General features: G+C 30.1%; 12 protein-coding genes across 17 annotated transcripts; 7 read left to right on the top strand and 5 right to left on the bottom strand.

Annotated features, from left to right (window-relative positions):
- Positions 1-2,769: 2,769 nt before the first annotated feature.
- Positions 2,770-9,929, bottom strand: LOC139096225 (protein takeout-like). Of its 2 annotated transcripts, none has more exons than XM_070647921.1 (5): positions 9,182-9,929; positions 3,960-4,100; positions 3,480-3,672; positions 3,177-3,376; positions 2,770-3,066 (listed from the first exon to the last, which is right to left on the bottom strand). In XM_070647921.1, exons 1-5 carry the CDS (start codon positions 9,192-9,194, stop codon positions 2,918-2,920), a joined length of 696 nt encoding a protein of 231 aa, XP_070504022.1. In that variant the 5' UTR covers positions 9,195-9,929; the 3' UTR covers positions 2,770-2,917. The 2 variants fall into 2 exon arrangements, with proteins under 2 accessions (XP_070504022.1, XP_070504021.1); XM_070647920.1 differs by lacking the exon at positions 9,182-9,929 and adding an exon at positions 4,168-5,161.
- On the top strand, positions 5,433-8,414 carry LOC139096223 (F-box only protein 25). Its single transcript, XM_070647917.1, has 3 exons — positions 5,433-6,006; positions 6,233-6,955; positions 7,094-8,414. Exons 1-3 carry the CDS (start codon positions 5,903-5,905, stop codon positions 7,305-7,307), a joined length of 1,041 nt encoding a protein of 346 aa, XP_070504018.1. The 5' UTR covers positions 5,433-5,902; the 3' UTR covers positions 7,308-8,414.
- On the top strand, positions 8,581-19,683 carry SdhA (succinate dehydrogenase, subunit A (flavoprotein)). Its single transcript, XM_070647914.1, has 6 exons — positions 8,581-8,714; positions 8,968-9,106; positions 9,286-9,661; positions 9,753-9,905; positions 10,488-17,774; positions 17,836-19,683. Exons 1-5 carry the CDS (start codon positions 8,655-8,657, stop codon positions 11,743-11,745), a joined length of 1,986 nt encoding a protein of 661 aa, XP_070504015.1. The 5' UTR covers positions 8,581-8,654; the 3' UTR covers positions 11,746-17,774; positions 17,836-19,683.
- Positions 13,629-17,201, bottom strand: LOC139096218 (pyruvate dehydrogenase phosphatase regulatory subunit, mitochondrial). The gene is made up of 7 exons (XM_070647913.1): positions 16,956-17,201; positions 16,844-16,896; positions 16,257-16,775; positions 16,133-16,180; positions 14,791-16,074; positions 14,411-14,723; positions 13,629-14,041 (listed from the first exon to the last, which is right to left on the bottom strand). The coding sequence occupies exons 1-7, from the start codon at positions 17,114-17,116 to the stop codon at positions 13,741-13,743; spliced, it is 2,679 nt and encodes an 892-aa protein (XP_070504014.1). The 5' UTR covers positions 17,117-17,201; the 3' UTR covers positions 13,629-13,740.
- On the bottom strand, positions 18,202-20,128 carry Mtpbeta (mitochondrial trifunctional protein beta subunit). Its single transcript, XM_070647916.1, has 4 exons — positions 19,972-20,128; positions 19,743-19,822; positions 18,583-19,682; positions 18,202-18,511 (listed from the first exon to the last, which is right to left on the bottom strand). The coding sequence occupies exons 1-4, from the start codon at positions 20,018-20,020 to the stop codon at positions 18,340-18,342; spliced, it is 1,401 nt and encodes a 466-aa protein (XP_070504017.1). The 5' UTR covers positions 20,021-20,128; the 3' UTR covers positions 18,202-18,339.
- A 214-nt stretch (positions 20,129-20,342) lies between these two features.
- Positions 20,343-23,779, top strand: betaCOP (coatomer subunit beta). The gene is made up of 5 exons (XM_070647912.1): positions 20,343-20,521; positions 20,595-22,760; positions 22,820-22,981; positions 23,064-23,443; positions 23,511-23,779. Exons 1-5 carry the CDS (start codon positions 20,434-20,436, stop codon positions 23,586-23,588), a joined length of 2,874 nt encoding a protein of 957 aa, XP_070504013.1. The 5' UTR covers positions 20,343-20,433; the 3' UTR covers positions 23,589-23,779.
- A 101-nt stretch (positions 23,780-23,880) lies between these two features.
- Gip (hydroxypyruvate isomerase-like protein Gip) lies at positions 23,881-26,399 on the top strand. The gene has a single exon (XM_070647919.1). It carries the CDS (start codon positions 24,016-24,018, stop codon positions 24,805-24,807), a length of 792 nt encoding a protein of 263 aa, XP_070504020.1. The 5' UTR covers positions 23,881-24,015; the 3' UTR covers positions 24,808-26,399.
- LOC139096221 (E3 ubiquitin-protein ligase ariadne-1-like) lies at positions 25,390-31,641 on the bottom strand. Its single transcript, XM_070647915.1, has 8 exons — positions 31,138-31,641; positions 29,702-29,851; positions 29,289-29,469; positions 28,852-29,222; positions 28,633-28,790; positions 28,453-28,576; positions 28,162-28,388; positions 25,390-26,917 (listed from the first exon to the last, which is right to left on the bottom strand). The coding sequence occupies exons 1-8, from the start codon at positions 31,348-31,350 to the stop codon at positions 26,836-26,838; spliced, it is 1,506 nt and encodes a 501-aa protein (XP_070504016.1). The 5' UTR covers positions 31,351-31,641; the 3' UTR covers positions 25,390-26,835.
- A 347-nt stretch (positions 31,642-31,988) lies between these two features.
- On the top strand, positions 31,989-34,886 carry p (WD40 repeat domain-containing protein pink). Its single transcript, XM_070647429.1, has 3 exons — positions 31,989-32,134; positions 32,225-32,354; positions 32,444-34,886. Exons 1-3 carry the CDS (start codon positions 32,060-32,062, stop codon positions 34,537-34,539), a joined length of 2,301 nt encoding a protein of 766 aa, XP_070503530.1. The 5' UTR covers positions 31,989-32,059; the 3' UTR covers positions 34,540-34,886.
- A 232-nt stretch (positions 34,887-35,118) lies between these two features.
- fidipidine (coiled-coil domain-containing protein 93) lies at positions 35,119-37,392 on the top strand. 2 transcript variants are annotated; one of them, XM_070647729.1, is made up of 5 exons: positions 35,119-35,437; positions 35,499-35,961; positions 36,047-36,094; positions 36,284-37,035; positions 37,103-37,392. In XM_070647729.1, exons 1-5 carry the CDS (start codon positions 35,145-35,147, stop codon positions 37,317-37,319), a joined length of 1,773 nt encoding a protein of 590 aa, XP_070503830.1. In that variant the 5' UTR covers positions 35,119-35,144; the 3' UTR covers positions 37,320-37,392. The 2 variants fall into 2 exon arrangements, with proteins under 2 accessions (XP_070503830.1, XP_070503832.1); XM_070647731.1 differs by lacking the exon at positions 36,047-36,094.
- LOC139096094 (palmitoyltransferase ZDHHC6) lies at positions 37,371-41,282 on the bottom strand. Its single transcript, XM_070647732.1, has 5 exons — positions 40,892-41,282; positions 38,693-38,985; positions 38,609-38,635; positions 38,024-38,524; positions 37,371-37,965 (listed from the first exon to the last, which is right to left on the bottom strand). Exons 1-5 carry the CDS (start codon positions 40,977-40,979, stop codon positions 37,564-37,566), a joined length of 1,311 nt encoding a protein of 436 aa, XP_070503833.1. The 5' UTR covers positions 40,980-41,282; the 3' UTR covers positions 37,371-37,563.
- A 319-nt stretch (positions 41,283-41,601) lies between these two features.
- Ace (Acetylcholine esterase) lies at positions 41,602-83,634 on the top strand. 4 transcript variants are annotated; one of them, XM_070647231.1, is made up of 16 exons: positions 41,619-41,680; positions 41,894-42,022; positions 48,877-49,202; positions 49,638-50,149; positions 50,432-50,475; positions 55,227-55,434; positions 55,494-55,671; positions 56,373-56,468; positions 56,541-56,728; positions 56,805-57,012; positions 65,106-65,248; positions 66,576-66,728; positions 78,529-78,692; positions 78,814-78,830; positions 78,901-79,056; positions 79,569-83,634. In XM_070647231.1, the coding sequence occupies exons 4-16, from the start codon at positions 49,931-49,933 to the stop codon at positions 79,706-79,708; spliced, it is 1,914 nt and encodes a 637-aa protein (XP_070503332.1). In that variant the 5' UTR covers positions 41,619-41,680; positions 41,894-42,022; positions 48,877-49,202; positions 49,638-49,930; the 3' UTR covers positions 79,709-83,634. The 4 variants fall into 4 exon arrangements, with proteins under 4 accessions (XP_070503334.1, XP_070503332.1, XP_070503335.1 ...); XM_070647234.1 differs by having other exon boundaries at positions 79,572-83,634; XM_070647233.1 differs by lacking the exon at positions 41,894-42,022 and having other exon boundaries at positions 41,602-41,680.
- Positions 83,635-138,702: the final 55,068 nt, after the last annotated feature.

The following is a 138,702-nucleotide window of genomic DNA, read 5'->3' on the forward strand; positions in this document are numbered from 1 at the left end:
AAATCATTAGGTTTTGAAAGGACTTTCAGTCAGTGTCAGCAACCATTGATATTGTTGAAGTTTTAATGTTTTGAAGTTAAAAAACTGTAAATTTTTACGTGAACCAAAAAAAATTATTTTAATTTTTGTAAAAATTTACGAACTTTTCCATTGATTACTAGATACTGTGTCAAAGTACTTTGAAAACCTTATCATTTGGTACTTACTGCATATTTCTAGCTGTTGTGGTTTTGAAAAAATATGCATTTTAAATTTGATTGTTTATAAAATTTCAAAATCAAAATAAGTAATGTGACAGACCTAGAAAAGCAGAACTGCTGCCTTCAATAATTAGTATTTTGCTTATGTTGAAGGAATCTGAAAGAATTTTGGATTTTCGTCAATCCATTATTGAATTATGAACATTTAAAGATAATTTTACTGTTCCAGTCGTCAAACAAATGCTTATTGGAACTAAGCAGTTCCGTTTTAAACTTCCAACATACTTTCGTCTTATTAAGCAACCAAAATGCTATCAAATTTTGTTTAATTCATATATCAAGTCTCTTTATTCGCAGAGATATTAACCTCACTGTAGATATGACTATTTCATCCAGAATCTCTCAATTTAATTTTTCAATAAAGAAATTTAATGCAATAAATGTTCACTAACATCTTTCATAGCTGCAAATATGAAGAAAAATAATTTTTCAATTTATAAAGAAATGCATAAAAAATATACTGCATAAGCAATATGTTCAGTGATCCTTATGAGAAGAAAATTGAAATAAATTTTCTCTAATTTATTTTCGCTTTTTCGTAAAATTCTTTTGTTAATTATTTGTGAAACGTAGTCTATTTATATTACAGCAGCAACGCCCTTGTTTGCATCATATTATAGCTTGGGAATTAAATCATCCAAAGATAATGACAAATTCAATAAAGATACGATATTTAAATTAAAGGAATTACGGCATAAATCAAATAAAATTACTGAGATACTTATTTTCAATGTAAAATTAAAGATGATGTTTGGACATAAATGCATTTGGAGTGTACTATAAAGAAATTTTAGGAATTGTTTCCCATAATTCCTCAGTGAAATGGCAGTAGTAGAAAATGTAGTCACTACATATTTGTAGTGGTTGACCCTGGCATGATTGAAAATTTAAATTTGCAGGAAATCCCATTAAAGTCAAGTGACTTTTTTATTAATATTTTTTCCAGACATTGCTAATGGGGAATTTTTAAATCTGTAATCTGATAGTTCAGTGTGAAGTAATCTTTTTGGTGTCACGGCACACTTTGGTTGTAAGCCACGACCGAATTCTCACACGGCATGCGGCTCATGGCAGGTTGATCACCACTGACATAGTCTGCAAGTTAACTTACATGCTCCAAACCAGAGGTTCTCAAAAGAGTAATAAATTTATTAAAAAACAAAAATTACAAAAACTTAGTAAGTCGATGAACTGTTCTAGTGTTTTTAATTACATAGGTTAAGTTGCACTGCACTAAGCACAATATGGGAAAATAAAGATTTCATAACAAATTAATTGCTGGAAATGTCATATATTGTGGGGAAATTATTATTAGCGAATTAACCTTTCATCATTACTAAATATTAATCGTATTGCATATTTCCATGACGATTAACAGTTAATATTGGATCAAAATGCATTTAGATTAAGATCTAGGCCAAATCAGGATTCATACTCTTGTTTCTCTCAATTCTAAATATTTTATTCTTCTGCAAAAGACAATAACTATTGAGTATTGTAATGCTACCAAGAACAATCTATTGAAAAAATGTAAATGGATATCGTGTACTATGTTAAAAGTAGAATTTGACATCGAATAGACAAAGGATTCTTTTTTGTTTTGTTTGAAATAATGACATGTTTTTTATCTGGTATGTCATTCATATAAAATATAATGGTTTAGTCTGAAAATCAAGTTGAATAAAAATTTTGTAAGGATTCACGACAATTGCTCACTTAATAAAAATATATAGAAATTTTCATGAAATTCTGGTTGTTTTAATTAAATCTGTCAAGCTATAATGCCGGTAGATCAATTATTAGAAACTTTCATAGATTCATCAGCACATTTCTTGTTCAAAAATTCAAAGTTTCAAGAAAATATGCCCCAGAGCACATCACATTTTTCACTCATGGATCACACATGGATTGAAATCAGCCGTTAAGACACTCTCGCTTCTTACGTATAGGTACGGCGAAGTAGAAATGCCTTGGGGAACAATACTGTGTGCTTTTGAGACTAATCTTTTTTGTAGTTTAATTCATTATAAAGTTCATAATTCAGTAAAATAATCCAGGAAACTGTATTTTATGATTAAAATCAAATTAAAAGAGGTTTGTGACCAAGGCTAAGACACCGTTTTTTACATTTTTCAAATGAGTGTCTATTGAAGTATAAATTTGAGTACTTTTTGTATATATAGGGGATTCATATATATTCTCAACAGTCTCTAAGCCTAGTTCGTGACTTTAAAAATGTTAATCTCATTGATTCATTCATTATTATGAATAATATGCAAAAACGTTTAACAGATAATTATAATCTTCGTGTGCATTGACTGTACTCTTGTATTTTATTGTGAATTATTATATCTTACCTGTGCTTATTAAAAAGGTATAAAGTTCATCCATGTGACTAAAATACAAAACTCAAAACGAATAAATATTGCACGTGGAGAAGTGCAGAATTTATGATCAATTATTATTGCTTATTAATTATAAGCTATATTAATTAAAAACAATATAAACATTAAAATTGATATGAAATGCATGAGGAGCACATGACAATTTATTTACTATTTCTGGTGTATGTATATGAAAAAAATAAAAAAATGATAAAGAGTATTAAATAAACAGAAATAAAATTGCATATGCGACATACTATCATACATGAAAATTTATTCTACCCATTCATCAAATGGTATTTTCGAAAAGAGATTCTCCATAAAGTTATGAAGAAGTATGGTTAGTTTTTGCTTTAGCGCTGGCTTCATTTCCTTTAACAATTCCTGTGCATTTGAATTTATGAAGAGATTCATTGCTGCTTCTATAATGGCAATAAAGAACGTTGTAGTATAGTGAGCAGAGAGCAAAAAAAAAAGAAGTGAAGAAAAAATTTCAATTTATATTTTAAAATTGCAATACTGAAATACTTACGGATGACTTTATTGTTACCATCGTTCTCGACACCCATTGTAATATCTCTCACACTAAAATCCATTTTAACGGTTTCAACGCTTAAATATGTTCGATCATCATTGACTTTCTGATAGGGCAAGCCTTTAAAGTAAACTTTACATTTAACATTCTCATAATCGCCCCAATAATCTCCGTTGCCACTTGCTTTTATTAATAGTCTGTATGTTGAATTATGTGTGAGAAATGAAAAGATGACGAGTTAAAAAAAATTATGATTGATGGATGTATTTTAAAAGAAAAAGAGAGAAAGCAATAACTTACAGAACACCAGATGACTCAAAGTTTGATCGAACTCTGATTCTTGGAATTTCGTAAGTGAGTTGAAATTGGTAGGTGTCAATGTCCGACCGTACTTTCGCTAACGTAATATTGCTAACACCGTATGCTTCAATGTTTCTAAATGTTGCTCTATATGCATCTTCATCTTCCGGATCTCCAAGTGAAATTGATATTTCTGAAATATACATATTTATCATGATATTATAAAATTCCTCTTAGGAAACCTGGATACACATTGTTAAAACGTTCATTTAATATTTCAATAATACTTATTGTCCATAGTTGAACAACCTTTTTCGTACAAAGTTCAATCTATTTTTGAACTCAGCCGAACTCAGATAAATAAACAGTACATTTAGTTAAAGGACTTTTTCTTCAAAAAAGTTAATTCTCATTTTCACAAAGGGATCTGTGGTCTTTTTTCAGGTGGACCTAATTAAATTAATTAATCAACATGCTTACCGTCTATTATAACCGGCTCAACATCTACAAGATCTAGTTCTGGAATTCCTTCGTGAAGATATGAGGCCAATTTATTACCGGAAAACCTTAAACACTCATCAATGTCAGGGTCGTCACGATAACATTTCTCCACGAAATACACTGTTAATTAGAGAAAATGGTCAGTTTTTTTTTCTTCATCCATTGACACTAATATGTTATAACTCACATTCTTCAGCATTTATGAGACATATTAACTTTATTAAAATAAATGCAAAAATCACAAACTTATTCATGCTTCAAATTAAACTTATTTTGACGATATGTAGCTATTTCTTTAATTTTCAAACGAATGTTATGCTGTCATACAACGAGAAATGAGCTTGTTGGAATGAAGTCAAATAACAGTTAATTTATTTTTGTTTCTTTCACGTCTTTGCTGATTCTTATTAATGAAAATTTGCTCGGAATGTAAATGAGTTTTATGTGATATCAAATAAAATTATTCTTCTATTTAACCGCTTTAATTAACTTAAAATTAAATCTTTGTATCTACACTTATCTAGCAAAAAAGAATTTTTATAAATAAATTTGATTCTCTTAATGCACATTCGATGAATGCCAAAGACTAACTAATGAATCTCTTTCTTTCATTTTCATTATTCTCAATTCACTCGTAACATGTTGCGTTCTTTTTATCTCCTTTCTTTACCACAAAAGCCATTACACACGTTGGTTTTACTCTTCTGCTTGTCCTATTTTCTTTTCTGCAGTATTCTGTGCTTTTGCCAAATATTTAATGAAATTAACTTTCACTCACGTCAATATGATAATAGGTAGATCACTGACAGTGTGTCAAGGCCTGATTATTTGTTTTTCAATTAAAGTACAAAATAAATTTCAAGTGTCAATTAGCATGCTGATGTAGTGGTCATAAATTTAAAGAATCAATGTCAAGAAGGTATTCTTAATTTTTTATATTTTCAAGCTGTAGCGGTTGTACAAAATTTGAATTTTTATTGATTTTCTTGCATTGATTTCAGATTTTCATAACGGTTTCTGTGATGTTGAAAACATATTCACCATTTCACCACAATGTTTATAAAACAATATTGCTAGATCAGCTGTGAGTGCAAAATGTTGACGCATTTTTATATGATGTTTTGGAAATGATATATTTGACCAAAAATGGTGTTTAATAATAAATTCGATTTACAACGTAATTTTAAAATACAAAAAGGGGGTTGAAAGTATGAAGCTGCTAAAAGCAGGAATTTTCCTTCAAAATCACTTAAATTAGAAAATTCAAACTCTTTAAAATCGTTGCAAAACTATCAAATTTTTGAAAATCCAAATGTACATTTCAGTAAATAAATTATGATTGCCAAATAAAGTAGAAACAAGTCAAAGTGACCATAGCAACGCAGTCGTACTTGAAAAACATACTAAAAACAAATGTTCACGAACAGAAGAAAAAATCGTAAAACAATAAAAACAAAGAAAGAAAAAAATAGAAGTGAAGAAAATTTTCTTGTTTTTGTCGATATTTTTATTAAAAAATCGAATTAATCCAGTAAACCTCTTGTGTTCTATAAATTTAAAATTTTAGTGAGATATTTTTCAATAAAACAAAGTGAAAATCAGCCAATAAGGTAGTGAAAATCGTGAAAACATACATTTTGCGTAATAAACATAGGAAAAAATAGCAACAACAATAAGGAAAATTTTAAAGTGAAAGTTTTCATTGAAAAATCGAAGCTAAAAATAGTTAATTCAGTCGCTTGAGAAGACTTTTATTGCCAGACATTGTGGAATAAGGAATATTCGAGTGGATGAAAAAATATTAAGCCAAATTTAGACGCAGTTAAGCATTTTTTTACATCGTCAAGTGAACTGCGCGAAGTCGTTTCATTTTCTTCAGTAAAGTAGTTTGAATTAACAGTATTTCTACTGATTTAGAAGAAATGCCATTTATATCTAAAGACTGGCGTGCTGAAGGAGATCAATGGATTAAAACTGACGATGGAAACTGGGAACGTATGAAAGTTATAGAATGTGAATCAAAAAAGTGAGTTATATTAACTTATTTCCTAATTGAATTACTTAAGTTAATGCTCTAATAAAAAAGAAGGAAATTGTATGAATTACGCTATACGTTCGTTATGTGTTACATTACACAATCGATTGTGTACATACAGCTGATTTTCTGTCCATGAACTATATTCGTACAGCATGCATATAAGGCATAGATTCAATCAATAATTTTTTACTCTTTTTTCCTATATAACTTTCAGTCCTAATTCGTCCAATAATGAATCATCATCATTTAGTCCACCACCACATTGTCAAATAATTTTGCGATCAACAAGAGAAATTGCTGGATTTAACGGCTTAGATGTTGCAGTCAAACGTCTCGATTTTAAGTCGTCTGTTAAAAATCAACGTCGTTTTCAATACATTTGTGCACTTTTGAAATTACTCGTGTCAGGCGAAGTAATACTAACATCTTTAAGTGGCGGTGCTCAGCGAATATTGTTGCAAATGATTGAAGAAGTAGCATTGCATGTTAATAATAGTAAGCAACACATTAACACTCTCCGCGACCTAGTCGGTCAATTAAGGCAGCTTGTTGAACAAGAAAATCAAAAATGCTGGGGCAAACCTCTTGGATCTCAAAATTTGTGGTTTGCACATTTAGAAACAATTGAACGCATTCAAAATATAGCGAGTCAAATAGAAATCGAACCAGATACAGCAATTAATCCACAATTGACTGAATTGCCTGAAGAATGTATTAGAAAAATCATTTTGCAAATGAGTGATCATAAAGATTTAGAATCAGCTGCCAGTGCTTGGAGCTTGATGGCATATATTATTCAAGAACAGCGCATTTGGCGTGAATTGAGTAAATTTCATTTCAGTCAACAGCAAATTGATTCGATTTTAGAGAAGATGAGCTTACTAGATACGCTTGATCGACATCGTAATTGGCAAACCATTTATCATACTCTACGAAAGTAAGTATTTGCTTAAAACTGTTCTCAAATGATGTTCATATCTCGTATGTTAAATGTTGGACATTATTTGAGAACATCGAAATATATTTAGTCATGGATTGTGATAATTAATTGTGTAAATCTTTTTAATATGTTTAGGAAATATGGACTTCGTGATGATTTTCAATACACGGAAGTATTGGCGCTGTGCCGTTTTTGTCGCTGTCTATTCTGGCCAATGACTGGTCACCCATGTATCTCAGAATCTCCGGAATTTAAAGAAAAATTAGAAAAGGCTGGATTATCCTTTGAATCAATTGAAAAAACACAATTAGTTCCTCCACATCAATTTTTAAAGTATTTTTCGTTGTAAGATTTTTAAAAAAAAAAAAAAATTAATGAATAGTGGCAGATATGCTCTCTATCACTAAATGTTAGTTACATGAAATATCATGAATCTCCCTTCCCTTTTAAAATGGATCAAGAATCCAAGAAAAGCAAAACTATTTTTCCAAAATTAGATGGTTAACGACTATAAAAAATGAATTATAGTACTATTTATGAAGAAAAACGAGTTGCAATATAAACGTACTTTTTATTTAAATGTGATTAGTATGTTTTCGATGGTTTTTAAGAAAAACATTTAATTTTACTTCCACTTAGATGTATAGTTAGTTCCTTTTTGAAAACGAATTAAAAAATGTTCATTTAATGTGAGAAATATTCTTATTATACAAGGTAAATATAGGTATTTCAATCTCCCCCTTTTTCTATATACTATATAATTATAGTTGGCAAAAATAATATTTTAAGAAGAAAAATGATGAAAAATTTAGTATTTGAATGTGTCACGTGAAAAACTATTTTTAGGAAATTTTATGAATTTAAATAAAAACTAATGAAAACAGAGAACAGAATCTCACAAAATGCATGGGTAAAAGAAGAAGCTTTTTTCAAGTCTCCGCAAAAGGATGAATTAACGCGCATTTTCGCCAATTTAATGTTCTTTTGTTTAAATTTGAAATTTGTTGATTTCAAAAATTTAAAATTTTTACCGGATTTTAAAAATTCAAATTTTATGGCATTTTATTGTTCAGTTTTTATAAGACATTGAGCATACTCACCAAAATGAGCGTGTCATCAATGTAATTGAGCATTCTCAATTTTGTGAGCATGTTTCTTGTCTGTTCGGGATATTTAAAATAAGTTCAGTACTAAGAGGCGAAAATGCGCATGAGAAATCAAGTGTGATAGCTAACAAAAAAACAAATAATTTGATGACATGATGAATCAGAGAAACATACACATAATGTTGAATAATCAGAAAAGTAAAGCTGATAAAGTGATAAAATATTATTAATAACGATAATACATAAAAAAATCTATTGAAATGATCTAATATTTATGAGAAAACTAGATATTATGTCTTTAAGTTTTTTATTAAAAAATGAAGTCAGTGTTTTTTGCAACTATCTAATAATTTATACTTTTCATTAATTAAATTAAGTTTACTTCACGAGAGAAAATAAAGAATATATCGAGAATACCTACATATTTCATGAAAAAAAATATAAGTTTAACTGTCAAAATATTTTTGAATTTTTCTCGACGCCTCGAAGCCGTTTCGATTCAAATTTTCAGACGCTTTGTTTTCAGTCTATTTTCTGATTTCCTCGAGTCATTTTTTCGTCGCGATAAAAAAATTAAATATATTGGGTATATGAAAATGACTGGCCTGCTAAAGTGCTCCACGATAGTTGCCAGAAATACACAAAATCTTGTAAGTCGAAATAATATGAATTTGGTTTAATTTAGTGAATTATATGACATGAGCTTCTCGTGAAAAAATATTTTAATTAGACGATGATTTCACGTTACATAATTTTATATTGTTTTTCTCAATAAAATATGATAAATTTAAACTTTTATCATGTTTGTGGATTTTGGGAATCTTGATAAATATTACCTTGAGTACTGGAACTGATAACGGATGTTCTAACGATTCTTTTATTATTCTTCAATTTTTCTTAAAGTTAAAAACATTATCGTTAACATCGGCAAGATCTCTTCATTACACAGTCGGAAATAATAATGCAAAGCCCAACGCAAATGCCATATCTAATTCCTATCAAGTCATTGATCATGAATACGATGCAGTAGTTGTTGGTGCCGGTAAGTTTAATTAATAAAATTTGTAGTAAAACCAAAATACTACGCACAAAAATATTTATGTTTTTTTTCACTTACCGCAATCACGCATGTACTTGATTTTCTTTTTCCTTACATTTCATTCTATTTTCCTTTTTGTCCTTTCTCCAAAACATTAAATACGCAATTTTAAAATAATTTAGGTGGCGCTGGATTGAGAGCTGCTTTTGGGTTAGTTGCTGAAGGCTTTAAAACAGCTGTAGTCACAAAACTCTTTCCAACCCGATCACATACAGTCGCAGCTCAAGGTGGCATTAATGCAGCACTCGGAAATATGGAGAATGATGACTGGAAGTGGCATATGTATGATACAGTAAAGGGAAGTGATTGGTTGGGAGATCAAGATGCTATTCATTATATGACAAGAGAGGCACCAAAAGCTGTAATTGAATTGGAAAATTATGGAATGCCTTTCTCACGAACACCAGACGGAAAAATTTACCAAAGAGCTTTCGGTGGACAGAGCTATAATTATGGAAAAGGTGGACAGGCTCATCGTTGTTGTTGTGTCGCTGACAGGTAAGAAGAAGCAAATTGCCTTATCAAGTGGCATATTTAGAATATTCTTATCACGTGTACATACTTATAATTTTGTTCATTTTCTCAACAGAACTGGACATTCATTATTACACACACTGTATGGACAATCTCTCAGCTACAACTGCAATTACTTTATCGAGTATTTTGCAATGGATTTAATCATGCAAAACGGCGAATGTCGGGGCGTTGTTGCCTTGAATTTAGAAGATGGAACAATTCATCGGTAAGTGTTGTTTTTCGTTAATTGAATATGATATTTAGCTATTGGAGCAAACTTGCTTGTGTATAACAATAATAAATGAAAGAAGAGGGCATTTTTATTGCTTTTAACGTGCGTGTGTGATGAAAAAAAAGAAGAAATTGTGAAAAAAAAAATTTTTGATAGTGACGTAAAACTAAGTATTTTCCGAAAAGGAATAGTTGGCCCTGATGTCTGCACATTGTCTGAAAATGTCAAACGTATGATTTTTTTTAACGTAGCGCTTTACGCATAACATTTTCTAAATTTTTAACCCTTATCAAATGCGTTCTCAAACTGCGTACATGTGGTTTTACTTGTTCAAGTTTTTTTTCCGGAATTTTCCATAATTTCACATCTACATTACCTCATTTACCTTTTGCACACAAATGTGTATATTTGTTTTTTACTATACAGCTAATTACAATGTTTGTATCATGTTGACAAAATTTAAAAAACTGACAATGAATGATTTTTCGGAAAGTTTATATTTTGACACATTTTTTGCTTCTTTTATGTGCCCCAATGAAATAAATATAAACTAAATCAAAATAAATCTATTTATAGTTTCCGAGCAAAGAATACTGTTCTTGCTACAGGAGGATATGGCAGAGCATTTTTCTCGTGTACATCTGCACATACATGCACAGGAGATGGTACTGCAATGGTAGCACGTGCTGGTCTTCCATGTGAGGATTTAGAGTTCGTTCAGTTCCATCCAACTGGAATTTATGGTGCTGGATGTTTGATCACAGAAGGATGTCGCGGTGAAGGTGGCTATTTGATAAATTCTCAAGGAGAACGTTTCATGGAAAGATATGCTCCAGTTGCAAAAGATTTAGCATCTCGTGATGTCGTATCTCGTTCAATGACTATTGAAATCCGTGAAGGTCGTGGATGCGGGCCTGAAAAAGACCATGTCTTTTTGCAATTGCATCATTTGCCACCAGAGCAATTGGCTCAACGTTTACCTGGTATCTCTGAAACAGCTATGATTTTCGCTGGAGTTGACGTCACTCGTGAACCAATTCCCGTCTTGCCAACTGTTCATTACAATATGGGTGGAGTTCCAACAAATTATCGTGGTCAAGTACTCACAATTGATAAGAGTGGAAAGGATGTTGTCGTTAATGGACTTTATGCTTGTGGAGAGGCTGCCTGCTCATCGGTCCATGGTGCAAATCGTTTAGGAGCTAACTCTCTTCTCGATTTAGTCGTTTTTGGACGTGCTTGTGCTAAAACAATTGCTGAAGAAAATAAACCTGGTGAAAAAATTCCATCACTTCCAGATTCAGCTGGTGAAGAGTCTGTTGCTAATTTAGATTGGGTACGTAATGCAAATGGATCAGTTCCAACAGCCGATTTGAGATTAAAAATGCAAAAAACTATGCAAAACCATGCTGCTGTTTTCCGTGAAGAGAAGACACTCCAAGAGGGCGTTAAGAAGATGTCTAGTATTTATAAGACAATTAAGGATGTTAAAGTATCTGATCGTTCATTAATCTGGAACTCTGATTTAGTCGAGACATTGGAATTACAAAACTTGCTATTAAATGCTAATATGACAATTGTTGGAGCTGAAAATCGCAAGGAATCCCGTGGAGCTCATGCTCGTGAAGATTACAAGAATCGTGTTGATGAATATGACTACAGCAAACCAATTGAAGGACAACAAAAGAAGCCAATTGAAGAACATTGGAGAAAGCACACTTTGACATGGATTAATCAAGATACTGGTGATGTTTCTATTGACTATAGACCCGTCATCGATCAAACACTTGATGGTGAATGCAATACAGTACCTCCAGCTATTCGTTCTTATTAAACAAAGTAACAAACAATAATAAAATTTTTAATGTGACCCAGGAGGGTTCTAGAAAATATTTTTAAGGACTGGGATTTTTTTCTTCATTTAATACCCTCCTGATGTAAACTCTCTCCTCCTTCATTAGTTTTCACATACATACACGTATAATTTGTAGATTATTTTGTTGCAATATTTTATTTTGATTTGTTACATCGCAATAATGTGTCAAACACACGAATGGCACTGAGTATTACTTTTTAAGCAAAACAATTGGATAGTTCATTACTACATCGGTCGAGAGGATTATAGGCTGAAGAAGAAAAATTATAGTCATCAATAAACGAAATATGTGACATATTCATATAATTTATTTATTCAGCATCGCATCAGTTATTGTTGAAAAAGTGCTTAATTTATGTTAATCATATTTTCAAATGTGCTCTAATTGAATAGATTGAATTCTATTTTATGCTTGATTAGTTCATGTTTTGATAATTTACATGTGTTCGTTTATGAATTGAAAAAGAAACCAAAATTTTAGCATTTGAAGTTCAAAAAATTATTAATGAAACTCCTTCTTGTCACGTTAAATCAAAGAGTGTCTACAAATTTTTATATCCACCTTTATATTATTGAAAATTAAAATTGAAATAATTAGATATAAAATTTTTATCATTATTATTATGTAAATTGATATTTTGAGCATGAAAATCTTTAGAAAAAAAAAAAATATGTGCGTATCCTTTTCATAAGCTGAAAATTAGCAAAATTAAATAATTCGCCTATACACTTCAATAAAAATCATGTACCTCAATGAAAAAAAAAAAATTACAAAAAATTTAAATAAATTAAATGAAGAACAATCATTATTTGTAAATAATTGAAGACAAAATAGCGAAATTAATAAAAGAGGCGCAAAGAAAATAAACAATAAAACCAGTTGTGCTTATACTAATTAATTTTAATTGCAGTTAAGATAAGGAATGTAATGTAATAACACTTTAAAAGTCATCGAAAAATCCAATATTGGTTCTTTTATGACTCAAAATTTTTTTGAAGTTACTTTTCAGTGATAAGGGATTATTACTTTCATTTTGACTGTTTCGTTTCATGACTAGTCTGATTTACATATTGAAAAATTTGATAATTTATAAATTTTAAGTAAATGTTCAAAGGAAGCGGTGAGGAAGTTGATGTCTGACTCCGAAGCTGATCAAATGTCATATGTAAAATTTCTAAGGGTATCCCTTGATACCGATGGTATCCGAGATATGTGCTTGAAAGCTTCAATTGTGACTCTTCCTAACTATATAGTGTTTCTTACTTGACTGTTGTTAATCAAGATTTTTCCGTTATCTTTTTTATCATTTGTTGACTTTAAAATATCATGCGACTAAATTCTATTGATAAGATAGGATTAAAGAAAGTGAAACATTATCAAGCATTTTTTCAATATTAAAGGGGTAAACATCATCGCTCAGATTACTCGGAATCCGTCATTTGATACCTGAAAATCGTATAATTGAATAAGCTTGCAGAAAAAAAAACAATTCGTTCAATTAACACATATTATTGGCACATCTCAACGAATATTCACATGTATTTTAGAATGTACGTTAATTGCCTTTAACACAATAGATTTAGAAATGGCAAGCAAAAAAATTCTTTACATCGTCTTACACAGAATTGATACAAAGTTGAAACTAAACTCGTGTACACAATAATGAATGCTGACTAATTTGAGAAATTCCCAGAATAAAACTCAGATTGGCTTTTTGTTGAATTTGAATAGATAAATAACTTTAGTTAAAATATTAAAAACATTTTCACATTATTCAAATATAATAATATTATTGGCATTCGATCTACAAAATAAACTTAAAAATGTGACAAAACAAACGTTGACAATAATTATCTACTCAGTTTATTAACTGATTCATCAAAAATGCGATTAGATCATTCAATTGCAATATGAATATTTGCTTGGTAAAAATATGGGATTGGTAACATGAATTAATATTTATGTTTTGTTGCTTGATATCGATCTGTTTCATCAATCTCTCGATCAGCAATCATGGACGGTAAATTAGGTGAATGCAAATTTACTTTGGCTGGATATCGAATTCCACAAATTTCAACCTCAAATTCACCATTCATTACATATTCGTTGGTAACATTCTCAAGATTTCCGGTACAATCAATGTTTCGTACGTAACCCAAGCAAACTTGTTTCTTCAAAGTATATCCAAAACTTGTTGTTGATGTTCTTCCACAAAGTTCACCGTTTCGATAAATTGGCTCATTTCCAGTTGGCCTACACAGATGTAAATGAAAGAAATAAAGGAAAAAAGTCGTTATAATTTATTACACGATCGACTCTTTCATATTAACATTCGTGCTGCTAAAAAAATCACATTAAACATGATTTTTTTAATACATTCGTTTAAAAGGAAAATACATTATTGTTTGTCCGTCCGTCAGGCGCCTAACTACTCATCCAGTTTTTTCAGGAAAATCGTTAAAGAATAACATTAATCCATTATTAGAAAATTATATGATGTGAGATCATAGATTAAGAGAAAGAACGGACGTGAAATGGCTCCAATGGCAGTAGATGATTAAAATTGAAAGACCACAAACATATGTTTTGATTGCAAACTTAATATTAAGAATAATAGCTCACCAAATATCCAAATCAGGATCGTGATCATCCAACAATAATTGAACATAAAGTCTCTTAACTCCTTCTTCTTTCTGCTTTAACAAAGCATCACGTCCAATGAAATTCTTGTCAAATTTAACTCTCCAAGTCCTACCGCACTCAAAGGGTGTCGTAAAAGTATCAAGATCTTGTCCCCACATTGCATAAAATTTCTCAACTCGAAGTGCCTTAGTTGCATAATATCCAGCATGTTTAATTTGATACTTTTGACCTTTTTCCCAGAGCTGTGTATACACGTGAAGTGCAAATTCATTGGGTATATAAAGCACATAGCCTGTTGAGAAAAAAATTTATGAGTGTAATTAAAAAAGATAATAAATTAATAAATTAATGATATATACCTAGTTCTCCTGTATGAGTAACGTTGAATGTTCTTATTCCATTAGCGAGTCCAACATCCAATTCTTTGTATGTGAAGAATGGAAAATTCTTTGGTGAAAGATCTGTATCTGTTAGTTCTGAAAGTAATTTTCGTGCAAAAGGTCCCAATATGCAGATGGCGGTATATGCGGAAGTTACGTCATTAATATGAATAGAATGTTTACCCGGAGGGGGTAAATTTTTTCTGATCCAAGCTTTACATCGATTTTGTTGAATCGTAGGTGCAATCATCATAAAGTGATTTTCTGATAATCTTGCAAGACTACAATCATTTTCGTATCCACCACAATGAGCATTGTGCATTCCTGTGTGACAGACATTTCCGATGGGAATATCAACGTCGTTAGAACACAAATACTGTAAAAAGTCGACAATTTCAGTTCCTTTAGACCACAAATCAATCTTTGTGAAGGAGCTGTAATCAGCTAAACCAATTCTTTCGCGACATGCTCGATATTCGCCTTCAACAAGATCAAACCAATGAGGTTTCCCAAATGTATTCGTATGAGCAATTCTGAAAATTGTATTTCCTTTAGCATCAACTTGTTTTCCATTTAAATCATAATAACTAGGGCGTTCATATCCCATAATTTGGCCAAAAACTGCACCATTTTCTTGAAGTACAGGAAATATTGGAGACATTCGAAGTTTACGACCCATTTCATATTCAAAATTTGGATATTGTATGCCATAATGAGTTGAGTGAATTTCTTTAACTCGATCTTTCAGATATTTCCGATTATTGTGTAAGCCTAAAAATCTATTGACTTCAACTTCGTGATCAATATGAGCATATCCATACATTAAAATATCGGCCAAAGCTTTTCCTATACCTCCACCAACATCGTCTATCATCATTCCAGCGGCAACGTAATAATTTCGAATTTCAGGACTTTCACCCAAAATCCAACGAGCATCAGGAGAGAAAATTTCAGGGATGTTAGCTAATTTGATTAGTTCAGCGTCTTTAAATGCAGGTACGCGATGAAGAATTTCTTCCAATAATTCGGAAAATTGATCATAATCAGGCTTGATTAAAAATCGCTTTTTTGGTGAATCTGGTAGTACGCCGTCTTGAAAAGCAGGTTTTGCATTTTGTTCAAATCCACCTCCTAACAATTTTCCATTGAATTCTCTCATGTATATACGTCCATCCAAATCATAAAGAACACAGTTCAATTTATCAATTATTTCTGGATTTGTTTGAGCAATAACGAATTGATGACTGATAGGATGCAGTGGAACTAAAATATATTGCTAAATAATTAGAAAAATATTAATTTCGAGAGAATTATTTGTTACCTTTAACGTGTGGCTCACTTAATTGGCCGATTGCACGACTCCAAAATCCTAAAATCAAGATTAGAATGATGAAGTCATATAGATATGGTCACTAGATGATCGATCAAAGTTAATTATTTTTTACCTGCAGCGTTGACAAAATAAATACATTCGATAGTTCCATGAGTAGTTTCGACTGCTTCAACCATACGATTTGTGTTGAGTATTTTGGTCACGCCACAATTTTCAACTAGAGTAACTCCTCTTTTAATTGCCTCGCCCAAAAGTACTTTCCTCAATTTCTCTTTATCGACAATTCCATCATCTTTTATAAATAATCCACCGATTAAATCCTTATCATTAATTATGTTGCATTTTTGTTTGCATTCATCAGGTGATAATAATTCACATTTGATCATCCAGGCCTCACTCTGAGTTTTCATTTTTCGGAACTGAAGCATTCGATCATGATGTCTTGCTAAATGTAAAGCTCCACGCTGTTCCCATCCAATATCGAAACCTTCTTTAGTTAATTGATCTAATAATTTTACGGAATACTGTCCAAGTTTGACTTGTGGGCCTGAGTTTTTAAAACTTCCAACGAGTCCACTGCTCGTAGAGAAATTTGCACTTTCGAGATTTTTCATATCAATTGTGCCTCTTTCTGTAAATAGATATATCACTTGTTTACTGAATGATCATCATGACTTTTTATTGACCTCAATTACACACCTAGCATTACTACATGATGACCAAGATCAGAAAGGCTGAGATGATACGCCAAACTGTAAGATTAAAAATTCATTTTAGAAATAAATTTAACATTCAATTGATAAAAACATACCTGCTTCCAGCTAAACCGCTTCCACAAATGACAATTCTTGCATTTTTTGGCAATTCAGTTTCTTCTTGCTCGTTTGCTCCATTCCGAAAGAATCTCACGATTGCTCCAGTGCTTCTTTGATAATTGTGATTTAATCCATATCGTGAAGCTATCTTCAGCATTGCTTATGCTGATTTTATGCCTTAATTAAATTTTTTTTTCGGAAATTATTCTTCGACCCAATTTAAAGTTTGTTTACCTTTCTTAATCAGCTGTTTAGCAAAATAACGAGGGGAACTGCACTCATTCAGTATATATTGAAGCTTTAGGCCTGTAACGGCAACGATAATACATAATTGGTGATTTATTATTAGTATAATATACAATTAATTAAAATTTTATAGAAATCTTAGATCTTTAATAACTCGAGAACCTTACAAATGTTTTCTATATAATTTGCAATGTTTTCTTTTTGAAATTTCTAAAGTCGTTAGTTTCGAAATTATCACGTTAGCATTGATCAATGAAAATCGCAGTTGAAAAAGCAAAATTTACTGAATTAGACGTGATTTTTAATAAGACAGGCAGTAAATTGAAAAATGAAGCATGAAAATCAGTTCTTTCTTTTTTTAAGCGACATTGAATCAGCAGATTCATATCTGGAGTCGAATAAAGGATATCCATTTTATTTTCGTCAATTGAAAACTGTCGAACACAAAGCAATCATCAGAACTATTTACAAGAGCGTTATGCATGATGATAAATGTACGGAAGATCAAAAAAGTAGAGTGTGGAAATTGCTTCAAAACTTGAAAAGTTTACTTGTCGAAATTCAATCTGGTTAGTAATCATTGGAGATTTGAATTTGTCTAAAACTCTAAACTTAATTTTTTCGTCGTAGAAGGGATGCCAAACAATCAAAAGCGACCAGCTGAGGGTGCAAATAGTTTTATCTCACTAAAAAAACGAATTATCAGTTGTCCTCAAAGCTCAATTCCTCATTCCATTAATGCTGAGTCCAAACAGTATTCAAATATTAAGCAACTTCCTTCATCTCCGATCTCGCCAACAAATAAAGTAAAGCAAAATTTTTTTCAAAAACCTGCGTATCCACATAATTTAGCAGTTAAGAATTCAAGTATCAAATATTTTAATGTTCAATTGAATTCAACACCAAAAAATCATAATTAATAGTCAATTGAATGATAAAACTTGAACGTAATACACCTTTATATTTTACAATAATTCAGAGTACAATCACAAATGGTTCAAAATTTTAGGAAAATTAGGCAACTTTTTATTAAATGCTTATATACATAATTAAAAACTCTTCCAAAACTTTTTTTTTGATTTGATTTCATGGGAAAGAGGGATAGGTTGTGATGATAGCTAAATACTAAGTAAATTAATTAGGATGTGCATCAGGATGTCTTTCAATTAACATAGCCACACCTTGTCCTCCTGCTGCACATGCTGCAACTACACCTAATTGACCATTCTCACGAACAAGACGGTTTGATGTGTGCATGCAAAGTCTAACACCTGTTGCGGCAAATGGATGTCCAATTGACAATGATCTAAAAAATAAGCATTTTATTATTTATTTTAATATTTTGAATCATTGTATATTTATAACTTTTTAGCTTACCCTCCCCAATTGTTGAATTTGTTCATGTCGAGTGCTCCGAATTTTTCATTAAGTTTTAAATAGTTTTTGCAGAAATAATCGGAATCAAGTGCTTTTAAATTAGCCATAACTTGGCCGGCAAAAGCTTCATGAACTTCCCATACATCAATATCTTTGGATTTTAATCCTGTTCTATTCAATAATTTAGGAATTCCGTAAGCAGGTCCTAAAAGTAATTGGTCAACTGGATCTTGTGAAACATAGAGGAAATCCCTCAGATAAGCTTTTGGTTTTAATCCTAAAGCTTTAGCCTTTTCTTCAGTCATAATCAAGCATGCTGAAGCTCCATCAGTCAAATATGAAGCATTAGCAGCTGTGACGGTACCGTATGGTTTAATAAATGCCGGTTTTAATTTTGCCATTGATTCAGGTGTTGAAACACGAATTCCATTATCCTTATTAACAGTCTTATCAACGCCATCAACTTTGAATGGAACTAAATCTGTTAAATATCCATTTTCTTGAGCTTGTTTGGCTAATGTGTGGGATCTTAAGGCATAATCGTCCTGTTCTTTTCTAGTAACACCGAATGCAGATGCTAAACGGTCACCAGAATGTCCCATAACTTCTCCACTGCTGAACTCGGCTACAGATGGAAGTTCAGGAATCAAAAAATTAGGACGGAATGTTGATAAAAGAGAGAGTCGTTGGCCAGCTGTTTTTGCCTTATTTAATTTAAGCAATAATGCTCTGAATTTTCTGCTTAGTCTAATGGGCACATCACTCATAAATTCGACACCACCACAAACAACTGAATCATAAGTTCCACTTGCAATTAATCCAATTCCTGTACTGATTGCCTGATTCGAGCTGATACATGCCATAGTTACTGTATGTGCTGGAGTGAAATCCGAAAAACCTGCGGCCAAAGCAGCTTCTCTTGCAACATTTGATGTTTTGACCTCCTGAATGACTGTACCGTAAACAATATAATCGATCACTTCCTTATCAACTCCAGTTTTGCGTAATAATTCGACCAAAGAATGTCTAGCTAAATTATGTGGCATCAATTTGGAGTAATCAGTTCCTGACATCAAAAATGGGCTTCGAACTCCATCAACCTGTTAAGTTAAGAAAATTCTTAAGATATGTTCTAATTAATAAATATTTATGGATCTTACCAAAACAATATTTTTCGGTGCTCTGGAATTAAATTGCTTCTTCTGAGATACAAAGGCTGTTGTGCTAAGCGTGCGAATCACTAAATACAGTACAAAATATTTATGGATTAATCGATATGATATCAAAATATTTTGGATTATGAGATGAATGAAAATGGACTTTGAACTTTTAATATTTTGTAAGAATTTAGAGAAAGATTATTATGTAAATTAAATATTCTGATTTTACCTTGTTGTTGATTCATTAACAAAGAAGTTGGCAAACGTAAAAGCGACATTTTAAACTTAATTATGATATAAAATTGATTATTTTCTAATGCACCAGTTGAAGACTTAAAGATTTAGGGATTTCAACTGACCGATTCAACAATTTACCGTTTCACCGGGTTTTGAATTTTTAGAAACGGTTGAATTGAATTTTGTCAAAATTTACTAAATGAACCTCCCAAAATCTTTAATTAATCAATAAATATTATTTAGTTTTACATAAATAAATTATAATAAGTAGAGAGTCTCTTTATTAAACTAAAAATTTGTTTATTTTGATAATTATCATGTGAAATTATGAAAAGTCGTGTAGAGGGCGTGAAAATCGTTTAGAAGTTTTGTTGACACGTATTTCAAATAAGTTGAAAATTAAAAATTAATTTTATTTAAGGAAATAGCCACGAAAAATAAGTAAATATCCATCATGTCGCTTGCAGAAAGTGCGTGTTATACGATAATTAATGTTCCTGATATGGAACCTTACAATGAGATGCAAATAAAGCAGGATTTGGGTATGATAAAAAAAATGTCGATTTTTACATCCAGCACTTTTGTTATGACCAATTTTTTCACTTAAATTTATAGAAAAGGGTGAAATAGGAACGAAAATTGAGACACTAAAGAAAGTTATTCAACTAATGCTGAATGGAGAGAAACTTCCAGGACTATTGATGACGATTATTAGATTTGTACTTCCACTGCAAAATCATACAATTAAAAAATTGCTTTTAATTTATTGGGAGATTGTTCCAAAAGTTTCTGCTGATGGGAAACTTTTACATGAAATGATTCTTGTTTGTGATGCTTACCGCAAGGATCTTCAACATCCAAATGAGTTCCTTCGTGGCTCAACTTTAAGATTTTTATGCAAATTAAAGGAACCTGAATTGTTGGAACCTTTAATGCCTGCTATTCGTGCATGTTTAGATCATCGTCATTCCTATGTTCGTCGTAATGCTGTTTTGGCCATTTTTACAATCTACAAGAATTTTGAATGGCTTGTTCCTGATGGTCCAGAATTGATTGCCAATTTCCTCGATACACAACAAGATATGTCTTGTAAGAGAAATGCATTCCTCATGTTGCTTCATGCTGATCAGGAAAGAGCATTGAATTATTTGGCATCATGTTTAGATCAAGTGCATAATTTTGGTGACATTCTTCAGCTTGTCATTGTGGAACTAATTTATAAAGTTTGTCATACAAATCCAAATGAGCGATCACGTTTCATTCGTTGCATTTACAATTTATTAAATTCAACATCTAATGCTGTGCGTTATGAAGCCGCTGGAACTTTAGTTACATTATCTACAGCCCCAACAGCCATAAAAGCCGCTGTAAGTTGCTACATTGAGTTGGTCATAAAAGAAGCTGATAATAATGTTAAACTTATCGTTTTGGATCGTTTAATTGCTTTGAAAGAAAATGAGCATATGGAACGTGTTATGCAAGATTTAGTTATGGATATTTTGAGAATTTTAGCATCGACTGACATTGAAGTTCGTCGTAAAACATTAACGTTGGCAATGGATTTAGTTTCGTCGAGAAACATTGAAGAAATGGTGCTAGTTTTGAAGAAAGAAGTTGCCAAAACTCATAATATTGAACATGAAGACACAGGAAAATATCGACAATTACTTGTTAGGACTCTACATTCATGTAGTATTAAGTTCCCAGATGTTGCTCAAAATATCATTCCAGCTTTGGTCGAGTTCTTATCAGACACTAATGAACTTGCATCAGCTGATGTTTTGATTTTTATCCGAGAAGCTATCGAAAAGTTCCCAACTTTACGTTCATTAATTATTGAAAAACTTCTCGAAGCATTCCCATCAATTAAGTCTACTAAGATTCATCGATCAGCTATGTGGATTCTCGGTGAATATGCTGCAAGCGCAAAGGAAGTCATTGAAGTTTTTGATGTCATTCAACAGACTCTTGGTGAAGTTCCGATTGTTGAAATTGAGCAAAAGAAATTGAATGCAGAAAACAGTTCTGAAAGTGAACAGCAAAATGGTCCAAGTGCAGTCACATCAAGTAGCACGAAGATTACCTCCGATGGAACTTATGCCACACAAAGTGCTTTTAGTGTACCTGTTGCCACTAAAAAAGAAAATCGTCCACCATTGAGACAATATTTAATGGATGGAGATTTCTTTATTGGAACTACGTTGGCAGCAACATTAACTAAATTGGTATTGAAATATTTTGATTGGGAACCGAAAGATATTGAACGCAATCGTGTCTGTACAACAGCTATGCTGATTATGAGTTCTATTATGCATTTGGGAAAATCAGGATTTCCAAAGAAGCAAATCACGAATGATGATTTAGATCGAATTTTCTTATGCTTGAAAACTTTGAGCGAAAGAACTCCAGAAATTGTCAAAGTCTTTAAGGATTCATGCCGTGAAGCTCTCGCCAATATGCTCACAGCACAAACTGATGAAGAAATGCAAGAAAAGAAGAGTAAAAAGAAGCAAGCTGCAAAGGTTCAAGCTGATGATCCAATTGCTTTCACACAACTTGCTACAAGCCGCAATGATCAATTGGGCGAAAATGTTTTCGAATCTAGCTTAAATCAAGCTCTTGCTGGCACGAAATCCACCGCATTATCTGATATTGTATCAAGCAGCAAGTTGAATAAAATCACACAATTAACTGGATTTTCCGATCCTGTTTATGCTGAAGCGTACGTGACAGTAAATCAATTTGATGTCGTTATTGATGTTTTAATAGTTAATCAAACTAGTAAGTTTATTTGTTATTTATTCTGAGATCTTTCTTTGTTAAAATTCATATTTTTTTAGGCGATACTCTTCAAAACTGTACTTTGGAATTAGCCACTGTTGGTGATTTAAAGTTAGTCGAACGTCCGCAACCAGTTGTTCTTGCACCACATGACTTTTGCAATATTAAAGCTAATGTTAAAGTATCATCTACCGAAAATGGAATCATCTTTGGCAATATTGGTGAGTTTGAGATTTTACAACTTCGAAACATTAAAACCAATAGTTCCAAAATAAATAATGAACTTTATTAAAATATTTTCAGTTTATGACACTACAAATTCAACGAATGTCGTCGTCCTCAACACTATTCATATTGACATTATGGATTATATCATTCCTGCATCATGCACTGACGCTGAATTCCGTACAATGTGGATTGAATTTGAATGGGAGAATAAGGTTGCTGTAAACACAACAATTACTGATCTACATGAATATCTTCGTGTCCTACTTAAGAGCACAAACATGAAATGTTTAACACCGGAAAAAGCTTTATCAGGTCAGTGTGGCTTTATGGCTGCAAATATGTATGCAAAATCCATTTTCGGCGAGGACGCATTAGCAAATTTAAGTATTGAGAAGCCTTTTGATAATCCAGACGCGCCTGTAACAGGACATATAAGGATTCGTGCAAAGAGCCAGGTAAAATTGGATGGCTAAATTTTCATGTTTATGATGAAATCTAATGAGAAATTTTAATAACTTACAGGGAATGGCATTAAGCTTGGGAGATAAAATAAATCAATCACAGAAGAACCTCCACCCAGAAAAAGTTACTGCTGCTTAATCTTCATTCTAATTACTGCATATTATAAGTTAAAATTATTATATATTTTTTTCATATAAATATTTAGATACTTTGCAAATGCAAGAAACTTTTATCATCTCGTGTCGTAATTATGCTCCGATAATAAAGAATTGATAAAATAAAAGTTAATTTAAACAAAAAATAAATGAATAAATATATATCAAGCCCAATACTATACACAATCTAGTTGAATTTTATTACACGACAGGTGTCAATAAATCGAGGTTGGCAATTGAAACGAAGTTTTACCGTGTTTGCAGTCATACTAAAAACGAAAAACAAACACTCGAATTTGATAATAAACAATATACCGCAATCGAGAGAGAAAAAAATTTCAATTAAATTATTCAGTCTTATCGCATTGACTGCTCGATCGCCTTTTTAGACGTAGCTGTGAAAACTTGTCATGTCAATCAAAATGAGATTTAGTGCAAATCTTGGATTTCTCTTTCGTGAATCGTCAAATATTGTCGAGCAGTATCGTTTTGCAAAACTTGCTGGTTTTAGTGCTGTGGAACATCCATTTCCAGATAACCAAATTAATCATGATGAGCTTTTGGCTGTAAAAATTGAAAATAAATTGGAAGTAGCACTAGTAAATATTGAGCTAGATGATGCTAAATTTGGGTGTGCTTCATTGCCAAATAAAATTGATGATTTTCGTAAAAGACTTGAAAATACAGTAAAGTTTGCTAAAAAGTTTGATTGCAAAAAGATCCATTTGATGAGTGGAAAGCTTGAAAGTCCGGCAACAAATGAGAATCGAGAAACTTTTATCTCAAATTTGAAATATGCAGCATCAGTTTTAGAAAAAGAGGGTATAATTGGAGTTATTGAACCAATTAACAATTATTCTGTGCCTGGTTATTTTCTTCGTGATTACACATTTGCTATTGATGCTATCAAAAATGTTGGAAGTAATAACATTAAGCTTATGGTCGATATTTTTCATCTTCAAATGATTCAAGGTAATATCACTAATAGCTTAAAAGATTTTGCACCATACATTGGTCACATCCAAATTGCACAATCTCCAAATAGAAATGAGCCAAATACAGAAGGAGAGTTGAACTATAAGTATATTTTGTCAGAAATATCTAAAATTGGATACGATGGATATATTGGATTAGAATATAAGCCATTGACAAAAACAGTCGAAGGCCTAAAGTGGTTGAAGGAATTCGGATTAGAGCTTTGAGATTTTAAAATGATTGAAGAGTTTGTCATGCAATTATGAAAGTAATGCATGCTGAGTTGTGTTGTGCTTATGAAAATCATCTTATGAATTATTGAACATTTAGGCCATATTATACATGGAATTGAGCAAGAAATTTGCTGTTTTATCACTGAATTAATGAGTAAATGAATTCTTCTTGTAACGTACTTTTAAAATAATGAAATTGCTGAGAAAATACTAACGGTTATTTTATTTTTGAACTGTATGAAACTTCAATTAGTTGTTTTTCCCCTTTTATAGTTGATCTTCCCCTTCATATGCAAAATTGGACTGTATGAAAAGTGTATTTCTTTGGATTTAAAATTTAATCAATTATGACTGTTGAACTTAATATCATTGTTGAATGTTGAAAAATCTTTTGAATGTTTGGAATGCAAAATTTAAACAATACGTGAACTAGCTAAATATTATCCAAATATTTTATACAAATTCTTGAAATATTGCTCAACATAGCATTTGTAAGGGTTTGAAGCACTGTAAAATAAAATTTGTCAATCTATGAAAGCTTTTCTGAAAAAAAGAATAAATAAATAAATAAAATAATTTTCTTTAAAAGGACTCTTTATTTCATCTGCATATGTGTCATACAGTTAATTTAATTAAAATTTTTATTAAACTTTACATTTATCGGGATTTACTATGTGTTGATTCATAATTTAAGTTCATCTTTATTGTAACTTTTATCAAGTTGTGATCTCATTTTCAAAACGATTTTAAGAGGAATAACCATAATCCAAGCAAAAAATATAAAGTTTTCTTAATAGTTTGATTAGATTGGTTTTTTTACAGCAATATGCTTCTTTTGTGTCAAATGGGCCAGAGCGAAACATCATATAACTTAATGTGTCGCTCGCAGTAAAATTCAAATACAACAGAAATTGTCTTACATTTATGAAAAATTATCGAAAAATTGTTTAGATTAAGGGAAATTTACGTGATGGTACATGAAACTACTCTAGGATTTCTCATTACTGACTAGTAGACGTTCTTCATATTATACTAGCTTATTTATTATTATGTTAACAAAGTAAACTGAAACTGCTTATTACAGTTAAATTGTAGTGCTAATAACACTTCAAATTTACCTTGCAATAATAAACAAATTTAAGTAAACTAATGTTTTATTGTTATCAGGCAGTGAATACATGGATGTTATTAACTAGTCACTTAATGATTGCTTCATACAAATCAATCTCCTCTTTAAGTCACTGATTTTGTGTAATGTATACTAACTTTACTTTCACGGTGTCCATAATCTATGGACATTATAGTTTTATAAATCATATCATTCAAATCTACAGTTAACGAGTTAGTTCTCAGTGGACCATCGCGAAGTTCATCCCAGAAATAAGAATGGAACAAAGTTGTTAGAGAAATTCGACGGCTAAATTTTTAAAAAATTTATTTTTTTTTTCATACTTTTTTCTTTAAAATCTTATTCAAGATGAAAAATTCTCAACATAATTAAGCCAACATCGCATTATAATTAATCATAAAAATCTTTATACAATGCTCGTCAAAAGCGAATCAATAAATTTAGAGCATCATTTAAATTTGATTTAATTAACGATCGCATTTATCACTGTTTTTTATATTCTTTTTGTTGTTGTTATGTTCCTTATTAATTTCTTTAATCAATATCGAAAATAAGAAAGGAAGGAAAAAGTCTATCGATTTACCATCTAAAAAGAATTTTTAATATATTATTACTATTATTTTTTTTTTAATCAGAAAGATATACTTTCAGGTACGATGTAAAAAATAAAGAAAATTTTTAGGAAGTTTTACGAATGAATTTATGCTGCAACATTTTTTGGCATAAATATAAAATGATTTACACTGAGAAAAAATAAATTTAGTGCGTTAGGAACAAGGAAATTAAAGATGAGAATGAATGATGAAACAAAACATTGTTGATGATTTCTATCGACAGACTCGTATTGACATTATTTAACCAAAAGCTGATAATTGTTGAGTATCTAGTTGATCTTATTCGACATACTCCCACCAATCTTTTTCATATCCTTCATGTACGTGATCCAAAAGAACTTTTCGTCGTTTTTCGCAGTATCTGTGAATTAGAATTAGGGAACAGTTTATTAAATGTTATAATTATTAGCAGTTTAGTTTGTTTGCAATAAATTTAATATTTGATGCTTTAATTACAGAACTGTACCGATTTGTCCGAAACGATACGTAATAAGCACACCACTGGTACATCAAGTATGGCAAGGTGGTGCCAAAAAATATACCTCTTCGGAGGAGGAATAGTAGGAGTAATCAACACTAGGAACTTCTTGATTTCTTGGTTGAAATTTTAAAAAAATCGATACAAATTCATTTAAATTTTTTACTTTTAAGAAGTAAACATTTTCTACAATGAAATATTACATTCATTCATCGAATGATAATTTAAATTATTTCACTTCTTTAAACACAATTGACTTGAAAAATGTAAAATATCCATTAAAAAAAAACATTATAAGTCAGTGGAATAAACTCCACAAAACAGACAGAGGCAGTATTAATTTTCATACTCCGCAATACATTGGCTCGCAAAATTGTCAAAAGCAGAATATTTTGAATAAATTGTACATGCAAATTTGAATGAGAATTCATATTCGTTTATATAATCGATAATCGTCAGTATAATAAAGATAATTTTGTTGTTACTTATTGATAGAAAACTGGTAAATATACATATAGCATATAACACTCAGAACCAAAATATACATATCAGCATTCCCAGAAAAAACATTCTTTCATTAGCTTTGACATAGAGACTAGAATTTTGTATGAAAAAGGCTCCATATAAAATTCGATTCGACTACGATTTCTGTTTAGACAACTGTAATAAACACAGGTCAAGCACATTCATCTATCTCTTTGGGATTTCCTTTTCGTCATTTCTTTAACTTAATCATGAAGAAAATATGAAAGAAGTCATTCTAGCCATTATTTTTTGCGCATAATAAAATATGAATTCCATCATAATTGTGTATAAAATTTGTTTTATAAGGTAATAAAGTCAGTATTTTCTACGAGTCCCTTATCAGTGGACAAAACTTTAATAGTATCTGTTTGTACGTTAATTTGCATACAAAACAAGAAGATAGCAGTAGCTAAATTTGTAATCTACTCAGTGAAAATTTCTATAAAAGCTTTTCCATTACCAAATTGGACTCAAATGAATCGGATAGGTTATAGAATTTGACCAAACTGAAAATCTAGGGTTTAGGCCATGGGTGTGTTATGAACTTGTATCTTTCTTTAATTTCCCCTGAATATAATTTAATAATAATTATTGACACTCACCTATACTTATCTTGCACTTTTTGCTTAATGTCCGATAAATTTTCACTTGTGATGTCACGTTCGAGATATTCGCTCAATTTCTCTGTGGCTGACTCCAAGTCTTTTTGATTATCTTCAAAAATCATTGATTGATTATTCTTCCTCAAGTAATAAGCAAACACGTAAGTGCACATGAGAGTTTGTCGACATTGACATAAAATATCTACAGCTTTCTTTAAGAATTGAACCTGAAATGAATTGAATTTGATTGAAGTGATATGCACAATTAAAAAAGCTTCAATAAATATTTACTTCAATCCATGACATGTTATGCTGTTGCATTTCTTCCATCTTTATTTTGACTGATGCATAAAGTTTGTGCTCGAATTTTAGTGATTGCATATGGTTCATATACCGATTGTAATAATGCAAATATCTAAAATAAATAATCAATTAGCTGAATTCAATGACATATTACTACTTGCTGTTTACCTTGCCAAAGAGGATCTTAACTTCTCTTGTGCATCACGAGCAACACGAGCTTCATCTTCGTCATATCGATTGCAATTGTACCATGAACTTCCATGTGGTTCCCAGCTTCCAAGGCATACCCAACAGAATTCATGCTTGCAATTTTGATTCTTACAAACCTTTAAAACAAAATTTCAATAAATCAAAAATTAATTCAAATAGGCAAGCAAATTGACTGACCATATGATTGCATCCACCGTCTTTTTCAATCGTAACATTACATTTTGGACATTCTTTTGTGTTGGCTGCAATCCAGTTTGACGTTTCCGAGTCATCATCACATTTTTTGATCCATTTTCTCAGCAGTCGGCATTGTACGGGATCGTGCCATTGCTCTCCGCATTCAAAACAGAAAATATGGCCACATTTACATTCGACTGGTCGTGGCTCAACATATTGAACTTTTATAGCGTAACTACAATCTGCAGATGGACACCAACGTAATAAACGATTACATTCAACAAAACTATTTGTTATAAGTTGTTGATATTTAGTACGGACTCTTGGATCTGTTAGTAAACTCATTACAGTCACATCGTCAACCAGAATATCTATAAATATCATGATTTAATTTTATCTTTGTATTTTTTTATGGCAAAAAACAATATGATTCATACCACAGCCATGTGCAGCACAAGCAATCGATTTGCATAAACCTTCTTCCATTATTTTTGTTGTTAAATATTCAACCCAACATGATTTACAAAAGCGATGACCACATTGAAGCCCTGTCATACTAGTGTACTGATATTTTAGGAAGCAAATTTCACAGTCTTCCATCATAGAGCAGCGAAAAGTCTAAAAGGTCGTCAGAATGAAAGAGAAAACAGTCTTAATTATGATGTCACAAAGCAAGTCATTGAAATAAAAAAAAATTAAAATAAAGACAATGATCTTCAAGTTCTGATCGTCGTAAATGAAAATGAAAATAATAAAAGAAATGATTTTCTTCCGTAAACGTCTCAACGCGTTCATCTTGAAATTGTAAAAATGCGTGTATTGAAGGTCATTAGCATGACTGAATATTTACCTTTGGCTCTTTTTTTGGTTTAACGTATGGATTGATGACATGTGCTGCCTTGAATAATGCTTCTTGGTCTCCATCGTAGAATCTCTCCATCAATTTCTCTTTATCCCATCGAAAATGATTTAATAATATTCTCGTTGTCGTTGTTGGAATCTAGAAAGACAACAAACCAATTTTGAATGTATTATATTGCATTTAAATGTTGATTAGTGACATCACTCAGTGTCACTTTTGTAGATAATGAAATATTATACTTAAAGAATAAACATTAGATACAATCATTTCCAGATAATTATACAGTTTCCCTATGTTCTTCCTCATTAAATTTTCAAATTTCATAATATGACACTTACAATAAATTATTTTGAGATCTGACTAATCTACACGTAGGTAAATTATTTTATCGAGTGTGTACATACTAATGTCTTAAGAATGACACATTAAAAAGAAATAAGTTTTTAGTAAACGGAAGTCCAATTTAAGATTGCTGTTGTAAGGTTTTTGAACATATGGTGTGATTTGTATGGTTTTGAAGATTTTAAAATAATTTTTTTTGTACACATCAGTCACGTTGCCATGTATTTCAATGTAATAAAATACCAGCCAATGAGATTATAATTAATCAGACATTATGACAGCATTTTAATTAGTAAGGCTTATTAAAAATGCGCTATTAGCTACTCAGTAAATGTACAGATTGAATTTTCGTTCACTGCGTTCGTGTAAAATGAGTAAAGTAGCATTGATCTTGTAAATTGGGTCACAATGAAGTGAATCACATAGATATATGCAGAGGAAGAGAGGGAAAAATTTCATTGTGGAATTTTCTTCCTCTTTCATTCACTCATAATGCAATATTACACATTATTAGAAGTCGATATAGTGAAAATGATGTCATTTGAATGAAAAACTGATCCGATTAAATTATTCATATAAATAATAAGATTCAAAAATCAAAAATCATAGAGAGAGGAGAAGAGAATAAAAATATTATTCTGTTTTCTTTCTAAATTGATTCATTCAATCTATATTACACGTTTTGGCTTCTTCTTACTTAAACACAAGCATGAAATCTTCTTTGACGACGAAAAATTGTGAAATGAAAGAGAATTTTTTGGTTTTTAGTAAGAAGAAGAAGAGTTGGAAAGCGTTGGCTAAAACTTTTAATAGTGTCTGATAAGAAAATTCATGTGAGCACAGCCAAAACAATTTAGTAATGAAAACAAATAAAAAATATTTTAATTTTATAAATAGAATACAGATATAGACAGAATTCTTGCAAGCAAGGTGTTTTGATACTTTTTCTCTTCACTATACTGCACTATTAGTCATTGAAATCACGTAACGGTGAATCAAAAAAAAAGTTACAGAAATGCTTAAGAGAAGCTTAACTTCAGATACATTCACTTCCACATAGTTTTTAAGGGCACTTTTATTACCTCTACAACATTTGTTACTTCCTTTATGCAATCAAGCATATGCTGGACAATTTCTTCTGTTGTTAGAACTTCATATGGATATTCTAGTTGGTCGTTTTGATTATTTGATGATGACCTTTGTGTTGAAGCATCGACATCCATGAAATCATAATTATCTTCCTCTTCTGACGATACATTTCCCGAGTCGATACCAATTTCATCATCAGAATACATTTTTTTTACTAATTTGTATTTTATATGCTTCGTGGATTATATTTTTTTTTCTTCACTGGAAGTTTTTTTTGCGTTTTTTTCTTTGTTATATTTTTTAAGTTCTTTTCTGAACTATTTTTTCACTTTTCACGTTCAAAAATGATTAAATAATTATAATAACCCGAAAGGATACTCTAAGATTTAGATGTTTCTGATTGCTTTAATATTATTAATGAACTGATAACATTGAAATTTTCAATTTTCTTCTCTCTTTTAATTCCACGCAAAATTGCACGGAATTGATGTTGACTAATGAAATTCGTAAAAAAATTACTCAATGGGCATGCTGTGTACCCCTACTTAATGAAATAGGCAAGTAATAAAATCTCTTCTAATTTGTTTTTATTTAACAGCTGATTTTTTTTACGCGGAGATTACACTTGAATTAATTTATTTTATGTGAACTGTTTCTAAAAATTTGAATCAAGTCATCTTCGAAATATTTCGAAATTCTATTCAAAATTATTTTGACAGTTGATATTGTTAAACAACAAACTTGTATTTTTTTTTTAATTTTTGAAGCACAAATATTTATATTTCTTCATGAAATAGGACAAAGTGTTGGTGCATGCATAGAAGAGAAAAAGGCAAAAGGGGTATTAAGCTGTAGAAGAATCTTAGTGTATAGTAATTTTTTCTTCATAATTTCTTGAAAAATTATTATTTAACAATGGAAATAGACCCAAATATAGATCAAAAATACTATTTAAGCATCAATAATATCACATCAAAACAACCAGCAGTGGTAAGTATATAAAATATTTCAAGTTTTTATGCAAAACATGAAAAGTACGCAGATCTAAACTAATCGACTATTGATTTTTATGTTTTACAGTACAAAAGTATCGATATTTCAAAAGATCTGATAGTTTATGGAACAGACAAGAGCACTGGTGCACTATTTATTTATAAACGTAGTCCTTACTCATTCTTCAAAGCAATTTCTGGAAGTCAAAGTATAAAAGGTAAATACATTTAATTTGATTAGACAGTCATGAATTTTTAAGATAAGGATTATGATTGAATGACATAATGATAATCTACATTTGTACAGGTCCAATAACCCATATAAAAATTTCAAATGATCAACAATCCATTGCTTATGCGAATGCTTTTGGTGATATTGCTGTGCATTCGTTGAAAAGCAGTGCATTATTATCAAGAACTGCTTTCGGGAAATTAGAGGCACCATGTTCAGCTCTCTATTGGCATTATTCTGATAATGAAATTTACTGTGGAGATATTTCTGGAAATTTATCAATAATCACATTAACATATTTCATTGGACGAAACTTGATAAATATATATGTGAATAATATATTGAATGAACTTGAAGGTGTAATAGAGCAGATTGACGGGTTCAATGAATTCCTCTTGGTGTCATCGTCCACAAAGACAATTTTATGTAATAATGAGAAAGAGGAGTTTAAACAGATTGGAAATAGACCACGAGATGGAAAGTTTGGAGCATGTTTTGTGGCTGATTATGAAGCACTTGAAGCACAACAAAGTAAATTAACAACAATTGATCAAGAGGTCTTCGAAAAGATGTTGATTGAAAATATAAAAATTTATTCATGTCGTCCAGGCATGAGATTGTGGGAAGCTGATTTAAACGGCAACGTATTAAAGACACATCAATATAAGAATGCAAATTTCACAGCTCAAAAAATTGCCATAATGGGAAACCATGAGATTGATTCATCACCAGTATTATTTAACAAGATTCACCAATTTCAATTGGCATTGCCTCTAGATAATAAATTTGTTTTTACTTGGAACTCTTCTGGATTTTATATAATAGATCCAAAAGAATCAAAAGTTATTTTTTGGAATAATGAATTCGATGGAGCCATAGCAAATGCAAAAATAATTCAAAACAACACAATCTACTTGTATTTAAAAGACGGTAGATTACTTGAGCTCAAATTTTACAAGCTTCAGCATTATGCACTATTTTTATGTAATTCAGAGAAAATAATGCAAGCATGTGAATTAATTAAAAACAATATTGAATTTTTTGCACGCATTATACGCAATTCGCGCACTATCTCTGAAATGAATCAATACAGAACATTCCTTAAAATTCGTGATTATCTTATAGCAAATGACCGGAATGATATCCTAAAGTCATTATCTGATATTTTTGATGAACTCACAAGCACAAGAATCCCAAATGTTGTTATTCTCAGTAAAAATTTCTTCAACAAGTCTGTGGATAAAGAGGACGAATATAATAACGAAAAGGTCGATGAAATCCCTCAAATGTTGCCAATCACAAAGCAAAAAGAAGAGGATTCTTTAAGCATCACATCAGCTGAGATTGACAGAGCTGTAAAGCAATTGTACATCATACATCAAACGTCACTCGTAAGCCATTTAAATTTTCGTGAAAGGCTAAGTAAGATTTTTGATCGTTTTAAAAGCTCACAAATTATTCGCATACTTGACGAATTGGAAAAGTTATTTATGGACGAGTATAATGGAGTAGAAAGGAGAAGAATTGTTTGTAAAATGTTTCTCGAGTATTTACAACCTGAAATTATCTTTGAGATTGATGACGAAAAGACATTAAATTATATATCCGATGCATTGCTACAAGTACAGAATCATGTGAACGAAGTAAGTCGATGTAAACGTTGTGAATTTCCATTAAATTGTGGAACAAGTGGTACAGGATACGAAGACATTGCAAATATTTTACAACAATTTTATTGGTCGAGAGGAGAATATGAAAAGTGCTATGAACTGTGTCGTTCGTTGCCACATTTACTCAAAATCACTGGAAAATTCTTAACAGATGAGAAGAAGTTTGATAAGATGATTTTATATGCCATAAACTTGGGTGATTTAGAGATTTTGCATAAATCACTGGAACATTTTAATGACATTACACTCTTCTATCAACTTCTTGATGAATACATTATGGCAATAAATCATGGAAAATTCAAGTGCTTAAAATGCGATGAGATCAATGATGTTAAGAATGTTCATAGGATTCTCACTTGGGATATCTTATTTCACAGCATTGAATATTATTTGAGTGGAAGTGAGCTTATTGATCTTTTAATGCGTTATTCTCAACAAATTCCGAATGGTTCAATATCAAGACAATTTTATATGAAGCTTTTGCTTCATGCTTATGATTAAACAAAACAAACAAAAAAACATTTATCATGTGTCATTCCCCAATTCATTTTATTTATTAGATTTATGTATTATCAAATAAGTTTGTCATAATAATCAATCAATTTAATTAATTAAGCTTTTATTTGTTCGTACTGATCTTTTAAGCATTTATCCATAATTTATCTCATATCTGAGAGCTTAATGTAAATTGATATGCAAGTGCAATGTGATGCTATTATATTAAATTTAATGTGGCCAAAGAAACAATTTTGAAACCACTAAAACAAAGAAAAGTTAGAAAATATTATTTTATAGACCATATCAGGACCTTACAAAAGAAAAATAAAGTCGAAATTTTTGAGAGATTATTCAAGTTTCCTTCGATGAAGCTGTTATTTTCAGAGTATTTATGAATATTTATTTGCAGCCTAGCATGCAAACTATACATTTAGGCATCTACTAACGTCGAGGAAAATTTCAAGACATGCGAAAGCATGCATGCAGAATATATACTTGTTGTTAGTAATGCATATTCTCCAACTGCTTGAAATCTCCAATCATCTGTTCCTCTCTTTCTGGTAATATAGTATGTCACCTGTTTATATTTCGATATCAGTGAAATTAAAATGTCTAACAAACAAATATTCTCAAAAGTCATTCCAAATATAAAACTAAGTACAAGATTTGATGCAGAAGGGAAGGAAATTGATGTGGAAATTCGAGAAGATACAGAAGCATCACAATGTAGAAAGAAAATACTGGATTTATTGTTATCAGCCGGATATTTTCGTGTGATGATCAAAAATTTGTCAGATTTTGATAAAATTATTGGTGGAATGACATGGTGTATCGAGGCTTGCGAGTTTGATGTTGATGTGGATCTTTTGTTTCATGAAAATCTTTCAATTGGACAGAAAATGTAAGTTACTTCAATGAGTTAATTATTTTAATTAATAATTGAATATTTATATCATTTTTAGTGCATTAACAGAACGGGTTGTGACTGTTTTGCCTCTAATGAAATGTCCATTTGTGTTGGAACCTCATCAAATTCAAGGATTAGATTTCATAAGCATTTTTCCAGTAATCCAGTGGCTCGTATCAGAATCTGTAAAATTAAGGAACGAAAAAGCTGAAAGATTAAAATCATTTGCAATTTCTCAATTTAATAATCACTGTAGCTCCAAATCAAATGAAAAAGAGAAAATTGAAAAAGAACACCTTGAAATTCTATTGAGAAAAGCCGAAGACATTTATGCTGCAAAACGAAAATACAAAAGAAAGCAAAATGTTGAGCCTGAAGAAGAATATAGTCGAGTAAGATTGACACTTCTTGAATATGCTATCAGAACATTATCACGAGAAGTCGCTAATCATACTGACAGTAAAAAATCTCAAGACTTTGCAAAAGAAATTATTGCAGATGAAATTGAACAGCATGAGGTGATTTTTTTTATTATTTATTTCATTTTTTTCTGGCTTTAACTTGCTTGTGTGCTCTTTGTGCTTTTTTGAATTAAATTTTCAGAATGAGATTAAGCAACTCGTCAGTGAGAACCTTGCACTGGCTAACGAGGTATGTAGCATGTTTTCTGTGCAAATAATGCATTATATAAATATAAGCTTAATAAAGATAGTTGACATATTCTGAACACAAATGCATGGGAGTGAAATCTTTTAAAAGTTGTGATTGAAAGTCTTAAAATTTATCGAGTACTTCTTAATCCATTAATTAATTAACTTCTCATATATTGCATTTAAATAGGAAATTTACGAGAACCCAGATTTAACAGAAGAAGAACGTCATGAAATAGCAAAACACTATGAAAATTTAAAGCAAGAAATGCTTATTGACGCAAAACAATTGTCGGAACAAAATAAAATAAAAACTTTAGAGTCCATGGAGGTGGCTCTAGAAAAGCGATTGCAGAGGATTATTCAAGAAAATGAAGGTATATCTGAGGATATTAAAAAGGAAGGAGATATTTTTGACAATTTACGTCAAGAAAATGATTCGCTTGTTGAAAACATGCGACTGTTGGAGATTCAAGAGAAAGAAGCCAATGAAGACATAAAAAATCAAATAAAAAATTTAATACTGGAAAATGAGAAAATAAAGCAAGAAGAAATTACCTTTAAAGAGGAATGCAAACAAATTATTGAGGAATTGCATAAAAAAATTGAAGAAGCTGAAAATCTCGCAAATACACCGGACGAAGAAATTAATGAATATGATCAAATTTTAGAGGAGGAAGAAGAAAGACTTCGAGTGGCCAGACTACAGTTGGCAAAGAAAAATCGAGCAGTGACAAGTTTGCAACGTCAGTTAGATAATATACCAGATAATGTTGAACTGTCACAGTATCAGAAAAGATTTTTAGAATTATACAATCAAGTTAGTGCTAAGCACAAAGAGACTAAACAGTTTTATGCTCTTTATAATACTCTCAACGACAGTCATCTCTACATTGGCAAAGAATTAGAACTTCTCAATTCGCTATATGACAATTATAACCAGTAAGTTCTACACATGATTAAGATTCTATTTTGAAATTATTAATTAATGTTAATTTTCAATTCACAGAGCAATGACAACAATTCCATTAAAAGAGCAATTTTTGAAGAAACTTGAGGATATTGTTGAAGGGATTTCAACAACGAAAACAAAATTCCGTAAAAAGCATGACGATGAAAAGAAAAAGAGAGATCAACTGAACAATGAGCTTTTAGGATTAATTGATTTGCAAAGAAAATATGCTGCGCTTATTAAGCAGTTTAAAATTGCTTTTGAAAGAGTTTAAATATTATATGCATTTTGGTATATTATCACTAAAATATATAAGATATATAAATAAAGGATTTAGTTAAAGACAATTTTTTTATTTTGTTCATATCTTCCTTTTTCTCCTTAAATAAAATAATCGAAAGTTAAAAAACGTGAATTTATCATGCTCGTATGCTTCTTTATAACAAAAAAGGAATAAAATGTAATGTGATGAAATGACTACATAAAAATCACGTACAAAGTGTTGATACCAACAGCAACTATTTCTTCTTTTTATCCGCATTGTCCTCAAAGTCATCATCATCATCATCACTGCCATTGTCCTCGAAAAATTCAATGGCTGCTTTTCTTGGAAACCATCCACGTACTCGTTTCGGCTTTGTTTCAAGCTTTTCTTCTTTTGTTTTGCCATTTTGTACTGCAGGAGTTGAACTAGAAGACTCTTGAATTTTTTCACCAAACAGCCAATATTTTCTCCATCTTGTGACATTTACAAGATCATCTGGATCAAGTTTAATTCGTGGTTCGTCCGTGAATGGTGGATGAATACAAACTTTAAAACCATGTGATAATAATGGAAACCAACTTCCAGTAACTTTTGAAACTATTCGATATCGTCTCGTTCGCATCCTCTTCTCTGCCTTTTGTGCGAGTTGCTCACGCTAAATTTTAATTAATCATTAGAAAGTTTTCAACCTAGCATACTAATTAGGAACTTACTGTGAGCGTATATTGATCGCATCCATCAACTACAGGCCAATTAATTCCATCCCCAACAGGAAGGCAAGAAAAATTGAGTACTTGTGCGGCATTCTTTTTCAATCCTAAATCGTATGGGTAGACAAAAGGTTTCGCCTGGAAATCTGTGTTACCGTTTTCTCTTGCAATTCGAGTCATTGCTTTACGCCTATAAATTGCTTTGTCGAGAATCCAGTCTTCAATTCCAGTTCGGTTTCTAAGTACAGCACGCATTTGAAAGAAAAGTAACATTCCGACAGCTATAACAACGCCAATACTTAATCCTATATTGAATATTGTTAATATTAAGCTCCATGTTGTAAGCTTCACATTTGCTTTCTCATATTCTTGATGATAAATATAGTAATCACGATAAATTCCACCATAAAGTGAACAAATTAAAATAACAGCAGCATGAGAGCATCCGACAACGGCTAAGAATAGAAACCAAATGAAATGTGATTGATTTCCGTGTCCAATGCACTGTAATTGATAAATTCATTTGTAATGATTAAGTTCTAAAAATTCGTTAAATAATAATTTTGGTTTTGTCAATTGGCCACTTACATTTGCAACATAAGGACAGTGATGATCCTGAAAAAAAAACCAACCATCATAAAAATGAGAATAACATCAGTTTGATTAGTTTACCATTTTGACGACACATCTCTCACATTTCCGACAATGATGTGCTCGAGGTGCTTTAAATGTATCCGGGCAAATTGAACACATTTGCAGGTAACTCTCATGTTTCTTATTTTTAGGTTTCCAACCAATCGGTAAGTACGATGGGCCAATGATGGCGGTCATGACAAAATTAAACGAAGTTAAAGCTGAAAATGTGATGAACAATGCTTGATTGAGGAATGCATAAAATGATGTATGTGATGGAAACCACATTGAATTGAGGTAGAGTGTTTGAAGTGTTATCGACTTAATAATACCTGTAAAGGAAATGGAAATTTAATTATTACTGTGTTTAATATTTTTGAGTAAGACGTGTAAATGTTTTTATAAGCTGGACGATGATATGTTATTTAGATTAGCTAACCCAGTTATTTTAAGATTTTTTGAAATGTACGTTCCTTGACATGTAGTCGAACTTTATAAACAAAATAGCGCGACATAGCTCTATTTATTTACACTCTGCAATTAATATTTTGCTCAAACAAATAAAAGTCCATTTTCTTTAATGTTCATAAGGAACTTAATAATCGCGTGCTCATATTTTCTATTTCTTCCCGTCTTCACTCTTCCTCTTTTTACATTTCCCACCTTTCGTCATGTGGTTTCTCGGTAATTTTTCAATGATGGGTTAGCGGCGATAAGGAAAACGAGCAATTTATTAATTCTAATTTCAAATAGTCCAAATGGATCGTAAAACATCAACAATTATTATGAATAATTTTATTTCGTACATCCTGTGATCATTAAACTTAGTAATGTCGCATAATTGGAAAGGTCACAAATGATTTATTGATTTAATGTGAAAAGTGCAGAAAGGTTAGCTTATAAATCTTACGAAAACAGTAAATGTCTCGTAAAAAGGTAGACTTTGACATGTTATTTTGAATCTTTAAGCTTGTGAAGCTTTATAAAGATTTTTTTACGTTAATTATTAAGATGTTGGCAACAATTATAATAGCTAAAAAATTCACTTCGTTTTAATAATTTATGTGGATTTAATTTGAACGTACAAGAAAATTTATAATTCGGATATAATCAGCAAATAGTTGCAAATAAAATAATATTTAGAACCCGTATCAATGGCATGCCCGCACTTTTGTGTAGCCAATTTCTAAATTACAATGTATATATAATATCTTTTGAGCGTTCATGCAGCAGCTTTTCTCATCTTAAATTTATATTTTGACATCCAGAAGACATCTGTTTTGCTTTTTCCCAACTCTGCACAGTTGTATGGTTTAGGGTAAACCAATGCAATTTACCTAGGCCTCGCGAGTTGATGTGACTTGAAACAGTGAGCAAGCCACGAATCTTAAGAATCGTTCATAAATGATATCCATACAAATCTTAAATATAAAATTCCTATAGTCACAGATGGACGTAAAAAGTAAATGATCCATAAGGTTTTATTTATTTAACACATTTTAACTGCATTTTTTTCTTGACACAAATATTTTCTAATTTACTATCGTGTTGGAAGGAGGGGAAAGGGAGAGAAATAAATTGAAAAATTTCTATGCATAACATAATGAGTTCTTTAACCAACAAGAAATTTACATTAATATCATGCATTTTAAGTCCTCATAACACGCTTGTGTCATTAATATTAACAAAAATGAATAAGAATATTTTAAGGACTTCTCACTTCTGATTTGAATCACCCAAAATTTAACTAGTGAATGAGTAAGTAAGAAGCTAATTACTCAGCCTTAGTGAGGATTTATTCATCGTACAATTTTATGCTTCTGATTTAATTAATTAATGACCAAATATCAAGTACGAGTGCCTGTAATAAAGTGCTGCCATTTCTATATTCACTAAAGTTGTCCAAAAGTTTATTTATCATTAATCTTTACATTATGCTAATCTTGATACCATTCAATTGCACGCAAACTGAAAATCTTTTAATTTTCTTGTGTGAAGTGCCGGACGTATTCTGATTTTATGTGCTTCAATAACGAAACAAATATTTAATTTTTCTTTTGTTTAAGGTGTTTTTCTTTCAATTATTTCTATGAATAATACTTTTTTGTTTGTGGCAAGTTGTCACTGATCAGTGCATGTCTATTTTTAAGCAATGACAAAAATGTCATAAAGTCTTATTGGATTAATATTTTTCGTTTTTGCAATTGTATGACTTAATAATAACCGAATGATACTTACATATCGTCAAAATCGGCCCAGGATGTAAAAATCTCCGAAAAATTGACTTGCCATTACTCCTATCCAATTTCATTTCACTTTTTTCCATTATAAACTTAATTTTTCTATTTCCATTAACATTAAATCACTGTAGCTTGAAGAAAAACCACCTGATAGATGAAAATACACACGAATCGTACGATGTGAAAAAGGAAAATAAAGCAGTGAATGTTTTTCTTTCTATACAGATGTTTACTCAATTTGTAATCCAGTTAAACTTTTAGTTTAACAAAAGTACGAAATATTCCGTCAATCGCTTAGCTTAGTACTATTTATCATGTACTTCTATTTAAATAACTAAACTTAATTAATGGCAAAATTCATAATTTTGAAAATTGTGTATTTTTCTTAAAATGTAAATAGAAAATTATTTTTGTCACCGATTTCAAAAAATCCGTTATTTTTTTTTCAATGTTATGCAAGAAATAAGTGATTTTTACAGTTCAATTAGCAGCTTAAATATGAAGTTAGATATGATTTATAGTGTTATATAATTGGTAAATATATCAAATGGCAGTTTTGGATCGGTCAATCACACTCATTCTTATATAAATTTAACGGCCGTTACTAATTCAAACTTAGAAAAACTACTGAACACACTCAGCGCTTTTTTAGAACTTCAACTAACTTCATATTGATGAAGCTTTAAAAAAGCTTCATAAAAAGCTTAAAATTAATAAGAAAATAGTCTGAATTCTAATTAACAATAAATAAGTAAACTACATTTCCTTTAATTTGCTGTATTCACTGGTATTTATTTTCAATTAAGAATTATTTGTGTGCTTAGACGGCAAGATGATTTGTTTTGTTATACTTGAGCTTTCCATATTTCCCGGTTCCGTTAAATTTTCGGAACCAAAATGTCTAGTTTGTCATTAATTGTCATACGAAATTTATTACTGATAACGTTTCACATAATAAGGTTTGCAAAAAAATTTACAAAAAATAATCGATTTTAATCAGTTTATTGTGCTAACCCGAGCAACAAGGAGCAACAGGGTCAAAATCAATACGGTGTTGTCAGAGCAACTTTGTGTCTTATCGTTAATGCGGTGAATTAGCGGTGCCCTGAGAACACGCTGTGTTGTTTGGGTAATACTTCAAATAGTTAAATAAAATACATTAATACGGTGTGAATACCTTTAAAAATTGTATGAAATAAAGTACGGCTACATTAGCAAATCCAAATATAAATGTCAAAGTACCTAAAAAATTTCATATATAAATCAAAAAACATTCTTTAAATGAAATTGAAAAGAATTGTGCAACGTTCATTTTAAATTTGAATAATATTTATTATTCATAATTGAAACCCCCTTTTTATATAAAATATTCTTCAGTCTGTTTTTGAACCCGGATAAATAAACATCTCATTTATTTATAAATCCAGATAAGTCCGTGAGGAAGTAGCTTTAATTAAACTAAAATTATCCACAATTACAAAATAAATATCGAAAATATTATTGAATATTAGTAACTAGTTTCAAAAGACAGGATTCGAATATTCAAATAAGAATGTAAAACTTATTAAATTTAAACTTATCAGCATTATCAGTAAACATAACAATCTGATACAAATAATCCATATGATTTTATGTAATGTATTCATGAAACCCATATTATAATGAAGAACTATGTAAACATAGTAATGAAAATTTCTGTCCGAAAAAAGCAGCAGCTTGTTTGTAAACTTGTTATCATTTTCAAAACAAATCATTTTCTCTCACACGCTTAGTATTTATTTTTTTGTTTTAACCGAAAACAACCTTAACTCTTAGCTCTCTCTCGCTCACGATACAGAGAAAAATTTGTATCCCAAAATGCGCAATCTCATGATTGTACTGGCTCGCAGACTTTCAACTGCTCCACAGTGCTTTTCACTCAGTATTTTTCTATCGTTCATTAAGTTATGAAGTTCGGTTTTTTAAGTACTGGAAAATATTACAATATTAATAAAAAAAATAATATTTATATATATGTATACACATAAAAAAGCATTCAATATAAAATCAATTGACTTGAGTTCTTTGGTTAATTTTTTCACATCAAATGATTGCTTTTAATTCGATTAATGCTCAGTGAATAAAGTGAAATTAAATTCAAATTAAGGAAGTGAAAAAAAAAGTTAGTGAAAAAAATGCTAAAGCAAATTTTCCTTACAATTAATATTTTAGATATTTTATATGAGATTAAAAAAAGCGAGAGAAGAAAGATTTTTTTTTTCAAATTGATTTTTTTTTTTCATTTTTCTTGTTCTTCTTATTCCTCTTTTTCTTCTCGTTAAGAGCTTAGTGGCTCATTTTATTTTTAAATCCAATCGTTGGCTGGAATGATATCCATACTCGTGGAGTAGAAATTTTTTTTACGCATTACAGTTAGTTTTTCCTTTTTTTTTCCTTATCACTGATAACATCATACAGTCAGTAGATTCTAAAGGAGTGTGAGAAAGTATGACTGACTAAGCGGAGAGAATAAATGAAAAAGTCAAGGATATGATGGCATCCATTTCTCCAAAAGAAAAAAAAATGTATATACATAGGGAAAAAATCGAAAAAAAGTCGACATAGAAATAGAGGAGAAAGGAACAGAACAGAACAGAACAGAAAAGAAAAGAAACTTAATGCTGACCTTAGAAAGAAAGAAAATGTTATTTGGAGGATACTAGAAAAGCTCTCATTTCGCTGACTCGCCTCTCATTCTCTCTATCATGAGTGTATAGTAGAAATGCAGCATAGAGGTTGTAGAGCTCAGCTGGGACTGATAATATAGTGAATTGATATATACATATATATATTAATTTTTTTTCTCTCTTCTAACTTATTGACTTTTATGCTCGCATACATAATGGATATTGAATGAAGCATATTTTTTGTGTGTGCTGAATCTTCATCAGTTGAAATTTAAATTATTTTTTCTATCCATACCCATCTATCTGCTTACTATCGTACTATGTGAAGTGAATAATTAAGAGCCATGAAAAGAAAAGCTTTCTTTTCCTTATTTGAAAAAATTTTACGTGATTACCTGGACCTAAAAAGCTTTTCTTCTTCTTATTTTCTCATCTCTACATCCATCTCTTTTTCACTTTCCATCATCATCATCGTAAAAACGTGTCGTCATTGAATGTTATGAATAATTTAAATACTTTTTTTTTTATTTCCGGATGGATGGGAGGCATACATAAAAATAAAAGAATAGAATACGAGTGAAGCTAGTAATGTGTATATGTCTGTTGCGAAGCTAATTGTCCGATTAAATTACCTATGATAAAATGAAAGATTTTAATGTGATTCTTACAATTGCTGTACTTTTATTACAATAATTTCACCGCCTTGTTTCATTTTCATGAAATTTATAAATCAAAAAGATAATTGAAAATTCACCCAAAACACTTAATGTGAATATTTTATGTCTATATACCGAGCGGTGCATATTTAGACTTGCTTGCATCTTTTTTGAAATTTCTTATACCATACCTAGGTATATTCAATTTGTAATTGTAAATAAATGAGATGTTTATTGTTTGAAGTTCAAAAATAGACTGAACTTTTGTATGAAAAAGGGTTTTCAACTATGTACAATAAATATTATTCAAATCTCAAATGAACGTTATAATAATTTCAATAAAAAATTTTTTAAAAAAAATGCAGAAAAACCTTTAAACCTTTGCAATACCTATGTATGTTCATATCTTCATAGATATCTACGTGTCATTTGTTTCTCGGATTATGTTTATTTTATTGCCTCGTTTAAGGAAATGAGTAATTCAAATAAACAATTTTAATTTTGATTTGTTTTGAATTTGCATAATTTACATGCTGTACATGCATGTAAATTGTCGAGAAACAGGTTTAATAAAAATGTTTATTAACATGGATTGACATGATTCAAAAAATTAAAATAGTGCAACTGACATTAGTTAAGAGATCACTTTTGGTTACTAACTAGTAACTATTTTATTACTATTTAATAAATGATAAATAATAAATCACTTTAATTTCAAAAATGTTTACTCGCTAATGAATAAATATGATAAATTCGTGTGTCTCTGTCATTTTCGGGTCAAATTCATTTCAATTAACTGCTAGAATAAATTAATCGATTTTTATGTTTAAAAACTTTGATCGGCTGACTGTCTGGGTGAGTCACGAGATCTCTAAGCATTGTAGTGAACTCAGGTTTGAAGCATTAGCTACATCCTATCGAAATATTGGATTATCGCTTGGTTTAAGAGCTCAAAATGATTACTAAATACTTAAATTTTCAAAAATTCACGCAAGACTCTCGATGAACTACACAAAGACCTTTATTATTTATCTACAATAGTTTAATCCAGTCTGGAGCTCACTGTTCAATCAGTCCCATAACTCAATAAACTTTGCAACTCTTTACATTATTAAATTTAAAAATCACAAACTGATGAAATTTATTGTGAGTTCTCAATGTACACAAATCTGTAATCATGAGCGCTTCTACTCACTATATTTTAAATAAATTACATAATATATCAAGAGCATGAGAAAAAAATATGCAGCGAGGGTATTCACAAGCTGTCTAAATGAGTTTAAAAATGAATAAGAATTGAATGAAAATATCTCGAAAACATTTGTTGCTAACGCATAATTGAATCAATTAAATCATCAAAACCGATAAAGTTCTATAATTCATGGAAATGAAAACTTCCGAATAAATAAGCAATTGTTTTGAAAATTGAATAATCGTAAAAAATTGTTCTTAATTTTGGTTACTTTAATGTTTATTACTGATTAAATGAGGGTTAGTAGAATTTCATTGACCCAGTAGTCATTGACCTAAACTAATCACTTGCAATATTTATTTGAGATATCTTTTTTATCTCATAACACGATTTCTCATTTTCCCATTACTTTTACAGTTGTATGTTCGATGACAATTTCCCATTCATGTTCAGCTGAATTCAGTGAACATGAAATTAACACAATTTATATTGATTTCATTTCATTATTTAAATACGAGATGAAAATTTATCTAGGGGCCGTTCAAGGCGTTGACACGAGTTTCATTTTGATGAAAGAATAATTGTCCATACAAAATTTTCACCTGGATTCATATGAGCGGATTTTTTTTGAGAGGGGTACACTCTGGGTAATAAGAGAGTATAGCAGTGTCAATGCCTTAAAAATTGAATATTTCCTTATGCATAAACTGCTATAAAGTCGCTCCCTAAAAAGCGAACGACCCCCAAGGACAAAAGAGGAAATTGTGTTTACCATAAAAAATGAATCTATACAGTATTCACAGACTGTCATTTATAATTTAATTTTGAAGGTCAAAGAAAATCGATTGAATATTTCATAGAGATGAATGTTGAAAATTACTATTTTTTGGTATACAAATCAAAAGGGTTTTTCGTAGAAATGTCAATTATTTCAATACTGGGTTTCAACAGCACGTTTACTTGCTGTGCTGTAAATGCTATCTCAAATACGATAGACTAAACGAAATCTGAGTAATTTAATTAGAGTGCTTTTTGCATTACTGAATTGTTGGATTCTTGCTTTTTTCGGATATTGGAAGCAAAAAAAGGTGGAAAATAGTTGAAGTGTAAAATTACTTATGGGATTTGGAATACTTCGCATGCTGAGTAGCGTGGCAATACTTTTAGGAATTTCTGCGATTTCACATTATTGTATTTTGAAAAGATATTTTGTCTTGGACACAGCTGTAATAGTTGTGTAATAGTTGTACCATTGGTGGTCATTTTATACTTATCGTTTATGTGAACTAGTTCTGATTTCGATCATGGATTGCCTTTAAAATTTTGCCTTTTTGGATGTTTCTGCAAATTCGTGGATTTTTTTGTGCCTTAACTATTGGAAACATAAGCTGTTATTGAAAACTATCATTTTATGTAATTTTGAAATTTTTTCATTTGTCAAAAATTTGAAAAATTAAAGGCACTTACTTTGCGAATTTTGTTGATTGCCTTTGTGAAAGATTCTTTTGAGAAACTTTGCATTGCCTTTGCAAAGTTTGCCTTTTTTAAAGTCAAAGGCAAGATATCAACACTGATTTCGATATTTTGTAGAGTATGCTTATTCTCCTGACATATAAAATAAATTTAAGCAATTAGTTAAATTTACTATGGACCTAACTCAAATTAGAATTTCTCGTAATTTTGAGACAAATTCGAACTTTTTAAAGTTCAGTAAAATTTATCATGAGAAAACCCACAAAGGAAAACAAACGAAACAGAAATAAACCCAACAGAATCACCCAATTTAGAAAGGTCAATTATCTTCTATTGGATTAATTACAAAACATTATTTTCATTGTAAAGCATGTATGCGAATGAATTATTTCATAAACAAACTACCGTATCAGGCAAAAGTCGAAGTGGACGTATTCACACCGTGCCGTAAAAAATCTCGTGAATGAATCAAGCCTGGAATCGAGTTTTCTTTCCATCTTACGTAAAAGGCTTTCAATTGTTGGCCTTATCACAATTCTTGTACAAATTATAACTGACATTTTCTTAGAACCTTTCTACGTCATGTTGTTTTTGGAGCTCTAGGGCGTCTTTTTCCTTGTGGATTCCATCCTAGGGCGGTAACAAGAATTTGTTTTTCTGCTCCCACATTGACACTTTCTGCTGTGTTACGCTTTCGAAGTGTGTGACCTATCTCATCGTACTTTTGCATTATTTCACGGATAATGTCCTATTAGTCAGTTCTCTTCTTAATAGTACGAGACAGGTTTCCCAACCATAAACGATGGTAGAGGGGGTTGAAAATATATTTCATAAAATATTTTGTACATCCATGTCGGTCATAAATTTTGCAAGAGAATTGCTAGAAATAATTATTGTGAGCTTGTTCATGTTAAAAGTTAGAAACTAAAAGCTCTGGGAAAACTTTTTTTAAGGTAGATGCACCTGTGTAACGGTGTACGATGGTAGAAAAAAAGTTCATCATATTGTGTCCTTGAAATTGTATACCTCATCGTATCCTTGACGAAAAGTATTGAATGCTCTATGGATAAAAATTCAAATAATTTTTTTTATCCTGAAGCAGCTACTTCTATTTCATTAGAAATCGAAAAAAGCTATGTTGAAAATATTGAATTGATATATTTTTGCCACAAGACAATTTCAAAAGTGTAGGATTAATTTAAATTAATTTGGCAATATAGCACAAATATATAGCAGCACAAAAAAATCGATAACATTTTGAGTACCTAAATTAATTAATTTAAACCATCTTAGAAGTATATATGTATGATATATCTACATCAGTGGTGCACAACCTGTATGCCGCTGAACACTAGTATGAAGCAAAACATTATTGGAAATGTCATAAACCGAATGCCGTGTTTGGTTTCGGTAGATGCTTACCTTGAGCTTACCATCTAGAAGTGCCGTGGAAAAAGGTTTTCCAACACTGATCTACATATAGAAAATATTTTGCGATGTGTTTAAAATTTTAATGACTTTTTTATTTCCCTTTACATTCATATGAAATTAAATTTTAATTGCGATCTATAACATACTTAAATAAAAGAACCCCTTTCTGCTAAATAAAATGGATAATGAACAGCTAGGATTTGTTGACATTCCCAGGATTACAGTGTAATTTTTTCCAACCTTGAATTATGAGCCAGGAAGAAAATTTGCGCTTGGGTTTTCATTGTTCAATTTAGAATCTTGAAAAGCAGTTTCTGAAGTTTCGTAGTAAATCCCCCTACTTAAAAAATCTTAAAAATAGTACACCGGTATGCCTCGGCATACAGTTTGAACAACACTGCAACAATCAAATGAAAAATGTTCATAAATGTTGTATCCACTGCGCTTACCATAACCTTCTCTAAATGCGTTCAATAGAATTTCAGTATAAAATGTCATTCCAGTCATTTTCTTTTATTTTCTATCAAATTCAATGGTTGTTTTCATATAAGAATTTTATTTACAGATTAAACAGTGCATAAATCACAACATACATCAAAAGGACTGAATTATTGCATTGAGTGAATGAGAAAAGTGAAAAAATAAAAGAAGAAAAAAATGTAAATTGCACAACAAAAATTTTCTTAATTAAAAACATTTTTAACATCGTCAAAAAAGCATAAAGAAGTGTTTGAAAATAAAATATATGTAAAGTGAATTTTGTGAGAAAAAGAAAAATAAAATCTTGGTGAATTTCTCTGGCTGGTTCAGGGAAAGAGAAAAATTATCATTAATTGTTTGTGTTGCTTTCCATTTGTGAGAGTTAGCAAATTTTGGAAGATTTTTTGCATTGTAAGAATTAATTTAATTTTTTTAATAAAAGCAAATTAATATGAGGAATTGGAATGAAATTTTACTTTTGACCAAAATTTTTGTATTCTAAAATGGTAGAGAAGATAAGTCACCAATGTTTATTTACAAATAAGTATAACTAAAGAAGGATTTAAGGATGATGTTTATTGTTTGAAGCTAGAAAATAAACTAAATTATTTATATGAAGGGGTCAACAACTATATAAAGGGGAAAAACAACTAATTGTAGTTGAAAAATGTAATTTAAATATTGAACGACAGTTAGCATATTTCCAGCATAAATACATAGCAATTAAGTAAATAACAATGTGGTCATTAAGAAAACTTCATTTCAATTCAAGTAGAATCAATTTAAACAGTCATTCCAATTAAAAATTCGTTCATATATTTAAAATTTGCAATACATTTATTTTAGATTATAAAGCAAAATTCTTGTGTGTACCGGATAAGCACAAAGTTTTTGTTCTGCCTTCAAACCAAATTGCTTTTCTGTTTATGAAAACGTATAAAAAAAGTGGAGAATTTTTTTGAATTTTAATGTGGAGTGAGCTTTTTTATTGTGTGAGCATTTATGTGAAATAATAATAGCAAAATCATTAACAATACAAGGGTATTAAGAGTATCTTGAGCGAGGAAAAAAAGGAAAAAAAAAAAAATCGTTTCGTGTGATAAAAAAACAAGAGTGCGGCACAAAATAATATAAAAAATATGTTGAAAATTTGCATTCTATGGTTTTGGTTAAATGTGTGTCAAGTACATGGTATAATAGATAGACTGGTGGTGCAAACGACAAGTGGTCCAATACGTGGTTCATCTACGTCCGTTGAAGGACATGAGGTGCACATATTTTATGGAATTCCATTTGCAAAACCTCCAATTGATAGTTTAAGGTTTCGAAAGCCTGTACCGAGTGAACCATGGCATGGGGTAAGTTGAAACTTTTTTTATATTCAAATCAGCCTAATTGAAATAAAAGATAATATGAATTGAACCTTAATTAATTAATTTCAAAAAATGTAGAAAAATCCATCAATCTAGTCGGTTATCTGTTGTCAATTAACCCTTGTAATTAATTCAACGATAACTGCGCAAAAAATATCAAATTTTAATAGACTTCAGCAAGAAATTCAATTCTTAATGAGATATTATGAAATGAAACCCAAAAACAATTTTTTTTCTACATTTTTTTATATCTTACATTTATCATAGGTATACGATGCAACACGATTACCGCCTTCATGCATTCAAGAAAGGTGAGAATCATAGATGACAAATATTAGCAATAAATTATTGTTGTAATGAATAAAGAATACTTTGTGTATGTGTTTATATCTACTGACTTACTAAAATATTTCTACATACATACAGTATAAATATAGAGACATATTCTCGTAAAAAGTTCACAAAGTGAAATGCCATGCGTCTATCTTCATCTACTAGTGCTTACATGTAACTTAATCTTTTTTCATTTTTATTTTTTTATACTATCAGCTTTTTTTCGTTATTCTTATAAAACAATTCTGCAGTCTATGTATATCTATATCAGTGGTGAGTAACCTGTGTACATCGGTACACTAGTATCCCGCCAAAAGTTTCTAGAAATGTCTTGTGAGATTGAGGCTTCAAGGCACCAAGGTGTGCCGTGAATAATTAAAGGTTGTCAACCACTGATCAATATCATTTCTCTGAAACGAAGGTACATTCACGTATATATGGATATAATTATCCGAGTAGCAATGACCAATTTTGTAGTAAATACTTAGCAACCTTATACGATGTGATTTGAATTGTTTTTAAAACACAACTCCTCAAAAAATGATTTTGTTTGTTTTGTAATGGGATTTTTAAGGTTCAGTTCCCTTTTTCTTAGAAGAATCGTGTACAAATTATTGTGAAATAGAAAGATAAAAATATAAATAAATTTTATTAAATTGTTTGGGTGGCATTTCATTGGAGGATGAGATATTTTACATAATTTTTTTGTTCACGTCGTATTCAAGTGTGGCTGCATTGAGTTTTATCAGATTTCAAAACTAGTTTTTATTGCATTTTTAAAAATTGATCCAGGCTGGGTGAAGCGTGTGATCTCAGCAACTAGACATTATTTATCTTAGTACCATCGAATTACTGGCTTATCGCTTGATTTACCAGCTTAGAATTAGCCGTTGTTTTTAAACTACAAACTGCTTTTAAACTTCTACAATAAGATGTGAGTATGTCTGCATTGTTTTACTATCCAATATACTAGATTTGATCAAGTTTTTACTATAGATTTTAAATCTATAGCTGTGATTTCAATGACAATTTAAAGGACACGTATATACTATTTTCATTTAATTTACTGGTCACATTCAAATTTCCTTCTTTAAAAACGTAAGCAAATTATATTCAGAATTTTTTTTGTCAAGATGGAGCTTTGATTCCACTCCATTCGAGTTTATACCCCTGGCATACACACAGAAAAAAAAGTATTACATTTGATACGACGATATTGACAATGTAAACATCTTAACCATACAAAAGAAATGAATTCTGACAAAATTGAGCGCAAAATTAAATTAAATCGAACATACTGTGAGCGTAGATATAACAGTAGTCTGTGGAGATAGGAAAAAAGATGAGAGAAAAAAGAGACAAGAAGGAAGACAAAGAGAAAAACATTCGAATCGTAATGGTATTATCGAAGGGGCAAAAATAAAACATAAAGAAAAATCGATTTCTGTTAAATTTTCATGTTTTTCTTCAATTTTCTTTAGAATTTTGATTTTTTTTGTCGGTTCTCAGACTTGACGTAATATCAAATTGAATAACATAAACAACTGATTTTTCAGAAAAAAATATATCCATTATGATCCATGACATTTTTTGAGATGAAAACTTAATTTTCTTAAGAAATTAATCAGAAACTTTGTTGGCCTAAAAATAAACTGTTGAGAGAACTCACGTTGTTGTTTTTGTGGTAAAATGATTGAAACTTGACGTCTGAGCCTTGGATGAAAATTTGGGTATTAATTGTTTGATATGGGTTACGCATCGTTTCAATTTAGTATAATAAATAATTTTATCGATCACAGGATATACGAAATTTATCAATTAACATAAAATTCACAATTAACTACTTACTCACTTGCTTTCTCAATGTATAAACCAGTAGTTATTCATGATCTCATCTGAAGTCGCCTGAAACTGGTCATATCGCTAGCTGTCGCTTTCCAATTTCCAATAGCAATAGCAATATTGTCTCAGATCGACAGCTTCCTTCTATGAATTCTATGCTTGTCCTCGTCATCTGTTGCCATGTACAATGTCCCACTTATCGAATCCTGTTCACTTTAATTCTTTCTACAATGTCAACTCCTCTGTATATCTGAGAAATTTTCGTATTCTCGTTTATTCTTACATTTGTGAAGCTCCCCTTCCTTCAAAGAAGATTGTTATAAATTTCCATTGACCAAATCAAATGTTAGTTTTAACCTTTTGGCCTATTCATGTGGATGATCTTAGATAATATTTGGACAATCTTCTTTTTACAGTGTAATATAAAATTTAGCAAAAGATAAGTTTTGTGGAATGTCTAGATTGAAAAAGTAGATAATCTGATCCAAGGATAATCTACTTTAGTGATACAAACTTATATTTAATTTGAGTTAATATCCTGTCTAATCACGAACCCATTATTACAGGATCGGTATTGCAATAATTAGGTACTGTAGTACCATTTTGTCATCGAGCCATTTTATTATGAAGTTCATACATCCCTATAAATTTTATTTCCCACATCACACATAATAAATATATTTAAAAAATGTCATCATAAATGACAATCACGTAATGTAAAAAAAATGAAAAAGATTTTCTTCTCTTTTTTAATTCACTGGTACTGCTTGATTTTCTTTGTTTTCGGTTGATGATCTCTTTTTTTCTTAATGTCGTCACACCCGTCGATGGGATTCTCAAGAAATTTGTGTTTATTTGTTTGCTTAAAGCTTTAAAATTTCTATGTTAAAAGACTTTTTGTTCAATAATCTTCTACAGAACAAAAAATTTACTTTTATAGACACGTTTCTTCAATTTCCTAGAAAAATAAAGTTGTTGCACGTGTACGCTTTGAATTTTGCGGGATTTTTGCGATTTTATTTTTTTTTAAAAATTTATGTTTCACAGACCAAAAAGTAAATTTTGCTTCAAGACAATGAAAATATTGTTTCCCATTAATTTGTTAGTTCTGTCTGAAGAATTCGTAGTATTTGAAGAATTTTTCATAGAATTTTGAAATTGAAAATTTGACAAATTCAAAAAATAAGCTCTTCATCATTATTAAATTAAAGAATTACGATTAAAATAGCATTTCATCTCGATAAGCAGTACAAAAAGAAGGGAAATATTAAATTTTAATAATAGATAAATTCTTTATTAGACGTGCTTATTTGGGATGCTTCGAAGAGTCTACGTGGAATAATAAATTAAACCAGAAAATGTATATCCATCTAAATTGAGATCCATCAATGTATTAATATTTTAATTTGCACATTTATTCTGAAACAAAAATTGTTAGTTAATGATCACTGTTTATTTTGTAGATCAGTGATGGGTAACCTGTACTCCTCGGCAAAATACCTGAGCCTTAACTTAATAGAGAGAAAAGGTGGAGAGGGTTTGGTCCTCTTGTGCTGATTTATGTGCTTTAAATTTTGTTCACCCTTAATATTTTTATGACTTTTTGAATGAATCATCCATGGTGATAAAAGATGATTATAAATAGAAAAACAAGGGTAAATACATTGCAGAAAACACAAAATGACAAAAGGTTAGAATTTGGGACGAGCAATATCAGATATGATTCACGTTTATGTCAATGATAACATGCGTCATATTTTTTCCATAGTAACATAACATACAACAGGTATTGTAATTGAAAGATTTGTGGTTTTGATAAGATATTTTATTGAGGATTTAAAACCATTCACGTTGACTGAATTAAACCTTTGTAAAGCAATAAATTATTTGTAGGACATATCCTCAATATCAATATCCTCAATGTCATAATAGAATGTTGCTAACTGATGAAACGTTTTTATGTTGAGCTTCCTTATAAACTTATTGCTGCTTTTTTATTTTAATTGGAATTCTATGAGTACAATCAATTTGATATTAACTTAGAAATTTAAAAGGAAATTAAGCATTATAAATTAAAAATTTTTTTGTTCATATCGAGTGACCTTAGCGCATTTTTGTCTCAGTGACCAGAAATAATTTATTCAACTGGGTTTTCTTTTAAACAAATTTCCGAGTTAAAAAATTCATTTTCAGCCAACTATATGTTTAAGAATGTGATACGCCAATTCTGATCTTACAAAACTAATTTGGACGATGTCTGGTTAAGGAGTTTAAAACGACAAGCTGCCTTTCTTTTCAAAAATACACTTAAAAGCACGACGATTTTCGCAGTGAAAATTAAGAGTATAATTGTGCCTTACAAGGCATTGAAGAAGAAAATACCATGAAAATTTGAAATTCTAAAATGTTAATGATTCGTATTTCTTTTGATGTATTCAAACAACAAAGAAACCTTTTTGATTAGACTGACTTATGGCATTTAAAAGAAAAAAAAAAACATAAAATCAGTGACAAACAGATGAAAAAAAAAATAAATAAAGGGTGGGAAAAAATTATAATTAGCAAGGAAATTATATCATTATGAACTCAAGCGTCCTTAATTATTCAATTAGACTATGGTTGATGAAACAAGCAGTTGCACTTACTCCTTTTTACATGTAATTTGATTTTCATCAGAGAGAAAATTCACTGATTTTTCATAATTCAGCGAGCACTTTGTGAATATTTATATTATCATGATTATAATGATGTTGTCATTCAGAGAATATGATGCTCTAATTCTTTCTTTATGCTTCATGTTTTATGATGGATATTTGTAGAATTTTCCACATTCATAATCTTTTGTATGCTTCTGTTCTAAACGGTTCTGATTTTTTTTATTTTATAGATATGAATACTTTCCCGGTTTTGCCGGTGAGGAGATGTGGAATCCAAATACAAATGTATCAGAAGACTGCTTGTATTTAAATATTTGGGCACCAGCAAAAGCCCGTCTTCGACATGTCCATGAGAACGGAAAGCATGGGAATGGAAATCATCATGAAAATTTAAATGATCATCGTGATCATGATAATAATGAGGGTGGTTTGCCAATGGTAAGAAAAATTGAACATAATCGTAGCTATTAAAATATTCATGATCATTATTCTTATAGCTTATTTGGATTTATGGTGGTGGATATATGAGTGGAACATCGACTCTTGATATTTACAATGCCAAAACGCTTGCGGCAGTTGGAAATGTTATTGTAGCATCAATGAACTATCGTGTTGGTGCATTTGGATTTCTTTATTTGGCACCATTTCTTCCAGGTCATGAGGACGAAGCTCCAGGTAATTTTTAATCTTAAATGTCCTAGATATTTAATTATTTTCGTAATTGGATCTAATTGCAATTTTTCTACATTTAATTATTGTGCTGCATCTTAATTATTAAATTTTTTCAACCACTTTTAAGAATTGCATTATAAAACTTAATAATATATTAAAAACACAAATGAGTAGACTCGATTCGTGCAAAGTAATTATAAAGAGCTTTTCATTCATATTAATTGTCATTGCAACCTTCAATATTTCCTATGTCATCATTCAATCAGCAATATAATTACATATTTCATGAATGAAATGAATACAGACAATTAAATATTGTTCATTGATTTTTTCCGGTGGGTTGATACTTGATGAGTTATACATGTTGTGATCCATTTTTCTTCTTTTCACCTCTAAATCTAAAACATTCTTTTGGCTTCTATGGAATTCATGTACTCGACCAATTTTCATAGGTCAGTAACCTAGTGTACCATTGATACGGTACAAGTATACACATGTGCCATAGAAATCAACCCCTGTTTGCTGAGGGGTACTGATGTGTCATGAAAAATCGCAGGTGTGCCGCGAAACTTTTTCAAATATACCATAAATAGAAAGGTTTAAAATTGAATCTCGATAACAATTGAATTGAGCTTAATCATAGTTGACTTTGAGTTCCATCTAACTAATGATATTTTGTATTATTTTTTTCATTAACCTATTAGGCAATCAAGGAATGTGGGATCAAGCGTTGGCAATAAGGTGGCTTAAAGACAATGCACGTGCATTTGGTGGAGATCCCTCAATGATTACATTATTTGGTAAGCTATTTATATTTAGAAAATCAAACATTTATAATCATTATTATTAATGTATTTACTTGATATGTGAAGGCGAAAGCGCGGGCGGTGGTAGTGTCAGTTTACATCTGTTATCGCCTGTAACACGAGGATTAGTGACACGTGGAATTCTACAATCGGGAACATTAAATGCCCCATGGAGTCACATGACATCAGAGGCGGCAGCACAAATTGGAGAATTGTTGGTTGATGATTGTAATTGCAATGCGTCTAGCTTAAAGGTCAGTCATTTACAACAGCTACCAAATGTCTAAGACATTATTCTTAATATCATAAATTTATGACTTCTCATTTCAGGACTCACCACGTGCTGTACTCAATTGTATGCGTTCAGTTGATGCAAAGTCAATTTCAGTACAACAATGGAACTCTTATTCCGGCATTCTTGGATTTCCATCCGCACCAACTATCGACGGAGACTTTATGCCATCAGATCCTACAACCATGCTTGCAACAGCAAATTTAGAGAACATTGACATATTAGTTGGAAGTAATCGAGATGAAGGTAAGGAAACTATTTTATTAATTTAACTAAAACGCGTTCAACCACAACAAAAAAAGATGTTTACGATAAAGCACAGTAAGGAAAAAAAGGACGACTTATTTCTTTTATGCGCGACACATAAAGCAGAAATTGATGGTTGTGTTGTACATATGAAAGAGGCATAAAGAAGAAGAACAAAAAATTTCACAACTTATCGCTTGTAAAAGGTCACTCACGACTATGTCACGTGCTTTTCCATTTCGCTCAAATTTCTTTGCGTGCGTATGCCATTCGCTTAATTCTCGTTTTGATAACTGTCGTCCAAAAATTGCGCAAAGCCACGAGAACTCAAATGGTTAAATAAAAACGAATAACACATAAAAATAATGGGTTGTAGGCTGTCGTGAAGAGGTGAAAAACTTTTGCGCAGTAAAAATTATGAGGTAAAATAAAAAAGCACGAGAGGATAAAGAAAAAGAAGCATTCAGTGGAGAAAAAAAAGTTAAAAAACATGACCTTGCTTAATGTATATGTTGTAAATAACAGAGAGTTTGAAGTAAAATCAATCGTTTGTGGGCAGATTGTAAGTGTGTGTAAAACTTGAGAGTCTTACTATTAATTTGTAAATAATGCGATATAAAAGAGAGAACTTAATTTGTGGATTTAAACTAGGTAATCGGCAAGAACGCCGACACGGACACATTTTTATTAATTTTATTTCATTATAAAATAAGTGACCTCCTTTAGGCTTTAGAATTGTGTGAGAAATTTCGATTATTTTGATGATTGAAGTTTTTGAGAATATACCAACGGTTATTTTCTATTTGAACTGTATGCAACTTTTATTAAATATATTTCCCCTTTGTTAGTTGATAGTCCCCTTCATGTAAATATTTTGTCTGTATCTGATCCCTGAAGAATAAACATCGTTTTTATTAAATTAAATCAGTGAGGAGTTAATTAACTTATTAATAAATAAGCATTATTGGTTAAAACTCCAACAGAAGTAATATATTAGGATAAAAATGAGTCGACTAATCAATCGACTGGGTTAATAAACTTCAAATAAAAGAAGGGGAAATTTATTTTAAAGAAATTACATTATGGTTCATGATAGTAGGAAGTTGTTTACTTATTTATTACATGCGATTAATCTTTCCAATAAGTGGGAATTTTCTTGATATTTTTCGTCTACGGTTTTTTGTGTTTTAAGATAAATGCTTATATTAGCTTGAAAATGAGATGAGCTTTGTTAAAAACGATACTTTTTGATTATTCCTTTCGAAACTCTTAAAAATCCGTATCAAGTGATTTGAAGATTAAAGTATAAGTTAACAAGGAGGCATTCCTAGCCGGTAAATAAGCAGTTAAATGCCTGTTTGGTCAAATTGGTAAGGCTCAAATTTTGTATGATTGCCCGAACGTGTTTAATATGTTTGATTCTACATAAATACTACACTAGTTCTTTTACATAATCGAAAGTTCGGGATTGAAACCCACATAGACATTGAAGATCCTTCAGCTTTTTTCTCGTGACTATAATTCTTGGTTTCTAATAATATCGCAATATTGCATTATTTATTATTGTTTTATATTTATTGCCAGCTGTAAAAGTGTATGAATATACATATTTTCATATACCTCTCAAAAAAATGTTAAAAAAGTCATAAAATCTTTAAATTGTGTAATTTTCACAACTTTCAGTCGTACGTGTAAATATTCTTATTTTCTTGTCTTTTGTCTCTGATTGTTTATTGTCATTCTCTTATGCTGTATTTTTTATTATACAAAAAAAAATCATCAAATATCGTTTTAAAATCACATTCTAAATGTTTATTGTTTGAATAAATATCATCGCAACTTACTCCTGGCATGCGATGTGTAAATTTAAAGCTTGTAATAACAGCGTGTGATTGTATTGCTTGAAATTTATTTTACTTCATATGTATGTGTTTGTATATGAGCTCAAACAAAAGAGATGAGTTTTAAACTCAAAAGAATAATGCTTTTCTATTTGCAAAGAGTTGCTTTGAAAAGTACTCACGAAAATTAATGTAATTAAAAATTAAACCTTTGTGCTAAAGAACTCCTGAGAAATCTTATGTATGTAGGATGGATTAAAAGCTTCGAGATTGCTTTTTTATTGTTTTCTGAGAAGTACCTATAATTGTAACGTAAAAATTGAAAAAACAGAACCTTGAAATTTGCCAATTTTTTTTCTACTTATTCATACCAGGTGGGTAATCCTTTTTCACTACTGAATCTACATCCTTGAAGGAAATTGTTGTTAACATTTCAAATTTGAAACCTGGTTTAAGACAGGATAAACGGGCAATGTCCTGGTTTTAACACTCATATTTAAGCAAGTATTTTGCTTTTAGCGTTTGCATATCCAATATTCTTGATTAATTCAATAAATCTCAATTAGTATTACCAATAATTCGTGATTTTAACCGTTACCTATTTTTATTGGAATTTTCACTGCTAAAAAATTAAATTTATGCTATACTGCCAGAATTTCTATTCATTTACCCTGGGGTTTAAGATCTTTATTGAGCGACTCCAGCGATCATTTTTTGGTAAGAAAAAAATCTTTCTATAATTTAAAGAATGACTTTAAAAAATGTTGCCAAGCAATTTTTAAAACAATTTTTCTAACTTCATATTGCCAAGGAAATTTTCTGGTGACGAAAATTGCCAGGATGGTAACAACTTTAACATTAAAAAATGTTCTTTAAAATACTTAACTACATCTTACCTGTGTGAAATACTATAGCTTGTATAGTTACACCCGGAACCATAAGTAATAAACTACGGCAGGGTAAAAAAAATAATCAATAATTGACCTCTTTATGGGTACTAATTGGTCATTAATGTTAATAGTTTTTGTTAAATACATAAAGGACTATAAAATTAATAGTTCGTATTTCTCGTTTCCATTAAATCCTGCAATAAATTTAAGTCTTCAATAAAAAATAAAGCCTGTGGTATCATAGAAATTTCATGAGGTATGTATGGCCTTCGACATTCTTTTTATTTGTGCATTAAATTTGTTGAATTTTTATAATTGAAAAATCATTTTACATGATTTATGTTGGATTTATGATACAAATTAGCTTCAGAAAAATATTTATTTTTTTAAATATTTTGAGGATCGTAATATTTCATCACCTTTTATGCGTTCTATTAAATTTAATATTATTTTGTCTCGAGACATCAGACAATGTTTGAGCATTAGACAGAGCATACTGGCTCTGTCAACCAGCTTGAACAACTTATCTGTTCGCACATTAAATTGACATTATTTCATCACTGTTCTACGCCAAGTAGCTTTGGAGCTCTAGGTCGTCGTCTCCCTTGCGGATACCAACCAAAAGAATACAAATTCATCTATTCCAAGAATTTAATACTACACACCTTGTCATTCTACTTATAATACTGTTAGATCACAACTTTATTTGTTATTCATCCTTTTGATCAAATTATTACAGATAGGTCTATATTATTCCAACTAGAAAGTACACACGCACCATGTTAGAAACTTTCTATGTATCCGTTAAAGAACACATGTCTATCTGCATACAAAATTTTGTTTATCAAACTTTATTGAGGGTGGCATAGTCGCTTTCAGTTTACTTCAAAAAAATCTCACCCATATCATTTTCTCATTCCAGATGATATGAAATGTTCCTTTCCTTTTTTTCGTGTCTCTCATCCTGCCTTTTTTTCATTTTAACTGTTTTCAGCAAAAACGAGAGAGAGAAAAAGAAGACTTTTTTATTATGGCGAGCTTTTCTGTAGTAAAAGCTTTTTTCACGCCGAAAAAAAATTTTACGCTTACCAATACACACACATAAACATCTAAAACGATACAATAACAAGAGGCAAATGAATAAACATTTTCATTTCTTTATTTCTGCATGGTATACACGATATGTTGGTTGTAAAAAAAAGTTTTTTTTAAGGAAGGGAAATGAAAGTGTTTGTGAGAGAATGAGGCATGCAGAGAGTATGGGAGGAGTTCAAGGTCGTTATTTAACTGCGTTTCCAGGGCTCTTATTTCTTGCTTCACATTATGCTTCTTTTTTTTGGTTGTGGATAAGATTATTTTGTGTTTGGATGTCCAATAAACTGAACGACATATATAATGACTGGTTGGTGGTAGTATTAAGCAACAAAGGAAACAAAGTCACAGCTATCACATTTTATTTTATTTAGGATTTTTATTTGAATCCACTTCTTATTTTATATTTTTTTCATGCTTTTGTTGATTAATATTGAGAGACTGAGAATCAGGAATGTGAATAAGAAGTAGTTGAAGAAAATTAAGATAATATTTTTCTTTTCTATTAAATTATATACAAAACGAGCAGATAAAGAGACCCTCCCCGAACACAAAAAAAAAACGAAACGAGAGAAGAAGCAGCAGTAGCTATGGATACGTAAAATAAATGTTTGCAAAAATTGCTACGCTTTACGAGTTTGTTTACTTTTTGGTAGGAGTTTGTCTTCCTTCGTTTTCTATTCCCAAACTTCTCATCTTATCTAGAGATTCTTAAAATGTAAAAAAATAAGGAATATGTGTGAAAAACGAGAGTTGAAAATGTCTAAGTATATGTATGAGAGCTGAGGGAATTGTGATTAATAATCTATTACCATACCCTCTAGACCTACAGCTTATAAGGGAATTCGAACCCACGAGTACGTCATAAGACCTGATATACCCAGGTCTAATGCTAGATACTATCATATCATTGTATATCTTGCAATGAAGAAACTTTATGTGTCAAAGCTCTCAAAACTGTATTCAACACATGAACAGAGCCTCGTAACTAGAACGGTGAAATGGAATAAGAATTTTGAAAAAAAAGCCATGACCTGAGATTGTACCCAGGACCGTTAACACGTAAGGCCAACGCTCTATTATTTATGTCACTTTATGCCATTTAAGTGCACTGTCTAACCCTTCTTAAATTTCTAAGTTTGACTTCAAATATTCAAAAATTGTTACATATCTGATTATATCTCAAAAAAATAATTCCCCTTAATTCAGAATCTCTATTTGTTACCTCTCATTTTCTAAGAAATTATTTCCTTCAGAAAGAAATAACGAGTAAGAGGTCAAGGAGGATAGAAAAAGAAACAAAAAGGTAAATTACCGCTGCTACGTTGCCATTGCTCATCTTTAAATCTATTTTGTATACAAGCACAGCTAGATGAGAAGTGTCTTTTAAGGATCTTTCTTATGCCGCTCATGTCCTTCGAAGGAAATTTGTCAGAATTTTATTTATACATAATTTATGATATTTTATGGGCTCATAGACTCACAGATTAGTCCAGTGGTGGGCAACCTGTGTGTCGCGACAAAATGCAATAAACCGTTTACTGTTTGTGGTTTCGGTTGAGACTTGTCATCAAGGTGTGCCGCGAGGAATAAAAAGTTGCTCACCACTGGATTAGACAAAAGTAAGAGAGAATACTGGGAATATTTTCATGGGTTTGCGATAAGGCAATAGAATAGTTATCTGAAATTTTTCCTTTTCAGATCTCTTAGTGACTAAAAATTTTGTTAATCAACACACAAATGTTAGTGTTTGTCTTATAAGAGTGACATTAATGAGAATTCAAGTGAAAACCATAAAAAAACATTTCAATAATTATCTCAAGGGATTTCTCTCTAGAATTTTCATTGTTTTTCTTTTCGCAGAAAACTTATTTGCTTTTTTTTCCTTTTAAAAAAAATCATCGTCATCTTTTACCTGAAGCTGTGTCGCGATGAATCTTCAAAAACTTCTTTTCATTCGAAAAAATTGTATAAAATGTATACATCACATTTATATTGCGCACTGTGGAATGAGATGAATAGCACAAAAAATATTTGTATGCTTTATTTTTTATCATTATAATAATCATCGTCATCGCTGTAGCTGTAAAATGTCAAGAGAATGGTAAACATATTGACGGATACCGCGTGAAAAACTTCTTATCTTCATACATTATCAAGTTTATATAGTGGCAGAAAATCGATTGAAAGGAACAACGTTATTCATACGATAAAATTTAATCTCTAATGTAAACTTCTTAATGTGGTTTAACTTAAAGATTAATCACTCAAATTAATATCGTCATTAGTTTCAAATCCTTACAGACATCGAATATTAATTGGCGGGTGTGAGAAATTTGTTAAAAACAAAAAGTCAGACTACCGTCACTTGGAAACAACTAAAATTTTGAAATCAATTTTCTGATGAGAATTTTCGATTTCAATTTCGAATGTTTCGACATTAATTTCGAAGTTTTCTACATTCTCAAGAAGATTTTCGAAATGTGATGAAGGTAGTCTGCAAAAAGGACATTTGAGTAGATAAGTTAAATATTATTAAATGTGTCTTTATGCTTAATAGTACATAGACAACATAACCAGGACATTGGATGTCGTGAAGTCGCAAAAATAATGAAAATTCATTGAAAGGTGCTTACATCAGGATTTTCTCTTTCTTACCTTTTCTTTTGATTTAAACATTTTTGTCACGAACCTTACATTTTTGCTTATCGATGTGCCACAAAAAATCGACTTATCGTTTCTCGTTTCTCTCTTTTTCTTTACTATTCTCGTGTATACTGTATGGTTTTTGTATTAAAGTTCCATGAGAATTGTCGTAAAGTACAATGTATTCACGTGGTGGTTAAATTGTTTACAACATTATTACTTTTTTTTTCTTTCTATATGAACAGTATTGTAGTCATTTTACCATCCATTGTAATAGTATTATGACTTTTTCTTAACAAATGTACATAATTTTCATTTATTATCTGGGTACTTACTTATAGATGACAAGAATGACAGCTAATGGTGTCAAGCGTTTTTTGACTCTTGCCGCATATGCATTAATGTAAAATCGATGAAAGTCTAAAATACTTTGTTTGACATAAGTCTTTCTATAAGTTTGAAACTAATCCCAGATAGCACAAATTGAATTCGATTTCAATTTAACACCATGTAAGAGTCATGCCGTCCTTGTGCCGGAGTTTTGATCGATGAACCGGGTTGTGCTATTTGAGTAAAAAATCCAAATTAGCTACATATTTATCTAATGTATATGAAAATGTTTACCCGTAACATAATAAATCGCATTCGGGTAAATGACTGCGATTTTACGAACGATAAAAAATAAAAAAAGAAAGACATTATTCTGAATGTAATAATGCGCTTTTGATTTTTATGTATTTACTTTTTTATTCAGAATGTGTACAACAAACTACGCTCTGTTACCTTTTTCTCTATCACTCTTGATTACTCTTAAAAGGTCACATAGCATTTTTTTTACCCTTAAATTTTTGCTTTAGTCGATAAAATATTTTTGGGGTTTGACAATTTAATCTTAGTTATGTGTGTGTATGTCTACGTATATATATGATATTAAGTAAGGATAACATTTTCTTGACCCATTGTGCAGACCCATCCCTCGATTCTTTTTGTTATTTGATGCATGCTCCGGACATATCGAAATTTCAGTTATTTTTGCTGTTCAAATTTTCAAAAAACGGTCTATCAAAAAATCTTTCTCCAAATGTCGACATTTTTCTTCAATTGTCAAAAATAATTTGAAAGTTCGATTCTGAAATGTCTGTAGCATGATTTAATGATAAAACAAATTCATATATCAGTTTCAATTTTCATATAAAATTGAATTATATAGAAAGGGATGAAAATTTTTCAAATTTTATTCAAGCTGTTTTCGAGCTGTTTTGTATTGCTTTTTAGAAGTGGAAAAAGTTTATTGTGTATTTGAAACGTTCGTAGAATATATAATGAGGATATCGCGAGATTTAGATATTGTATTGAATACAGGTTACAATAACAATTTCGATCATTAATTATCATTATAAAACTTATGTTTGTTTTCTCATCTTCGATGTAGAATAATCGAATAATATGCAATTAACTTGAAACGACATTGATAATTCCCATCACAACTTTACTTTTTGAAAAATATCTCTCGAGCCAATTCGCGTGAAAAACTGCTTTGCATCAAAAATGATTGTGCTTTATCGTTTTATAACCTTGATTTGGTCTCCATTCTCATTCCTCCTATTTTCTTTTTTTTCCACAGGCACATATTTCCTCCTATATGATTTTATCGATTATTTCGATCGCTCATTGCCAACACAGCTATCGAGGGAAAAATTTCTAGACATCATGAATACAATATTTACTAAGGCATCGCAGCCGGAACGTGAAGCTATCATTTTTCAGGTAAGTTTTTTTTTCTTCCTCTCTTCTGCATGTCACAAAAGTTCCTGGTATCATAAATTTTATGGGCAATGAGAGTTTCTCTTTTATTTTTTTGTGCTGAATAGAAAAGTTTCTCATTTGTTTTTCGATTTTTTTGGTGCGATACTAACGTTGTTGAATGATAAAATATTTTCATATATTAAGAAATTCGAGTTTTTTTTTAAAACCTATTTTAGAACCCTTTTCATAATAAAATTTGTATGAAGAATTCATGTAGCCTTTTCATGGTTATTAAACAACATTTTAACTTAATTCTTTTTTCTTGTAATTTCAACATACATGTACCTATGTAGGTAGTTTCAAGTTATTTTTTTACATAAGCTTTTTGATCATTTAAATATTAAACAATTGGAGTCAAGTTTAAATCTGGGATTGAAATGAAATTTTTTTTCTCAAGGTTCTTTATCTGGGAAAGTCTAGTCGGATTTGGGTTCTTTTTCACTGTTTCTGTCCTGCCATCTCGGTTTGCATGTTAATGGCACCAAAATTGTGGTCAGGTACATTGAACCTTGTGGCATACCCTACGTCAGTTGTGGAAAACCTTTCATTTTTCATTGAGCATCTTATTTGTTAACCTAACCCAAAACCACATACGGTGTACGATGTATTCCGAGAATCTCATTGTACACTTTTGATAAAAGTTCGCTATTCTGTTCAAATTATTTTCTCTGCGTACTCCTTACAATTCTTGTTAGTTACATGCTGTGCTGGAATTCACAACACAATATGTAGTATTTATCATTTGTTTGACAAATTATTTCTTTTAAGAAGTATTATAAATGTAAGATAGAGAAACTTTATCAACAATTCTTATGGTAAACGGGAAGTGTGATACAGGCTGAATGGCGTACTTTCATAAATGAGAGTAATTCATGAATATGTCTGTGCTTGTTTTATATTCCCAGAAGTGTTCGTGTTTTATATTCCCAAAAAGCACATATGACCAAAAATCCGCTACCAGGTCATTGTGACTATGGCTTTAGGCCAAATTTGATGAATTTCAGTTCCAGTTCATATTCAAGTCGGCCCAAGACTGTTTTTTTGGCAATTTCTACGTCATGTGCCTTCCGGGACTACTCATTTGAATAAAAAGGTCTTCTCTATATCCTTTTAGACCGAAATATGATTGATTTTCATTTTAGGTTGAAACTTAAAGTTATCAATGATTCTCAATTGTTTAAATGTCGAAAATTCTCTCGAATCCTAATTTTGCTAGAATATAAACAAGAGCTATTAATGGGAAATTTGTTGTGCATTTATATTAATTTATTTCATCTTTTTATTACAGTACACAAGTTATGAAACAGCAAACGATGATTACCAAAATCAACAGCAGGTAGCTAAGGCTGTTGCCGATCACTTTTTTATATGTCCGACAAATGAATTTGCAATTGGACTTGCTGACCGTGGTGCAAATGTTTACTATTACTATTTTACACATGTGAGTACTACATCGATGTCATTATTCTTTTTATCATGTCTTACACTTATCATTGATACCGAAACGTTGAACTTTCTTCTTTTCATTTCATCATACGACATTGCATTTGTTGAATTTTAATATCATATCTTCTTCTAGCTTGTTTGTTATTTCGATGGATTTAAGGAATAGAAGAAAAATCGATAGGTTCACAAACATTTTTTTGTTCTTTTTATTTCTTTAAACAAACATTTAAAGCTCGCAAGAAGAATGTCTTTAAGAATTAGATGAACTTGATCTGCATTCGTGCTCTTTTGCCTTTTCTACAAAATAAGACTTAAAGACTTTTATAACGGGATCTTTACTAGGTCTCCTAACAATGTGCACTACCCATCGGAGCTTATTGAATGTATCAAGCTATAAACCTGTAATTACATGACAAATTGTTATTTTCAATCACAGAAACTATAAAGTCAAGCTAGCTTATTTATGATTCAATTAAGTTGGTTTAATTTCTCCGCTCAAGTGAAAATTTTGTGAATTATTTCTTAATTAAGGAGACATTCATCATTAAGAATATCACGGCAAATAATTCGAGAAATTTAAAAGTCAAATGAAGATGTAGAAATGTTGATTAAGATGACGCAACAGTTTTTCCCATCTTATTTTTGTTTACTACACATTCACTTAGTTACGAAAGTCAAGAGGGAATAAGTTAGAGTTTGAAGATCGTGTATTATTGTTGACCTTTGCGTCATATGTTTCTGTCTACGATTTCTTAATTTTTTCGTTAACCTTAGAAGTTTTACGACAAGATTTCATATTCGATTGATATTATCCGAACTCAACATTACGTAAAGGCATTGTTGTGCAAAAAAAAAAAACATATGACAAAGTTCCATTATCTTAAACATCAGCTGTAACCTGCGTCATGACCTTTTAAGTTTCAAGGAAGACGCAATTGAACGTAAAAAATTTTACTCTGAATGCGCCCTTTTATTTTTCACTCTCATTTATACATCATGAATTATAAATGTGTGCATATCCCTCCTCCTTATAACACAATGATAACAAGTATCGTAAAAATGAATAAGTGAAAGAAGATGCTGTTCTCGTGTACTCGTACTCAGAAAAAATAAAATTTAGTATTAATTTAATATTTTTCCACTCTTCCATCTTTTTGTTCGTACTGCTTTTATTCATTTATGGTATAATTCTATGAAAATGTCAAAAGTTCACTGTATGTTATTGGAGAAAAGGGCACAGGGAGTAAAAAAGGAAAGGATTTTTTTTTCATCATTGTTGTCTTCTCAGTTGGATGAAAACAGTTCTTTTTCATTTGCCTTGCTCTGTAATTCCCAATTTAGTGTGGAAAATTGGAGCTGCTGTTAAAAATTTTAGGGGTTTTATTTAGAGGATAACAAGGAATATACTCTAACTATATTAGTGGATGACAATTTGTGAGCTACGGTATTCTAGTTTGCAGCCAAATTTTTCTTTAATGTCATGAATCGAATGTTGTATGCGGTTTCGGTCGAGGCTTACCACTAAAAAGTACCAGGAAAAATAAAAGGTTTTTAACCGCTGGTCTACATTTTTACCAAAATAACTTTCACAATTTTCCGATTTCATGCCATATGGAAATCATTTGTGTCGCTGGGTACATGATTTCTGGATAGGGTTCCTTTTCAAGTTATCTTTTAAAGCTTATGAGTTTATTTAACTTGTAAACTTTATCTGGCTGGTTGCTTAATTTACCCGAGATGCATTAAAATAGCCTACCCAAGTTGTTTTCTAGCTATTGTAGCATACCCCATCGTTCCCTATCCTAAGTACCGTAGAGTTCACATAGTTGAGTTACCCTAGGATTGATCTACCTGGATAGAGAAGTTAGAGGGGTAGGTCAAAAAGTCGATTTTTTATGAACGATCCCTAAGACGTAAGGTCATTTACTCAATTAATTCATAGAAAAATATTTTAATTTTTATAAAACTTTCCAGACACAAATTTATCATTTTCATCATTTTGCAATTCTTGATTATCATTGTTTCTCTTTTATTTCATAGTTTTCAAACGAAAATCCATATTTTTTTCTTAATTTCCTTCCTTTTGATGAGAAAAAAAAACTTCCGCTTCCTTCTTAGAATGGATTTAGATAGAAGCAAGAAAAAAGTTTATTAATTAAAAATCTTCGTTGGATGTTGAATATCAAATTAATTTATCATATCTCGTTAAGTTCTCAAGGCGTAAAGATGTGATAAACATAAATTTCTTTTGACTGGAAATTGCACAAGTAGCGCCAAAGGTTACGGTATTCATAAAATATATTGAGTATTAAATTCAATATTTCTGCTTCGAAAATTGAGATGTTTAAGCCTTTTCAATCAAATTTTTTCGATTCTGAAGTTTTATTTGTTTTGCCAAAATGAATGAATATCAATTTATGACATTTTAAGATTTAATTAATTTAAATGCAATTTTCTGAGAATTAGTTTATGGTGATTGATATTCACATAACAAAGAGCATAATTTATTCAGTTTTTCAAATAAGCACAAATGGAATTTTGGTTAAATGCTATTTTACCAAATTACTTCACTAATTTTATAATTACGAAACTTCTCATTTCAGTTTTGAAGCATTAGCTCATTACTATCGAATTACTAGTTTATCGCTTGGGTTTGTTAGCTTAAAACTATTGCTAAATACAATTAAAACTATTAGTTAATGATTTTTCTGATTTATTTGTTGCCAATTCTGCTGGTTGGATACTTTTATTTATAACCGAATACTGATCACTGGGCAAAAATGCGTTCAAGCCCCTCGATCATTAACACGAGATTCCACTATAGCTATTTAATTTGAGTTTAGTAATAAAATAATCATCAAAGACATATTTACTTGTCAAATTATATTTGGGAGATATGTAATCGTCGCGCAAGATATTACGTGAACAAATTTAATACATGAGGCAACTCATTTTATTCGCTTAGAGTGCTTGTTTGACCCATGAGGATGATTTCATTAAGCAACGAGATAAATTTTCATACTTTCTATATTTTTTCACTTGATAAGTCTGACTTATTTAGTTTTAACTTGATAATTTTTAACTGAATTTTTCTTCGTGTGAATATGTCTCCGCTACGGAGGTTTATCTATATTTATCGTATATTGGTTTCGTTCTTCAGAACTTAACCATTTCACAATGACCCAAGTATAAAGGGTTCAAGACTCAGCATAAGAAATTTTCTAAAAGTCCCTCTTTGAATTGTGCACTGGAAAGCCGAAGTCATATAAATTGTATAAATTTTATCACAAAGGAGTGTAAGAGACACACACTGCAAGAGAACGAAAATGATATATTATGCCAGAGACAGATAAGTACATTGATTTATCAGGAAGAAAAAAATGCTATACCAATCTCATGAGAATTAAAAAATCCTCAAAGCCCCTTTAGGTAATTAACTCGAGCTTTTTATTGCGTTGTGCGCATTTATAAAGAGTTCTTGGAACAAGAAGATAAGATAAATGAAAATATGTGCATGAGCTTTAGGAATCATTGAAAACTGAAGCGACATAAAAAGGCTTGCTAAGTTTGATCCTTACCCGCCGAGCTTGAGCCCTCAAATATATGCCAAACAAAGCTAGCCTCCCCGCGAGACTTTTCATGTTACGGTGTGAATATAGCCAGATTGGGTTTTTACTGTTAAGACTTAGAACAACATCAGATCCCTCTATTTGACATGAATTCTGAAAAACCTTTTTGAAGTCTGATGCATAAGATAATCAGAACGTTAAGCTCATCACATACACAAAGCTCTGTAACTGATATATCAAAAACAATTTGAAATGAACGTCTAAAAATATTTCCTTAACGTACCTGCAAGCATAATATAACAATGTAATGCTTTACCTAACTGCTATATGTAAATGATGTTGCTAAACAAAAAAAAAGATAAATAAAAATATTCTTTGACCTTGTATGTAAAATACAGAATATACTGTACAAGAAATTTCCATCGAAAGCTATATTTAGAAAATTTTCGCAAAATTTTTCGTTCCGACATTTTTCTAATTACCAATGCACAAGAGCGACGAAAAATTCATAACAGAGTGTGGCCGTCTCAAAAACAACCGATTTTTTGTCGGTGATTTTTTTTTGACATTTTCTTTGTAACGTAAATATTTATTTTAAAATTGTGTTCGAATATTTTAAACATTTTCAACAGTCTAATTTCGAAAAATTCGATAATCAAATTTCGAAAAATTCAACAGTCTAATTTCAAAAAATTCGAATTCGAGACGGCCACACTCTGATTCATCAATATTTCAGAACTGTAAAAATTACTTTATTTATAGACATTGTTATAAAAAGAATTGAGCCAATGTGGACCACAAATTTTTCATCGTATAGGCGTTATTTGATATTTTTAAATTTTTCTTTGTTTGTTTACTTATTTTAAGCAGATTTTCAGTTTAAATTGGTCCAAAGATGCTGAAAAATTCTTAGTATTTATTACCCGGACATAGAAAAGTGCACTTTTAATTACTTGTAATTAATTTTATATATATTTTTAGATTTAATGATAACAACATTATTTATAGACAACATAGATATTTTATTTCACATGATTTGTTGTGGGAGGTGTAGAGTAAATTTGATTAGTCTTCAGGTTTCTTTAATGCTGTTTAATGCGTGAGCGTTGTTAGAAAGATTTAATTATTTTTAAGTTGTAAATAAGCAGGTTCAGCTTCAAAAGTAATTTGAATTTTATTGAAAATTGTAACATAGTTCCTCATTCTACAGCAGTGGTGATAATCCAGCAACCATACACGAACTCATACAATCTGCATAAGCTGCATTACATGCTAAAACTGCTACTGGTGTTCCAAGACCAAAAGTTATTGGAGTAATTGCAAACCCTGTTGCCTAAATAATATTTAATAATATTTTCGTTAATTACTTATTAAGTAACGCGGAAAATAAATCAACATTTCAACTACCCCCGCTCGTTACGTAATAAGTGATCGACTCCCAAAAGATATTTAAAGTTATGAGAATTCAAATTCGATCAATTTTTGTTTTAATTTCCATTTCTGAGTGAGACGAGGTATCGCGGTTGACAGTAAATTTAAAACAAAAATTGACCGTAAATGCGCTCAAGTCCGTCAATAACACGAGGACTCTCAACATCTTATTAACAAAAATATTATATTAAACGAATCTAAATTGATGCTAATTTGTAAAAAAAAATCATATAACATACAAGACTTTTCAGATATTTTCCCGCATAAATGTTCTGAAATGAAAATTGATGTTTTATTGAGGTTATTTCTGTCTGCATCTATATCTTGCTTGACTTGGTCAGATACTGTTTAACTTAAACAAATCGCATCATTTCAACACCAACTTTATCTAAACTACTTACAGTATAGCAGCTTGTTGCCAAATTATTACATGTTGCTTCACAAATTCCATATGCAATTACGCCACAATCTACGTTATTTGTGATTGTAAAGACCAATAAAAGAATTGCAAAAATTTTCACTTTAAAATAATTCATTGTAAATTTTTAAATTAATATTAATTAATTTCACTTTGATGCTTCTACTCTGATCAGCATTAAGACAGCAAATGAACTATTTTATGCAAATTTTATAATGCAGATAATTTTCTTTTGTCAACAAAAGACTTGTCTTTGAATTTTTTTAATCGTGAGTGAATTTAAAACATTTTTTATTTATTTTATATTCTTTTCATATTAATTGCTAGTTTTTGAATGTTTACTAATTTAAAAATGTTGTAAAATTTGTCTTGTTATTTTTTCAAAAATGCGCTAAGATTGTCTCAATTCATGGCTTATACGAGTTTAGGGTTAAAATTTCTATTCTTAATTTCAATGAAAGAAAATAAAAATAAGAATGTTTTAGTATAAAATTTACCTTCAATTAAACAAGTTAATTTGCCTTAGATAATGCACAAGTGGTCATGAAAATTAATGTTTGGGTTAAAACTGGTGAATATTTACATAATAAATGCTCATATTACATGAAACATACATACATTCATTTTAAATACTTAAAAAAATATTTTTGTTTTTATTATGAGAGCATTTCAATTTTTTCAAAAGACGATAAATTGTAATTTGATACTGAAAAAAATCAAATTGCTAATTTCATCATAATTGTTGGTAAATTTTTTTTTAGAAATATTAAACTCAAAATTTTAATGAAATATTCTTTGTTTTGAGGATGAAATTTCATATAGAAATAATGGAAAAATTATTCAGAAAATTATCGAAAGTCTCTTCTATTTATAAAATGATATCCAAATTTTATTGTTCTCGTAATAAACTTTTCCACCATTTTGTTTTGTCTTTATCGCGAAACACCAAATTTTGGAAAGTAAAAACAATTGAAAATTCAATTTGTGTAAACCTTTTCCTCTAAATCAGTGGTGTGCACACTAGCGTGTCGCCAAAATGCCGTGAACCTTACTCGTCATGCGGTTATCGTTCGAAGCTTTTCACAAAGTTGTGCCGCAAAAAATACATGGTTGACCACCACTGAATGAAAGGTTTCTGCTTAGAAATGCAATGTTTGTAAGTTCTTTTCAATGCCAGTAAAATTTTCAATATCTATGTTTCATTACTGACACTTGATGACATAGGACTGTCTACTATAATTATCTGAAAATAATTAATATAAAAAGCATTACCACTTCTATTTGACTTTCATAAATAATTAAAATCTCCCGGATCAACAAAAGCCATCAATTTTAATCCAATGAAATGACCCTGATTTCATTGATTTTTCCACAATCTCGACTATCAACTCTTTTATCGTCAAGATTTTTTGGTTTACTTATAGGGATTGTTCATTGTTCATTGTTCAGACATGAGTCCTCATCCCTCTTGCTAAGTTGTCTAGAAAAAGTTTTTAAGTGCATTTTTGAAATTTGGATTGCAAAAAACCGTTAAATTATCAATTTCTTATCATGTTGTATTTCCTATTTTTAAAATAAATTGAATAAATATTTTTAAATGTTCAATCATTCTTAAAGGTAGCACGTGTCTAAATTTTCTTCTTCTTAGAATTTGAAATTTCTTTTTTGTATAGAAAAAACAAAGAAGTCAATTAAGTATCAAATTATGAGTTCAATGAATGTTAATGATAATCATTAATTATTGAATTATTCATTAAAGAATGTGACAAAAGAACTGTTTAAGATTGGAATATTTGAATTATTATGTGGCACGAAAAAAGATTCTTCATGTTTACAGTCGTATGACATTTTGAAATATGAACTTACATAAATGTAAATAAAGTTCAGGGTTAAATTTCTTTAGGATTATATTCTGATAAAATATTAAAAAAATTTCCTTCCTCAAAAAATTTACAGCCGTATTTAGTTCTGTCCGTGACCTTGACTTTGGCGTACGACATTTTAATATTAATTTATGATGTGCTGGAGTAAAATTTATTTTTGCAATTTTATTTCGAACACATAAAGTAATTTATTGTATTTACGTGCCATAATTTCTAAAAAAAATTACAAATTTTCTGTTATTGTTTACTTGGACGTAGCTAGAAGCTTTAGTTTTAAATAGGAGATAAAACATGAATGCTTATTTACAAATAAGTTTAATTAAGGAACTTCCTTACGGATTTAAGGATGATGTTTATTGTTTGAAATTAGAAAACAGAATGAAATATTCATTTGAAGGGGTCAGCAACTTTAAAATATTTCAATGTAATTTAATGTTTTGCTCCACTTACAATTGCTTACCCTGAATTTACGTTATAAGCCAGTGGCTTATCGGAAGAAAAAAGTTTTCAAAATCGTAAAAAAAGGCTTAATAACGCGTAATGGCTTAGTAAAAAATGTAAACAAATGAAGTAAAAACGAAAATTTTCATAGAAATCTTAAAAATTATTAATTTTTTCTAGTCCTTACTGATTGTTTATATCCGAATGTGCCATTTAAAATCGGAAAATTTATTTTATCTAGTTTAATTAATGACTTTTTGGTAGTGGCTTATTAACGGATGCAAAATTTTTCCACAGTCAAATTTCTTTACTAAGCCAGTGGCTTAGTAACGGGTAGTGGCTTATAACGTAAATTCAGGGTATCTTGTTCTCAATACGAAAGCAAATAAATACAAAAATTCATAGAATTCTTAAAACTTTTAGTAATTGTATAAAATCCTGAAACTTTTCAATAAACCAAATCAAAACTATAATAATTGCAAAAAACTCCAGCACAACTTTCTGTTATTGTTGATAAAACAGTATTGTAACAATGAACTTAAACTATAGAATAAGTGTCATTAACAATCTATTAGTAATTTTCGATAGTAGTCAAATTCACATAAATCACGAATACAATTCATCATATATTTAATGACACGTGACAAAGTCAATAACAGCTTAAAGGAGCAATACTTTTGGTTAATGTATGTCATTTCTCAATATCACCGTAATAAATTCATCAATTCAGGACAGAACCACGCAATTAAAAAAGAGCTTTTTTGTCCATGAGAATGAAATACATGCACGTGACAGCATTAGATACGGTAACATAATGAAACTTTAAAGTGTTTTAGTTTGAAAAAGGGGGGAAATTTTTTTAAGTATTCTTCTTTGAACTTCTTTATATTATACATGCGTTTCAAAATAAAATTACAGAAGTCCTCGTGTCATATTGAGAGACTTCAGCGCATTTTTGTCACAGCCATCAGCATTCGATTGGATATAAGCCATTTTTCAATCCATAAAACAAAATACTTCCTTCCCTGACCTAAAAAACAAGGTCCAGTAAGGTTCAAGTCATCATATAACAAATTTATGAATTTAATCATTTAACGGATTTTTATTATTCAAATCATTAATGGCTTCGACAAATTCAAACTTTGTTTAGAAAACATTGTAAAAACATTGAAGAACAATGAAAAAATGTGTTGTTTGATTTATCAAAATGAAAATCCGTTAATTACAGTATTTACTTGAAATTAATTTGAAACTTTTAAATGCCCGTCTAGCCAATAAATCGATTGAATTGAGCAATTAATACAATCCAGATCTCTCTACGAGAAGACAAAATGAGTTATTAAGCATGAAACAAGTTTCAAAAATTCGCTAAAAATTATGGGATTTTTTGCAGGTGTTGTATTGCAAAATGGAAGAGAGAATGTAAAAGAGAAAAAAAAAGTTTTTCATCGTTGTGAAATTTATATGAGAGTAAATTGTCTTTGTGTGTGTGTATGAGTGAATAGAACAAAAGAGAATAATGAAAAATAGGAAATTGCCTTTCTTGAGGTGCTGTTAAAAGTTCTTTACCTTTCACTAAGTCTCGTGATATTAATTTTTTTTCCTTTTCTTCTTTCATTAATATCGATCGAAAAAGTAGTCTTCGAGGAAATTCGTCTGTGAATGTAATTAAAGGGAATGATATCTTGTAAATTTTTACGCATTTTCATTGATTTTTTTCTATTTCTATTTTGTTGAATGATTAATGGACAATATATTATTGATAATTCTTAGAATTTTTTTTGTATCAGAAGTATTAATATTTAATAATATTTTTGAGAATTTGAGCGGCCACCAGGAAGTTTCATGATAGTACTTATTAACTCTAAATAAGAACTGTCTACATGTAGCCTAGGCTTGATTTATAAACATAAAAATGTTGAAAGTCCTTATGCAATCGAGGAACTTAAGTGCATTTGGTCATACGAACAGTATATCTAACGGTTTTTAGAAATTCAAACTTCTAACGAATTTAAAACTTCAAAAATTTATCGTTGAATTTTTTTTTGGAAATCAATCCAAAATTGTACGAAAAAAACGATCCAATTTTTTTGAAAATTACTGGTCAATTTTTTTTTAATTTTTAACGGTCAAAACAAATTCAAACATTTATCGAAGGCTAACTTCCACGATATCTGGTCACTGCGAGCTCGCGCCTCACCTAGCTAGCCAGCAAGCCTTGTTTTTGACTTAACATTAATTATCGGTAAATGCTACAGCAACCACGAATTGCATTCATAAACCAAACACTTTAAACTTCCGTGAACAAAAAGAAAATTTATTCCAATTGAATATTGAATAGATTAGCAAATTTTCGGTGCCGGTCTCACAAAAGCAACAAGTTTTAAAAGAAGCTTTTAATTTTCTTCATTTTCCTTCTTCTTCATTTGTGAGTGTGTGTGTATGGGAAAAATTATTGAAATGTTCTTTATTATTTCTTCGTGTTTTGAAAAATTAAGTAGTACGGCGCCGACGCTTCATTACATTATAAATGCTATCGTATATGCTGTTGTTTTCATTTCTTATGCATACTTTAATATTGAAGGACTTAGACAACAAAAGATTGACTTTAATATGACATACACATTCATATACATCCAATGGAAGACGAAATGGAAAAAAAATTGAAATTGGAGTGTAAAGTTTCTCCTGAGTTTATACATTATTTACAATTCTAATTTCTTTTATATTCCTTGTATGTTGCCGAGTTTGAGGAGAAAAAGAAAAAGTTCTAAACGTATTTACGTTCTCGCAAACTCGTATGCTCTTTGGGACTGACTGCATCAAATTTTTGTATAAATTAAGGATTGTAGCGCCGTCATTGTGATATTTATTTCTTAGAAATTAAAGCTCCTGGGGCTGTTGATGATGAGAATGCTTCCAGGTGTTTTTCAAAATCTTCACAACACTGAAGTATTTATTAAATAATATAATGATATTCAAGTGTGTATTTGTACATTTTGAGACAATGGCGGCAAATAGCAGAACCAAGGTTGTTGTCTTTCGATTCTCGAATATATTTTTGCATTAAAAAGGACTCAAAAGTTAACATAAAAATATATTGCCATAAATGCATTCATGAGACGGGATATTTCTGAAAATTGCTGTATTTTGAAGAATCCTTGTCTTTAAACATTCTGTCATTCTCTAAATTTTCAATTCATCAATACTTAATGCTTAATTTCGAATTTCTGACAAAATCGATTTTCGAAATTTTTAATGATGCAAAAATTCAAAAATTAGCCTTTTGAGAAATGCAGACAATGAAATTTAATTGATCATTCATTAGTTTCTCGCGATATAGTCATCAAATTACATTCATAAATAGTAAATTGCACTTCCATACTTACAATCTATGAAGCAATGTCATAAGAAACTTTCTAACTCATTTTCATTTACTTTTTATCATGAAATTAAAATCAAAAGGAATTACAATTTTCTTTTCTCTTATGTTTCTCATATTTGTTGTTTATACTACGACTGTAATAGCCATGAGTTGAAGGAAACAAAGTCAGTGACATGATTTTTCTTCTCTTGCCCCTCCTTACATTCATTTCAATGCTTATCAGAATTTTACTTTTCTTGAGTATTTTGATCTAGTTTACGAGTTGTTATACTCAGTGTGGCCGTCTCAAATTCGAATGTATATTTAGACATTAGATTGCCAACAAATTCGAACATTTTCAAAGAGTTCGAACTTTGACTTATTTCAAAATGAAAATTTACGTTTTAAACGATGAAATAAAATTTAAAAATCATAAATTAAATTTGAAGGAACTGACAAAAATGCGCCTTAACTCACTCCTTACAGATCTTGAAATTGACATTAATGCTTTGCATTAGATTCTTTTTTTTCTACGGCAGCATGATTCACCAAAAAAAGAAAAGAAATGAAAAGAAGGAAGAAAACAAACTTTTTCGCTTTTAGACTTATAATTCGTTGAACATGAATGCTAAAAAACTTTTTATTTTATTCTTCCACATCTCACTTATTTGGTGGCAAAAAAACAACAGCGAACGAGCACTTCACTGTGGGGAGAATGGATGGGTGTTATGCATGCTGATGAAGTTGAATACATTTTTGGTCATCCACTGAATACTACGCTACAATATCGACAACGTGAACGTGATCTTAGTCGAATGATGGTACAATCAGTTAGTAAATTTGCTAGAACTGGGTGAGTAAACTTTGACTTTATTTTTACGTTGATAGTACGCTTTGAAAAAAGCTCTTATTGCGCATAAAATCAAAAGTCTTGAGATTTGTACTAAAAAGCTCTTTTTCATTTTTGCTCACAGAAATCCTTCACTTGACGGTAAGTTTTCATTTAGTTCTAAAAGCTCAATTCGTTTGAAAATTTAAAATTCGTTATTTTTATCTTTTAGGCATTCATTGGCCACAATACAAAGCAGACAATCCAATATATTTCATATTCAACGCCGAAGGAGAAGAAGACATGAGAGCAAATAAATATGGTAGAGGACCAGCAGCAACATCATGTGCATTTTGGAATGATTTTCTTCCTAGACTCAGAAATTGGCGTAAGTCAAAATAAATTTTTTACTACTTTTAATCATCTTGTTGTCTTGTGTCAAATTTGAATTAATTTTATTCACACCATAAATTGATATCTAAAGGCTATTAAAAGAATTAAGCAATAAATATTTCTTTTGGAGACAATTTATTAGTGCTGATCATTAATATTAAATAGAATTAATAAAACTTTTTGTTTAACGATTTTATGTTAATAAGATTTTGATCAAGATCAGAGTTGGTCCTTATATAGGCGTGCTATGATAAGAGTGAAGCTGACAGTAACAACAATTCAGTTGTAAATTAATTAAAAATCCTTCTTATTCGGAAATCGATATTTTTCTATTTGACAAGCTTTATTTCGAAAGTCAAAATTAAACCATTAAGTACCAACTCTGCGTCACCATCAAAACTAAGCGCAGATGTGAATCTCTTTCAATTTTTATGTACAAAATAATTAAAAATTAACAAATTTTAAATAAATAAAATATTTGTTTTTCCTCTCACTTATAATTCAAAGTAGTGCCGACATCAGTGCCGTGTGATCGAGATGGTGGACGTTCCGAGGGTCGTGCATCAAGTGGTCTCATACTTGATGGTAGTCGAGTACTTTTAATGATAACAGCATTTCTACTGATATCACTGAATCGAGTTTTATAAGTCGAATGAATGAGTGCTGATGATGATGATGATGACAATGTTTATCTCGAATAGGAAAAAAACAAAATAAACAACGCTTATAATATTGCATTTTAGACTGGATCTATAGATATTATAACATTGAAAGCTAAAAAAAAAACAAAATAATGAAAAAAATAATAAATAATAAATTATTATTATTAAATATAATAAATTAAAGTGTGAAGAAAACAATGTTTTTGGCACATACCCACACAGTTAAGGATGAATAAATACTCATTTAAGGGAAAAATATACAGTTTTCATAAGTAATTAAATAAACTAAACAAAATTAAAGATTGTGTGGTAATGTGTGGTTGTGGGAGAACTTTGTCATGACGATATGAGTTTTGGATAGGATTTGACTGAGATATTGGTGGTTCATAAATATATTTGAAGATTTATTTTTGGAATATTACAAAACATTTTATGTTCTAACCCCAAAAATATAATGAATTTTCATTTTGGTTATATTAAGTTTATCAGGAAATCAGAGTGTGGCGGTCTCAATTACGACAATCTAATGTTAAAAAGTTCAAATTATTTAAAGATTTTGAACCTTGCCTTCATTCAAAATATAATTTTACGTTACAAAAAAAAGTAAAAATAACGAAAAAAATGAACATCATAACAATTTCTTTTAAAACAGTTTTAATCCAGTTCCAACATTTTTGATCAATAAAATAATATCCCATGGACCACCATAGTAAAAAGCATTTAAATTAAAGCTATTAAACTCTCATCAAAAATCATAATAAAATTCTCTCATAACCACAACTATTGATAGATAATTTAAAATTTATTATTTAGGCAGAAAAAAATATAGGAAAGTTATTAATCAAAAAAAAACCCATGTGAAAAATAAAAATGAAGACATATCGGTGAAGCTTTAAATAAAACACACACAATGAATTACGATGAGATAGGAGATTGTAGAGAAGGAAATTTGAAAGAATGAATAAAAAAAAGTACAGAAAACATATCAAATAGTTGAAAATAAGTGAAATGAATGAATGAAAGAATTTATGCATCAACAGAAATATTTAAAAAAAAAATTAGCGGAAACAAATTGCAGGCACTATAGAACATTGTAGATTTTTAGTGAATTAACACAAAAATAATAAAAATTAATGTAGAGTGAATGAGGGTCATCATCTCTGTCCGTCCATTATGCCGTTTCAAAAGAGTATAAGTTCTTTTATACTCTCTTTTATGAATCGTTCTTGGTACATTCGCTGAATATAAAAACAAAAATCATTCAGTTTAATTTTTATGATAGGATTCAGAGTTGTTACGGTTGGGTTGAAACAATTCCATCGTTTTTTTGGAATGGGATTCCTGTAGTTGCCTATCATTGGGAGTGGGGATACAGCAAATATGTATGATGTAAATTTTATATATGACACTTTTCCATATCGAATAGCTCAGTGAGAAGAGCTTGAGATCGGAAACTGTAGGTTGTAGGTTCGAGACTCACTCGTGATCCGTTATTCGGAATCATGTATTTTCTATTAAATCATCAAATATTTCAACCAGAGCTACAAAGTCGAGTCAGATTTTACATGGAGTCTAGTCCGACTTTATATTAAATTTAGTCATGAGTATACTTACAAAATGCATGCTCAATTGTATTATTTGAATATACTCATAAACACGTTCATTTAAATGATTCTATGAAATTCAGCCTCAGACCAGAGTCAAGTCAGTCTATGGTCGGACTTTCAGCCATTTCTACTCCGTGTGCGTTTCGGGTACACTCATTGTCTGTTAGGGTTGAGAAGTCTAGTCCTTTGAAATGCATTGAAATTTCACAAACATAGATAATACAGTTTAATAATATAGATTTGTATCCAATATTTAAAACTATTAACAACTCTGAGCTCAAGAGAAGCTTTATGTCAACATGATAAAGGAAAACTCTTGACCTAACCATAATGAAATTGAGAGAACGAGAATAGTTGAAAGAATAAAATAAAAAAAATAAATACTTTTTTTGTATTACTACTTAATAGGAAGGACAGAGAGAAAGGCGAACAAAACACATCGTTTGCTTTATTTTGTGGAAAATGAATAAACAAACTAAAAATAAAAAAAATGTATAAGCAAAAGCAGCAGTAGCAGAATATATAAAAAAAATGTTAAGTGAACACTTGTTGATGAATAGAAAAAATTCAAAGAGCATTAAAAAGTATTTAGAGATGCATATTGTTGTGGATACACAAAAAAGCACTTCACTTTTATTTCAACTCTTTTGGTTCACAAATTTTTATGTTGCTTGATAAAATCTTTTACTTTTTTTGACATCATTGTATAAAAAATTGCTTCAAAATCCAAAAGAATATGAAAATTTGTGAACAAATAAATTCATTAATTTGACAAGTATTTCCATAAAGACCTAAAATAGCGGAGAATTTAAAAAAAAAAAAAAGTCCATTTCGGCGATAATTTTGCACATAATTTCATCACGTCGAATTGTGAATCAATTTAAATTTAATTAATTATTCGTATTTATTGAGGAAATGGAATAATAATGTTACAAAAATACACGCATTGATTGTAGATTATTCAAAAAAATCATTCAGAAACAAAATTTTCCTCTTTCACGATTTAACTTACAATATTTATAACATAAGAGGATTCTGATCCACATGCTACACATTATACATTCGTTAGATAATACAAATCAATTAATTAAAGTATAAAATTTTCCAATGCGATGCAAATTTATTTTCTTTCTTTTAATCCTTGCACTCAATTGAGACAAAATAGAACCAAGCATTTGCAATAAAAGATCCTTTAATGTGAAATTTCAATTTTGGAATGGGAAAAAATTTTGAATAAAAAAAAAATTGGAACAAAGATTTTTCATAGAAACTGAGTTTCTGAATTTTGATCTTTGTGTGCAAAAAGCTTTGGATTTATTGGTTGAGTAGATTAGAAATTGAGTGACTGAACCTATCGATCAAAAATATGTGAACCAAGCCTTTTCTATTTGTCACCAAAAACTTAAAGTTGATATACTTGACGACTTTCTTCGGTTTTTAACAGTTCAAGCTGAAAGGATTAAAAAGAAAACCCTTTCAGATAAGACTCGTTACAAAGGTTCTCATTCAAGTCTGTCGAATTTCTATTGCAATTCAATCAAATGGAATATTGTGAGGAACTTGAAAGAATTACAGACAGAAAGCAACAAATTTAACTTTTAAAGATTCGAAAACTTACAAAATTTATTCAGCTCAATGCACTTGAAAAGTAAAATCAATTACGCTGTCGAGACGGATTTCCGAAAGTTTTACTGTTGAATAATAGATAAACAGACTTTATATTATTCAATAGAATTATACTATACGAATTAATGTGTGAAGGAATACTTTTGAATTCCATACAACTGTGCAGAATATTTTGTTCTGCCTTTCACAAAACGGTTACATTAAAATATTTCAAAACGTTCAAATTCAATAAAAATTTTAAATTCTGAGCTTAATGATATCGTTTGGCTCTCTCGTGCCGCAGCCAAAAAAAGACTTTTTATCATTCAAAACCTAATGATTTGAATATAATATGCAAAACGTTTTGGCTACTGGTTATTTCGGCTGATTGATTTAATTTTTACAATATCTGACACCACATTTATTATGAGATAGACAGTCATAAACAGTATAAAATCAAGAATTTATAATTTTTGAATTTTGAATTTCTAATGAAATAATTTTTGTGGATAATCTTTCGTCTATTTAGGCTGAATATTTTTGCGATTTGAGTAATTTTTAGTTGATTTTTTCAAGAAATTCACGTAGCCAAAAATGTTGAATGATTCTCTATTTTACAAGCATATTTTTTATTTAATCGAGAATGTCGGTGAAATGACATCATTGGCCTAAATGATAGAGCGTTCCTCGAGCCTCTAAACTTTTCTCAAACTCAAACTTCAGTTCCTACTTTTGGATAATTATAATGATTTTCTTGCATTATTGATCGATTTAACCTTCAAAAATTTACATTCATCAACATCTATATCTACTTAGGCTAAATTCAAAGGCTTTTTAAAAATTTTATCTTGTTGAATCTTGTTCAGACGATAAACGATTTCATAATGAAGTCACAATCAATGAAATTACAAGAGTTTTTTGTGGAAAAAAAAATTGGAAATTTTTCTAATTAAATTTTAATGTTAAATGGAATTAAACCTGTTGCAATTTTTTTCTGATCGATAAAAACTTTTTTCAAACGTATTCGACAAAAAAAAACCAAAAATGATAATGAATTTTTTTAAGAAAAATGTGAAACTTTTTGAAATTTACACAATGGCCTTTTTCACTATTCTTTTACATGGAAAAATTGACACAAAAAAATCGAATTCACTTATGAAATTGATGATTTCTCTCTTGTTGTTTGTGGATAAATTGAGGATGTGATAGTCGATTTCTGATAATAAAGGCAATATTCTGTTTCACTTATAAATGTTTGAAGGAGCTCGGTGGTGTGATGGTTAAGCATTTTGATATCAAATTACTATAACACCGACCCTGCGTTCATGGGTTCGAGATGCTGCGTACAGTCTCCATAATATTAACTATAGGTTTACTGAGTGCTGAGGTCTAGCGGGCTTCTTTACTTGTTGAGCAATTATTAGTCCTAGCGTAGCTCTGGATCTCAATGATCTAAATAATTAAAGGTTTTTTACTTACTTTTCTGGCCGTAGACATCAATTGTGGCCTATGACCTCTGTCAGATGTCGCCTGAATTCAGCCCTATAGCTGGCTATGGCTTGTAATTTTCCAATATCAATTCTGCTTGCTTAAGACTAGTATACTCCTTAAATCATTGCCGATTAAAAAAGGTTCTTATTCTTTATCTTAAGACCGACCATCACATTTCATCAATTAAATCACAAAAGAAAAAATAACTCAACAAATCTAAATTTCTCTCCTGAATAAAAATGAGCAACTGATAGAAAATTTTTAATGAAACTTTTTTGATACCAAAAGTATATGAATAAATGAAATGAAAATTTTTTCTAGAGATCTAAACAAAACTAAAATAAAAAGAACTATATGTTGAAAAAAATATTGCACATCCAGCAAAAATAAAATGAAAAATTTTTATATTATTTAAATTTGCATTTTATACCACAATGTAGATCTGCAGTTCACAAAAACACACAAACACGATATGTTTTTTCGAATAGAAAAAGCTAACGCAACAAAAAAAATTAAAGAAAAGAATAAAAAATAAACTAAAAATACCTCTATGTATTAGATGACAAGTAAAAAAACTAATGAATTCTTATGACATGCTTTTTTAGGTAATATTAAAAATATTTAATGCGATAAACAATAAAAAAAAAAAATAAGAATTGAGAAAAGAAAGAAAAAAAAAGTTAAAAACAATTAAGAATAAAAAATTTGATTTTTTTACTGATCAATGGACATACACATATCTCTAAAAAATACATATCATATTAAATGAGAAAAAAATTATCCTTAGGCATTTATATACTAAAATATATATATAAAAAATTGAATGAAAATATTACAAAAATGCACGCTTAATAAAGAATTTAAGAAGATGAAAAAAGAAAATTAAATTAAATTAAAAATTGATATTTTTCTATGAAAATAAATGAAAAGAAATTGGATGCATCCCTAAAAATATAAAAAATAAGTATGTATATGATGGAAAAAATTCAATGTTGATGTTAATTATTTATATAAAAAAATCCCTTTTTATAGGAATTTTAAAGACGCAAATATATTAAATATAATAGCGATTTATTAAGAAATAATAAAGGAAAAATTTTATGAACATATTCTTTTCTATCTGGTGTTACAGACATTCATGGTTGTTTATCGATGCTTTAACGAGAGGAACAATTTTTGATTTTTAGCCGTTGCATAATCATTTTTCAAAATTAAAATAATTTTAAAACAGAGAACGAAGCTGATTTATTTACAATTTTTGCTAAGCTCGACATAGTGAATCAAAGTGGCTCGGTGGTGGAATGGTTTGGTATTTCGATATCTAATTATTGTAATATCGACCCTGCGATCATGAGTTCGAGACTCGGCACAAGAAAATTTCATTTGTCCCTTTTCGAATCATATGTAATAGAAACGTGACTCATGAAGAGCTTGTTATATTTACAAGCTCGATTTAAAATCCAACATCAGACCGGCGTGACTCTGGTTTGGCCGGATTCAAATTGTATTCGTCACCAAATCAGAGTTCCTCCAGTCTGGGGTCAGATTTTCAATCAATTGACATATTTGTGCTATTCGGGCTGTATTTAATAAGCCTATAGGTAGAATTTTCAGTATCCTTTCAGTATATGATGTTGTTCAACAAAATATACTATCCAATAAAACATCGGTATACATCCATAATCTCCATTAACTCCATTATGCTTTCTCTTATCCTGTAAAATACCTCTTCTGTCCTATTATTTATCGCTATTTTGATGTGTTTATCGTAGATTTTAAAATAAGTGAAATGAAGCAATGAAATAATCATTATTGATGATAATGCACGAGCCTGGCGCTCTTGAATGCTATTAATGTTCATTAATTTTTTAATTGATATGAAAAAAGGAAAAAAAAAATCATATAAAAATTATTTTTTGATCCTTTTTAAGTTCTTCCAAAAAATTAATATTGTGAGATTTCTGCCACGTATTTATTGATAGAAAATTGAATGAATTTTTTTTAATGACCTAATAATCATCATATTATTGTAATGCATAACAATGAGATAGAAATTATATATTAGATTAGTGCCTGTATCTGTATGAATATAAGAAGAAAATCACACAAAATATATTCGTATAACTATTATTATTACTATCGTGACTAGTAAAAGTTGAGTGTTTTTTATATCAAAATTAAAAATAAAAATTCAAAAAAATAAAAATAACAAAAAAAAAAGTGTTAAGGATAAAGTAGAATAAAAATTGGAAGAAATATGGATAAAAAAAATAAAACGCTTGTTTGGCATCTGTCCAAAGCCTATACTTGTTCAATTTAATTTTTGAAAAATGCGGTGTGCTGTATGCTTTTTGGTGTTCATGACCACAACAAGCTATGATATTGTTGGGGCTATTTTGTCAGATTTATGGAGAGATTGAATGTGATCCTGTTAAATTTAAACAATTTTTACACTCATAAAAAAATTTAAAAATGTTAAAATTTTCGAAAAATATTTTTAAATTTTTGAAATTTTAGACCGTTAAAAAAATTTAAAATTCTGAAAAGTTTGCACTAAGTGCAAAAGTTTTTTTTAAAAATTTTCCTTGAGTGTAGTTTTACACTACGTAGATAATTTAATGTTACATTATTTGAAAGTTCTCATTTTAATATTTATTAGACTTGTAATCTATTAAAATTGGAATGATGGGATATAGTTCATCCCATTCTATAAATCTTAACTACTTAAAGAAGGATATCTCGGTCCTAGCCATAAACTTTTGACCTCAATGTCACCAATTTAATTAAACTAACAAGCAGCCATCAAATCTGCCAAAACAATCTCAATAGCTGAACAATTATAACCACAAATTACGATCTACATCTCTTAACTAAAATATCGTGTGACAGCATGACACCACAGAGTAGTAATCAGCTTCTAAAAAACCTCGGGCCAAAAACAATACACACTAATATCGTATACATATCACTATTATATGATGATAATTTTTTAAAACAAGTCTATACTATGAAGAAGAAATTGAGGATTATCTAGGACATAGCAATTTATACACAACATACTAAGGAATAATAATAAAATAACGAGAATTTCTATCATATATACTGCATTATCTACTTAGAAAGATATAAATAAATTACAAGAGATGTTCAATACGAATTCACATTTTTTTTTTTTCAATAGAAATGTGAGCATATCCAATTATTGCGTAAAACAAAAGAATGATAATCTCTATATCATTTAGCTATGAGAATGAAATTAAACCGCCTACTAAACCTATCAAATATTGTTGTGTATGAAGATGATTGTTTTTGTCAAAATGACATGCTATCATCAGTAATTGAAGAGGATATACATTCATTGAAGATGAGATAGAAAATGTTGAGAATGAAAAGGATGGAATAGCTAATGAAAATTTCTGAATAAAATTTAATTCTATATTTTTTGTTTCTGAAAAACACTGAAAGTTGTGTCAAAAGATAATGAAAATTGATAGCAAAATCAATTATGTTCACATTATTAAGTGATGTCAATTTAAATAAAATTGATGTCAAATGTTCATAACAAGAAGAGTTATCGAGATTTAATTGAAATATTTTATTTTATGAGTAAATTTTATAATTTCACTTTCTTATTCTATGCCTATGTTGGTTATGTAAATGAATTGTGATATGTGATTTCTTTCAATTACTTGTTAATGTTGACTTTCTGATGGTAGAACGATACAGAACACCACTGGTTCGATCACAGACAAATGTATCGGAGGTAGGGGTTTGAAACACCTGTACCGTATCATTGTTGAATTAATATGGAAACACTAAACACGGGAAAAGTATATTACTTTTGCATTCCAGGTGTACCAGTGATGTGCCTACACTGTATCGTACCGTATCACCGGAGAAATCGGCTTCAAATTCTGGCTAAACCACAAGTTTCTAATACTTTCTCAGAATCAAAAGAAAATTAAAAACAAAGTAGAAAGCATAACAAACAGAGCTAAAGAGACTTTTTGATGGAAAGTAAATAGAAGTTACGGAAAAACACAAACCTTTCGTGACTGAACGCAAAGAAATAAAGAATTTGGACATTGGCAAAGCTAAGACACACTACAGGATAAAATAAGAAAGGAAATGTAAACATGAAAATTATTATTATTGAATGAAGTAAACAAAGCATGAAAGCAAGTAGCATATATATCCTAACATGTTTTATTATTTGTATGCTTATCCACAATAAGATAATGGAATGAGTTATGGAATTTTCTCTCTCATCTTCTATTTTTCGACTTGCCAAAAAAAAAAAATACATCTGACAGAGCATTATGATTGAAGAGTATTAAGCAAATACAATGGCAGTACAGAAGAAGAGAAAGTCAATTTTCGTGTATTATGTATCTCTTCTCGCATTTTTTCTTTAGTTTCGTTTGCTTTTAGCGAAAGGTGCTGTCGAGTGAATAACGTAAGATGATGACATAGACATCCAATGCTAAGAGTCTAAAAATATATTTATTTATGTCAATATTTGTTTAGTAAGATAAAATAGCATATATTCTCTATCAGAAATTAATTTAATAAGTCTTTGTTTTTGCCATTTGAAGCATATTTCTATTGTCATCTTGTTTTCCCTTTCAGTCACATGCCCAAATAGACACATTACTTTATTTTTTTGCCTTTATAAAAAGTAGGAACAGTTTTGAATTGCGATGTATTCATTTTGGCTGAACAAGAAGTGAGATACTTACTTACTATGCTGGTTGGCAGATCAAATGTGATCCATGACCTCCAATAGATGCCACCTGAAGCTAGCTTCCTCTTGCCAATTGCCAATGTTAAGTGTAACACTATCTTTTTTAACAGATTTCTGCCAAGATTTCTTTCGGCTACCCTCTGGCTATAATATGGCAATACATTTTACAACTTAAAATTGGTCGAAATAAATCGGCAAAGTATCATAAGAGCAACTTCGCATCTTCCCGTTGATACGGTGATATAGCGATTAATTAAGAACACGCTGTGTTGTTCGGGTTCCTAATATCAGAACCAAACGACGGTTTACGATTTGATGATTCAAATCAATCTTCTCTCAACTTCCGCGATGCTTTCTGCTTACATTTTTAACAATTTTTAAAGTAACAATCACAACTGTTTTTGGATCTTCATTAGATTTTGTTCGTCTAAAAAAGAGAAAATTGAAAAATAAAAAGTCCTAAAGGATTTGCTCGAGGAAAGAATAATTATATACAATTATCAAAAAAACTGCAAAATACAATACAAAAATGTCTAATCTATACTCTTATCTAAGTAGAAAATGAATAAAAAAAAATTATAAAAAATTTACCCTACCATGAGCTTTACTAACTATAGTTGATGATTTTTTAGATGAAACTATTTAGATAAATCACAATAATACACTTATATACATTATTACCATTATATACATTAGTACTGAGGTAAATTGAAGAAATTTTTTTACATAAAAAGAGGTGAAAATGTCTTAAAAATAATTTATAAAATGATGAAAAATTTCGATAGATATATCTTATTTCTATTTGAGCGTGCATTTTGATAAAAAAAAGTGAAAAAGTCGATAAGATGATATGAAAAAATGCAAATTATATAGGAAATTATTAATTATGAACGATACGCTAAAGTTTAATGTCATGTAGGTCAAGATTGTAAATCAACAAGATACTCGCAAAATTTATTTGTGCGTTGTTTGATATAAAATTAGTCGCATATTGTTAATTTTTTTAATGCAAAAATATGCTAGAATAAATGACACAGCAATTGCAACAAAATGAGAGGATATAGGATAATAATTGAAAAGGCTAGAGATTATGATCGTAGTTTAATTATAATTAACCAGAGTGTGGTCGTCTCGAGTTCGAATTTTTCGATATTCGATTTTCGAAAAATTTGAATATTCAAAAAATTTAAACACTGGATTTTTGAACATTCACAAAACTTAACACTCAAAATTCGAACATTAGATTTTCGAAAAATTCGGACATTTTAGAGTTCGAATTCTGACTTATTATTAAAATTTACGTTATAAATAACGGTTAAAAAATGTGAACATCAACGGTTGATTTTGGGACGATTGCACTCTGTGAAAAAACAATCATATAATTTTTCGGTACGAATTTTGATGGTTAAAATCAAGTTAATATTATTTTTTATTAAAATCAGCTTGCTGCAAAATATTTATTATTATTATCATTACTGAATAACAGCAAAAAAATAGTAAATTGATGACATAATTTAAGTGAGTAATAATCTATTGTTATAAGCATGAAAAAATAAAGACAAATAGCTGTTTTGACAATTTGCAAAAAAGATTAAGATGAAACAAAAACCAAAAAAAGAAAATATTAAAGTACTAATCAATTAAATTTAGTGCTAATATGAAAATATAATAAAATAGAAAATGAATTATTTCTACGCTTACATGCTTCTCGATGATGAATTTGATGGGAGAATAAATATTAAATAATTTAATTGATGAAAAATAATCAATTAAAATGAAGAGAGTTGTAGGGAAATTTGTGTTGTTGATTTTTAGTTCCTAGTCTTTTAAGAGTAAATTCTTTTTTGTTGCTAAATTGGAAATTTCTTTATTTTTCCTCACTTCCTAATTTCCTCACAAAAATGCGCAGAATTCAATCTTTATCAGATTTTAAAAATTATTCAAATTTTTTTTGATTTAATCAATTTATCGGAAATTAAAGTTGCTGCATACTATACTTTCACCATTGTTTCATCATAGATTTCCCTATTTTGTTGCAAAAAAAAAAAGATCATTAAATATTGCTCAATATTCATATAACTGTATTGATGTTAGAATTTTATGTTGAACATTAATTTTTAATTTGATTTTTGTAGCAAAAAAGCATAAAAAAAACAAAAAAAAGTATTTTAGAAAAAAGGTTATATACGATAAAAACCGCACTGTGACTCATACGACGGTCAATAAACATTTCGATGGATATAAAATAAAAAAAAAAAATTTTCCATAATCCCACTTGAAGTCAAATTCATTCATAATATACAAAACATTATTATTATTATTTACATATTTATATATCGTAGTGAAATGAAAATATTCATAGCATCAAGAATGAATAAACCGATGTCAATTTCAATTATCAATGAATAAAGCATGATGAAATTATTTTGATGTGTATCATAGAAGTTACATATATATAAATACATAAAAATTTAATGTAGAAAGATTCTGTTTGCTTTTTTTCTCATGATATATTAGATTAAATCAAGCGATTTAAAAAGTATATATAAATATATATTTTTTATACAAATACAAATTCCCACATTTATTAAATGAGACACTAATAATGATAATTATGGTACTAATGAATATTTATGTGCATTTTTTTCGCTTTATTTAATATCTCTTCTGTTCATATGAATGATACAACGATGAGTCACCTTTTATTTCATTTTTGTGAGAGCACGAGATGAGAAGTTTATTGATATCTATAGATATAATATGTATACATACTTAAAAACATATAAATAATAATATAAATATGAATTTTCTTTTGGGATTGTTGACGTTGACGCCAAATTATTGCTCCTTTTTACAGTAAAAGATTAGCTGATGCTTGTCGTTAAAATCATAATGCACTTTGTTTACCTATATTGGTTCCACTGGTAAGCAAAATGCATTAACGAGAATGCTTTACTACAGTGGTGAGCAACCTGTGTGCCATGAACTGTATGCTGTTTGATAGATTCGGTTAAGGCTTTCCACCAAGATGTGTTGTGAAAAAAAGGTTGTCCACCACTGCTTTACTATCTTGATATGAGCAAGATGAATGAAATGAAAAAACTCTTAATATTAAATTCAATAGAGGAGCTTCTGGTTAGTGAAGCATTAAATAATGTCATTTATGAAAAGTATCAAAGACTTCTTTACAGTATAATATATAAAAAGTCTAAAAAGTTTCCTCTACTTTAAAAAGCTTCAGCATTTTGACTTAGTTTGCCTTTATGAAAAAATTCTTATGCAACATTTGATATAAAAGTAAGAAATTTTTTTGGGATTTAAAATTCTATTTTAAAGAATTTTTTTTTAAAAAAAGCTTTTGTGAAGTTTTTCTTAAGGTTTTTGACTTGTTGAAAGTTGAAACGTTGGTAATTTTTTAAGCTTTATGAATTTTGTTTTTATTATGCCTCACACTCATGAAACTTTCTTTAAAATTAAAAAAACATTTAAATTAGATAAACTATTCAAATTTTTGTACATTCAACTTTAAGAATTTAATTAGTGTGTGAATAAATATCACGCTTTGAATTTATAAAATGAAATCAAAAGTATAAATTCACGATATTTTAATGTAATTTTGGAATTTAGTTCAATTTACTATGTTCAATTCTTTCAATTTACACAAATTTAGTTCCAATTTATACAAGAATTCATTACGTAAAGAAATTCAACTGTTAAAATATTTCTATTAAATAGAAAAACTAGAACAAAAGCTTCCTTTTATTTCAAAAGAATTTTACTCCCAAATAATTTTCTTTGACTTTCAAGGAATTTTAATTCAAAATGTGGCAAAAAAATTCAATTCCTAACGAGATTTTAATTAAATGGAAATGATTTTCTTCCTGTTTTTCTCATCTCATGAAGGAGGTAATATCCATTGATGATGTGAAGGAATTTTCCCCGACTAAACATGAATTCAAGAGAACTTGAATTAAATTGTAAATTTCAAAAAATTGTGAAAAACTTAAATTTTTTATTTTTAAAAACTTTCATTTTTCATTTTTCATTCATTCTCAAAAAATCATTTTGATGACTATTAACATAGTTCTTATATTTTCCGGGCTTGTACTTCAATTTTCATCTTGAAAATAATTTTTTTCATCATAGCATTCTCTTGTACAAATAGAAAGACGGAAGCAAGCATAAAAGACGCAAGAAAAGAAAAATTCAAATTGCAGCACTTTTCACGTAAAAACGAGCAATTTTCATAAAAGAAAATGGAAATGGTTTTAAAGAATACACGAAAAAAGCTTATGCTGCAAATGTTTTTTGGAGGATTTCATCGAGTTTAATGAGATTTTAGAGAAAAAAAAAAAATTAATATAAAACTTAACAGAACAAAAGTGTTGGCATTGGAAATGAGGAAAAGAAGTTAAAAATTATTATCATCATGTTTTTCTAAAGAATTTTATGTCAATATTTCTTGTTATATGAGAATGAGAAAATTATATATTTTAATGAATATATAAGAAAATTTAATGTAGGTATTTGATGAATGTGAATTTTGTATATTACTGAAAAGGCATTAAAGAGTAATAATGAATTTATTAAGGTGGATGGAATTTTGAAATGTTGAATAAAAATTTTCTACTTTTTAAATTTTTAAACTTTTAAATTTTTAAATTTTTAAATTTTTAAATCTTTAAATTTTTATATTTTTAAATTCTTAAAAATTTAAATTTTTGAAAATTTCAAATTTTAATTTTTTAAAAATTTCAAATTTTAATTTTTTTTTGTTTGTAAAAATTTAACTTACAATTTCTCATTCACTTTAAATCCCAACATCTCTTCATTTCTTCGTTTGTAGTAGAAAAATTTCGTCGACAAATATGTGAAAAAATCATAAAAAAGTTTATCATTGAATGTATAATTTCCTCAAGAGATATGATAACATATGAAAAACTGTCTAGAGAACAAAATGAAAAAAATAATAAAATAATGAGAAAATTATTTTGATTATAATTTTTAGGATTATATAAAATATGATGAATATGAAAGACCTACCATAAATATCTAGTTTATATGAAAATACTATTGATAAGCTGAGTATGAAATTATATTAAAAATTCTATTTTACTATGCAGAATGAGAATGATAAAAAAATTATACATATCAGTATCAAACATATCATGCAACAAGAATGTTTTCTGTTTGTTAGAAAATATATACGCTAAATTTCACAAGATGTGAGATAAAAAAACATATTATGACTAAGATGTGAAATGAGAATTACACATACACACAAATATAATCATTATATACACACAAACACTAATGAAGAATGAGAAAAAAATTATGATATAAAAATATATAGAGACATTATATTATTATACATATCATGAGAGTATAAAAGTGAAGAAAATGAAAAATTATATGTCCATGTTATTTCTATAAAAAAAATGAAGAATAAAATGATGATAAAAAAGTGAAATAAAAGAAATCATAAGTATTAAAAAAATATAAAAGGATATGACTTTGAACTTTTTGCTTTAACTGAATCTCTTATTTTCAGGTTCTTCCGTCAGTTTGAATGTGCAAATGGCTTTCTTTGCTTTATTTTTCTCCCTCTAATATTGTTATTGTTCTTTGTTCTGTTGTTATGAACTTACATGTGATATTTTCTTCTACACATATGCAATTTATTCTAGCTTCAAAGGAGTGGTTGATGTAAGGATTGACAACTTTTTGAAAACAAGTATTTTATTCTTAAGGCAATCTTGTAGCTCTCGTTTCTTCTTCTCGCGCTACATTTCAATTTGCAGAACTTGTTATTTGTTCAACGCTGCAAGAGGTCCAATCATGGCTTGATCAAGTACGTTAAGTAGTGAATATCACTAAATTTGAACTCATGTCTTTTGAGCTACCATGCCAAATTTGATCCAAACACTTTAACCAGCATAACACATAACTTTAATGACATTTTTAACTCTTTTGTTGTACTCAGGTTTGATACCTTTGGATTCTTCTTCAAGTTTAAGGCTTTATTGGTCTTCTAGAAATACGTTTGGTTTCTATTCCAGATCAGGAAAAGTTTCTAAACATTTCAATCATTGAAATCAAAAACCAACCAACTTTTATATGAAGAACGTATCTCAAAAAATTTCACAAACACCAGTTATATCTACTTGATTTATAATGTCATATTAAAACTCAAAATTGAATTCTTAAAGAATTTGCAATCCAAAGTTTTCAACCCCTAACAAAACAATGAAAATAAGAAACTCTTTTTAAAGGAAAAATAAACTTTCCTATTGGGAATCAAAAAAAGTTAGGAAATAAGCAAAAAAGAAACTTTTTTCATTCAAACAGACGAGAAAATGTGAATCGAAGGTATATAGAGAAGGTTGAACAATCGATAGAGAAATCTCGGTCAAAAAGGAAGTGAGGAGAAAAGTTTTCCCATAATTTGACTGTGACAAGAATGTGAAGTCTTTGCCAAGTCTAAGTTAGAGACAATTTGATTGAGTTCGCAAGTATTTCCGCCGTGAGGTCATTATGACCAGAAATGTTCTTATAATTTTTTTAGCGCATTTTCACATTCTTTAATGGTTCTAACAGAAGTTATACATGAAAGCAGATGTGGGAAACATGTGTGCCTCGGCACATCAACAGCAAACCGTGCGTTCAGTGTGTTTGTTCGTGGCTTAATATCAAGAAGTGCAATGATACAAAACAGGTTGCCCACCACTGCATTAAACGGAATTTTTTTCCATTTCTGCCCGTGGCAGTATCAAAAAGGCACTAAATGACAAAAGCACAGACACAACTTATTTGGTCTCACCAAAATTATTTTGTTTACACAATCATTAACAATCTTATTTTAGTCCTACTGTTATATTGTGACATCAAGCAGAAATGGAAAAGGAATCATAAAAAAATAAACATCATAAAAATGGCACCGCCAATGTTGCACACATAAGAGTGGAGAAAGAATGAAAGCGCCATGCCATTCATAAGACGGCTAACAAATATTCCACTTGTTGATGACAGTAAGCGACCGTGCGGAGCAGAACGATGAAATGAAAGAAATCAACTTACAGAATCGAAATGTAAATGACTTTTTGTTGATCCTCTAATTATGCAAATTATCTTGTTGGCTTTGCCTTATATTTTAGCCTCAATATCTAACAATTTCATGTATTTCTTGCTGCGAACTAAGTATTAGATGGGAAAATCAACCCGAGAGACATATGAGTGTTTATTTGAAGTGAACCTGGTTGCGAATGATAAATATGACTGCAAAATTTGAATTCCGAATAACCGTTACAAATGTTATTTTTTATATTAAATAACCAATCTCAGATTGTAGGGACAAAAATAAGCTGATGTCACTCCATATGATGTCTTGCTCGGAACCAAACTAAAATAATCGAAATAAAATCTCACGATAAGAAAAGGAAGATAAAAGTATGTATGTGAAGGAAGATAAGACGATAGGAAATATGAGTCATAAAATCAGTTGGCATCCAAAATAATAGCATTGATGTGAAAAAATCGGAATGATTCTTTTGACTTGCTCATCTCAACATGAAATATCTTTTCATTTATTGCAAAATCAATAATTAGGTAGAGGCTTTATTGTCGCCATTTTTATCTCCAATATTAACACGCATCGTTCATTTTTTATATCTTGTGGATATATTGCTCGATCACCGTAATGATGATAAGATAGATATTTGTCAACATTCTTTTTCTTTTTTATTATAAGGAAAGACGTTAATGGATTTGATGGTCGGTGAACTAGAACTAGAATGGGATTTATGTAATATCAACGTATCATTTGTGGAAATACTATGAAGGCAATTGAAAGTATCTTAGTTCCTTCAGCTCATAAGTTAACATTATACCTAAGGGAAGCATAAAATACATATGTTACATAATTCTTATAGATCTCGGCGTGTGTCTTTAACCTGAATGGTTATAAAAAATAAGTTGTTGAATGAACTCAACAGAAACTACGTGCTGTTGATCAATTCACTTAAAGATTCAAAAAACTGAAAATAGATAACAGAAATGTCAGAAGAGTGAAAATCATAAATTGATGAATGAATTTTAGGAATAAATTTTGATCATATCAATATATATTTCAATTTTAAAATCGTTTAAATTTTACAGTCTTTAGATGGCTAATGTGTGCATATTCTTTTTATCTATTAAGCAATCAACATGTGTTGACATAAAGAGCTAAAATTATACGTAAAGTATTCAGGATAGGCGTTTGAGAGACTCCCACCTTTTTGATAAAATTCTTCGATTTTCTAGGGTTTTCGTCTTAAACTCAAAAGTCGAAAAAGCCTCATTAGCTGGTCATTTACTAAACATTAAATTGCCTTAAACATGGAAAATAGACAGCGTAGAAATACCCAAAAATCCGGACTTAGGTTGACTTGATTCTCGCCTGACGTCGAATATCATTGAATTTGGCCGAAAGCTAGAGCCACGCTGACCTGGATCCGGATTGTCGGTCATTTTTACACTTTGTGCTTTCTAGATTACTAGTTATACCGCATTAATTTGGACATTAACAAGATTATAGTAATATTGTGACTACATCTCATTATATCGCTATAAATAAGGATCGGAAACATAAAATATCATCATTATACCCAAACTTTCAGTCATAATTCTTGCTAAACATCTAAATAACTGTTAATAATTAAAATTCATAGTATTTTAAATAGATGATATCAAAAGAAACTTTCAACATTGATGATTCTTAATGAAACAGATCTAGAGAATGTTAGTATAATATTCTCAGTTCATAATTAGTCCGTGTAGAGAAATAATCGTAAAAAATTATTACTATTGTTGGACGAATATTTTTGTGTGTCGACGACACTAATTGAAATCAATATTTCTCCTCAAGGAACAGTTAAAATTGACATCAAAAATGTTTTGGCCTTAGCATAAAATAAACCAATACAGAACATTTAAAGTCTTTGAATAACAAATTAATTAGCGATCAAAACTAAAAACATCAAAAAATGCGCCTCGGTTACCTTCCGTATATTCACCACAAAATACAAAAAGTTATAAAGTGCTCGTTCCTATCGAGTGACTGGAGCGTTTTTTTGCTTAAGCTATCAAAAACTGAATAATTTTTTTCTGCTTTTCTAATTTTCTAACGATTTTGAAAAATTTGAAAATTGTCTGTCAAATTTCCGAGTTAAATTTTAGTCGACCGGCCGAGCGGACAAAGTGTTTTATTAAGCTGGCTTTTTTCAAATCTGGTCCAAAAAATCTTGCCTAACATCATCTTATCATCTTATCTTAGCAAATCCATGCTGAGCGTGTGATATTTTATAAGCTCTTTCGGGTTGCGCGTGTAAACATAACTGCGAGTAGTTAGAGATTATCTCGTTGATATATTTATTATTAGCAAATAAATTGGAATTCAATTTTTTATCCGAAGCTTTTTTTCGGATCTTTCATTTAAATTAGTTAAACATAAAAACGAATAGATCATTAAGTCAAAAATGTACAACACATCTATCCCATCGTGTGCTCAATTCTCGTGAAATTTGATATTCCTTTGGTATACATTGCGGCGAGGTAACTTGATTAGATGATGGACAAAAAAGAGCGAAGATAAAAATGTTAAAAAATCATTCTTTGCCGTTTATAAACACCTGAGAGAGTTGATGATGATGTAAGCTGTAAATAATCACAAAAAAAACTCTTCTTTATGAAAACGACGGTGAACTTTTCACGCTGTAATCAGGTTGAACTTTTTATTCTATCGTCATATCATATTCATATTCATTAATATTCTCAATCCATTGCAAGTGTTCACTTTCATTATGGGAAAGTAGTTTCATTGAAAAACCCTTGAAATGATTTTGATAGAAATTCGTATAAATTCAAACAGGTGGATTCAGTACAGGGTTTAATCGGTTACCCTAACAGGCAATTAGTTTACTCATCTAAATGAACGTGCGTGATCATTATAATTGAGCGTGCTATTTTTCTGTTCGAGTTAACAGATCAAAAATCTGGTGCTAAGTCGGCGTGACCCTGGTACCAATTTGGAGTCATGCCGACATTGGACTGAATTATTCATCAATTAATCTATTTGTGGTGTAACTCAAATAGCCTTTAGAGAAGACATAATTTTGTGTAGAATAAGATTTAATTTTTCCACAAATATTTCTAAGGTAATCCGGAGAAATTTTCAATTTACACTCATTCGTCGTATATACGTTGATGACATTCATAAAAAAAAATAATTTTCAACCACCCCCACAGCGTTTATCGTTGTCGTTTGCCGGTAGAGCAAGTGAAAAAAGAGATTCCTTCTCACCATTAAATGGTATAATTTATTGCAGTTGATGACAGAAAGAGTTTTAAATTTTTCACTATAATCCTTCATAATTCCCACTCAACCGAACAGCCATAGCTACTTTCCAAAGTAGCATAAACCTCGTTACTGGTTTTTGAATGAGCGAGTATTTTGTTCCTTCCAGGTGAAAGTTGTTTCCAACTTTCTGTTGTGATGAAAAAAGTGAGGAAGGAAGCAATGAAAAAAAAAAAACAATTGAAAGTGTTTAGTAGAGATTTAAAATTTATTGTTGCTCTGAGTGTCACCACTGTCATCTATAACTTTAAGCACATCATTCATTGTGCTACCTTCAGCTGTGCATATTTAATATTCACACATTTAAACATCTGAATGTTAAAATTAATATCATTATTCTGACATGTAGGTAGACTGTGTCGTTCGAAGATTAATGTTGTATCACATTGACGATTATTATTAATACGATAATTTATGAGAATTTAATTTTTTTTTTTCGTGTTTGGTAATTTAATATGATTCATGGTTACAAATCTTGCCGATTTCCACAAAAACTTATTATTCTTTGTGGATATTCTTGTGATTTTCAAATTTAAGAGACGGTTCGGAGACAAAATATCAAATTTCCATTATGTTTCTTGGCTACGTTCTTGTTGTTTACTATAATAATAATAAATGTCTTCGAGCTAGTTCATCGGTGCTTGAAATGAGTTAATGGAAACATCGTTACATTAAAATAGAAAAAAAATATGACACCTTATTGAGCTATTTAAGCTTGTCATAAAATAGATTAACATAATTGATAATATTGTCACGAGTCAGTGGATTGTTTGACCGAATAATAAGTTGGTTGTTACAAGGAGTGTCTATTTGGGTATTTTACGTCTTTAGTATGAATTATGTGCTTTGTATTTGGTGAAGATAACTTGCTTTAATTTGGTGAACTTGTATTAGTTGACTAAGATACTTTGACAAAATTCTAACTACATTTGATTTTGGGACAAGGTAGAAGGTGGCAATCTGTGCATGGTGTCGTCGGTAGAAGGTGGTAACCTGTGAGATAACCTGATGAAGCCGTGAATCGGTGGTTTTTTCGGCGATAATTTATTTCTCCCTGCACTAAACAATCTTAATTGCTGCAGTTAACTAGATCTTTTTTTTATGTTGAGGTGGTGTTTTAGGTCTTACTGGATCTTGCTTTATAGATCGAGGATGTGAATTGGATTTTGTTTTGTAATCTACAGATGTTTTTTGCTAATCGAATTCCGATCTTTGCGACAATAGTGCGCTTAAGTCTCTCGATCAAGTACGATGGTTTGTAATTTTAAAGTTTAATGAAAAGCAACAGTATGAGAAAATACTTTTGATTGAAGGAGTGCTGACAAACTATCGAGATATTAGAAAAGAAAATTTTTATTAACCCAAGGAGAATTTTGTGGAACTTTTATTGATAAATATTCTTACAACTTTATTGATGTTGGCCTCAGATTTGACATATATATTTTTTATGTGAATCCCGTGAGCCCAAAACTTAAGTATTTTAAATTCTGATTTAGTGAAAAACTTATGAAAGATGAGAGATAATTTTATGGTAAACTCATGCCAATTATGACACCTTTTATTCCATTTTAGTATCGAATTATTCATCTTGGGGTGCTTTGCTTAAGCATTGATTCATACATAATAAGAATGAATCATCATTGGTTTATTGTTCACCAGGTGGATATAACAATAATTTTTAGGATTCTAAAACAAGAACTTGAAATCATCTACAATAAAATTCAGTTCAATTCTTTGATTCTAATATGATAAAAAGACATCCTAAGGCTCACGTCTGACTCGATGACTCACGCCATACTGTCTGTTTCTAATCAGATTGGAGAAAAATAATCAAATATCTAATATTATAACCTACGTGCCATTGTGTGAAATCTGACACCAAAATCGTGAAGTAATTTAAAATGCCGTAAAAGATTTTTTTATCATGATAAAAATTTGTGAACAATCAAATAGACTCTTAATTACTTTATGCCGAAAAAATTAAAAATTTTATTCTTAAATGATCGGCATCATTAGTCAGTAAGCATTTGACCTCACATAAAATAATATGAATTCTTGTTTATTGACTTTTCTGAATAAATTTGAGTCTTTTGTGGATGATTCATTCAAAGGATTTCTCCAAACCGAAGTATCGAGATTGGGTTTTTAAAACTGCTAAAATTTAAGACTCGTTCAAATTATCCATATATCTTTAACTTTTTTCACAAGTCAATAAAGTTTCTGGGTTTTGTCGATGGTTTTTGATATTACTGACAGAAAGATCAAAGCCGTTTCTGATGCTAACTCAAAGAAAAAGCAAGAAGATAAAAAGATCGGGCTTTTAGTCAAGAAAAAAACAAATTACTTATGATTATGGCTTGGTAGAGGGTAGAGACCGAAAAACCATCTGATCGAATATCAGCAACAAATTTGACATGACACTGAAAATCAAGCGGAGGATCTTGACGGCTCAAAGTGTGTTCTTTGCAGTTAAACATTTACTAAAATCAAAAAAGGAGCTCAAGACACGATAAGCTGTTCATCTATAAGCCCTGTAGCACTACATAGATCATAGTCATGGAATGTGACACTTGCAGAGAAACATGCAGTTGAGATTTTTGAGAGGTGGATTCTGAGAGCAATCATTGGACCAAAGAAGCAACAAAATGAGGCTTCATTGGGCAGGATTTAATTTTAAGAGACCTGTGGAAGTTCCATCTTTAAGTCAATTTGTGTTGGTGGCATAAGGGCGCGAGAAAGGCTCAATAACTCATGGAAAGAAGCTGTCGATAGAGACTTTGCATTTTGTATCAGTAATTGGCAGACAGAAACCAACGATAGAATCAACTTTAGGAGACGTCTAGAACATATTAAATCAGCTAAAACAATCAAAAACAAGCTAAAAGATAAAGATAAGAAGAGAGAACTAAAAATATATCAAACAAAAAATGTCGTCATTGTGCCATAAAATACGAGTTTTTTGAACCACACTGGCAACATCAAATAAAATAAAAAAAATTCTTTATTAATTATATCATCAAAATGTCCAATGAACATTCTCTTTCGTGAGTTATTTTTAATCTCATCTTATTTCATCATTTCATCGATCGTCGAGCAATTAAATTAACCGACTTATCTTTTCTCTCTTTCCACCTATCGATGTATATACAGAATAATGCAAATAAGTTGATTGATGTATTAAAATAACATAATATTTTATCCATTGGTTTTTTCCATGATGATAAAAAGGTAGAAATCTGATTATAATCAAATTAAGAGTTTATTATGCCAATATTTTATACATGTTATAAAAAATATATCCATTTTATTGCATTGTCTTGCTATCGTGGTGCTTTTTGATGTTTTATTAATATGGACCCGATCAATACAAAAGAAGAATGCTCAATCACTGAGCTTTTAATGCTTCCTATTTTGTTAATACCAAAGCCTACTGAATTTTACGTCCAATAAAAGATCTTTTGCGAAGCCCTTAAAACTTTGTTGATCTGATAGAAGAAGTATTGTTCCGAATGATGTATCCCGAACAAAACTTGAACCTACGTCTTATCCTATCGGGGGTTATTCCACAATATGGCAAAGTAAATCATACATTTGCTGTATCCCCTTTACCACTGCACTCCTAATAATAAACTGTTGAAAGACTATTACAGGAATTCAATCTTAACAAACTTCGTGGCGAAGCCTTCTTTATTTTGTGTCGCACGGGATAAATGGATACTGAACATTTTTTGCTGTTTTTATTTCTTCCCTTCCTCTTTTTCTGTTTCTGATCTACATGTTATGAACTGTAGAATGGATTGGATAGACAGTAATAACAATCAAAGGTAACTGTTGATAAATTGATATATGGACAGAATGAGGGTGAATCCATGATTGGGTTATGATGGAATATCAACTTACGCAGCACGCAATTGCGTATAAGTTATTGATTTTCATCACTGTTCTGTGTCATGTAGTTTTTGGAACTCCAGGACACCTTTTCGCTTGCGGGTTCCAACCAAGGGCGGTATGCCAAACTTGTGCTTTTGTCTCAGCATTGAATGCCAGATAAGACATTTTATTTATGAAGTGCATTTACAATCCTTTCTCAACTGGATCTCCTTATTGATATCTTGTTGACTTCTTAATTGTATGAGCTTATGGTTTGATGACAAATCAATTATAACAGCTATTTTCATACATTATAGGACCTAGCATATTCCACTCTTGTTTTCTGGATAGTCATGTCCTTCAGTGGTCACCCGTCTGCTTAAATGTTACTGCCCAGATATTTGAAACGTTCAACACGATTGATACAAATTACTTAAAATACCAGTTGATTTTGGATTGAAGAATTGCCCGTCCACATCAAACAACGTTGATAGTTGAGGATGAGAAAAATATGACATGACATCATTGCACGTTCACCAATTTATTATATACGACATTTACGTGAACAAGAGAAAGTCAAAAAGTCACTGTCTGCATACAATGATGATGAGGAGATGATTGTTAAAGCTTGGTCGACATGGAAGGAAAAAAAAGTAAATTGATAGGTATGGACTATTCATAATCTATTTATTGTACATGCAAAAACGAAATCTATAATTCATGCACATTGAAAATTCAATTCTCGTTTTTCTGGGGATGCTGTTTATGCTCCCACATTTCTACTTTTAGTATTTATGGAACGAAATGTATATACAAAGTTCATACGTTCTTTTAACCTTCTCCAAAAAGCATAGATTGGAGCACGTTTCAATCTCAAATTACATCATCGGGTTTTGTGTAGAAAACCAAAACAGGAAAAAAAAATCCTTTTCATATATAATAAAAATGTATTTTCAGGAGGCCAAGAATCAATTGTTAGAATGCCAACGAAAGGAGAAAATAAACGTGCACAAATTATTTTTCGTTTTTTTCATGTCAGCTTCAATAACTAACCACAATCCTTAGGTGCATTTTGTTGTGAAATTGTAAAAAATTACCTACTTATTATTTTCAGATTACCGTCAAAAATCTTATCGAAAACTTCGAAATTATTGTCGAAAATTTCGAAATTGAAATCGAAAACTAGTAATGAAGCGGATCACGCTTCATGAGAATATTCACACAATACGAAGATCAGAAACTGTACAGAAAAGTAAAAAATAAAAATAAAACAACTTGAACAATATAAGAGATTTATGAAATAAAAAATGATAATGTGCAAGTAATTAACTAAAATTATTTACATGGAGAATAACATGTACAGTTACTACTTTCGAACTATTAATGTTCGAGCTTCGCTCGAACTGTTTTTCTTCTCACGGCAACATATTTTCATAGATATGCAGTGTTCGCGAGTAGAAATGACGACGCGGAAACTTTGAAACGCTGAAATAAAAATCAACCAAAAAACACTGAAATTCTGCTAATTTCAAAATGAATTTATTTCAAGGCGTATCAGCTAACGTTTCACTATTGAAAACATATAAAATAATTAATTAAAATGCATAAAATAAAGCAAAAATCGCTTACAAAAATTTAGTGCGTCTTCTCGCTTTCACGGTTAGTTTCAAGAGGGTTAAAAACTACGAAATTATGCGAGGGGAATCAAACTTTATAAAATGTGGTAGTTTTCGTACGGATTCATCAAATTGAATGCAAAAAGTACGTTAAACAATAAAATACGCGAAAAGTATGGAAATTAAGTGTGAAACTTAATTAAATTAATAACGCACGATGATAATCATTTAAATTCATAAAAATAATTCAAAAATGTAATCAACGTTATTGCTCAATCAATAACAATGCAGTTTCTAATGTTTGAGAAAATACAGTATTTATATAGATCACTATACGAGCCGGGCTGAGCTTCGCTCGCCAGACTTGGGTAGATTACAGTACTTATATAGATCACTATACAAGCCGGGCTGAGCTTCGCTCGCCCGACTTGGGTAGATTACAGTACTTTCAAAGATCATTATACGAGCCGGGCTGAGCTTCGCTCGCCAGACTTGGGTAGATTACAGTACTTATATAGATCACTATACAAGCCGGGCTGAGCTTCGCTCGCCCGACTTGGGTAGATTACAGTACTTATATAGATCACTATACGAGCCGGGCTGAGCTTCGCTCGCCAGACTTGGGTAGATTACAGTACTTATATAGATCACTATACAAGCCGGGCTGAGCTTCGCTCGCCCGACTTGGGTAGATTACAGTACTTATATAGATCACTATACAAGCCGGGCTGAGCTTCGCTCGCCCGACTTGGGTAGATTACAGTACTTATATAGATCACTATACGAGCCGGGCTGAGCTTCGCTCGCCCGACTTGGGTAGATTACAGTGCTTATATAGATCACTATACGAGCTCGGCTGAGTACTTATATTCGTATTGTGTATATACGAACTAGGCTAAATGTATTGATTCTTAAGAAGTATTTTGATTTAACCTTGTTAACTTCGCTTTTGTTTTCTAAAAATTAAGCACATTAATGGATAGATATTTCTAATATCTACATTTAATATTTACATTTTTTTTTGTATACTTCAAGTATTCAAAAAAAAACTCAAAAAAATAGAAAAAAAAATTTCAGAATTTTATAGGATTCGATCTAACGACCTGAAGATTTCAATTACTTGTAACCAAATGCAATCAGCCAAATCTCAATAAAAATTATTATTAATAATTTGGATAAAACATGTATATAAATTAATGTCTTATATAGATAATTAAATTAGATCATGAAAAATATAGAAGAAATACTTTTAATTGGAATAAGCGGCTAATATTTAGGGAAAAAATTTCAGTTTTTTGCATTTTGTGCCTCAGTGGATGCATCTCATGACCCCAAAAACTATACAGCTCGTGTGATAACCAATATCTATCGATAGAAAAAACCGGAAGTCTTAACTTTGTGTTAAAATTGAGTTTTCGCGGAAACTAACTAACTTGCTAATGGACAGAACGTGATTTTTTGCGATTTCTCGGCACTGGAAGCACCAATCATGAAGGAGTTTTTACCATTTGATAGGTAATACGAAGCACAAACTTTGAATGACCGAACTTTTTTTATAATTCGGCAAGGCTGAGGCAGTAAATCGAAAAAAGTAGATTTCTGTAAAACAAAAAACAATATATTCACACAATTTTGTGTGAATATGATTAAAGAGAGATGAAGAGATTATGATTTTAAACTTTTTGGATGGTTTTTCATAGGATATAGAAGATTCCCTATGCAGAAAAAAAAATTTTTTATATGCACCAAGGGGAGGAACAAGATCCAGTCGGATCCAGTTCACTTCCAGACCTTTAAAACAAGATCCAGTAGGATCCATTTTACTTCTAGACACATAAAAACAAGATCCAGTAGGATCCAGTCCACTTCTAGACCTTCAAAATGAGATCCAGTGAGATCCAGTTCACTAAATTTTTTTTTCACTAAATTAAAATATGTTTTGAAATAATCGTTTATTAAAACACGTGTTTTGGAATAAGCGGCTAATATTTAGGGAAAAAATTTCAGTTTTTTGCATTTTGTGCCTCAGTGGATGCATCTCATGACCCTAAAAACTATACAGCTCGTGTGATAACCAATATCTATCGATAGAAAAAACCGGAAGTCTTAACTTTGTGTTAAAATTGAGTTTTCGCGGAAACTAACTAACTTGCTAAAGGACAGAACGTGATTTTTTGCGATTTCTCGGCACTGGAAGCACCAATCATGAAGGAGTTTTTACCATTTGATAGGTAATACGAAGCACAAACTTTGAATGACCGAACTTTTTTTATAATTCGGCAAGGCTGAGGCAGTAAATCGAAAAAAGTAGATTTCTGTAAAACAAAAAACAATATATTCACACAATTTTGTGTGAATATGATTCACTTATAAATTTGAATTATAATTTAACGGTTTTTTAGTTTTTCTAATTTTAATTGTCAAAATATTTTTAAATGACCAAAAATCCGACCTCAGACCAGAGTCAAGTCAGTCTAGAGCTAGAAAACAATTCACCTCAATTTCCTAAATCCCTAACAAAATCACCTCAAAGGAAACAATGAATTATACCTCAATATGAATCTATTGTTGGCTATGAAAATATAAATTGTATTTTGAGCCCATAGATTTTGTAGAAAAATAGATCACATTTATATTGTGGGTGGCATAAACAATTGCTGCAATTAATAATTTGAAATATTTCACTTATTTTTTGCTGGATCTCTCCTGTTGTGAACCAATATTGTGTGGGATATCAAATAATATTTTGGATAAAGCCATAATTTTTGAATAAAATGTTCACCGACAAAACTATAAGGTTTCTCATTCTTATTGAATCTGGGATTAAGCGTTGAAGTAAATTTACTTACTCGAGACTGTCTAAGTGCTTTTTTGTGTGGAATGATTGAGTTTGAAGAATACTTTGATTGCTGTCTTTTCTTTATTTAAGTTTTGGCTGCTTCCATAGCGATAAAATTGATTTAAGTCTATGATTTATGGTGTTCTTGTGATAAACTTTTATCGATTTCTACAATCTTCATTGCATGGTATGGAGTAGATACATGACTGGTACACTCGACTGCGTATACCACTGATGTAATATTTGGCACGGGACAGGTATACCACTTTGTCATACCAAGTGTACCATTGTACCGTATCAGTGGTGGATCTAAACAGTTCCGTACCATATCAAACCAAAACTTATCTAAGGACATACTTATCGTCATTAAATTTTTGTCATAAGAAATGTCAAACTTATTAGTAAATTCTCCAAAAATCAGCCAAATCAAACGATGAATTATGGCCGTAAGAGCTCAGAAAAATTATTGACATTAAGACACAAAACTAACATTTGAATTTTCGAATTTAAATTCTTACCATAATTACCAAAAATATCTTTTCATTCCACGAGTTTTAAAAAAATATATATTTTATCTCGGTATGTACATTAAAAATCATTCACCCAAAAAAGTTATTACGAACATTTGTTTAAAATAAAATTAGTGATTATATAAATGAGCAAGATGTTTAAACGAACGGAGAGCAACAAAGAATTTCACTCGAACAAAATAAAGGACAATGATCTGCATTGATGAGAAAGATTTTGTTTTGCATATTATTGACCGCAAAATAAGTATGAGATGTTGCTGTCTCAAATAAGTTGAAATTTGGATTTGATGGCGCAGTTTTTAATTATGTTTAGTCTATTATATCTTAATTATATTTTTTTGGAAGTAAACTGACAATTGTTCAAATTTGTAAACAAATTAGCTGATTTTTTCCAAACTTTATCCTGGTCCATCCTTAGAATCCTTAAATTTAGAAACTATTTAGTAAAAATGAAGTTAATTCTTTCCGATCTTTGACAGTTCTTCATGAATAAATAATAAAAAGCATGGCAAGAATTAACAGAACAATCTAAATGCATTCAATATTTTCAATTTTTGTTCAATGACTCATAAATTTCTTAAGCATTAACACGATCTAAAGTGAATGCAAAAACACGTTTTCAAGCACGTTTGACCGTGCAAAATTTGCGCTTAATAAATTCATATGAAAAATATAAGAACAAAACAGAACAGATTACGAATGAATAAGAGGTAAAATGAATAATAAAGAAACAGAAATGAAATCAAAACAGAATTGAGGTTGAATGAACTTGAAAATTTCTTTTAACCACAATAAATTATGCAGTCGGGTTTTGGGGCAATGACAGAAAACTGAAAATTTCACCGATAATAATTTGCATAATTTTGCTGCGTATCTTTAAATTATATTTTGTAGTTTTGGGTGTCGTACAAGCTTTGTGATGATTCTCTTGAATTAATGGATTTTGACATTTTCGAAAATAGAAAGTAAAACGCATTTAAATTTTTGTTTTTCTCTCAATTTTGATCCTGTATTCTATAATCTTTGCACGAATTTATCCATCTCTTCATCATTTCTCCATTTAAATACATTTTTGCATCTGTTGTAGTTTGCTTCCTTGCATTTTCACAACATTTTCCATTCTTCTCACAAAATAAATTTTATTTATTCTTCCAGACAACTTCCAGTGTTGCTGACTTTATAAATAAACAGAGATTAATTACGAGAGTCGGAACAGTCCAGGGAATGACCTAGACATTAAGTTGTCTTTGATACTAAAAATATCACTGGAAAGCAGATGGTACAGAAATGGCTGACAATTCGATTTCAGTATGATTTGACTGTGGTCTCATGCCAGATTTCATCGAATTTCTCTACTAAGTACGTTGCTAAATTTAACCTTTTGGCTCTCTAAAGGCCGTCATCTGCGGAAGGTGGAATAGCAAGTGGAAAAATCCTGCTTTTGCCAATTCTGTTTCGTTTATCCCAAGAAAAACTCAAAAGCCAACACTGACTCCTTGTTTATGTATTTACTTATCTAATAATAAAAAAAATTATTTAATTTAAAATCCATCCACAAACTTTTCTGAAATAAAGTCTCGTTTTATTTCATGTTTTTTGTTTCTGTCGTGTGAATGAAAAAAGGAAATTCACTATGAAAAAATCTACATTAATTCTTGATTGCAGCATAATAATATTTTGTGGTAATGCTCTCGACGATCATCGAGAATTTTATGCATGCAGAAAATTTGATTTTTATGGGAAATTGTAGCCAGTTTAGCGGGATTTTGTTGGAGAATAAAGTTTCAGGGATTTATTCGGTTTTGGCACGTGAATATTTAATGCTGAGAGAGTTCTTTCACGCAGAGAGATCTGAACTGCTTTTTTATTATTGAATATTTTTGATGTACATAGTATGGAGAATATTTGAGGATTTTTTTAGATTATCGAGGATGTATATTGAAAAGGGTACAAGAATTTTTCGATTGCTATGGATTTGGAAAATCTTTTCTAGAATGTTTTGTTGGATATTGTGTCTTTTGAAATTAAGGTCAATAAATTTTTCATTATTTAACTATGTCTGCTTCATAAAAAACCTTTGGCTATTCAAATTAAGATCTAGAGCTGCGCTAGGGCGATTTGCAGGAATAATTATTTATAGAGTAAGAGATGAGCGAGATCTTTCCACTCAGTAGACCTACAGTTGGAACAAAACCAATTCTTTGATGATATTACTAAAAAAACTAGCGTTTTCCATCAATCCACTTCAAATCACTCATGAGTGCTTCACAATTAGCTTAAATGATTTCAAAAAGAACTATTTTAATTTCCTATAGAAATTTCAAGTGGCAATACTCTTCCACATGAGATTTTCATTAGTGTCAGATCACAATCTAAAATTTTGACAAATGTGAAAATGATTGTCAAAAAATCTAGATAAGAACCTAACAATGTGCTCAAACATTCACAAAATCATCTCATCATGAGCTCGTGACCCTTCAACATAATCACATAAATGCGCCTAACAAAATCTCAAGTGTCCATTGGCCTCAACACAGCCACAAAAAAGGAGATAAAGAGATGAATAATTGCATTAAATCGCAAAATGCAATTTCCATTTTAATTTTGCTTTTCTCATAATCTCGAAATGCTTCCAACACAAGAGGAAAAAAGAATCCTCTTAATGTTTTTAATTCTATTATCAAAAACCCGCAAACCATTCGGAAGCGATTCACATGTCATGAGCAATTTTTTTTTGTTTTCCGTCTCACACAGGAAATTTTGCATAATTAAAAATACACAGGTGACGTAATATAATTTTATGAATGAAAGGAATATTATCGAAGCTTAAATTGTGAGAATTTTTTTTTCGTTTTGTTCTGTTCGGAAATGGGAAGGCTTTGTAGTCAAAAACGTGTGAGTTATTTTTAAAATCCCTGGCCATTCGTCCATCGACATAAAAACTGTCTGATCTACTCATTTGAAATTCATTTGTATACATTTGAATACATTTATTTATTTTATACCATATTATTCATGTCACATCGATAGTTTTTCTCATTCCTCATCTAAACGACAAATAGCAAAAGTGAAAATGTTGTCATTTTTTAGTGTTTTATTAATAGATTAGGCGCCTTGTATGAGATATCTACATACTTGAATGAATTTTGAAGTTTATTGGTACGAATATTTTGTCACTTTTCTTGATTCTGTTTACAGATTAATTTATATTTTAAGGATGATGTGATGAAATAGTTAAAATAAACCACTTAATGACTTTTGGTTTAAAAAGTCCGCAAATTTGTTAAAAGTTAGCAATAACTGATTGTTGAAATTCTACCAAATTTGACTAGTGATGTTACTTGGTTCTAAGTATATTCCCGCCTCGTCTTCGTGGTGACAACAAGCCCTTACCCCATAAGTTGTGTGACCGGCCCCTAAATTGTATCCTCGATGACCTATATTTTCTATCTCTCATTCTCAATTAACGCTGAGATAAAAACTTTAATTATTCCATTCCTATTTTCTATCAACCTTTATTACAATATAAAACTAAGAACATAGTATTGAAAAAGCATTGGGATCTATTATTTTACAATTGACTAACTTTTTGCTACGAATGAGTGAAACTGGCAACAAATAAATAATTGGCTTAATGTCTAACTTCAATAAAGTCATTTAAATTTATATTTATTGCAATAAATGCAAATAACTCTTTCAATCTACTTAATTTTCTCAAGCACTATTTTCAACGCATTGCTGATGAAATAATGACATTTTGTCTGGTTAGCTTTTTGAGCTCTAAGCTTTTATGAGTAGAATTTAGCTTTTTATCTTATAAAATAGGATACAGGTCGTAAAATTTGTAACACTCTATTGGGGAAGCTGAAGACTGATAGCGAAGTCTAAATTCACCACTGACGATCGACCTGGTTGGGAAAGATATGTGCCGTCCAAAACACCTCGTTTAAAGAGTGGCAGCCCTACAATTAGAGTAGATAATGTAAGACTTACAACCGATAGCGATGCAAGGCTTATTCAACAAAAAAGCGCATTCCTTACTTAGTCTGTAAAGCCATGACAATTAAACTGAGATGGGGAAGAGAAGGGTAAGAGAGCAAAACACAAGGAAAAAAAATCTTTTATTTTATTGCTATCAATGTGAATATCTTATCGAAGCGAAAAAAGCTAATAATTTATATCGTTTGGAAAGAGAACTTTTCCATTTCGAAAAAAAAACTTTAAAATTGTCGCAAAATAAAATTAAAAGTTTTTCATTCCACTTATTTCGATTTTAAAAAAAGTTTGTTTTTTGCTGTCCCGAACAGAATAGGAGAAAATGAAATTTCTAAAATATACAACTTCTTCTACATTACTAAAAAAAATTGAAGTACTAATTTATTTCAAATGTTTAAAATGGGCATCTGCAGAAGACGGCCATCTGTGGGAGACATCATCATCAAAAGGTTGCGATCTACAGAAGGAGATATCTGCTGAAGCCGTGATTCGGCGGGCTTTTATCGATTATTTCTACCTAATTGTGTAATATTTGTTTCATAAGTACATGCTCGTTGCCTGTTAGGGATTTTGATTCTGTACACAGAAAATGCGCTTCTGTTGGTCTCGAGTGACGACTTATGTACTAGTTCTTGTTATTTTCAATCACAATATACAATTGATTTTTTTACCTGAACTGCTATATTTGAATCAATAGATTGAATCTGGTTTCAAATATATTTGAGCATGTCTCTCTCGATTGCAATCATAATGACCCCACTTTCTCAATTTCTATAAATTTCATTTGTACATTTTTATGTAACTAACTGTAAGAGGGGTTCAAATGATAAAAGAAGAAGAGAATGGAGTTAAAAAGAAAATGGAAAGCTGCAGATATGAGATGGAAAAGATCATTTTTTATGAAGAAAGTCATATTTAAAGATTAAAGTGAAATGATCTGAAAAAGATTGCCATCGTGATAGCATACTCTTTGCTTTTTCATCTCCTTTTTTTTGGAAGCATCATCATCAACAGAATAGCTTCATACTATGTAAATATATTCGATCGTAAATTTCGCTAAATGGCCACTTAGACTAGTTTCAAAAGAGCAATAAAAAATGACGACATCTCGGCACACAAAATGTCTTTGACTTTGTTATACTGATATTCTCTTTTTAGTGACTTGATATTATATTATGTAAAATATCAGCGGAGAAACGACAAATGATGAAGCCAAAAATCTTGTAAAATAAGATTCTTTATGACACCTCTCGTGGTAATGCTTACGTTCATTATTGGTAAATGTACTTTTTTAAGTTCTATCCCGAAAGACACACGACGTAACCGAATATTAGGTTATAAGCTTCAAGTCAGATTCGACGAGATCTGGACTAAAGTTAGAATTGGGTCGGCATATAGCCCAATTTTCGACCATTTTCATACCGTGTGCTTTCTGGGTATAATCACATGTAATGTATTTAAATTTAATAACTCAAATTTATTATAGACACAAAAAGAAGGGTCGGAAAAAGTTTTTGGCAGTGAAATATTTAATTAAGCATAAAATCGAGACAATATGAGACCATAAAAATGTTTTTCTTGTATTCTTATTCAGAAAATGTTATTGATTCATAAAGATAAGTTTTTTTAATCCTCACATTTAATTTGAGCTTAGGAATTGAGTTGAGTTGCTTTTTATTGCTGAATTTCTTGCTTGCCCAAAAATAAATTTGATTGTTCATTCTTATTGTGGATACGCGAGCTAAGGGTATTAAGGAAAATTACGTGATTTTATTAAAAGTTTTTGAGGATTTTTATGAATATTTCAAAACTTTAACAGCCAGAAACTATATAGTATATTCAAATACATATATCTGAATAGCACAAATCGTTTAATTGATTCAAAACCTAATCCAAATCCGGTCCAATCCAAGTTTGATACCAAGTCAGAGTCATAACGGGTTGGTGCCAGATTATGGATTAATTAACAGACCTGTGCTATTCGACAAGTAATTTTGTGTTTCTTAGTTTTGTTGGGGATATTTACTTATTTTTTTCGTTTTCAGAAATGAGTTAACCTTAGATCTGGTTAATAACTAGACATTATTCCTAGGGTTTCTGAAAAACGGCATTTTTAAAAAACGGCCGTTTCCGTTTTTTTCCGAAAAACGGCCGTTAACGGGTCCGTTTTTTTATTAGTATCGAAACAATACGTCACATTCAAATTGAAGTCCTTTTTGATTTGCCAAAATATGTACATGAAAAATTTAGTTCTAAAAGTGTACCGCAGGCTAAAAACTTGACGAATATTAATTTTCTTAATTTAAGTTAATAATTAAAAAATTTTTTTGAGTCGAAAAATTAAATAAATTTTTGAAAAATTTCAAAAAATTCAGGAAAAAAGTCATATTAAAAAACGGAAAAACGGCTAGCAAAAAACGGCCGTTTTCCGTTTTTATTTTTTCAAAAAACGGCCCGTTTTCCGTTTTCGTTAACGGCATCAGAAACCCTAATTATTCCAAGTTTTCCACTCGATGAAGGGTTATGGTAATTATAAAGGAACCTAACAAATAACCAATCTAGTTGTAAAAAGGAAGAAAACAGTAAAAGAGGCCAAATGTTCAAATTATATTTAAAATATTTTTAAAACAGTTGCCGACATTCTTCTTTTATATAAAATCATATTCCTAATAATGGTCAATAACCTTAATATTTACAAACAATATTGAGTCAGTGGAAATGAGTCATCCTCAATTTTTAAACCTCTATCGCTGAGATCATTGTTTATTGCCTTAAACACTATTGATTTCTGTCAAAATTTCTTGCTGTTTACAGCGTAGACATTCAGGTGTTCGAGATTTCTTCGAATTTGAGATTTTTTTTAATAAGCAGATAAGCATAAGACATACAACCCTCCTACAATATACTCATATAATGAACGAAAAATTTGTACGCATTTTTTTTAAAAGAATTTTATTTCACACCTTTAATTTGCGTTAGAATATGATTCTTATTGTTCATTAAAGTATGATATTTAGAGCCAAGTATAGTCTGCTTTGGGGGATGAGAAAGCTGTAGTCTGACTCCGAAGCAAGCCAAATGTCAAGTCTCGTAGTATTCGCTGATATCGCAAAATACACCGCTGGCGTTCGAGATAAGTGCGTTAAAGCATAAAGGAAAATATTATCTTAATTACCTCGTCTGAAGCGCGGAAACTCTTCAATCAGACAAGAAATGGTACGGAAATCAACTAGTATAAAGGGGACAACATATGTAAGGTAGATAAGTCTGTACTAACAACGACTATACATCTTAAAAGAAAATATTCGGCTTTAAATAAATGAACTTTGAAAATGTTCGGAAATTACGATTTGCTGTGACCACCAAACCACACCCTCCCCCCTGAATACATACGATCTCTCTATTAAAAACATAAAATATTCAAAAAATAAAGGATCAGTCCTTTACAAGAATTTTGTGAGTAATCTTAAAAGCACCCAAAAATCCCCAATAAGTTTTTTATTCTACAACAATGCCAACATTAGAAAACTTATCCCCAATAACGAGAATTGGAATACCTGAAATTCTCATTATTGACTTACTCCAATTTCTATTCTTCTTTATCAATAACCGCAGTCATTTTAGACAACAGCACGTTTCAAAATCAAACAAGAAAAGAAAAGAAAGTAAAAAGTTAAACATCATGTTGTACAGGCATTAAGGTAGTTGACGTAATCTAATATAATTTTTTCTTTGTTTTTCTTATTCGAATATTTTTTGCTGTCAGAAAATAAAATAGAAAAAAATCCGAAAGAGAAGAATCTAGAAGCTTTTACTTATCTAGCCGTGAGCCACAATGTGTATGTGCCAGTGGTGGCTAGTATGAATGCCGCGGTACATTTAAGTGCAGCCAAAATTTTTGGGGAAATCTTATTAGAAGAATTTCCTGTGCAGTTTTAGTCGGGGTTAATTATCAAGATGTCCCACGAACAACAGAAGGTTGTCCACCACTGGTATATGCCAAAGATGGAACTGAACAGATGGACAGTTTATCGAAATCAAAGCAAAGCTTTTATATAAACATTAAGATAAGAAGAAGAAGAATATTGCTGTATTATGTGTTATTTGTGAATGTATATGGGAATTTTTGAATGGCAAAATCCATTGAGAAAATTTACATCGATTCCATTCATAATATATATACATAAATTCACTCTATCGTACTATTTTTGCTGAGTATTGACTTAAAAGAAACTAGGAAAAATTTAAAATTTAAATTCTACTCTTCCATAGCATTAAAATACAATCAATTTGTCATAGTCAATACGAAACTCGATGAAGTGTCACAGATTTTTTTAAATCATTAATAAAATGAGCTAAATAGAAAAAAAGAAACTGCTTTGTCAGCATGGGAAAAATTAATTTTCTTATTAATTAGCATAAGAGTTTCTGTTACAATTTTGTTTTTGGTACAAAAGTGACTGAGGCGCTATTTTTGTTTCTTTCTTTCCTGGAAGTCTATAATTAATAACTTTTATAGCATTTTTGATTTTCACAATGATAAATTTGAAATTTTCATAGCCGTTAAGAGTTTGAATTGCAAAAAACCGTTGGCAATTTGTTAATCATATACTGGTCGTTGGACAGACATACACTCAAGTTTCACGATAAGAAGACTTTAAACATTTTTAAATTAACCACCTAGTCAGAATAATCTCTAATATTCATTCTTTAACAAATATGTGTTAAAAACAGAGCAGATTTCTCCTTCTTCATTCCATCACTCTTCAATTAATTTATTAGGCCAAGTAATTAGTTAAGTCTGTAAGCATGGGATGATTAAACTCAATGAATAGCTCGACATTAATATTATACATCGAACATCTGGACGAGAAATTTCTCATTTTTGCAATGTGACTTATGATTCATCACTTTTACAACTTAATTTTCGGTTCTATGGTTATTCACTAATTTTATGACAATCATTCTTTGTTCGCTAATTTAATTAGAAATGTGTATAATATAAAAGTATATTGTTATTGGAGACATGGTGGGGCCATTTTGGGATTAGAAGAATGAATTTAGGAGATTAGAAGGAGTGGAAACTATTGTGCGATAAAAAATTCACAAAAATCGTCATTTTCAGTATTTTTATGATGTCAATAAAAGTAAACTGTAAATTGACTTTGAATGTCCAAAAAGTCTGAAGGATTAAGTCTCAAGGTTAAGAAATTTGTGTATGGAAAATTTATTGTGCTACTTAAAAACAGGAAATCGGTGATTTGTGAATGAATTTTGGGCTTGGAAAAAGTGAATCGACATGACATCATAGTGAGTCTCACGACTTAAGGCATCAATGTTGTGTTTCAAAAAAAAAATTCATCAATCTAAAATACTTTTTTGAAATTTTCTCAGTTTACCGACCCTTAACCATCATTATCTATCTTAATCCAATACAATGAATGTACATCCGAATTGCCTTCATCATTCACAATATCATGAGCGTAAGCTCTCAATATCCAATATCAAATCTACTGTCAGCTGTTATTAAGTTTTCTATTTTCCATCATGACATTGCTTGAAACAATAAAAATATCTATAATGGTCATAGTAAAACTGTACCTAACCCTTTGCACAGACCATTGATGTATCGCTTATAAAAAGGCAATGCTATCAATTACATTTATCTATCCAGCAACGAATATATAAATATAAACCATGGATGTATGATGCCATATATCATTTCTCGTTATTTCGTTATTTTATAGATTTTACGAAAAAGGGGTTTTCATGTGATGATTCATGTTTCGACCTCATACGAACGTGATTTGATTCAATTTGCTGATCTTGAATATCATTCATGCGAATTTCCCGAGAGAAGCTGGCTTCGATTAGTTGATCATATTGTCTCTAGTTAAAAACTTGATATTTTTTAGAACTTGTAATAATATATAAAGTTTATGACTAGACATAGTGTCGACTAATCGCAGTCTGTTCTACTTGTGTTCACTTCCTAATTTTAAATTCCGAGATTCATGATTGCAAGGGATAATGCAATAATTATGTATCGAAGTGCTGAACCATTCCACCATCGAGCCACTCCAACTTTCAGAAAAACAGAAAACAAACTCTAAATCCATTTCTATTTTAATTATTTCTGACTGCCCAAAAGAACGTGGAAGTAACTAAATTAAAGCCACTTGTCATATTTTATACTTTACAGCTTTCAGCTCATATTCGCATATATTATCATATATGTACATCCAACACGCTGTTCCCAAAAAGTTTCTGGGAGTGTATTATTCACGAGTGTGACTCTTTTTTTGGCTCAGACACAAATCATATGTGAAATTTTATTATTGATGATTTATGGAAATGACCGAATGTGTCATCGCTGATGTAATTTTTAGTCTACCTCAATGTCTAAATTTCTCTTCTTTATTTATATGCTAAATAAATTGCAGCACATGGGTGTGACCGAAAAGACACAAAATATTGTTATTATTATTACGATATGGAATATTTATGAATGAATGGATTCAACAACTGAAGCACGCACACACAAAATAAAAATAAATAATAAAAAAAAACCCAAAAATTGATTTCAATGATCACACAAATAAATTCGTTAGTGACTCTGTTTTTGGATGGGGAAGCTTCAATTTGATAAATGTGTCAAATAAATTGTTGGATAATCATATTTTATTAACGTAATTTTACTTCTCTCTCGTTTTCCTTTTCCAATCCTAAAGTATCGCTTGTGCTATGCTGGTAAAAATTGATTCGATAAATTTCGATTTTTCATCTCATTTTCCTTCATGCGTATTTTTATGAAGGAATTGCTTTAGTTCTTTATATGATATCATTGAAAATCAGCTTTGTACATATCAGTGGTGGGCAACCTGTATGTTGCGACACACTACTATTGGAAATTCATGTCGTGTGCGGTTTTGATCTAGGCTTTCAGACTAAAGTGTGCCGCGGAAAATAAAAGGTTCCCCACCACTGATATACATATAAATGCAGCATTTTTATGGCATTCAAAGAAAATTTCATATTTATCCGCTTAATTTTTTGTTATGAATGGAATTGAATGAAGAAAATTTTCAAACGATTATTTGTCATGGATTTTAAATATTTTTTTTGATTTTTTTTCTTTTAAGTCGATGAGTCAATTGAATTGACGTATTTGATTTTCATGGAGCTTAATAGGAGCTTTCTTCAACAATAAGATTATTTTACGTCATCAAATGTCATTTTGTGTTCCAAGTATTATTGCTAAGGTCAATGGTGATGGATATTCTTTAAAAACAATTAAGTGCCTCTGTAACATTAAGTAAAGCATTGAAAATTGGAACTAGAGCAACTAGATTACCTTTATGAATTGAATAGTGTTAGGTCGAACCTGAAAGAGCCTAATTCACGAAAAAGCCTAACAAATTGAAGAACTGTTTTCCAAAAGTTAGGGTTGGCCTTTACATAATTTCATGAAGGACGTAAAAGACTAAATGGCATAAAAAACTATCAAAGTATATCAAAAATTTCGCAAGACTACAAAAAATCTATAATATCCTTAACATCACTTTATAAATTTCCACAGTCACCCACGTTTTACCTTAATACCATTACTTATTTTTTTATCGCGAAAGCTCATAGCTTCGACTTACTTTCTCAAACAAAAAAACCTTCCCTCTATAGTAAATCTTTTATTATTTCACATGTGAGTTGAATGTATTTTTCATTCTAAATCTATTGCGAAATGATTAGGCTTTATTGAAATATATTGAGCGCTTTAATATGAATTTATAGGATGTGATATTTTTGCTGTTGTCATTTGTTTTTCACATTTATCCAATGAAAGGATGATTTTGCTGTCCTAGGAGATGAAAATGATGAGGGATTATGTATTTGATTAGATTTGAAAATTGGCTCAAGTCAACTTTAAGCTCTGGATTTTATATTAAGAAATAGTTTAAATCAGAGTTTGTGAGACGAAGTGGCTTGACGGTGGAATAGCTTAGTCCTTCGGAATCTAATTATTGCAATCCTGTGATCATAGTTTCGAGACAGGATAAAATCTTCACTTTCGAATTTTGGAAGCATCTGATTGTAATACAAACTGTAAGTCTACTGATGGCAGAGGTCTGTCCCTCCTTCTCACTTATGAAACAATCATTAGCCGCGAACCGTCCCAGCGGCAGCTCCAAAAATATTTTAAAAACTGCTGAAAATACATATATGAATTTCCGTTTCCAACTTGCAATGAGATAACGTCAATGGCTGTTTCCTATAACAAAATTGAACAGAACACAAGGCAAAAATCCTGAAAAATGAGCTTTTTCCTTTATGAACTTTTCTACCCTTCCTAAATTCCTTTTAAAATGACTATAAAGCTGATCTAAGGTCTTTTTATTCATTTGATTGTACGACTTTTCTCGAAAATCTTTTAAAGCTAATAAAAATTTCTAACTAAAACGTTTCCAAAAAGTACATAAGACCATTTATAGAGTTGAAGGTCACAGAAGCTAGGAAACCAATTTTCATGGTATTTTGTGAAATCCATTTGATTTTATTATATCAAACGCGAAAGGTGGAAAGACGCAAGCATAAAAGGGTAAAAAAATTGGGTCTTCTCGTTTTTTTGTCAGAATGAAATGTATAATACATCCATATACATACAGAATTTTTTTAGAGGATGGATATTATCTGATGGCATCATATTTATGCGACAATTTCGTTTTTTGCCTCCTCCATTTTTGCATGACAATGTTATTTATTTTGTTAAGCTTCTTTCCTCTATTCTAAAATTTTTTTTCGCCGTTTTCTTGCCTTCCAGAAATTGCGGGAAAATTTCTTTTTTGTGTACCATTCGAAAGCCTTCTTCACTCACTCTATTGACGCTATTGTTCTGTATGGGATGAGAAAAAAAGTGTTGAAAATCCTTGTGATATCAAGGGACTTGAGCGCATATTTTTCAATTCAAACTAACGATAAGCCAGTAACTCAATAAGACGGAGCTAAAACTTCAACTATAAGCTCTCTATGATGTTAGTTGATGAGATCTCGCGTCTCACCCAGTCAGCCCAGCCGATCAAATTGATTTCAAACCTTATTTTTTTTTAATAATGCACTAAAAATTTATGGTTTATTGAAGCTATGAGTTCGTTATAATCTTTTTCTTCTCAATCTCATATTGAATGAAAAATTTTTTTTTATTCTTTCCTTTGTTTGTTCGTGAATAAATGTGATTTTCATTCACTTTCCTTCGCATAAATGGCATCTTCGATTTATCATTGGCAATAATGGAGGGATTCTTGAGATATTGCAGTGTATGGAATGTATGTTGTTGAGTTATGATGAACAAAAAAAATTTAAATTGAATTCGGCACATATGTTGTGTGGAAATTTTGTCGTCAATAGAAGGGGGATTTGAAAATTGTTGATTTTCGGAAGGTGAATGAAATGTCAGATGAGTTAAATAAGAGAAGATTTATATTGAAATGAGTTTACTTGGCATAAAACGAAAAATGTCAAAGAAATTGTATTAAAGAATTTTTGTTGCTTTTGATGTAAAATTAACTTTGCAAATTTCTTTTGGTAATAAGAAGCTTGATTGTTTGTTTTTAAAATATTAATCAAAAGATTCTTTTTGAAAGGATTTGGCTGACTTTATGAAGACAATTTTAAGCGTATTTTTGAACAAATTGCTGGCTAATAAACACTTTGTTCAGTGGGTCGACTGACGTTAACACCTCGTTAATTAACCATCGTAGAGAGACCATGTGAGAACATTTAAATTGCAAGAAGCCGTAATTAATCAATTTCTGATCTCTGATTATAGTTATCCTATTTTTAAATTATTCAAACTTAAGTAGCGTTCTCAAAACAAAAGCGTACAAGAATTAAGTCATATCTATTCTATCTAAAAATTCAATTTAGTCAGGCTTCTAGAAAACGTCATAAAATATAACTGTTATCAAGTCAAGTCAAGTCACAAAATTTATATGTCGCAGATTCTGCCATGAGAAAATATAAATGTTGAATGTCCCATTTATAAAGATTTTACCACACAAAATTACTTTCATTTCTTTCCATGGAGAAATGACGGCTACGAAGGAAGAAAAAACACAGAAAATAAAATTTATTTATAAATAAAAAAGACTCAATTTAAATAAATTACGTTAAAATAATCAAACAGAAAACAGCAAAGACTAAAAGTCTCGCATATTTGAAAGTGTTAAAAATTTAAAAGAAAAATTGAATCATTAAGGAACTTAAGTGTTAAGAATTTATTTTGTTTTTGTGACATTTTGAGTAGCAACAGTTTTCATTTTCTTGTAAGTGAAAGTAAATACAAACAAATATTTGAAATTGAGGATCAAAAAGATTTTAAAAGGAGTATTGCTCTTATTAATCATTTACTAATCACTGAACACTAAATTAACTCAAATTATAATTTTGTAATTTTTTAAAATAAATCACTGCAAATCCACTAAAATCTTAAAGTACATTTCAAATCGATTTCCTTCAAACTAATTCCAATCAACCATCAGAAAACAATTCTTGAAGTCTTTATATTAATAAAATTTATTGACATATTGAAACTCTCAAATGCCGCAATTTTCTCAGCCCCAAAAAATAATTGGTGTAAAAATATATTTTCCCAAGTCATAAAAATGACAAGCTTCAAGAAGCAAGTGCGTTTCCAATCTCATAAACATTTTATCAGTATTACAACTTCTATTTGGTATAAAAAAAAGATTCCGCTCGAGTTGTGAAAGCTCTCTCAGCAATTTGATGTTGGTATGTGAAGAACAAAAAATACATGGAGGTCATGGGAATATTTTCGACAATGATTATTAAGTTATCGGAAAGAATTTCATTGTTTATAAGAAATAACAAGGAGGAATTCAAGAAGAAAAAAAAAATATGATGAATTATCGATTTTTTTTGGCATTCGGTTTCTTGCTGTTATTGACTTGACTTTTGGGAAAATAACATCGCATAGCAGCAATGGTGGAAGCAGGCAGTAAGTAATTGCGATATCTATCGAAGCAGCAGAATAATAAGAAGAATATCGAAGGTTCGAGCTTAGAATTGCTAATGAGTTATTACACTACGAAGAGAGGCCTAAAAAGGCACATAAATCATTTTTCCTGCCTTCATTTCCTATGCTGCGTGGTGAATGACTCAACAAAAACAACATAATAAAATTACCAAAACCGACCTTAAAGCTCGACAATTCGTCTCATTAAAAATCGATATGTTTTATTCTATTCTGTTGTGAAATCATTTTTAGATGCTCATCTGTTTACTGTCTTCACCGAATTTAATGAACTTGGACCCTATCATAAATTCTATTGTCGAGACATAAACATTTTTCCCTCAATTTAATTTTATTTTTTTTTCAAGTAAAAATTTAATGTTTATATTTAAGAATTTCGTGCGGTACACTCATGGAAAAAATTAAAATAATTCCGAAAAATGAATTGCTTGGAGTGGAAATTCCACTCATGGCTTCTTTTGTACTTGTCCAGAAACTTAACCTCTGAATCATCAAATCATGTAAAACCGTGTGACAAACTTTTAATTTCAATGGAAACAATTTTTTCCACGAGTGTAGTTATCTAAGTTGTTAAAGCGTAAATGTTGAAAGATTTTTGTAGCTTCAAATATGTTATGATGTCTGGGAAATGGACACGTGTTGTTTGCGAAAAAGATAGACAAGGCTTGTCGTTTTTTTTATGCTATGGGACTCAAATTAGAATTGTTGAAGCAGAGAAGAGAAAAAATTGGGTAAAATTTGCTTGATTTTTATTTGTTTTATGTTGCTGTATATAACTGAAGGTTTCGTAAAGATATTTCTAGTACATTTTCTAATAGAAAAGTAACTTTTTGTCAGATTTTTGTCTGTCTTCCTAGAAAAATTCATTCTTTGATGATGTGAATTGGAAAATTAGGGATGATTTTTCCTGTGCCAGGACAATACATTTAAGTTACAACACAATTTTGGTATAATGGTACACATGATATGATTAAGTCAACTACCATACGAACCAAAACTGGAAAAATCGGTCTCAGTCCTGTTCCCTGTACCCAGTAAAAGATTTCATAGAGATTAGAAGCATCAGCATCACAATTTCTCATGAATAATGCAATAAAAGTGTTTGCAGTGTCAAAAGTTTTCTAAAATTAATCCAAACGGCTGCTGCAATAAGCCCTATGCGGAACTAATTAAACTCTTTTTTTCTTCATTTCCCATTCCGATTCTTATGTCGGAAGTTATCAATCATATCATATGGAAAATAATTAAAAGATTTTTTCCATAAATTCTGCTATGTGTGCAAAATAAGAGAAAAAAAGTTTTTTTTTATTGTAGGAAATTTTTCATTTTTCCACTCATTTTCATATTTTTGTAATATTTTACTCACAAAGAGCATAAAGTTTTCCATTTCAAAAAGTTTTTTATGCTCATCAAAAGCCTGAAATTTGTTTCAATATTTTTTTTTACATTCAGTTTGTTTTATGTAAAGCTTTTTGAGTACTTTTAAAAATTATATTAATAAATTATTATGCATTTTCATTACGGTACATCTAAGTTGTAATCCTCTACCGAAATCGCACAAGGCATGTGATTCATGGCATTTTCAATCAAATTTGACAAATTTGAAATTTTACAAATGAATGTTGATATTTTCCATTCACTTCATCAATTGAATATCACAAAAATTGCAACGACTTGCATTTTTTTGCAATGACTTCATACAAAATTTGAGTCGACTTTTAACTCTGATAAATAGTGAACGGAAATGAATCAGCATGTTTTTAGTGCATTTTAGAAAAAGGGCCCTTAATTACACTTTGTCTTGTCGTTCGGCTTCCATTGAAACTCATTGTCTAGGCATTGTAGAGAGCTTAAATCAATTTTATTGAGTTATTTGTATCAGTATTAAATCTGCTAATCGTTGTGTAGAAAGTCTCTAATGCAGAAAAAGGTAGACAACGCCGCTTTAAATTCAAACTTATTTTTAAAAAATAGTTAATATTTATGTTGACCTACAGTAGATGTTTTCACCTTTAATTTGAAATTTCCTCGATTTAAGCTTTCAAATAAAAAACTGACAATCAAAAACTATCAGGGAAGTGGATAAAAATTTTAAAACCATTCAAAAAAACTAATAAATTTACAAAAAAACTCGTAAATAAAATATCTATCTAACTATAAAATCCTTAAAATGTCTAAAATTAGAAAATTTTACATTCATCAACATAAAAGCTTTATGAAGATTTTAAATTTTATTTTACGACTTTATTTTGAAATAAAGTTTAACCATAAATGTTCGCATTTCACAATACATAATTAAATTACGAGATATTTTATGAAATCAAAATCTGCTCAGCACAAAATGATTGTAAAATAAGAAGTAATGACACCAGTCAGTTGATTGATATTTGCGTGACATAATTCCGCATTACTTAATGTACACAATTTTTCCGCAAACCGCTGGACAATGCATATCAAAAATAATATTCGTAATTTTCAAAACCATCCCCAAACTGCCCATTATGTATTGTTATACACGTGTGAGGAAGTGAGTGAGATAGATAATGGAAACAAAATAAACTTTTGCGATAATTAGGCTTCGAAATATTTTTTTAATTCATTAATTTAATTAAATATGTGTAAAAATATCTGGAATAATAAAAAAAATAATGTGATGGGTTGTAATTAAAACGTTAAATGTTGGCGTGTCACGATAATTTATAGTAAAAAATGTGCACATGGGAATATGGAACATTTTTCAACTCTCTTAATGGTGCTAATTTTCATGACATTTCTCATTGTGAACCAAGAAAAGAATCATGAAAATAGGTTTGTGATGTGACTTTTGGCGCATTTTTGAGTGCTTATTGTTCTTGAAAAGCATATGGCGTGGAATGAACGAAATTTCTTTTTGTCGGACCGATTTGATTCTGACCTTGAGATAATATTTCATCTAATCTGACCAGAGACATATTGGATTAGGGCCGGATTTAAGAAATTTCTTCAACATGGGCTTTCCAGGGTTACAAATGATGGTCTATAGGTTTATTAGACTAAATCAGTGGTAAGCTTATGAGTAATTTTGATTGTTAAAGAGCTCCTGACATAATGTCTGCATGTTGCTCATTTGTCTCATTTATAGCTGAATAGCAAAATTGCATACATGAAAGAAGACACGAAAAAATCTTTTTTACATTCTGTTAAAAAATTCAGAAAGAGAAGTGAAAGAATTACAAACGTTTTTGGATTCTTTGTAGAATGAATGAAACGCTTTTTTGAGTCAAAAACTGAATTTCACTTTTCCGACATTTTTACCTCCTACATGACATAACATCAAAGTCGATATTTCAAGTTATTTAATAAGTAAAAGGAACCTGATGATTGACCCGAATGTTCTACAATGTTTAGTTAACACTGCCACCAGAACAAAATGCATCATTAAGTAAACAAATTTACAAAAAAGGAAAGAATGAAAAGAAAAAGAAAGAATTCAGAATGTCGCTTTTGGGAATAATTTGTTAAAACATGATTTCGGTCATTGAGAGTATGTGAACGAGCAAAGAACCCAATAAAGTAGAAAAATTATGTACGGAGAGAGTTTCCAAAAACAAAACACGATAAGAATGCTGCAAAATGCTGGATTGTAAACAAGCATATATTCATGTATCTTATGTTTCTTATCGCATTTGCTAACATCAACATCCAAAAAAAACGAGTCCATTGCACTCCACTGCTAAACTGTATTTTGCGTAAATTCCTTCCTTTCTCATTTTTATAAACATTAAATTTTTTTCTGGCTCTCATCTTTATTGCTACTCGATCTCAGATCTTCTTTGGATTTATTATATTCAAGATATTGCGTTGTACTGCTGTATTTTCATTTTTAAACATCATTAAAATTGAAAACTGTCCCAGTGGGATATGCAAATTTCATTTTTCTTCATTTTTGTTGCCTATTTGATGGGATTGAGTATGTAACTTTTTCTTTTCGGATGGGATTATTTTTTCCGTACACGAGTTTCACATTTTTTTATGATTTATTTGATACATCCAAAAATTTAATATTGTAGAATTTGTTAGAAATATAAAAGATATAAATGAGGGCAAATTTCTTTCATAAGAAGCCAAAATTGAATGCATAATCAAGCATACGATAATTTTATTTCTTAATATCTTGATTGAATATGGATGATGATGATGATGATGATGATGATAATAAATTGATCTTAATGCGATAATTTCCTTTATTTTTTGTGTGATTTGAATAATCGTTGATTTTGCCATTGATTATGGATTGATTAAGCGGAAAATCATTTTCCTTCCTTTTATGGTTCAATGAATATAAAAAATTCGTTGGCTCAGTGGACAGAAGTATGTTTTAACTAGTCAAATGTAAGTTAATGTCCCGTTGATGACTAAGAATAACAGTAGGATTCCTATTTAATCTGTAGGGCTAAGTTTTAGTGCAATGATTTGAGCCTGATTTAGCAACCGTCACTGATTTAATTGACATTAGTTCTGACACGAATATGACGCAATGCCCTGGATAGCCCTGGATCTTTCAGATCTGAATAGCCAAACAGCGCAATTATTTCCTCATTGTTTTTACCCACAAAAAATTTCTCTTGATAAGCTGACCTGGATATTTTTCAATATTCGTATATTTTTCATGTTAATTAACCAAACAATTGAAAACAATACGTTCCATACGAATAAATAATTCCAAAAACTCCATTGTCAACCTTATCATGTATGATTTTTTATTAAATTCCTCATTTTTTTCAGCTCTATCGACAGATTTTTACAGAACAAAACGAAAAATTCTTTAAAATTCCAATTTCTTTATGATCTCAATTTTTTCCATCCAGTTTCTCCGTGTTTGCTGACTTGATTGCCCAATTTTTTTTCATGCTCTGCAGAAAAAGCCATTCAAATTTTCCTCCTTTCTGCTTCATCATCGCATTGTATTTTTTGGAACAGAGCAAAAACAAAATATACAAAACATTTCACAAGGCGAAATTCACAATGAATCAGGTTGGATGCTATCAGATGTTTGTATCTATATTAAAAAAAATTATCTCAATATACTGATGTTGTGTTTGCATGAATATATGGCAAATGTGTGCGAATATTAAATATGCTGATTTTTATCGCTTAAATACTTTCCGAATGTCTAACACTGGAGTGGCTAAAAAGTTAAACTTTTTTTTTGTGTCTTCTTTCGTATCAATGAACTTTTTTTAATTCCTATTTTGTTTCAAACAGGAAAATAAACAGAGAGAATAAATTGAGAAATTTTTTTGTATTCACTTTTTTTCATTTCATTTCGACCGACTGACGTTGACGAGAAGGCAGACAATGAACAGTTTAAAAATGTCATAGTGCTAAGCAGGAAAAGCATCAGGGTTGATTTTTTTGGATTTATGAGAACATATCATATTCATGTTGATTGTCTGGTGTTTGTGACGTTCAATAATGCTTTAGTATAGCAGTTAAATGTCTTATGCGTCAAATAAGGAAGGTCCTTTCCTTAAATTGGGCATGGCAACCCAACATTCGTGAGTTCATATCCAAAGATTTATAAATTTGACTTTCTTTGGAAGTTAAATACTTCGACTACTTCATGTATGAGAACAAGCCATGATTACAACACTTGAATAGGGAACGGTTAAGGAATTTGTAATGTGTCCAGAAGAAATAGTAACGAGAACTACAAGATTACCTTAAAAATGAAAAATTGACAGAATAGATCTGAAAGTATCACGTCCATTGAAAATTGGAACAAAAGTCTTAATTTATTATAAACACCTAGATTAGACCTAAGGAGGTTAGGTTCTTGCAAATTATCACAATTTACGTCCAACAACTCTGGAAAAAATAAATGAAAAGACAAAAAAAAAGATTCAAAATTTTTTCATTCTAAACGTTGATATTGCGCTCTTTTTTGTTGCAGATGTTGCCTTCCGTGTGTCCAAAAAATTTATATATATACGTACATATAGAATTTATATTTCTACATCAGAGAATTTCGCTCATTGCTTGACTTTTTTTTATTCTTCTATCATGCATAAAACAGAAAGAGAGCAGAAAAAAATGTTAAGCTTATGAACGTTAGATTGTCTCTATTCGAATGAATTTAAAGCTTAATTTTTCACAATTTTTATTCTTCTCAATTTTTCACATGTCTAAGCATAAGAGGCTTTTTATTTTTTCAGCCAGAAGCCTATTTTCATCTCAGGAATAAAAAAATTTCATCTCATTCATTTATGTGCACATACATATATCCAGTTAAAAAATGCAGTGCTGTAATCAATCAAAACGACATATTAAATTCATCGTATAGAATGCTGACATTAAATGACTGACATGAAAGCTGTTCAGCCCATTATTCAAATTGGTTTTAGCATTTTTTTTTCATCTAACGTTGACTTCCCTTAAATATAGCACAATTCCGTATTTTTTTATGGGTATAAAAATCAGTGGTGAGCAACCTTTTATTTCGCGGCACACCTTGTTGGTAAACTTCGACTGGAACCATACACGGCATATGGTTAATATTACTTCCAAAAATTTTTGTCGGCAAACTATTGTGCCGCGGAACACGGGTTGCCCGTGTTCCCACTACTGCTATAAATATATATACTCACTTCTCTATAACTCAAATTGGCTTTTTATGGAGATGAAAATTCAATATTGCTTGTTCACTAAAATTTTTTTACTCCATACTTTTCCTCTTCACTACATCCATCTAGACACAGTGACTCTTTTTCATGAGAACATGAGATGAAAGAGAATTTGAAATTGTTCAATGGAAAATAAATTGACAATAGATTGCTGACTGAAATTCCATTTAATGAGTGAAAGTTTTAAGCAATTTATTTGACTTTAATTGTTAGAAAATTAATGTGAATTAAGGTAATTGTTGATCAAATCATTGTAAATCTAATAACAATACGAAAATAGAAAATCATCAAAAAAGGTCAAGTAAGTAAAAATATTAAGAGCTATCAATAAATCTTCAATTTATTAAAAATTCTCGCATCTTCAGTTGTTTTACGCATGTTGAACTCGACATGTCGAGATTCAATACTTCAACAAAAAAGTAATTTATTAAGTGAAAAAATGATAAATTTAAAATTTTTAGTGATGTTATTCTGGGTTCTCAAGACTTGTATTGGAAGTCCTCAAAGAATTAATCAATTTAGGTCAAATGAAGGTAAATGTTTCAAAATAACAAGGAGAAGAAAAAAATCTTATTTAAATTCTTAGTCAACCGAACATCAAAAGTCGGTTAATTGATCTGAAATACGGCACCTTCACCATGACGGTGTGATTTTGGCATTTTCAACAATTTAAAGAAATTATTTAAATCCTTTTTTATTTTTTTCCTTAAGCGAATTCAATCAGTAAATTGTGGATAAAATCTGTTCCTGGTAAGTTAGCAAAACATCCAGATTCGTTCAATACAATTAACAATGAGATGCAGGATGAGATGTCAAATAAAAAGTTACCAACATATCGATTAAAAAGAGAAGATGACGTTAATATTGAACTCAGACAAGCTCCAGATATATATTTTACATCATATGGTCCTTCAAATAGCTATGGACCTTATCATGAACATGGAAATTATGATTATAATTATGATAACTCATCAAATTTTATTCCTGGATCTCCTGAAAATATAAAATTTCATAACTTGTCTGATGATCAACCTGCACCTATGATAATTCCTGAAGCAATGAATGACTTAACAAGATACTACAAACATCATTTCACCGCTTCTTCAACACCTAATCATCAAATGTCAAATGATATGATGGAAATGAAGGAAAAGGAAAAACTAGAAAAGAAGAAAAAAGGAATGATTGAATTGGTTATAAAGAAGATGGAACTATTTTTCACATCGAAAGTCCTTTTAAAAATTGTACTTTTTAAAGCTATTGCCAATATGATTGTTTTTGGATGTCTAATATATTCAGTTATTGGACAAAAAAGGATTCCTGAAAATTATTCATCAACAACTTCAAGACCAATATACTCTACAAGCAATGAAGACGAGCTTTAATGACTGAGTCATGCAACTGCAGAGTTGAAAAAAAGCAAAACGTCAATTATTTCAAATTATCAAATAAAAAGCATCATCTGGATGTCATCGCATCAAAAATAACAAATTATTACCACAAATCTAAATTTAAGATGAGAAAAGCTGCTGCTTGAACTCGTAAATTATACCATTTTAATGCTGAAAGAACATTAACATTCAATTCGAGTCTCATAAAATTCTAACGAATTCTAACATAATTTTAATTCTATATAGCAATGCAAATTATGTTTTGAACGAGTACAATATGTTAAACGAATCCACGCATATTTGCATTTTTCACGATCAAAAGCCTGTTAATCGATATTTTCCTACATAAAAAACTCATGTGAAAAAAAAAATCGGATTTGCATAGAAGAGACTCCCAATCAATATTAGATGAACATTTGATGAGCAAATACATTGAAATAGAGTACAAAAGCACGATGCACAGCAGGATGCGTTGGAAAGGATGAATTTATAAATAAATATTTGTTTGAGATCGAAAATTTATTGGTAAAATACTGCAGGCTTTGATAAAATGTATATTTGCTCATATGATAGGTTTCAATTAAAATCATTGAAAGTTTTTGAGTGCAGCTTTTTATCCGTTCACTGTTTAGTACTCTTCACAATGATGTGTAAATGAATGTATGTAGGTTATATGCGAAATTTGTGTTTAAATGGTTTCGAGCTATGCTATAATTTATCTGAATAATATTACTTGAGAAAATAATGGAAAATATATTAAATTGAAGCATAAATAGCATGATAAAGTTTTTTAATTTCTGGAACCTTCAATCTACTCAACAGTCGCAAAATAAATAATATCATAAATTTTCCTTTTTCTGTGTCAATCATAAAAACTTATAAATCAATGAAACTGAGATTGAATTTTCTTCTTAATGCTGTTGCAAAAAGGAAAGTTCAAAAAAATGAATTATTCATATTTTGTCTGTATATTTCATTAAAACTTGGGATTGAATCCTGAGTGGACAAAAATACGTTAGAACTAGTCATTAAACTGACATTAATCTCTATTGACAGCTTACTTTCAAGAGTCCTTTGCTCTTTCACGTGCTTTAATTAAATCTAAAGTCAGATTTGAAAAACTTAATTAATGGAGTAATAAAGTACTGCTCATTTAATAATGTGAAAACAACTTGCCTAGATTTCGTAGAAATGTGCAATCTTTTCACAACCCTTTAACTCTGTAAGTGTGCCCTTAAATCTCAGAGCTCACCAAAGCGCATTTTTGTTAAATATTATTTGTATTGATTTTTAATGTTTTCCAAGATGCTTACTAAAGCTCTTCAAACTTGCTTCAAACTGAAAACTCTCATTTTTTTTATTGATGATGCTTCTTTCTTCATTCATCAATATCACAACTTACTTAAAAAAAACAATAAAAAACTTAAATATTATATTGAATTGCAGTAAAAAATTGAATTTCGTTGATTAATTTTTATTAGAAAGTTTTCGGAATGAAAAATGATTTTTTCAGAATGTGATGGAATTGAATCTTGTAAATGAAAAAAAAAATAATTACGCTCAAAGTTTTTATTGAATAAAAATTTTAAGTTTTCGATCAAGAAATGAGAAAATTTGCTTATTCAAGTTTTAAACGAATCTGGTTTAAAAAAACTACAAGCAAATATTTAAAAAAACAGTTTTTTTTTGTTAAAATGACGTAATTTTTATTTGTTTCTTTAAAGATATTTATTGTATGGTTATCGATAATCATAAAAATATCGACCTCATAAAATTCATTCTGATAATTAATTTTCCTTCACTACATTTTATCCTAATCAAAACTCTTTTATTATCCTTTTATTGTAGTTTAACTCTTCAATCAACTTCAAAACGAGTTGATCTACCTCAATATTTTAACACCTTTAATCAACGCCTTTCAAAACCAAAAAGAATTGTTCATCATTTATGAATAATATTATCAACATTTTTATGACTTTGGTAGTTTTCCATACATGATATAGTCAGAAATTTAAAATAGATTGGTATAATAATAAATAAAATTTCAGTTTTGTTTTACTTAAAGATGATGCCAGACAGTTTATAATCGAGGTAAGGTCTTATTTGTTCACAATTCAAAAGCTCGAAAGTTAAATGATTCTGAATTCTAAACATAGTAATGATGAAAAAAGTCTATTTTTAAGCTTTTCTGAAAGTTTTTGTTGAGAACTGAAATTCAATGCAAAAGAAAATAACGGTCATTCTGGATTTAAGAAATGACAAAAGACCAAAATTCAAAGGAAAGTTCAAAATTTGAATTTAATGAATCTTGGCGAGAACATTTTAGTATAAAACGATGAATTTTTTAGAAGTAAAAAAGCTTTAATTTTATCATCAGACTGAAAAAAAACTCTCATGATACTGAATTTTATAATAATCATCCAGATGCCTTGTCAGACAAGAGTAATGAAAATCATTGGATAAATTTTTAATAAAAATTTCAGAGTAGAAAAAATTCATTAATTTCAATTCGCACAATCTTTTTTCCTTCATGTTCCATCCTGTTACAAGTCAAATGAATAAAATTTTCTTTTGGATATTTTTCATTCAAATGTGTTGACATAATTAATGATGATTGAGTCACGATTCGTCTACTCAGAAGTGAATAAGTGAAATGTTTCGTTAAAAGAGTCGATAAATTCCCATATTCTTACGATTTTTTATTGGATCAAACGATTGTGATTAATAACTTTTAGCATTTGGTATTTATCGTATTCATTTGGGTGTAAAATTTTTGAATTGGAGATTTAGATTGCCATTAGACCCTAATAGACAATGAACTCACTCGCTTATTGTATGTTCAATTTTGTGAACAGGTTCTTTGTCTGTTAGGGAGTCCTGGGCCGATTTCTCTGGTGTTGGGACAGTACGGCACGGAATATGTACATTGATACGTTACTAATGGTACGCCACACCACATCATACGTTCCAACACCGCTATATTAATTTTATGATCTCTTAAAAAACCTTAATTCACAAAACGAAGCTAAACGCGTTCTTGGTTTTTTCTTATAAGTACGCCGTCATCGTTTCTAAGAACAACCTCAATGGAATAGCATACCTTAATGGAATTCAAAAAGAATTTCCGATTTGTGTTCAGCATTCTCGTGCCTCGTCTCTAAAGATACATTCATCACAATAAGCGTCACCACACAAATATTCAGCTTTTGCTCATTTCTGTGCCATTTTCATCTCCAGAGTTTCGTCTACAAATAAATAAATATGTACATATAATAGGAATTCCTCAACTCAAACGAAACAAACAAAAAAGAGACTTTTTTATTTGCCAGTTTTAGAACTTAAGAAGTGAAGCTTCTGCAAAAGACATTTTCATGGTCAATTATTCTCAATGATGTTGGTGATGTTTGAGTTTGGAATTAAATTTGTCTTTCGTTTTTGTGAATTGCCACAATACAAACAATTTTAATGCTCTGTGGCTTTTCTTGCTCGAGATTTTCTTTCAATTTTTTTAAGCTTCTTGCTACAGTGATTGTGCTAAGAATGCTTTTAAGAAAATTTTATTTTTCCTCTGCTTAGTTGTTTCTTATTTCACTTTTGTTGGTCTGTGCTGGGAAACAAATGAAAGTTTTAAAAAGTGCTTGTTCGGAATAAAAAAAGATGTAGTCGATTGTCAAGCAGAGAAGCTGCAAATAGAGCATGCATAAATTTTTAATGACTCTATACTATTCATAACAAAAGAAGTCACTGAAATCACGGTAACAACTATCTCTTGCGCATTATAACAAGCAATGAATAATTACGTGAATTTTTTGCTAAACATGCTTGATGAGTTCAGAACAATTTCAGAACTGAATGAAAAATTACAAAATTGTGAACATTTTAAAATAATTAGAGATTTTGACTAAATGTTGATGAATTTTTGAATTAACAAGAACTCTAGTTTGAAGCTTTAGTTTTGTGATTTCGAGTTCCTGGCTTATCGCTTGGTTTACTAGCTTTAAATGCTGACCGAAATATTTTTTTTACTTTAATACATCACAGGCAAAGTTAACATATCAGTTTTAATTACTGATTTAATATAGGCATCTGTATAAGATTATTTTTAAATCCTCATCCACAAAATTTTATAAAAATTCTTTATTTACATCTACCTTGCCATCATTTCGGCTCATAAAATTTTTATTTTTATCCACAAATCTACTTTAAATACCAAAATTTTCATTAAGGGTATTTATTCCAAAAGAAGTACCAAAAATAGAAAACTGAAAAAATGATAAATTACAAAATTTTGTAATGCTGAAATTTTCTCCCCTAAACATTTTAATTACCTCACATTTATATAATTTTTTTAAACAACAATTTTCACCGACGATGAAAAATGACAAACCTTGATGAGAATTTTTCCTCCTATTTACTCTTGTGATTAATTAAAATTGAGATATTTACTGTGGAATGAAAAAATATGTTTAAGCTCATACGTGTATTACATGATGTGTTTGCTGCAAAAAGATAAACGAGCTTCAACGAGATGTGAAGAAAAGAACTTTTCATCATACTTGTATAATCTTGATTTACGCATTTCTTGTGTTGTGACTTTATGTGGGTTGATTTAAAAATTTAAAGAGTTTTCTTCGTTTTCTTAAGTTTTCGACGTTTCACTTTTTAAAGCATGAAATGTGTTTTAGCTTTGAATATATTTAAATCAAACAGATGCAGATGGAAGAGTTTAATCTATTTTGGTCCATGATTATTTTTCTACAGAATATTCCCTGAGTAGCGAAATCATTCGCTTATCTAGAGAGATCTAAAATTATGTAACATTTAAGTGTATTAAAGGACAATCATCACTTCCCTATGATAAATTTAGTTTAACGGTTAAATAAAATTCAAAATATAAATTTTAGATTTCAATTTCGAAGTTTTCGAAATTAATCTCAAAGCTTTTCGAAATGAGATGACGGACTCTAAAACTAATAATCTACCATTGAAATTATGAATTATTGTGAGAATAAATCAGTAGCTGTATCATTGGCGTCTTGATTGCTCTGTTTATGATTCAAACAAGTCTCACAGGAAATAAATTATCACATCGATTTATAGTGCAATAAAAACTTTATATAGCAGACTAATTTTTGCATTTAAGTAACATCATCAATCGGCTCTGAGATAGAAAAGTAATGAAATCAGATTCCGAAAATAAAAGCATTCAACCGAAAATTGAAAGTAATTTTTCATCGACCAATGAATCTATTTTGTTTTTGTCTAAAAGCTTGTGCTATATAAAATTATCGTAATCTTATCGTATTCAAAATCTTTGCTGCATAAATTTTGCTTTTCCATTTCTTTCTCTTCATGTTCGAATTTAGTATTTGAATAAAAACATCTTGAGCTTCCTATTTTTCATTCAACAAAGAAACTTTCAAAACATTCAATTTACCTAATTTCAATAATGTTTATTGATAACATTATCAAAAGTGCTTGAACGTGAAACCTAAAGACACACATTTAAGTGATACAATCTATTTGTATTCCTTATCATATCGTTTTAGACGGGATTTGATAGACATGTAAATTAGCATTAGTGAAAGTGTTTTAGTTTTTCTTGAATTATGTTTGTTTATGTGGTGGTGTCAAGTTTTTGGCGCATTTTTCTAAAAAGCAACTTCGTTTTATTGAGTTCCTAAATTATCGCTTGGTTAGATAGTTTAAATTAATCTCTAAATGATTTGATAAATTATTTTTCTATTTATTTACAAAATTTTTCGAAAATTTCTCCTTGTCAAATGTTAAATTTCAAAAATAAATTGACCATTATTTTTCCAAAAAAAGATTTTTCGCGAGCATATTGTAGCATTATTTAAATATTCCATATGATTTTTATTCTTTCTGTATTGAATCTGACAGCTTTTCGGAGTTTCAAGTGTTTTGATATTTCTACAAGTTAACTCAACAATTTCTCTTATATTACATAGGACAGCTGCTCGCTGAACGTTGCTACCTTTCTTATCAGCATCGTATATGTACCGCATAAGTTAAGTGTTGTCAAAATATTTGCGAAAAGTCTTCCATAAATATTCATGTACTTGTGAAGATTTATCAAAACATAAACAGATACATAGAAACATAGAATCATCAAGTTTTCCAGGACTGAGGTACTAAAAATTTCAGGAAAATACGGAAATAGAACATGCTGATTTGCTATTGAACTTTAATTTCTATTTATTCTTTTACTTCTTATTTCTCACTTTCGAGTCATTCTCATCCTCAGATCATTCAATAAATGTTGTGCGGTGCGAACGCAAAAAAAAATATTCTCATGTTCTTCGCAACAGGTTTCGTATTTCCATCTCTTATTCACGATATCGATGAACTAGTAACAATTTGGATTGATTTTTTTCATGTTTTCTTTTGTATTTGTTTGAATATATTATGAAGATTATTTTCAAAAGCTTCTCAGGTGATTCAAGATGAGATGTATATAATGTACACACCTCTGTCGCCGATATGTCTGTTGGAACATTATGTAGATGTTTTATATTTCCAGTTTTCTGCTCCCACTCCGATTATTTTTTTTTTTTCTTTTGATTTTCTTTATTTCTTTTTCGCGATGAACAGTAAACTTGCAGAAACTTCTCTTTTACATATTCACCAGAACCAGTTATGATTTTTTTTGCTTGATTTCAATGTCATTAAAACGCATTTTGAACGGTTCATTGAATTTTATAAAAAAAATATCTTTGGTTATTAAGATCATTAAGATCCAGAGCTATAATAAGGCGAAAAGAAGCTAATAATTGTTTAACATGTGAGGAACTTCGAAACCTCTGCAATACGAAGACCAATAGTTTATAGTGGGTTTAGAACCACTCATTCTATGACATTACTGCCTGTAGCCTCCAAAGGAAGGTTGTGGGTCACGTTTTCACTAAATATGATTCGAAAAAGATGAGCGAAAATTTTCTTCTTCTGTGTCTCGAATCCATGTTTGTAGGGTCGAAGTGGTTATAATTAGGTACCGAAGTACTAAATCATTCGGACACCGAGTCAGTTCGATTTACTTTTATATAATTGAATTCAAAATGTTCCTAGCATATATATTGTGTATTTCAATATGTATCCTTAGCTGTCAAATTTATTAAATTACAAGGAACCTATTAATATTATCATAGATATAGAACCTATCTTGCAGAG

The sequence above is a fragment of the Chironomus tepperi genome, unplaced genomic scaffold, assembly GCF_022539635.2.
Source record: "Chironomus tepperi strain 1889 unplaced genomic scaffold, CSIRO-AGI_Ctep_v1 contig_376, whole genome shotgun sequence".
Taxonomy (NCBI): domain Eukaryota; kingdom Metazoa; phylum Arthropoda; class Insecta; order Diptera; family Chironomidae; genus Chironomus; species Chironomus tepperi.

Excerpts from the sequence above, each read along its gene's own strand:
- LOC139096225 (XM_070647920.1), bottom strand. The coding sequence starts at position 4,234 with ATGAATAAGTTTGTGATTTTTGCATTTATTTTAATAAAGTTAATATGT. Across the intron at positions 4,101-4,167 it reads TCTCATAAATGCTGAAGAAT|TGTATTTCGTGGAGAAATGT; the intron begins GTGAGTTATAAC and ends TCTAATTAACAG. Across the intron at positions 3,377-3,479 it reads TTTGAGTCATCTGGTGTTCT|ACTATTAATAAAAGCAAGTG; the intron begins GTAAGTTATTGC and ends TTCAACATACAG.
- LOC139096223 (XM_070647917.1), top strand. The coding sequence starts at position 5,903 with ATGCCATTTATATCTAAAGACTGGCGTGCTGAAGGAGATCAATGGATT. Across the intron at positions 6,007-6,232 it reads ATAGAATGTGAATCAAAAAA|TCCTAATTCGTCCAATAATG; the intron begins GTGAGTTATATT and ends TATAACTTTCAG. Across the intron at positions 6,956-7,093 it reads ATTTATCATACTCTACGAAA|GAAATATGGACTTCGTGATG; the intron begins GTAAGTATTTGC and ends TAATATGTTTAG.
- SdhA (XM_070647914.1), top strand. The coding sequence starts at position 8,655 with ATGAAAATGACTGGCCTGCTAAAGTGCTCCACGATAGTTGCCAGAAAT. Across the intron at positions 9,107-9,285 it reads TGCAGTAGTTGTTGGTGCCG|GTGGCGCTGGATTGAGAGCT; the intron begins GTAAGTTTAATT and ends AAAATAATTTAG. Across the intron at positions 9,906-10,487 it reads GAAGATGGAACAATTCATCG|TTTCCGAGCAAAGAATACTG; the intron begins GTAAGTGTTGTT and ends ATCTATTTATAG.
- LOC139096218 (XM_070647913.1), bottom strand. The coding sequence starts at position 17,116 with ATGCTGAAGATAGCTTCACGATATGGATTAAATCACAATTATCAAAGA. Across the intron at positions 16,897-16,955 it reads AGCGGTTTAGCTGGAAGCAG|TTTGGCGTATCATCTCAGCC; the intron begins GTATGTTTTTAT and ends TTAATCTTACAG. Across the intron at positions 16,776-16,843 it reads TCATCATGTAGTAATGCTAG|AAAGAGGCACAATTGATATG; the intron begins GTGTGTAATTGA and ends ATCTATTTACAG.
- Mtpbeta (XM_070647916.1), bottom strand. The coding sequence starts at position 20,020 with ATGTCGCTTTTACGTTTGCCAACTTCTTTGTTAATGAATCAACAACAA. Across the intron at positions 19,823-19,971 it reads GTTAATGAATCAACAACAAG|TGATTCGCACGCTTAGCACA; the intron begins GTAAAATCAGAA and ends TACTGTATTTAG. Across the intron at positions 19,683-19,742 it reads CACCGAAAAATATTGTTTTG|GTTGATGGAGTTCGAAGCCC; the intron begins GTAAGATCCATA and ends TTAACTTAACAG.
- betaCOP (XM_070647912.1), top strand. The coding sequence starts at position 20,434 with ATGTCGCTTGCAGAAAGTGCGTGTTATACGATAATTAATGTTCCTGAT. Across the intron at positions 22,761-22,819 it reads TTTAATAGTTAATCAAACTA|GCGATACTCTTCAAAACTGT; the intron begins GTAAGTTTATTT and ends ATATTTTTTTAG. Across the intron at positions 23,444-23,510 it reads GGATTCGTGCAAAGAGCCAG|GGAATGGCATTAAGCTTGGG; the intron begins GTAAAATTGGAT and ends AATAACTTACAG.
- Gip (XM_070647919.1), top strand. The coding sequence starts at position 24,016 with ATGTCAATCAAAATGAGATTTAGTGCAAATCTTGGATTTCTCTTTCGT.
- LOC139096221 (XM_070647915.1), bottom strand. The coding sequence starts at position 31,350 with ATGTATTCTGATGATGAAATTGGTATCGACTCGGGAAATGTATCGTCA. Across the intron at positions 29,470-29,701 it reads AACCAAAAAAAGAGCCAAAG|ACTTTTCGCTGCTCTATGAT; the intron begins GTAAATATTCAG and ends ACGACCTTTTAG. Across the intron at positions 29,223-29,288 it reads TTGTGCTGCACATGGCTGTG|ATATTCTGGTTGACGATGTG; the intron begins GTATGAATCATA and ends TGATATTTATAG.
- p (XM_070647429.1), top strand. The coding sequence starts at position 32,060 with ATGGAAATAGACCCAAATATAGATCAAAAATACTATTTAAGCATCAAT. Across the intron at positions 32,135-32,224 it reads CATCAAAACAACCAGCAGTG|TACAAAAGTATCGATATTTC; the intron begins GTAAGTATATAA and ends TATGTTTTACAG. Across the intron at positions 32,355-32,443 it reads TGGAAGTCAAAGTATAAAAG|GTCCAATAACCCATATAAAA; the intron begins GTAAATACATTT and ends ACATTTGTACAG.
- fidipidine (XM_070647729.1), top strand. The coding sequence starts at position 35,145 with ATGTCTAACAAACAAATATTCTCAAAAGTCATTCCAAATATAAAACTA. Across the intron at positions 35,438-35,498 it reads CTTTCAATTGGACAGAAAAT|TGCATTAACAGAACGGGTTG; the intron begins GTAAGTTACTTC and ends TATCATTTTTAG. Across the intron at positions 36,095-36,283 it reads ACCTTGCACTGGCTAACGAG|GAAATTTACGAGAACCCAGA; the intron begins GTATGTAGCATG and ends GCATTTAAATAG.
- LOC139096094 (XM_070647732.1), bottom strand. The coding sequence starts at position 40,979 with ATGGAAAAAAGTGAAATGAAATTGGATAGGAGTAATGGCAAGTCAATT. Across the intron at positions 38,986-40,891 it reads TGGGCCGATTTTGACGATAT|GTATTATTAAGTCGATAACA; the intron begins GTAAGTATCATT and ends TTTCCTTTACAG. Across the intron at positions 37,966-38,023 it reads GCGATCAATATACGCTCACA|CGTGAGCAACTCGCACAAAA; the intron begins GTAAGTTCCTAA and ends ATTAAAATTTAG.
- Ace (XM_070647233.1), top strand. The coding sequence starts at position 49,931 with ATGTTGAAAATTTGCATTCTATGGTTTTGGTTAAATGTGTGTCAAGTA. Across the intron at positions 50,150-50,431 it reads CGAGTGAACCATGGCATGGG|GTATACGATGCAACACGATT; the intron begins GTAAGTTGAAAC and ends CATTTATCATAG. Across the intron at positions 55,435-55,493 it reads ATGAGGGTGGTTTGCCAATG|CTTATTTGGATTTATGGTGG; the intron begins GTAAGAAAAATT and ends TTATTCTTATAG.